Here is a 144,179-nt window from a genome sequence, read left to right on the forward strand (position 1 = left end):
TACCAAATAATACTTAAGTAACTGTACTCTTTCTTGTGGCAACCAAACCCACTTATTCTAAGACACTGCGGATGTAGCTCATATAAGAAAAGCGTATGGGATTTATTTTATTTTTGTCAGATTTTATTGCATCTGGGCTCCCTGTAGACCTGTTATACTTGTGTTCTGAGCCATGAGTATTTCATTTCCCACCTTAAAGGGATATTTCAGGATTTTTGACATAGGGCCTCATTTCCTAGTTATCCAGAGTGTTGCTAATTGTGTAGCCCAGCACCACGGATCTCTTCAAAAAAAAAAATATATAAATAAAAATCTCCAGAAATCAGCAACACTGGACAACTAGGAAATGAGGCCCTATGCCAAAAACGCTGAAATATCCCTTTAAGCTGCATACGGTCCTTCAGTACTTGGGCTACAGCAGCATCCTGTGTGAAAGAAAGATCTCTCACACTGTACACAAGCATAAATGTAAATGTGGGTTATGTTCTCTGATGGCGGCTCATTTCCATTACAGAAGCTCGCAGCAGCTGCACGCGGCCAGCCACTGCGTGCATAATTTAACAGTACCGCTTTCAACGCCGGTGCCCACTTTTTCTCACACTTGTCAGAATTAATGAGACCGCCACATCTGAAACATTCAACTCTTATATTTATTTCATTCATTCATTCATCATTTTAGAAAATGTATGGCACATTTCTCTGCATAGTCCGTCATATAATTCATAAAGTCTCTGAAGATATGGCTCTGTAAATTAACACGCGATCATCTCATTCACATTCACTGCAAAGGTCGTCCCCCAGGGGAGTGTGCTGTCACCGCTCGTGTTTGGGCAGCACGTCCCCCCTGTCCACCGTGACTCCGTGTCGGGGCGGCTCTTTGGGGCACGCGTCCAGGTAGAGCTCCGCCAGGACGGGGCAGTGGTCCGAGGCAACGCCCCCCCACGACCAGTTGTCCGGGATCCAGGGGTTGGTCATGCCCTCTCGCACCACGGCACAATGACCTGCAGACGGAGGTCACCCATGTTACAGATCGATAAATCATCAGCAGCTTGTTCTTCAGCTGACTCGAGGGGCAACCAAAACCACGCTGTAATGCTGACCACATTTTTATGATTGACATTTCTCCCTTATTCCCACTGTTATAGAGTTTTTAAATAAACGATATGGAATCGCTACACATTTCTTTGTTTCTGCCGTGTATCGCACTCTACTCATGCTCTTGTTTATTATTATAGAGTTTAAAGAAGGGGTATTATGCTTTTTTCAATCACATAGCACCAGTCTATATGACACTACAATGATGACCAAACCTTCTGTTGGTCTGTAAATGCAGTAAATTAGAATAACTGCCTTGTATAAAATTGCTCTCTCAAAATGGACACGCCCCCTCCACACGCGGTCTGTGGCATCAGTGGGGAGGGGGTTCTGCTGAGGAGCAGTGGTTGGTTACTCGGCTGGTGACGAAAGCTCGGAGGCGTCTCCAGGAGGTGGGGGCGTTCCTAGGAGGACTCAGGCAAACCTATCCATAAAATGGCCGCCATCAGAGTTTTTACAGATTACTCAAAAATACGTGAATGCGCCAAGGCAACACTTCAGGCATGTTTTTAATGAGGGAGCGGCATAATAACATGATGTTGATGATGAGCTTGAAAAAGTCGATTTAGCATAATACCCCCCCTTTAAATCATTGCACTTTTAACTCTTTTGTAGTTGTATTTTCTAGTTCCTTGTGTCATGTTATAAATGAAATTGCCTTAACTAAACCTTAAACCCTTTTTTCATCACTTTACAGAGGCAGGGCCTGTTTCTTGTACTTCAAGTAATACCAACACCAAGATGTTTAAAGTGTATTCCTAGTATTAAAAAAAAATCGGACTCATGCAGAACAGATACAGACGGCATCTCTGGAATCGCCCATATATGGTCATTTTTGAAAACAGTTAAGGGGGAAAACAATTTTGAAAAAATGAACATTTTCTCTAATTAATCAAAAACTACTGTAACAAATGCTGAAATATGAACATAGTTTTCTACTAAATAATGATACAAAGACATGAGGAGGAGCAAAGTGGTTCAACAGCCCATAAATACATGAATAACGGAGAATGCTAACTTGATGCTACATGTTAGCATCGTGCTAATGCTAACGGTTAGCTAGCGCGAGCTACAACTGCCGTTTTTTTCACTTCTACAGCACAATCTGCTGTGAGAAAATATCCATATGGGCCCGATTTACACTTGACTTTATTTGTATGTGATAAATAAGTTGATATTCCACCAGAAAATGGCAAAAAAGAGTGGAAAATTGTGTTTCCCAAAAGATTCTATTTTCCCCCTCGGCGGAGCCACGCCCCCTTCTATGACGAGATGCCGTCTGTATCTATGTTGGATTTCGCACGTGTGCCGAGCGCATACTGACCTGTGTAGACCTTCTTAAGGGCTTTGCTGATCCAGATGTTGTCCAGGCAGAGGGTTCCCTGGGGCGAGCGTGTGCTGATGTTGGTGAACTGGGACGAGGGCACCAGAGCGCTCAGCTTCTCCTTCCTCAGGACCTCCAGGTGTGAGGCCTGGGGAGAGCAGCCAAAGTCCCCCAGGACCACCAGCTCCTTCTCAGCTACACGGGGAAACAGGAACAAAAAAAAAAAGGTAAATATCAAACTGTTTTCATTCATTGCAGCCCAAATGCCACTGAAAGCACAGACCTTTGAGAGTGTCCTGGATGATCGGGGACAGGCGGTGGTGCTTGTTTTCATCCGAGTGTCCGTTCTTCCCATGGCTGCCGTTCGTCCCGTTAGTGCCGTTGTCTCCGTTTGCAATCTGCACGTGCACGTTCACCAGCTTGAGTTCGTAATACCCCACCTAGAGGAAGAAGAGATAGTCACAAAGCGGCAGTACGAGTTCAACGACTGTGCCGTTTGTTTAGAGCATGAGCCTCAGTTTCAGCCACTTTGTTTACTCACAGCAAACAGCGCCTTGTAGAGTCCAGGCTGGCTGTGATTGCCGTTGCCGTTGACGACAGCAGGCTCCAAGATGGAGGCTTCCTTCAGGTCGATGCCGGATGAACTGTCCCAAATAAAGCCGGAGAAGCTCTTCCCCTGAGGTTGGACAGGAGGTCAGGTGTGAAAAACAGACAAACACGGATAAAGCCTGAAGTCAAACGGACAAGTGCATAGTTCAGCCATTTGCGAGAGTCTAGAGGAGGGTCAGACTCTCAAAAGAAAGGACCAAAAGCATTCGGGATCTGAGGTTATAAATTGTTAACCATAGAAACTAGCAAACAGTGTCCAGGAGCTTAAGCAGTACAAAAAAGTGCTGGGTCTCAACTGGTCAAAACATCTGACACCGAAAGCTTTTATGTAAACAGTAATTCCAGTATTTTACATTTGAAAATCTCCTTTTGTTTGTTTGTTTGTTTGGAATGTCTGCCTATTTCCAGAGGTCCATAGATACAGACGGCATCTCTGAAGTCGCCCATATATGGTCATGTTTGAAAACAGTTAAGGGGGAAAACAATTTGGAGAAAAATCTAAACTTTCTCTAATTATTCAAAAACTACTTTAACAAATGCTGAATTATGAATATAGTTTTCTACTAAAGAAAGAAACAGACACATGGAGAGGAGCAAAGTGGTTCAACAGCCCATAAATACATAAATAACAGAGAATGCTAACTTGATGCTACATGTTAGCATCAGGCTAATGTTAACGGTTAGCTAGCGCGAGCGACAACTGGTGTTTTTTCACTTCTACTGAACAATCTGCTGTGAGAAAATATCCATATGGGCCCGATTTACACTTGACTTTATTTATATGTGATGAATAAGTTTATATTCCACCAGAAAATGGCTAAAAAGAGTGACAAATTGTGTTTCTCTAAAGATTCTATTTTCCCCCTCGGCGAAGCCACGCCCCCTTCTATGACGAGATGCCGTCTGTATCTATAGCAGTGTTTCCCAACCAGGGGTACGGTTGAGCATTTGGCAGGGGGAACTTGGAATGACCTTGGATTTAAAAAAAAAGAAAAAAAAAGGTGAAACTGAGTAGAATTGCAATATTACGTTCAACCAAAAGTTAGGTTTAATTATGTTTTTCGATAAAAGGTTGGACTTTGAGAGTATTTTAGCTATATTTTGAAAACAACACCCTACTAAACACAGAATAATCTATGTTTAGTGGCTCACTCTGATATAATTTTGGCAGGATCCGCTGAGTTTAAAGTAATGCCTCAAGTGGTACGTGGGGGAAAAAAGGTTGAGAACCACTGCTCTATAGAACTGCACTGCAAAAACGATGTTAGTTTTGTATTTACAGATGTAAAGTAGAGAAGGGTAAACAGGGAGATGGGCTAAATACACAAGATTATGGAATCAAATGGTCACTCCAGTTCAGTTTTTGATCGGGAAACATTGAGAAGTCAGTTTATAATGGCCTATAGTGGACTCTATATTATGAACTCTCCTACCAATACAAGATCAATGCCACAGTGAGTGACCAAAGCAATAGGTGGTGTGTGAGCTTCTTTTTTTTTTTACAGCAAGAATGTTTTCTGTGGGCTAGGCAGGGAATATTTATATCAGTGACCATTCTAACCCATTCACAAAATAACTTTTGTTGATTTTTGCTGGGACACAAAGGTGTGGTGGTCGTCCTGTACCTTACTGGAGTGCCCGGTGGGTTTGTCCGAGACCACGCTCTTCCACAGCCCTCTGGGACACTTCCACTTCCGCACGCTGGACAGACTGCCCTGGTTCAGCTCTACGCAGAACTGCAAACACAGAAGACAAGCAAAATGCATTACGCAAATGTGCAAAATCAGGAGTGGAATGTTATTGCAATAATGTAGCGATGTAATGACTCGAAGCATTATTTGCAGCAAGAAATGGGAAGTGCAGAGAAAGAGGAAGCCTCGTGGGCACATCTCTGACAGAGTTTTGAAACGAAGTCGGAAACCGAATATCCACATTCGCAAGTGTCATGTTTCTGCTGACAAGAAGCACCGTCACCGAGGCTCGCTAAAAATTCAAACTGACAACCGCTTCAATAATATATGTTTGCTTGGGAAGTAAAGGTTCAGGGCTATTTGAGAGATAGTCTACGCTAGAAGCACATTGTGACTTTGTTCAGTGTGGAGTTGGCCATCACTTTGTGCATCATAGATTTATTTTTATAGCAGTGTTAAAGGGGCTAGATGCAAGTTAGTCATTTTACGCTCACTGCTGCCACCTCAGGTCTTATGCGTAACTGCAGCTTCTATATGAAGCTCGTGCATGACGGCACTTCGGACCCGAATTAACACCTTTGTGACAGTGCAGGATTTTAGAGGCAGTTGTGGTGAACAGGTCTGGGCTCATTCTACACATTAGGACATGGCTGGAACATGTAGGGGGAGGAAAGTTGTAACATTTTTAAACTCTGTATAGACCCTTTAAGTGGTGACGCTCATGGGCACAATGGCAGAGCAAGAAGATCCCGGTTTAGAGTTGCGAACCAGGTGGGGACTTTCTGTGGGAGAGATGTTCTTCCCGTTTGCTTTAGATTTTTTTTAGAAAAACAAAAAATCTATCTCAGTGGGACTTTCTTTCTTAATGAATTAAGCTCTTGCACTGCAAAAAGTAACTAACTAGATCAGTATAAACATCTCAATTTGAGCATAATAATCCAAATTTTAGTTGTTTTGACTAGTTAAGAAGTTCTTGGGCATTTGTCCTAGATTATTTCACTTATTCTGAGATGTTTCTGACTCGTTTCAATACATTTCGTCCTTATTTCAAGTGATTTTCTTTGCCAATGGGGTAAGAAAATTGGTCTTATCTCACTGGCAATTTTACTTTCTTATTTCAAGCGATATTTACCCTAGAACTGGTCTGAAATGTCCTCAAACAAGCAAAGTAAACTTGGTCCGATCAGGAGAAGTGTCTAAATGAGTGAAAACCGCTCAAAACAAGAAACATTTCCACAATTCAAGTCATTTAAGCCAATGCTTGATATTCTTTTTGCAGTGTGCTAAAGACAGCTAAGAAGCTAACTACAATCTGTGACTTAAAACTTAATTAGAGAAGTTCATATTATTCCCATTTCCTTTTACTGGTTCCACATATTTTGATTTCAATATTATGAACACAGCAAATGTGAGCACTTTTACACCGGGTTACAAAAAAAAGAAGCTTTCTGTAATACTTTATGTATCAGGTCAGGAAAAAGACGAAATCAAGTATCATTTCCAAATATCCGACACTGCACCGATACCCACTTATGGTCTCATTGTTGAAAAAAGGCAACTTTCAACTTAATTTAGGTGAATATGGACAATATATCTAATTTGAAAGCTTGTAACGTAGATAATATAATTCCTGAGGTTGTTGTACACTAAGTTATGCAGTTAGCAGCAGCATGCTACGCGAGCGTCAAGGGCAGAAGCTATGACTGAATCACTTAAAGGCACACTGTGTAACATTTTGGACAATACTGCTGCCATCAGTACAAAACATGCTCCAAATGACCAGCTCGACACAGAAAGAGCTGTTTCTGCGGTGGGTAATCAAAGAATGGATTGGGATGAGGAGCTAACCTATGTAGATCTCAAATTCTACTGGCTTTAGTCACATCTCCATGGAGACATACCCACTCCTGGCAAAGCTACAATCGTGTCTGAGGAGAGCTGAGCTGCTTACTGCAAAAGCACATGTGATGAGGTGTTTTTCAATTCTTTAAAGCAGTTTAATGATCAAAGTATCGGTAAAGTAAGTAGTAAAAAAGCTGTATCAGTGCATTTCCTTTGGCTTCCCCAGTATCTCCTTCTACTAAAAACATGTTCTGCCGCGTTCACTTCTACACAAAACAGTTTTCATTTTATTCCTCAAACTCCACTCCACATATATCTGCTAATCGCTCTACAGTACATTACAAAGGCAATAATAACCCCGGTGACCACGCTGTGATCGCTGTACCCGACCTTTGACAAAGCAATAAAGGGACAATTGGAGAGGTCAGGATTTATCTGGTGTGATCCCGGCGCAGTGAGGCCCGTAAGCACTTTTGGACCGGCACAAAACAGCCTCATAATTCAACGTGCGGAGAAGGAGGGGGAGAGAGGCGGCGCCCTGGCCCACAGCCCAGAGAGGAGCACAGAGCCAGGGGCCGGCGGGACAAGCCCCTGAAGTCAGATGAGACCGGAGAGCAGACAGCGATGAGTTCCAGTCATTAACGGGACAAAGTGAAGATGAGGCAAATTGAATTAAGATCAAGTGCGTGATATTGACGCGTTAATGCCGTGTAATGCCAGGTAAAATAAGGTTAAGTGATTTGGTCTGTCAGCAGAGGAGGGGAGTGTCCCTTACTTTTGCTTAAGTGCATGTTTGTATTTCTTGTCGCTTATCTTTGTTAGTGTTTACAACACCACAAATTAGGCTTGGCTTAAGGGAAATGTATAAAAGAACTCAGTGGTTTATAAAAGTTGCGTCATTTCAACTGAACCTGGGTTGCCTTAAAGGGGGGGTATTATGCAAAATCGACTTTTTCAAGCTTTACATCGTGTTATTATGTCATTCCCTCATTAAAAACATGCCTGAAGTGTTGCCTTGGCACATTCACGTATTTTTGAGTAATCTGTAAAAACTCTGATGGCAGCCATTTTAGGGATAGGTTTGCCTGAGTCCTCCTAGGAACGCCCCCACCTCTGAGCTTTCGTCACCAGCCGAGTAACCAACCACTGCTCCTCAGCAGAACCCCCTCCCCACTGATGCCACAGACAGCGTGTGGAGGGGGCGGGTCGGAAAGGGTCAGAGGTTCTTAAAGAGACAGAGGCCTATTTCAAGACATTCGCTACAGCCATTTTGAGAGAGACATTTTATACAAGGCAGTTATTCTAATTTACTGCATTTACAGACCAACAGAAGGTTTGGTCATCATTGTAGTGTGCTATAGACCGGTGCTATGTGATTGAAAAAAGCATAATACCCCCTCTTTAAAAGGGATTAGATGGAATTTAAAAATGTGAAAGTTATGTATTTTCCGCCCACTTCATGCTCCAGCAATGACCCAATGTGTAGAATGAGCTCAGACCTATTCACCACAAAAGCCTGCACTGTCACTCAAAGAGTTTTTTTCAGGCTGAAATACCAACCATCTCCATGGAGACTGCAATTACGCGCAAGACCTCAGGTGGCAGTGGCGAGTAAAAAAAATGACAACCTCCATCTAGTACCTTTAAGTTGGTTAAGGACACAAGCATGTTTTGGCATGAATGTTGCTACGTTTCAAACTGTTTGTCCAGAGCCACTGGAGGCTGCACTAGCACGCATTAGGATCGTCCACTGTGTAGAAATAGGCGAGTCCATCTATGTTCATTTACAAGCCGGTTATAGCCATGAGGATAAGAAAGTGTGGGGCTCATTCTGCTTTCTGATAAACCCATAAACAGCTTAAACACACACACACGCACACACGATAACAGTCTACACCTGCAGGAGCCGGAATTTGAACCACCAACCTCTCGGACGACCCACTCATCCCATCTGAGCCACTGTCGCCCCCCAAACCAAACGCCAAATACACCATTCATTCTGATCAAACTGTGACAGCGTGGAGAGGCAAAATAAACGGCACACAATACTAAGTCTTTTTCAGACGCGTGATTAGTGGCGGCAAATGGAGCTCACCATGTTAATGCCAAGTCATATGTGACATCTATCAATCACAGTGATTTGTGACTGACACAGTGGCTCCAGAATGGCCCTGTTGGCCTGAAATGACCAAGGGAGGCATATCACACCAGACTACAGCTGAGGTGATTATTAGTGTGCACTTAGACGCTAACTAGCCCTTTGTTCTGGACACATTTCAGCAGCATAAGAGTCAGTGAATCAAAGGCCATTATTTTTTTTTTAAATCAAGTGATATTTTTCACTAAATTGCTGCTCAAACCACTAACTGACTGACTAACATTATTGAGTTTCCACAGAGAATTTTGTGACGCAGAGTTGACCACATACAGAGGGACTTCCTTGGCAACAAAACACAACACTAGGATAAAAAAAGGCAAATGACTAACAACTCACATGTTCCCTGGCCAGGACTACAGCACAACTTTCAACCAACTTAAGAACCCTGACCCAAAAACAAAAGTGCACACTCCAAAACAAGCACCAGCTCCCAGGGAGATTTTTTAGGAGCACAGAAATAGAAGATGAGACGTCATGCATATTTAGGACGACGGAAGGATTTAGGCTGCGCAGGAATGCGGCCTATCACCTACGCGGGGATAACTCATCCCATACAGACAAGCTCAGAAGTGTTAAGTGTCCCCATAATGTAGTCTAGTACAGCTACTACAAAATATTAGTATTGACGAGTAAGAATACGGACTGTAATGACTCATTGATAGCGAAATCAGACAGAAAACGTGAATAATATGCAAAAAAAAATCATATTAGTCAAGCTTTATCCAGCGTATATAGCGATATTGGCATGTCCTGCCCATTTTTTTCAGCTCACAAGTCACAACAAATACCAAAAAAAAAAAAAGTATTCTGATTGTAAAGGTTGGTATCAGGATCAGTCTCGTTAGGATTGTTTTTGGCTAACTTCCTGTCGGCCAACTGAGGGTAAAGGCTACTTCCTGTCCACATTTGACCATAAATTCAAAAATAAACCAAGATTTAAAAAACAGGAGAAAACTTCAGGTCAAGACGAGTGTGTAATAACTAATAATAATAATAAGTTCAGATGCTGGAGATATTTCAACATTTGTTAGCGAGAAACTAATGTTAGCCTTTAGCTTCCAGGCTAAGCTAAGCGACAGTTATGAACACAGAAGTCTCCTCCATCCTGAGAAAAGTTTTTAACATGTAAGTCATTATCCAACAGCTGCGTGTTTTCATCCATGTGCTGTTTAAACATATATTTATTTATTCCAACAAAACATGGCTAACTCTTTAATAAAACACAGACCGGAAACAGTCTGTTTACAGTCTGAGTTAGCATCATGTTGCTGGTACTGCACATCAGCATTTTCAATCAATCAATACAATTTCACCAGACTTGCTATCGTCATGTCACAGAGCAAATTGCCTCCACTGAGCAGTTCAGCATGTTTTAAAAGCAGCTGCCATTGTTCTCAGTTTCATAAAAAACTGCTGCTCTCTCCGCGGTGCTAGCTACTGTCGTTTTATATGCTAATTTTATGACAACTAAGCCCTGCAGGTATTGACACACACCGTTCTCTTTCTTAGTATCGGTAATGCTGCAAGAAATCAGAATATAAAATAGACAGAAGAAACACAAACTCCTATCTTTTTACAGTGTCAACAATTTCAAAAAAAGAAAAAAAGAAAAATGACCCAAGTAAATGCTATTCATTATTCCTCTGTCTCACTCCTCAGTTTGGGAACACTGCAGCTCTCCCTGACCCACTTCTCTTTACGACCGTGAGCTCCGGTTTCTGTGCCAAGCATCCAACTGGCACCAAAGACATTCAAAGACTTTCACTGGCGGGCGCAACCCCCAACCGAGGGCAACCGGTTCAACGTGCCAGTTTGAGAAGAATACGCTTTGTTCGAGAGCGCTAATGCGGATTTCAGAGGCACAGGGATATTTCGTTCTCCATCTTAAATAAATATCACGTACGACACATACTTTATTGCGAGTCGAGGCGTCGCAGCGAGGTTAAGAGGAGGCCGTCAAAAATCGTTTGGCAAAAGCGACGTCGGTCCTGGTGCTAATTAATCCTGACAGTCTCGAAAGTGTCAAAAATGAAATGTGTTAATTATTGTGGTTGTGTGAAGCAGGACGGGCTACAGGCTTCTCCGTCTTTAAGAACCACGCTTTCTGTTTTTGTTTATGTCATTCACTTTAAATACTTTGACTTTTTCCCCCCCCATGCTAGTCTATGCCACATGTCTATTCTGCATCACCTGAACACATTTGCAGTCACTTTAAAGGCTGGTGTCTGTACTAGCTTTGATGATACTCATAGAACGAAATGCAAATGGGTTAAATGATTTGCTTCAAAATCGACAAAAATTAAAATAGACCCACATTTGTCTAAAAATCCTATCTATTTGTATGTGTGTAACCTGCCTGCCTGACTTGACCTTTAAACCTTGGTTAAGCTTCTTGGAGCGTCTATAAAAACTATAGGAATAAAATGCATAATTATTGTTATTACAAAACCTTTGTCATTGTTTTGATCATGATTTCAGCTTTACAGAAAATGTGATGTATATTCAACTGCAATTTGTGTGAAAAGGAAATCATTTACAGTACATAAAACAAACTCTTATTTGGGTCACGGCCTGTTGTCACAGGGCTGGGCGACATATCAATGTTTAAGATATATGAATATATTTTTAAATGAGATTTGGAATTAGACCATATCGCATATATCGATATAGTTCAAATTTGTGCTTTAATACTTGCTTCAGGCAAGCAGCTGATCGGAACTCTCTGTACTCGCCCCGGCCCCGCCCCTCCACAGACACTCCAGCACTCTTCAACAATTTGGAGATGGTTCGGATAGAAATGATCAGATGAGCAACAAAACCAAGCTATATGTAGGGAGGCCCATGCAGCTGATGGCCACGGCCCATAGAAGTGAATGGAGAGGCGAGATATGGTGATGACGTGCACTGCGCCATGTGCTTTTGTTTACTTCTCAGTCTAGTTAAGGTTTGCGGTAGATCGTGGATGAACTGTGAAAATATCAGCATTTATAATGCTGCCACCGCAAAGGACTATTGCTTTTTCCCCGTTAGCATTGTGTTAGCAGCAGCGCTAATCACTCCATTCCCCTCGCTGCTACCATAGACATATTATTAATAGATCGTCATTACTCACTCCACCCTGTTTACCACAATGACCACGTTCGAGGGGGAATTCATAGCGGATTTACAGACTCCTCCTCCCCACCTGGAGCATGTTCCTAAAAAGGGCATAAAGGCGGGATCTTCACTGTAGACCCTTGCGTGACGTGCAGTTCGGTCATAGCCGCGTAGCTCCAATGCTAGCAGTCCGGCCCTTATTATTATACAAGATTTCTAACATTTTTCTTACAAAAACCAGCCTGGTCCCTTTAATTGTGCCTAACCCAGTGTTATCACAGGAGCAATATCTAGCACTAGAAAGTTTAAAAAAAATAGGCACCAGGTTTTACAGCTGTTCAGAACGTGTCTAAAGTCCAATGCTATGCAATGTAAAACTAGCTTGTTCTGCCGCCACTATATGGAGGTACTACAGCAATGGCGGCCTCTAGTGTCGTCGTGGTGAATCTCCGCTACAAGAGGCCATTGGATGCTACCCGCTCTGATGCACTGATCACAGAAACTGTGAAAAGAGTCGTTTGTGGCTGAGTTTGTTTGGAAATGTTCTGGATAAAGATAAGAACCTATCTCACGACCACTAACTAAAACATAATTAAATCAAGAGCAACTATCAAGAAAATATTTGGGCTATTTGCAAATAATATATGAAAAAAAATGTAAATGATGTTATGAATTATACTTCATATGATTATTATGGACTAAAAAGTAAGTAATACTTTAGTAAGTCATATTTCATTGTGTCAGTTTAGGCTATAGTTTAGATATATGCAACAACAAATTACTAACAGTAAATGGGGTTAAAAAAAATGTGCAATATTAAATATTAAAACTACTCACGTTTGGCTTTGACTTTGACTTAACATTTCATTTTACAGCTGTCACTTTGCAGAAAAAAGAGCGGGATATACTGTATATCGTATATCGATACTCAACCTAAATATATCGGGATATGGCTTCTGGTCCATATTACCCATCCCGAGTTGTCGCCATTTGTTATTTGTCTACGAATGCTTCCAGCTGCCACTCAACACCTGCCAGCAACTTTCCAACGTGCATTTTGTTTCAGTCAAAAAGAGAGTCAGTGATCACAGGCAGCTTTCCTGTTTCGGGAAAGAGCCTGTGGAGACAATTGTTGGACATGAATTTCTATCCGCATTTAAAAACACCCGTAGCAACCACTGCAGTATTTTTAGTGCCGAAAGTACAGGACGATGCTGATAGGCTTAACCCAAATGTAGGCCCTGGAATAGAACGAGGCACGGGAAAGAGAGGGGCAACAGAAGCTGTTTACAGTACAAGGGTACCGAGCATCAAGCTTACATGTCAGCACTGATGTCATGTCACAAAGAGCAGTAGAATCATCTGAGTTTTACCTTATCCAAAGCCTCTCGATCCAACAGGTCCTGCACGGCCAGTAACTTGATGCTGCAAACACACAAGGAATATGGAGTTATGAGAAGGTTTTTAATCAGTAAAGTAAAGGGATCACATTATGGACAAATCTATAGTGGATTGACGCTATCCCAAGGTCTATATTATATATATTTTTTAAATATGACCCTGCTGAAACCCTACTCTCACTTTAGGGGGCACCCGTCTCACCCGCAAAGGGGACCCATCATCACACAGTCTATTCAAGGTAATGCCTTTGAGAGGAGGCTGCGAAATCCACAGGCCAGGCCCAGTTAACTGAAGAACAGTTTTATCCACCAGGCTATCGGGAAGCTGAACTCCCTCCCTTCCCGAACTCCCTCCCTTCCCTGCGCTTCCACCCCTCACCCACCAACCTGGATTTGAGAGAAAGGAAAATTTCTATTCTTAATAAAAAAATCTTTTGAACCTTTGAATGAGCAAACATTGTTTGCAAAAATTGTAAAGACAGTACAAAAAGTATTAGTAAGGATAAGAGCAATGGAATAACTCCCGTAAGCTGCCGGGTCATAACAGGTAAACCCCTCTTATGCTCTTATGTGAATGATAAAGTCAGTAAATCTCAACTAGTTTGTTATTATGAAGTGCACAAGAAATCCCACGACACAATCATATTCATTCTAAACAGTGCTCTCAATAATCCGTTTCTCAGATTAGCCGCATACGTTAGGATCGAACTCCGCTTCTCCTTTTCATTTCTATACAGACGGCATCTCGTCATAGAAGGGGGCGTGGCCTCGCCGGGGGGGGAAATAGAATCTTTTGAGAAACACAATTTTTCACTCTTTTTAGTCATTTTCTGGCAAAAAATATACACCTATTTATCACATACAAATAAAGTCAAGTCTACATCGGGCCCATGTGGATATTTTCTCACAGCAGATTGTTCAGTAGAAGTGAAAAAATGGCAGTTGTAGCTAGCCGTTAGCATTAGCACGATGCTAACATGAAGCTTCCTGCTAGATTACTCCGTTATTTATGTATTTATGGGCTGTTGAACCACTTTGCTCCTCTCCATGTCTTTGCATCTTTATTTAGTAGAATTTTTTTTTCTTAATTCAGCATTTGTTAAAGTAGCAGAGATGCCGTCTGTATCTATGTTAAGAATATGCTAAAACTGAATAAATATAAAAACGGATAAAAACAAAAACTGCAATGTAACCATGGCAACCGTTGCTGTGTTAAATCAAGTGAATTCAGAACAACTGTTTTTATCAACGCTCAACAGAAGGAAAGTTCCCGTCATGTCCAAACAACTTTCTACTTTGTTCACTTTGTTTTTCGGGATCCTGGTCATGTGTCTGCTCCACATGGCTCAAGGTAAGACCATACAATGACATCTTTCTCCTTTTATTTAGGGTAACTTTGTACACAAACACTGTCGTCAAGTCTTTACGCTGGTTAGCTAGGAAGCTATAGAGTCCAGCACTGTGATATCGCTAAGCATCATGGGATTTGCAATTATTGTTCACTTTCAAACACCACAGTGTGCTAGATGTATGTAGTTCACAGCTTTTTCTCCACTCTTTATACTGTTTTAGCTAATGTTAGTCTATGGGAAATGCATGCCAACAGCCACAATCATGGCGGATCTCCATGGTAACAGTGGATTTTCCTGAACTCTTTCAACGGCCATTAGCTGCTCACAACAGATAGAGCTTATGCCTGTGATGTCATGAGAAAATTGAGAGGCTATCTCAAATGTAGCAGACCAATTTAGACACATTTAATTACATCTTTAAACTTTGTTCTCCTTGCTCGTTGTTTAATGTTACTTGATCTGGAGTTCAAGCAAGACAGGTTGAAAATCCTGATTTCGGATACAATATTCTCTTAGTTTAGAATGACTTCAGTCTTGGTTCAGTCCTTGGTTATGGACCTTATTGTGATGGTGATACGAGATGTTTGAGCGCCGATCTCCAGCCTTCATTGACCCTCTAATCCTCTGGGCCCAGGTCAGGTGCGTCTGATCGGAGCCTCTCGGCCCATTAGAGCGGAGGCGGGCGATGACGTCATGCTGCCGTGCCGCTGCGAGCCGCCTGTGGACCTGACGCCTATGACGGTGGAGTGGAAGCGAGTCCAGCTGAAGCCCGATCCCTCGGACGCTGTCGAGAGGGGTCAAATCGTGCACGTCTACCCAGATCACCGAGATAAAATGAAGCGCACAGAGATGTTTCCTGATCAGCTCAGGGCGGGAAATGCCTCGTTAAAACTGCAGCACGTCACTCTGTACGACATAGGCATTTATATATGCCACATCTCCAATCTGACGACCAATGACAGCCTCCGCACCGCTCAGGCCATCCTCATTGTCCGTACATCTGAGGTAGACAAGACTAAAAGAGCTCCTGTTCTTGACGGCATACCGGAAAACTCATCAGACACGTCAATATTCATCGTTTCCTTTTTGGGAATAGTTGTTTGTTCGACATTTATCATAATAATATGGCGAGGAGTGAAGCGGAACTGTACTGCACGCCCTGTGACCCGTGGTGCTGCTGGAGTCAGTGTGTACTTTACAAACCGTGGAACCCTGTCCATCCTCGAGTCTGACTCACCCCCGGGAGACGACACGCTGAGGTCAGCTCCAGAGGCCAGTGATGGTACTTCGGGCTAATTCCCTCATGTTTCAATAAACATTTTGGTTTTTGCATTCAGAGCTGTGTTGTGATGATTTCTCTTGTGTGGTTTATATAGAAGACACTACATTTTCGAGACCCTAAATGCTCAGAATCGTTATGCATAGGTATTACTACATAAACTTGGCTGTACTCTCCAACTTTAGCATCAGTTATATCCCATATGTCCTTCCTGATTCAGTCATCTGATAACAGAGAAGATGCTCTTGCCAGGATTTACAAAGTTTCACACTCGATGGGCCAACAGTTTGGATGTGGACTGTAATCTGTGTTGAGTTGATCAAATCTTGAATAAGTTGCTCCTAAAATTGAGCTATTTAGTTGTAGTGTGATGAACTGTAGTTTTGTTGCAATTCCAACAACAAACCACAAACGGCCTGTCACTGCTTAAGGAGCAGCGAGGTTTCCTCTAGCACTGTTTTTCATAAAAACAAGGATAAAAATGTCCTGGTTAAATAAAAAGGATTAGACATTGGCTCCAAAAAACACAGAATCAATCAATCAGAACTGATCCATTGTTGGATTATGGGACTGTTTTGTGTTTTCTTAATGACACAATTTAACCCGGCCAGGTATGTTTTTGGAGAAAGTGCAACATGATTTATAGCAACAACAAAAAAATGAAATGAAAAGTCTCCCTGGGGAAATGTAAGCCTGCACTTGTCACTATTCCAGTCACTGTTTACACTACAAACTGTGGCACTGCCCAAACCTGAATCTTCACCTACACTGAACAAAAAATGTAATATTGTTTTAGCTCTCATTTTTCATGGGGTGAACTCAAAGACATACAACTTTTTCTATAAACACAATAGACCCATTTCTCTGAAATATTGTTAACAAATCTGTCTAAATCTGTGTTAGTGAGCACTTCTCCTTGGTCAAGAGAATCCCTCCCCGTCACAGTGTGGGATATTCAGATGCAGATTAGACTGCATGAATATTGCACAGGTGAGCCTCGAGCCGGCTCTACACTGTGCCATTTTGGCCGTTTTAGGTCGTAGCTAAAAATCGCAGGTCTTACGCAAGTGAGAAAGGGACGAACATTTAAAATAAAACCGAGAGTCATCAGGCAGTATCTGATATTTTTTAGCATTAGTCGCAGAGTGAGCCAACCTCTGACTGCAACTAGGATCTCGGTCAGGCGTCTCATCAACAAAATACAATATCAATCAGCACACGCCACATCGCCGCCAGAGTCACAAGCAACACAGGTCCTGCCTCAGCTAAACACACACCGTCTGGAGCCTGAAAGTTGACAGTTACTACACTAAACTTTGGCCAATTTTCTCTTTGAACTATCACACAGTGGAGGCGAGGTCAGGCTCACAGTTTACATTGACATTTAATAATCTTATAAGACAGTGTAAACCGGGCATTGGGCTGTCTACAACAACAGGACACTCTGAACAAAGGTGCATTTCATTGATGGCATTTTGAACAACATGCCGCCCACTTAACATGTCTGGAATGCAGCACAACAGTGTGTTCCAGTTCCTTGTATTTCAAAAAACCCTTTTATTGTAGACAGCCCACCTGTGCAATATTCTTACATCTCAATATCCCACACTGTGAGGTGGGAGGGATTCTCTTGACCAAGGAGAAGTGCTCATATTGGGGAGAAATGGGTCTATTGTGTTTATAGAAAATGGTTTATGCCTTTGAGTTCCCCCCATGAAAAAGTGTTTGCGTCTTCGCTTTACCACTGCAGAGCGAGTGCTAAACTCAATGTCCCTGCACTTTACTGCTCTATAAACCTTTATCTATTTACCTTTTAAATTGTTTTTTTTCCAGGCCGATAATCAGACTATTATTCTCTTAGAGCCGTATCTCCAGCGCACGCCTGGAAAGTGCTTTGTAAGGGACTTGAAGAGGTCGTTTGGTTTGTGTGTGCAAACAGGGGACGGCATGTGAGGAGACTTGGATGGCAGATAGGGGAAGTGTCAACAGTCAATCTTCAGCGTGCAGACAGATTTAAAAGCACAATTACATTAGGTCCAGGCGGAGGAGAGAGGAAAACGTGACCGTCAGCTACCTACGCCAATCTGGGGAGGACATTTGTGCAGACAGCAGGAGTGTGAGTCACGTCGTCGGAGGAAATTATTTATTTAAGACAAGTGCAAGATGGTCGTATTGCGGTACGTTTGTGAGGTTTATTTTCTAACATAGACAACATTTTGGAACATTGTTGTTGTCGAGTTGGATGTGGTGGAGACAGTGGGCAAATGCCACATATTGATATCATAAAAATAAGGGTCAAAGTGCAAAACGTTGCTATTTTGCCTGGGTCACAGCTTGTCATGAGAAAGTCCCATTCATCAGCCACTGGTCTGGGAATCTGAAGGTTGAGAGAGAGAGAGCCCAGTTTGTACCTCTACAAACAACTGCCCAAAGCATTAGGGGGCAACAGTGGCTCAGATGGTGCTTTGGTCTCATCTTATGACCAGAAGCTTGCAGGTGCAGACTGTCATTGTGTTCTTGGGCAAGACTTTACACCCCCTTTGCCCGTGTGAATATAGTGTGTCTGTGAGTGAATGAATGGTGGTGGTGGTGGTCGCCGATTGGCTTGTTGCACGGTACGGCTATGCTAGTTCCTCTGACCTGAAGTTGTGTGCGCTAGTACTTCCTGTCTGTATTCTTTTCCTATAGAGATGAGCTCGGACCTCGGATAATAATCATATTTTCTAAAGATTACGTGGTGGGCGAGTTGGTGAGTTTCTGGTAGATGATCATTTACTGTGTGTAGGATGTAACGAGTTCAGAGGAGACGCCTGTGATCATAAAGGATTGCTGATATGCTCTAAAAAATGGAGTAAAAATATATAGCGCTAAAATAATTAAAGTATTAATTTATATTTGAGGCACTATTTGAAATTGTATAATGCATGAAATGAATGTTAGCCTTTAGCTTCAAGACAAACTCACTGATCCTTATAAACACAGACGTCTCCTCCACTGAAATATTTACACTGTAGCAACTCGTTCACCTGCAGGAAGTGATCGTCTACCAGGAACTCACTGTCCACCACAGAATCTGTAGGAAATGCGATGATTCAAACGAGTCTAAGCTAATCTTAATGGAAATTAAGACGGACAGGAAGTACTAGCGCCCACAGCTTCAGCTCAGAGGAACTAGCGTAGCCACATTGTGCAACAAGCCAATTGGCAGCCTCGCTTGTCAGTCTACCCCAGGGCAGCTGTAATAGTACAGTAGTAGCCAGCTAGGAGTCCAGACAATGCCTCTGATACTGCTTTGTGTCTCTCCTCAGAGTTTACAGCGGCCTCTCTCTGTCTCAGACCAGAGAACTCATAACACCGGGTTGAATGTTGCCGTGCAGCCCATCACACTGTTGCCGTGTGCACGTCATTAGACAATCACGGAGGCGACATTTCTGCAATGCAACGGAGTCTGAGTGGGCATTGGCTTTAATTCTCTTCCTGATAATACCTACCTTCCTGATCCTGGCTGGGAATAGTTCCCCTGGTGCTACTGCAGTCACTGATTAGTTTAGACAGGTTGCCTTGAGGGACAATAAAGTATGTAAATACAAAATAAATGGATTGAAACGGGCAAAGGGCAAAAGAGCGCCCACATCTGTGCACAAGAACACAAGAACAGAAACTGCAACTCTGGAAAAGCTTCTTTGTTTATCAGTCACCAGAACTCCTAGAAGTGCGCTGTCACAAGCTCGATTGTGCAGGCGTAACATGATGAAATGAAAAATAAGTCCGGGGCCCAGTGGACCAACGCCACCCCCTAACCTTTTAATCCCAAAGCAGCTAGGGAGAAATCACATTGCATAATCACTTTCTCAGTGAGCAAAAGGCGGCACACTGCACCATGGGAGCTTATCAGAGGGGGGGAGCGCCATCACAACTAATGCAATCAGCAATAATGGAGTTACAACACTAATCTATGCTAAATCGCCGCTTACAGCCTTACGAGACTTGCAGAATTACTAGCACTGAATCTCAAATTATATAAGAGAAAAATGTGCCTACAGTTAAATGGGGGGAAAAAAGGAAATCAAGGTACAAGTTAGAACAAAGTTGAAGTACCCAGTAAAATGAGCACTTATTGGTGGCTTGTTCGTCCATTCAAACAGTGCAAATTCAGAAAGTATATTCAAAGCTACACGGCCCAGATCTTGCCGCCTGAAGAACAGCCTCATCCATCGAGCTTTCATTCAGCTGAACTCTCCCCCTTTCCCAAGTCCATCAAGGACGCCGAACTCTGCAAACTCACAGTGTTTTGATATTAAAATACAAAGAGCTACACATTTTGACATAAACCTCCATTTGAGAGTTGTTATCCATGTGAACATTTGCGGAGTGGTCATGTGGAAGAGGGGATGATGAGAGGAGCGCATTTTCAAAGCCATTAGTGTAAACAGGCCATAAAGGCTGTCTATATTTACTCTACAGAGACAGTCAAAGGAACAATGACTGCCTGTATATAGGTAAATATGTTTTGCCTGAGAGCTAGTGTCATAAGACGGATAACTATTCTGGTGTAGTTGTAAAGTAACGCCACATCCAACAAACATTACCTTTATAAAGCAAGATTAAGTTCATAGTATAGCATGATATTGATAGAACGTATGACCGACATAGGAACTGATTAAAACTACAGGCACTGCACAGCTAAACCTAGTGATTACTGCTGTTGCAATAGCCAAAGAACTCTGGCTTTGCACTGATTTTAAGTGTAATTACAGCATACACGAACTAATACTGCACAATACAAATCCATATGAAATGTACAGCATGGGCTTAAGCAAACAAACATGCCAGTGATCTTTCTTTATGTCCAAGGTGAAGATAAAATAAGGTTTCTATAGCTTACTTGTGAATGCACGGATCTGGGTTTCAAACTTCTCATTCAAAATCTAAGCAGTAGTGCATTACCCAAGCTTTTTTGTCATGAATTTAAACTTTTCTTTCATATTGTAAAAAAGAAAATAGTAAAAATCCAGAGTAATATCATACATTTGATCAACTATATCTACCGTCTCATGACTTTAAAAAATGTCTAAATATTGGAAGGAATATTGTTTTAATCCACATTTACTGGTAACTGGACAACTTCCATTGACCTCTCCTTTAATGCCCATAGCAGCCAATGATGCAGAGGTATTCTTTACAGCAGGACATGGTGCGTTGTCACGCATGAAGATGATCTTGTTGAACCATGAAAGAAAGTGGTCAGTCAGAAACTCCACATACTTTCCAGGGGTCATTTTCACACCTTCAAGGGGGGCTCCCCACGATTCCAGGCCAAAACATGACTCCGCCCCATCCTTGATGATGTCACAGCCTTGTTGGGACATGATGGCCTTTCACCAACCATCTATTACTCCATCCATCTGACCATCCAGGGCTACACGGCCTCATCAGTGAACAAGACAGGTTGAAAATGAGTCTTCATGTATTTCTGGGCCACTTCAGCCGTTTCTGTTCATGAGCATTCAACAGTTTAGGGGTTAGGTTTTTGCACAACTGCAGCCTCTGGAGGGTCCTACACTTTGATGTTCGGGAGACTCTAGAGGCACCAGCAGTTTCAAATACCTGTTTGCTGATTTGTAGCAGCTGTTTTCTTAATCTGATATATTTGTCTGGCAAAAAACATCCTCATTTTGCCTTTATCTGCACAAACCCGTGTGTGATCTGAATATTATATTGCTTGAAAATGAGGGTCTGCTCAATAATGGGGAACGTCCTGTTTCAGTAGTTTTTCCCTTAACTGGGCTTAACCTCACAACTAATCATCACAGGCTCCTGAGATTGATGTCAGTGATTCAAAGAGCCCTGAGACACAACACCATCCATGAGTTTCTATTAATTATTATTATTTTACCTTTATGACACTGAAATACAATTTGCATAATAATTTAGAATGCAGTGTAGTTGCTTTAACCCATGCTGTGTCCATCCTGCCCCACCCGGCTCGACTACCCGGGGTTATATAAGAAACGTCCTGTTTTCACAGTAAACAGCCGCACAACACCCTTTTCCTCCACTATCACAAATTCACAGATACTACCCCCGGGCTGCGCAAAATAACCAGCTAACTTTTGGCATCCATTCCACCTCCGTCACCCCTCTCTGACCTTTTAGCCTCGTCATCAGCTGGATACTGCCGAGTCAGGGGCTGAAAAGCCTTCTGGGATCAACAGAGCGATCAGCAGACTGGCCTGACGTAAATGGAAAACATGCAGAATTGTAAATGAGGATACAGAGGGCGAGCGGAGGTGGTCATCACCAGCGGGAGACGGTGAATGTTAAGTAGCTAGTAACATGAGAGACAACATACAGGAATCAGGCCCATATGATCTCCTCCTTTTTATTGCTAATGGCTGTGAGTTATTGTTTTTAGCCTTATTCAAATAGATTCACTCAAGCCCTCTTTGCAAATTGCAAACAACGGCTTTTGTGTGCCGATTCACAATTCACAGATTTTCAAGTAAAGCGGAGCTGTACATCACGTTATGCTAACAACAACTAGCATGCTAATAGCGATGCAGCGCTACTTCTGAGCTTGCAATAGCTAAAACTTGCAATTGAAGATTGCATGCGAAAATGTTATCTTTTTGTTGTTGTTTTTACACATTTCTGGGTATAATATACTGCAGAGGAGGCAAAATAGGTTTTATCCTACCATGAGAAAAAAGATTAGCCTATTCATACTCCCCGTTTTAAAGCTGCACTACCTACCTTCATTAAACCGTGGAAGTTGGAGCTGGTTGGGCAAAATCTCTCAGCTGTTCCCTAAATGCATTTCTTGCTCTCACAGACCCTCACGCACATGCCGATTGTCCACTGGAGTCAATGCTAAGCTCGTCTCAGCCGGAGTTTGTAGCGAGACAGGGTTAAGACGTGTCAGACCGCTAATGCTAACACTATGCTAATTCAGACTCTAACTTCCTGGAGGAAAATTCACTATATTTTGACACACAACAGTGCACATGGTCTGTTGTTCTGTCGCAAATGTTGCGTTTACAATGCAGATCTATGGTGCCAAATGAAGTTTATGACAACAAAATAATTTGCTTACCACAGCTTTAAGACATCTCTTTAATGTCCCTTCTGAAAGCTGAGAATCGATATTTAGGCTACACTTAAATAGAAGTCATTAAAGCCACCATTATAGATAAAATGAACACTTTCACAGCTCGTTCAAACAATTTCCAAGCAAACGTGGCCTACTCAGTTTTGAGGGCATCCTGGAGAGTGTAGACCTGTGGCAGTGTAATGAGCAGTGACAGGCGCGGCTGAGGCTAACCTTGGACTATAACAGCTCCCGATGCAGCACCGTCTGGGGACATTGAACACAACTCACAGCGGCTATCAGTGCCCTGTTTTAGGCTGCTTACAAAAGCCATAATAGAGCACACACATACACAAGCCCGGCTCTACAAAGGTGCAAAAGCGTGCATTGCAACCTCATGTTTGTCCCTGAATGTTTTAGTTACCTCACAATGTATTTTAATGATCTTTATTTGCACCCTTTTCAAGCCCTTCTGTTTGTGTTTTTTCACACTAACAACTAATTTGCCTAAACACTTTAAAAGAGCCAATATTTACTTTCACACATCTGATTGAAAACATAAAATTGCAAAATATGTGTTTCTATTTAGTGTTGCATTATACATTTTTGTTAAGATCTTGTTTTGAAGATGAGCTGACAATGGTTCTCTTCTATCCCAGTTTCTAATAATGCGTTTGGACAGTTCTTAACCCGATTTTCGCCGTTTCTGCAATGTCCTCAGATGTTTCCTGTGCTCGATGCGAATGGTTTGACCTTTCCCAGACCAACATCTTTTCTACAACCACGGGATGCGTCTTTCACATGGATTTATAAGAAACGAGAAGCTGCTGATTTGGGGTTAAATTCGCTGAGACAGTGTATTTTGTTTTTCAAAGAATATAATGCAGCTCATTGTATGAACCTTAAATCAATATTCAAAATTCAAAGCTATTCTTTCAGCTTTTATAAATAAAACATATCTTGTTCATCCTCAGAATTTGCAGACACTTCCTTTTCTTTACTTCACACTTCGAAGCCAAGTCCAGGAATGCACTGCAGATACCTTGCCCTCTCGTGTCAGCCGGTTTGATTTATATGCCCCATTCCTCCATAGCTCTTCAAATTCAAAGGACTTTCTTATTTAGCAAAGACACGAGGCTGAAGCCCCATTGTGACTTATGTCCAGCACCTTTATTACCTTTGAAATGCTGGGGTAATGGAAATTTCCACATGAGCAGCCACAAACCTGTCCACTCCACACCTTCATGACCAACTCAGCAGCGCACAAGCCAAGATTCCTCCGGTTTACCCAAAACAAACAGCGGCGAACAAGACAAGACGCTCCTGGTTTGTTTACGAAACTATCACGTTACACACACTCATGACGAACTTCTTACAAGCGGTCAGGTATGTGGTCATGTAATATGGCAATCTGTTGAGCAAAGGAGCAAGAGAAAAACTATTGTTGTATTTATACAATATCTGTCTTGAATATTGTAATAACTATATTATTATTATATTATTTACTAAACCTCTTTTGAACACTGCAAATTATAGTATATTCAAGCACCTTTTTTTTTTTTCATGGGCCAAATCTAAGCTTTGGAGTGGACACTTACCCCACCTTCGGTCGTGTTTGGAGGAGCCATTGGTGCAGATTGACAGCCACATGTCAGTCTACCCTACAATTATGGCGATAAGCAGGTTTACCAACACCTATTGTGGAGAGTGAAAGAAAAATGCATAAAACTGTTAAGTGATTGAGCGTCTATATAATAATAATAATAATAATAATAATAATAATAATAATGTATTATTATGGTTCGAGGAAAGCACAATAAAATAGGAAGATAACAGCTATGCCAATAGGGCTTGCACAATCGCACTGATTTGTCACCGCTGGGAAATAAAATGATTTTTGCATTCGCGCACATACTTTTTACAGTCACGTGTTGGTAACAAAAGTAGAAGTGACAGCAGTGTGGACAGAGGAAGTGAAAAGTGCAGGAAGTTTGTGGGTGTAAATGATTAAAACAATAAAGAAAATGAAGAGCTCATTTGTATTGCTTGTCTTAAAACCAACCGTGAAATAATTTACATTTCGGAGACTATTTGTACAGTAGCTATAGTAACTAGAAAACACTGACATTATTTCTTGATAATTGACAGTCTTTATACTGGGTTAGGTTTAGGATTAGTCATAACCATAACATAAATGAATAGTGCCCTGTTTTTTTGTAATGACAATTAGCCTATTATTCTGCTATTAGCCTACCGTGTTGAACCATGTTTTTGCTGTCGTGTTTTCGTTTGCAGACACACCTATCACATGCTTTATGGTTTTATAATGCTTGTATAGGCCAAAGTTTTTGTTAATATGTCAGCGCAAAACAAACTAACTTTTATAACCCGCGCTTGTAACCATTCCAGTTATGTAACAGGCAAAATAGAAACTATACACATTAATACTGAGTAAAGGACCTTTATCTCCAGCATTTAAGGTCATCTAAAAAGTGCCTTTGCAAGTGGTAAATGTCAAACAAAAAGGCGCTTAGTGTTCGCTTGTTGTGTGATGCCAAGATGCGAGATAAATCTTCTGCGGTGTTTGATGATATGATAATACGATTAGCGACAACATACTTGCTAGCCAGCCAACTTGTAGATTGTATTAATGCAGCTAAAATATGCCGCTATGAATTCCCGCTCGATTTGTAAATGTAGCATGGGGGACATATATGTAAACAGACGTTGCTAGCTAAAATGCTAATATCAAACCACATGGCTTGGCATTAACTCAATTGAACATCACGCGATCAGCTAGCACCAAAAACCACACGGCTTTTTAATGAGGATGTAGCCTTCTGTCTAGTTCTTTCTTCCTCTTTTTGGTTGTTTGAAATCCGCAATGACTTATGAAGAAACCTTAAATACGTCACAATCACCCAAAACAACAACATGGCAGCCGCGTTGCTAGGTAGAGAGCGCTAGCATTCACGCATTTATCAAAAGAAAATACGTATAGGCACATATTAAGTAGGAATTTATGCTAACATTTTGGGAAATGGCAGGAAATATGTTTTATTTTCTATTACCACCACATTTCAAAATCATTGTAGTCTTTGTGTATTTACTAAGCATGTTTCAGTGGTTTCATTCTGACATATTTGGCATTAGCAGACAGTGGTTTCGTCATCGTAAAAAGAAAATAGTACTCCAAGCCTGGTTTAGCTTTGACGTTGTAGCTGCAGTGCAACAAGCATTACTGTCAATGGTAACAAGTTGAGACTTGTTTAATGGCCCTGATGTCATGAGAACAGAAACCAGAACCAGTGTTATGGACGCATCACAAAGCCCTGACTCTTTGTAGTCGACGAGAAATTGAAATCTGATGATGTCAACAAAAATGCAAGACAAATTCCATGCCTCTCCGATCCCAAAGTAAGGCCGGAAGATTCCTTTCAGTTGAATCAGAATCGCAATTGTAACTCACAACTCATTAGTTGTCAGTTTTTAGTTATTTCAAAGGTTCCATATTACGCTTTTATCAGGATTTTACAATTACTTTTTACCCATTAGCTTGAAAATAATTGTGGCATAACATGAGAAAAAGAACTGCAGGCCTGTGTGTGCCTAGAAAATACCCCAAGGTTTGATAACATTATAAACGCAGTTAGATCAAACGCCAGTAGGGGGCACATTTCCTCCTTTTTGTACACCATGGCATATGGGAAAATCCTCTATCCTTTGTTTTAATATTCCGATAAGCAAGCAGAAAGTCATAAAACATTTTGACTGCAGCAGACACACACACGGACGTGGATGACCAGGAGTAACCCTGCGCAGCCTCAGCTGATGCTCGCCACCTCTCTGTCTGTCATCGGCGAAAGCTCGTGGGTTCATTGAACTGTAGTAGCTCCTTGCTAGGGCCTGGAGCAAGGCCAGGAAGTGTGTCAACTCTCCTCTCGGTATTATTACTGCTACAAACAACACAGCCCTGGGAATAAGGAAACACCACATACTGGCTTCCCACCCTGTTCAGGAGATCACTTCCAAAGAACATTCCATGAACCGCCTGGGGTACTACCCTGCCTGAGCAAAAAAGAAAAATAATAATAGGCAAGCCCAAAGTGTACAGCTTTTAAAGATTATCACCTCATATTTACTTTTTAACAAAACTACTACAATACACTCTGTTTCCAAACCTTTATGTTATATCTTAAAGTGAGAGTCTGTCAGTTTAAATGTTTTACAAATTACATTGAGCAAAGATAATTGACAGTCTCGGTCTAAAATGTGATGCAACGCAAGTAATATTGAATGATAATATTTAATTCTTTGCTAATCTCAGCAACTAACCAGAATCCCTGGTGCCATCACTTGGACCAATGAGACGAGCTTTCCTGGCCTGTCCGGTCAGGGGAGGGGCAGGGGGCTTGATCTATTTTACTTTTTGCCAACTAGGAGTGGTTTCTGGTTCAATCAAGAGGTTGGATGCATTTTTATTTCATAAAAAACATCTCATTAGGCGAAATTAGATGTATTTTTTGTTTTTTTGTCATCAGGCAGTGTTAGTTTAGCAGCTCATATTTGAGCCTTCTCCACATAAATAGTAAATCTAATCATCAGGGGAAAATGGACATAATAAAATTAAAATGCGTGATCTAAGACCTTTACATCGTGATAGGATCATAGATTTCAAACTTGGCCAAACTGTTTTTGTTATGCTCAATGTGCGAAGTTTGTAACTGGTTGGTTATTTTTTGTAGTTTGTGAAATAATTTAAAAAGGTTTAAAGAGGGGACAAAATAAAAGCTTTTCCTTAGTGCAAATGTTTGACAAACTGTAACTTCTCAACTGTTTGCTCAAAATGAAGGGACTTTTCAGGGATTGTTCTACACATTGGTGCCATTAAAGCATATGATGATACAGTGTTGAATGGCTTGACAAATATGATTTTATTTTTCCAGACTTATGTAAAAGTACAATAAATAACAAAAGTTGTGCAGGCCACCAATCACATAAAACCTATAAAAGTGTCCCTGTCCCGCTTGTTCCCTGAAAACAATCAGGCCATAATGTGACCATTAGGCCTGGGAGAGCAGGAAGTGGACTGGTCCTTTTCAAAGCGAGGAGATGGAGGGGAATGGTACACGGTTATGGCGCCGAGGTAATCACACAAATCTTATCACAGCACACAGCAGATGGCTTATGTTCATATGGGCTACGACAACTGAGGGACAAGGATCACAAAGGGACGAACAAATATTTTACTTGTATCATTCTAATGAGATTTGTTAATTATCCTTTAAAATCGAAATTCATTTCACTGTGCAAACATTGAACAGGCCCAGAGGCGACTGAAATATTAACAGCTAGTGCAAACAAAGGTAGCAACAAAAGAGCCATGTGGATTTCAGAACATGTTTGTAGAAGAGACCATGGTAACATATTATTTTGTTGTATTAAAGTAAACAAAAACACATATGCTTATACAAATGCTCGTCATATGATTAGAATGTCATAAAAAAGTGCATTTACTTCTGTTATTCAACTTAAAATGTGAAACTAACATATGATACAGACTCATTATATGCTAAGTGAGATATGTAGCCTTTATTTGTTATAATTTTGATGATTATGGCTTGCAGTCCATTTTCAAAATAATCTAATTTTCTGAGATTTTTTATTTGGGGTTTTTACAAGGTGTGTCTAAATTATTATTTTTTACTGTCTTTTACTGTTTGTTTTAGTTGTGTCTGTCTGTAAAGCACTTTGTGACCTCTGTCTGTGAAAAGCGCTATATAAATAAAGATTACTTACTAACTTACTTTACTTAGCTACCTGTACCTACCTGTAAACTTGGCCATCCAAGACTAGATGCCTTTCCAAAAGATGTACAGATCAGAACCCAAATGACAGGTGACTGACAGAGTCATTAGCAAAACAAAGAAATGCATGGCCGGGCATATCAAAACAAACATGAAAGCATATGAGGGAAAGATAATATAATGATATTAGGTGAATAATAGGAAGAAATATTAAATGTTTTCACCATTTAAAAAACCTCCGAGTAGTTTGAGTGCAAACCTTGCAGCCCTAATAATGCTGTTATTACACTAAATTGAGGCTAGAAGGTCCTGGGTTCGATCCCCGGGTGGAGCCTTTCTGAGTGGAGTTTGCATATTCTCCTTGTGTCTGCGTATGTTTCCTCTAGTTTCCCCTACCACCAAAAACATGTGCAACAGGCCTGGATGAATGAGAGTTTGTTTGAGAGTGTGAATGTTGGACGTGGCATGTTTACTTCAGTCCCATGTATGTTCATTAACATGATATGTCCCGACCAAATACACAAATACATCCTACATTGCAGTTGGACAGTGACCTGTGAGGAGGAAAGTAAATCCCATGCAAATAGTGCCATCAACAACAGAGCTACTTGCACCTTGCTGAAATTTGACTCCATGAAAGCGTGAGAAATTCAATTGTAGCCACAAAGCCTTTCCTTAAAATCCAGCCACACATTATTCAACCCTGAATGGACATAACTGACATAGTCGCCTTCAACACTGTCCCCCAAGTTCCATATATGTGCCAAGTCCTATTTAAACACCCGCCAACGTGCTTGACTACCAGCAGCACCCACACCGTGTAGGTCACCACAGTATCGTGTCGCATTTTGACACTATGTCTATTCCAGTCAGTGTGGGCAAAACTTGTCCAAGTGACCTTTGAACAAGCTCTTACAACGTGAGCCGAACCATTGACAACCGAAACAGACAACTGGCAACTCTCGCCAAACATCCTTCTCGTGCCAAGACGGGGCACACCCAGCTGGGAACTGTTTATCCTGAATACAATTAGGACAGTCAGGCAGGTAGTCATATGACCTACGTCAATATTAGGTGAAATACTAGTGTAAACCATGCAAAGCAGATATAGGGCCTTTAGAGAAATACATACTGAAGACCTGAGTGGCATTGATTCTATTATCTGTAGCTGTGGAAACACGACAAACTCTTTGCAAAGGTGTGCAAAAGTTACAAAAAAATAATAATAACGGACCTTTAAACGATCTCATCACAAGCACATCAGGAAGTTACTTTTCAAATACGCCTATTGAATTAATCATTATTCATTCACAGACAGAGGGACTGTGTTTGCTTGTCATTATAGATTAGCTGGAGTCACAGGAGGCCATGTAAATGTTATCTATGGAAGTTTAATCCCAGGACTAAAGGGGAACACGGAACAGGAGACTACTGTGCTATCATCTGTCTTAGTGTCCGACGTGTTCATATTGTGTAAGACTAGAGAGAGAGAGAGAGTGTGTCCTGCAAAGCCTGTCCCAGAAACCCACTGCGTCAAGGTTTTCCACCGTTTGTATGTTTCCTAAGAGCTAAACGAGATTGTTTTGGATAGAATACGTCTTCACGACTTAATATTTAATGCGCTTACCCAAAGACAACGTTGCTAGGAAAATGGATGACTATATATCTCACTAATGGGTCGGATTGGTTAACAGTCTGATTGTAAAAAACGTGTTTTTGTCCATAACAGAGTAGCCCACTTGCGTCCTTTAAAGCACACCATGTTACATTTCGGATTATACAGTTGCCAGCAATTGAAAAGATGCTCCGGATGACCAGCTTGATACAGAAAAGGCGATTTTTGCAGTGGTTAATGAAAGAATGGATTTGGATTAGGACCTAACCTGTTTAAATCTCATATTTGGCTGCCTTTTTAGTCGATATCTCCATGGAGACGAGCTGGAGACGTCGCCGCCCTCATGTAAAGTTAGTCAGGTCTGAGGAGGGGTGAGCCACCCACAGCAAACACACCTTTGTTTGGTTACATTTTTCGGTATTTCGTCAAAATATAAAAGATCTGTAAGAAAATTAATGCTTGTATTCTTTATCTATTATTTATTATCTATTTATTGAGTGAAATGTTATGCAGTGTGGCTTTAAGTTACAGTGGTCCTCTAGTGGTCCAAGCAGAAGAGGTGGACTGAATAATGTGGTCATACTAAAACATCTTTATGGATGATTCCCAAGCAAGACTATTTAAGCATGTCACCAACACCTCGCTAAAGACTGTTTTTTATCAAAGGTTATTCACATAAGATAGTTTTCGAATGAATTCCATAATGTAGGACACTGCCCTGCGGGTTAGTACATGAGCAAAATGTGTAAATGCCTTTACAATTTCACTTTCACAGCTGGACTCTTTGTCAATAAAGCAGTGAAACAACAGTGTTCCAGAAAAGCAGCTCACTCTGAAAAAGCCAAGCTTAATGTTATCGGCTCAGTTACTGCAAGGGTTCGTTCATGAATCCAAGGGTCCATAGAATCCCAGCTCCACCTGGAGCAGACTGTTCTGTGTCCATGGGCAAGACACTTCACACACTGCCTGTCAATGAGCTGGTTTCGCAGATTGGCAGCCTCGCTTCCATCAGTTTACCCCAGGGCAGCTGAGGCTACATAAGCAGCTTACCACTAAGCATGGAGTGAATGAATAATGACAGCAGTGTAGTGCTTTGACAAGCTTGTAAACGAATGCTCGTAAAGTGTAATACATGTGATTTAAATATTCTATTAACTAAACATACCCCAGGTCTGCTGTCACTATGGAAACTGACGCAGGAAGCTTAGCCTGGTCCAAACCAGGGTTACAGACAGACTAGTTGGTAAATATTTTGGTGAATTAAAGAATTGTTCTACAAAATATATGGTTAATAAATGATCACATTCATATAGCACCTTTCTACCAGCTTTAAGCACTCAAAGCGCTTTACATCAAAGAACCAGTCGCCCATTCACTCTCTCATTCATATGCCAATGTACGCAGGCACTGGAGGAGAGTGAAGTGTCTTGCCCAAGGACACAATGACAGTGGGCACCAGCGGGAGTCGAACCACCGATCCTCCGATCACAAGACAACCTGCTCTACACTCTGCACCACCGTCGCCCCAATAAAGTAACGCAGTAATATTTCATGTTCAGTGGTCTGCCCACGCACTGTTAGCACTTAGTCAGTCTAATGCGTTTATGGAACAGCACAAGCCTGAGATCCTGTGTTTACACAAACTCAAGAAATCAGGTCCGCGGCCCAACTTTTCTAAGCTATCCTTTCCAGGAACACCACTTTAAATCCCAACCTCGCTATCATTAACCCAACCCCAACGGCGCACATGCAGTACTCACTCGTTCTCCAGCAGGGTCATGCACACCACCTCTCTGACCCCCGGGTTGTTGGCCTTGTCGCTGGAGCAGCCCTGCAGACTCCACGTGGCCAGCCTCACCACCGGCTTCCCCTCCCTCATCCCGGACGGAGGCTCCACGCTGGGCCTGAACGACGGGATCTGAGTGGGTCCTCCCGGCGGCAGGTCCAGGTCGTCACTCTTCAGGCTGAACGAGGTCGGACTGGGCTGGGACTTGGTGGTGAACCCGCCGTTCGTGTTCGTAGACGCCGCGCGGGAGCGTTGGACGTAAACCTGCAGGCGAATTTTATCCAGTAGCGAGCTGTTGATGTGGTTGACCCTCACGAGATCTTCGATTGTTTTGAAGGGCCCGTTCTCCGTTCTGAAAGCGATAATGTTCTTGGCGGTTTTCTCCGTGATGCCCTTGACGCTCATGAGCTGCGCCGGCGTAGCTGTGTTGATATTGAGTCCGTTACACGATTGATAGTCCCAGTCTTTTCGAATCGAAGACGGCGAATGCTGTGAGGAGCTGGTCCGGCTCGAGACGCAAATTTCCAGTTTGATAGCTTCCAGTTTGGTAGCGCCGACCCCGCTAACCAAAGCCAAGTCCTCGACTTTCTTGAAGCCGCCTATACAGTCCCGGTATTCGACGATATTTTGCGCCACGAGGCGGTTGACCCCCGGCAAAGTCATGAGCTCCTCCTCGGTGGCCGTGTTGATGTTGAGACGCTCCTGGTTGACCATGATGTGGCTGAAGTTGCAGGCGGCGCTGTATTTGCGTTTGCTCGAGCTGATGTCCGTGGGGTCCCTGGGGATTGAGCGGTGGCAGCCCAGACTGCCACCCATGGCTTCAGCGTCAGGGAGAGGTCAGCGCCAGTGCAGAGGGTGGAGGTTAGGGAGGAAGGCTGGAAGACATGAAGAGAGATTCAGTTTACTGTAGCAACATTTTATATACATTCTCTAGATCTTTACTTGATAGTACATAGATTGTCACCTTATGTTTTCAAATAGCGCCGTCTCAAACTTTCTTAAGTGCAAGAAATGTGTTCTTTTTCTCTGAATAATAAAACATCGGTAGTGAAGATGGTACGCATCTTTAACTACTGTGTTGAAGTTAGTGACTGCGCCCAAAGTACATTATGTCACTTTTACAGCAGGACGTAATGTTCTTAATTTGTAACAACAACTAGCAAATGCAAGATTAAGCACGTTTAATTAGTGTATTTTATGGCATATAATTAAGATAGCACAGCCCATACTTATGTAACAATGTAATCATGAAATTGGAGAAAGCGAGAGGGAATGAGAAAACTGCTTTGACCCCCCACTGTGCCCAAGAGCAAGAACATCGTTTCTTTCTGCTATTAAGTTGAATATTTATTAGCACTAACTTGGCTCACTTGCAAACCTAAAACCATTATGAGAGTTAAGAGAGAGACGGGAAAAATGCTACTTCAAGAGCAATTTCCTCAAAAGCCATTTCTCTCACATATTGTACACACATTGCACATCACACATCGACATGTGCACTTTGAGAAGCGCCTCTTGCAGACACCAAATGTCCCAGTATTGTAGCCTACTTGAGAGAGGGATTTGTTATTATTATCTCATTTTAAACCCGAAGCTCTGAACCCCAAAACAAGGACAAATTTTAATATAAAGATGTTTTTGTCCAGCAAAACCTATTTATTAAGGAAGACTAAGTAAGATATTATAAATCGAATATGTATCAGAAATATCAACAATAGAAACTTCCATTCATTATTCCTATTTTGCCCATTGTACGCCTCTTTTATTTAATGAAAACAACAAATTACATTAAAAAGTTATTCATGTCAGCAATATAAAGAAAGGTTTCAAATTCTCTGTATAATTATCATAATTATTATAAGTATCATTATTATTCTCCTAAATCCAACAAACTTGATGTAACAATTTGATAGAAAAAGAATAAACGTCTGATAAAATAACAGATAGTGGAACCTACATGATAAAATGTCAACAAAAGCACTAAAATGAAGAAAACTCGGAACATCATCTTCCCAAAACAACGTCACTAAAAAGAACAGAAGATACGCACCAGGCACGATACATGCCGCTGGACCGCTCCAGACCCGCTCCTTCAGCTCGGCGCGTCCCACTGGGGAAAGCTCTGAGGCGGACACGGCAGACGGTTATAGGGCCCCTACCACCCCCGGAGTTTACACTTTGCCCCTCGGACAGAGTCTTGTCTTGTCGGCGGGCACAGGTCGGCCTCCACACACGCGCTCATCTGACAGCGGACAGCCACACGCAACCACTGTGTGTGCACATCGACACGAGCTTAGACCGACGCGAGCCGCGCCGGAAGCAGGTGCAGAGGGGACTACAAAATAAAAGCGGCTGGAAAATAAACCCCAGACTTTTCATTTTGCAGAGGTGGGCAGTGCTCAGTTACATTAAGTCACTTCTTGAAGTAACTGTATTTTGCAAGTAGTTTTTTTTATATACAGCAGCCTACTCTTTGCTTCCACTTGACTAACATTAAAATGAATGAATGAATGAGACTGTTTTGTTTACTTAATTCTTCATAGACTTTTCATGTTATTTTGGTATTGTCTTTGAAAATTATTCCATATTAGGTTTCTATGTCACTACTGAAAAAACTACTGACTTGTATGAGTTTTTGCTCAGTGTCTCAGAATTATAATGTGAATATAAATTACAGTTACTTTAAATACATTTGGTAAATGAGCTGAAAATTAATAATAAAATAAGAATATTGGCACAGATGTTTCGATAATGTATTGGTTCTAATTCTTTCTCACAGTGACCCCAGGTTCATCTTAAAACCCCAATGTTCTCTCTACCTTATAATGTGTGTTTTTCTTTTTAATAAAGTCATTCATGTTATTAGAGTAAATAATAATCAAATGGAAGTATATTGTGACAGCCATTTAAATGGTCACATCTTCATAATAATTCTAGCAGAACTTTTAAAGAATGAGCCTTGGGGCCCATGCACTAAAACCACGTTTTACTCTGAAATTGAAGGTGCTTCTGAGATGTCAACCTTGACGTTTCCTGTAGCCTGACAGACGAAAGGGGGCGTGTGCACATGTGACTCTGCAAGAAATTCTACCACTGACAGGGACCAAACACTGAAATGTGTGCTAAACCAAAGTTTCATATTCAAATACTGACCAAGGCTACACGTTTGACTCTGTGTTAAGTTTAATATCGCATTAACTTTCAAACATATTCGTTTCTCTTGGCAGACCAGTAGCACACTTTCTCACATTGGGGAGACCGGGGCTATTTGTCACACTTTTTTTTTCTGGAGTTCACAGCTCATCAACAGAAAATCCCACAAGAGTCAGATCTGCACTAAAGTAAACTTGACTTGAAGGAGACCTCGCTCTCATTGTTCTGTCATATTGCAATTCATATTGCAATAGTGTTGGGGGCAATGCATTACAAAAGTAACAATTTAACCAAAATATATTACTTTTTTCAGTAACTAAGGAATAAAACATATTACTTGCACGAAATACGGGAATATATTAGTCATTACAATTCAAGTAACTCGAGTTACAGGCGCATTTGAATGTAAGAACGAAACAATGCCAAACTCCACCTAGTAAAATGCAGCATGCCAAATGAAGTTAGACACCGGTGTCTAAGATCTGCAGTTGCATGTAGTTAATGTCCTCAAAACAATAGAATGGAGGAAAGTGAAGGAAAAGGAAATCTTGCATTGGTGGCATTATGACTATTTTCAGTTTTCTATATTTTTTTTTTTTACAAAAGTAACTCAAAAGTAAATCAAAGTACTGTAACTCAGCTACAGTTTTGAAATATGTAATACAAACATTACATTTTTAGAGCTGTAATCACTAACATAGAATATATTACAATTTTTAAGTAACTTGCCTGTTATTAAACGTCAAACACAACAAAATCGACTGTGACAATGTGCTCCACATGCGGGGCAGGTTGTCACAGTGCGTGCGGTTGGTTGTCACTGTTGTTTTTGATGTTAACATTTAGTTTAATAAACCTTTGTAACGTTTTTGCTTTTTGAGATATAAGGATAAAAAATAAGTGTTATAAGAGTTATCAGTGCAGAGTCAGATGTGTTCATGACACTCATTTGAACCAACGTTTTTTTGTGCAAATTGCTCTCTGAGGTGTAAAATGTAAAAATTCACTAAAATGACCCAAACATACGGCCTCTATAAAACCTGTAATGTTTAAATAAAGTGATCAGAAAAACATATTACACACAAAAGAAGAAAATGTCCCACCATTTATGCCCCATGTGACAAATAGCCCCGAGTGTCCGCTTCAACAACAATGTAAGCTAGCTACCAAACGGCTTTAGCATGCTAGCTAGAACAACTCAAATCAAAGCTAACGTTTGTGTCTTTCAGATCAGTGTCTTTTGTTTAAGGCACTAACAAAAGGAAAGCTCTCACGACAAAAATAACCCAGACATTTAAGTTTGGGAAAAGGCATTAAAAAACAATTCAAACGTGTCCTTTCCTCAGGTCTTCAGTCCCAATGAGAAAATGATTATTGGAAGAGAAGAGGAACACCAATACACATATTATATATCAGTCCCAGTGTACAGCGCCCTCTAGTGTGGCTACAAAAAGCGATGTGACAAATAACCCCGCCTGACAAATAACCCCGGTCTCCCCTTCCTCACATGCATAAAAACTAGGGCTGTCAACATTAATCGCGATTAATCAAATTAATCGCAAAAATAATGAATCGCGATTAATTAAATTAATCGCGATTAATTTAATCATCCTATTTCAACAACAACAACAAAAAAATGTCCTTATATTCTATTTCATGAACCTAAAAGTTTGCAGTTTCTGTCCTAAAGGTTCAGCACAAAAGAAAATGTCTCTAAAAAGTGAGTTATCAATCCCGGGATCTTCAGAAATGGCTGAAGATCCCGGTTATCAGGTGTTGGGCTTCTCACATAAATATGAAACTGTGCATTTGGTCAATGAAATGTGCAATCAGTAATCACATGCTTTAAATGTAAGTGTTTTATGTTGGATAAAACATAAAAAATGAATATAATTATTAGAAAATCGCGATTAAAAAAATTAATCTATTGACAGCCTTAATAAAAACACACCAGGGCAACAGAAAGCATAAAGCCGAGTCCCACGCTTCTCTTTCTGAGCGGAGTTTGCATGTTCTCCTCATACCTGGCTGGACGCACAGATTTATAATGATGCGAGTGCCGTCCCGCTGTGTGTTTACAATCCACACCGTTACACCGAGCAGATGACATTTCTGTGACAACACTTGATATGGGTGCGGTGTATAAGCAACAAGGCTCTTGAGTCAATATGAAGCCGACAGCTGTTCACATAGTGTCGACTGGAAATGATAAGCTGTAACATGGGTCTATTTAGAGCCAGAGAAACCCCATGACCCCAGCGCTGGACATTGGCACCTCTCGCTGACCCCGACGCCTTATGTAATGCGCATAAAGCAGGATTAGCGTCTGTCTATTTTTGAAATGATATGGGTGGCTGTGGTGCCCAACAGAATTGAAGAGGATTTGGATTTCCACACTGATATCATTGACACGGGTGACTGAGCTGTTTTCGGTTAATGGAATTTACAATTTGGATGGGAAAATCATACTAATTTGTGTTTTATGTCGTGCTATGAGTCCTACAGATTTCCATCCCTTGGGCCAGACACTTCCCCCACCAAGTTTTTGTTTTGTATCACTTATCTGTGTTGTTAATGGAAAAGCTTTATTAAACTTGACTTGATATCTGTCTGCCTTTGCTGGCTCAAACATAATTTTGCCATTGTTTTTTTTCGAGGTATTTCTGAGGCCTATCCCCGTGTCACCCATTCCCCAAACCGCTCTTCCAAGAAACAGAAGAACTGGCACGACACATGGGAAGCCGTTATCTTCGGGCGAAACTCGGTCGCAACAGAACAGGCGATTGGTGGGACGTGTTGTACCTGTGTGACCTGAGCGCCGCGCTGACCAATCAGAACACAGATGAGCTGGACCACACTATGAGGAGGAGGAGGAAGAGGAGGAGGAGGAGGGCCGCAGTGTTTACTTGAGGTCAGCTGGTCCAAAGGGTCCATAGGGGGGGTGTGGGGGACAATACTGGCGACAGTTACGCACGTAGCGAAAAAAAATCTGATCTTTATCCAAACTGTGAAGCTCTTATTATGTAAACAACATAATCTGAATCGCATTATCATGGATATACAGTAGATGTCGTCCAATCCCTTTCTGATCTTTCACATCTGTGCAGAGACAATAGGGTGAAAGCAAACAAACTGTAGCCCCATCAAGTGACATATTATTCTTGCCCTTTGTTTCCAAATATGGGAATGTTAATGGTTTGGAAGACACGCGAAGACCTGGAAGTAGCCACATCGAGAGCAAGTAATATGTAGGTGTGTGGACAAAATGTTCAAACTCAATAAAAAGGCAAATAAATAGCTTAAGTTGAAAGACGCAGCAACCCCCTTACAACAGGGGTAGGCAACGTTAGGCCCAGGGGCAAAATCCGGCCCTCCAGCACAGAACCTCTGGCCCGGGCCCCCAATATGATTTTGAGAAATATTATTGTGCAAATAAGGGATCAAATAATATATGTTAAAGTACACTAAAAATGTGAGAAATAGTGTCTTTTTATAGTGTATTTAGTTTTAAATGTCCCTGCAGAACATCCCACTTGGTCATATATGTAAAACAGTGATTCTCAACTGGTGGGTCGGGACTCAAAAGTGGGTCGCGAGTCTATAGGGAACTTTTTCCCCCCAATATTTTCCATCTGAAACTACACAGAAACACACTGGAGTCTGTTAAGACTAATATTATTGGGTTGTTTTGATCAAAATTTCAGTCTGAAAAGCAAATCTATGGCTTGTCCAATAAAAAGATGTGCGGTCAATACTATGTTTTATAAGATATATGACAAACGACACTTTTATTTGGGTCGCAGCTGGTCATTAAGGTAATGGCCGGTCTCGGAGCCGGAACACTTTAGAACCACACATTAAAACATTGGCATTTGTAGAAAATGGCTCTTAGGATACGATGGTGAGGCCCTCGGTGTTTTGGCTATGATGAGAATTGGCCCTCCGTGACGCAAAGTTGCCTACCCCTGCCCTACAATAATAAAAGGTGTGTGTATATGTTCAGTATGAAGAAAGTTACAGCGGTTTCTAATTCAAAATCAGCATCTATCTTTTGTGCCGCCCATTCCATTGAAACGAATGGAGATCAGTGTGACCTAAAAAGAGAAATGACCAGATTCTTTCATCAAAATTTCAGTAAAGATTGATTTAACATATTTCCATTGGTTGTCCATGTTCAAACATAATTTTTTAAACATTGGAGTTTGGTTTGATTAGGCTATTTTCAGTTGAATTAGTGGACAGAGTAAACAAAACTAACGGTAGTGGAAGGAAAGTGGGGAAAAACAAACAACAGAAGTGGAGCTGAGTAACTGAATGGTGCTGGCACTAAAGTTTATCTCTTCCACGGCAGGAGAAACAAAACATTTGGGGGAGTTTGAAAGTTCACAAAACAACAACAAGACACTTTTCATGTCTCCACAGTGTACACAGTATTTGAAAGGTGTTTATTCAATTCTTGCATATTGAAGTTAAAAACATATTTTGAAATCGCTACTGCGGTAGTAAATGAAGACCGATTTTCTCAATTTCTACACGAGAATGAAGACAATGATCCTGACTACGTGACGAGCGACTCACTGTGGGAATGGCCATTTAATTGTCCCGCTAACACAGATATCGGGGACAAAAATGGCAACTCCATTTTAGAAATCTCCACATACCTATAATATGACACCTATTAACACCCAATAGATTGAATGTTTGCGACATCACATTGGGGAGCTGGAGACGCCATGCTGGATACAATGCGATGGTTTGAATGGGACTCAACTACGTCACGCTTGTTACATGATGTATCTTAGTTCCTCTGACCTGAAGTCGTGAGTGCCAGTACTTCATGTCTGTATGAATGGACAGTGAGTTCCTGGTCGATAGTCACTTACTGTTTGTTCTAAACTTGATGTAGGAAGTAACATGTTCAGAGGAAGGACGAACAGTTTGTCTTTAAGCTAAAGGCTAACATGCTATAAACAAATAAATAATAGATCCCTATAAACCAAAAAAAATAAGTATAGACAAGAGGATTGTTTTTATGCAGATTATATTTGTGGTACGATTTCAAATTTTATGATGCATGAAAATAATGTTAGCCTTTACCTTCAAGATCTTAATAAACACACATGTACAGCAACTCGTCAGTGATCATCTACCAGGAACTCACTGTCCAGTGTGTCCATCACGAAGTCTTTAGGAAATATTAGGGCCTAAGCTAATCTTAATGGAAATTAATACAGACAGGAAGTACTTGTGCCCACAACTTCAGCTCAGAGGAACTAGTATAGCCACATCGTGCCACAAGTATCACATGACTTGGAATTGCAATGGCAACCTTCAGTCAGCACATGTCTCCACATTGAAACAGTATGGGGTGGTTGCGTCCCAATGGCTCCATGTTGTGAGACAAGAATACAAGCAGGACTCGAACCCTGAACTTTTGGGTCTCAAGTATATCCGCACTTTCTATATCCGCCAGATTTCCCGATAGCATAAGTAAGCACGTACAATCAGATTATGGAAAGTCCATGTATCCGTGGCCAGTAGGGCTACATCAACACGGCTGCCATTCTGCCACAAAACCCAACAAACTAACCCAATGGTTGGTTAAACTGGTTACGTTCAGCCTGCGTGTTATTGGCCCAATGCTCAAAGTAGGAGGGACTAGATGCAGGTAATGGCATATGATGTGACAAGACAAACAACAGAACTACAAAACAATATCGAAGCAAAACAGTTGAGACACAGCTGAGTGAGTGGTGCCGAGTGGAAGCCTTCAACAAGGCTTTGGACATTTCTGCGACACAGATCAATGTAAGTAGTTATGTTGATAGGATTTGTCAGCCTGGCATTATCAGAAATGAAAGTTATTGTTATAAAAATGTTTTCTGCCAAGGGAGAAACATGCAGCTGTAGGAGCTCGGAAACGCCTCAGTCTAAATGGGTCTTCTGAAGGTAAGACTGATTATCACATGAACCAATATCATGGCTCAATACAAGGTTAAGGTTAAAGTATACTTTATTAATCTTTGTAGGGACTGAAGAGCACAGTTCCTTCAAAAAATGGACTCAAGTTAAAGTAAAAAGTAGTGACCCAAAAAATAATTGTAGCTAAAGTTAATGCGACCTTTACTCTCAGCAGAAAGAGTAACCATGGTTTACTCACGTAAGAGTATTGACTCAAGACATATGATGTGATAAAACTACTCCAAGAAGTGCAGTTACTTAGCTTTGACATTGGTTTCGGTGTTATATTGATCAAAGCTGGAGTGTGTTTGGTGTTATATTGATCAAAGCTGGAGTGTGTTTGGTGTTATATTGATCAAAGCTGGAGTGTTTGGTGTTATATTGATCAAAGCTGGTGTGTTCAGTGTTATATTGATCAAAGCTCGTGTGTGTTTGGTGTTATATTGATCAAAGCTGGAGTGTGTTTGGTGTTATATTGATCAAAGCTGGAGTGTTTGATGTTATATTGATCAAAGCTGGTGTGTGTTTGGTGTTATATTGATCAAAGCTCGTGTGTGTTTGGTGTTATATTGATCAAAGCTGGTGTGTTTGGTATTATATTGATCAAAGCTGGTGTGTTCAGTGTTATATTGATCAAAGCTGGTGTGTGTTTGGTGTTATATTGATCAAAGCTGGTGTGTTCAGTGTTATATTGATCAAAGCTGGAGTGTGTTTGGTGTTATATTGATCAAAGCTGGTGTGTTTGGTGTTATATTGATCAAAGCTGGTGTGTGTTTGGTGTTATATTGATCAAAGCTGGTGTGTTCGGTGTTATATTGATCAAAGCTTGTGTGTTCGGTGTTATATTGATCAAAGCTGGTGTGTGTTTGGTGTTATATTGATCAAAGCTGGTGTGTTTGGTGTTATATTGATCAAAGCTGGTGTGTTTGGTGTTATATTGATCAAAGCTGGTGTGTTCAGTGTTATATTGATCAAAGCTGGTGTGTTTGGTGTTATATTGAACAAAGCTGGTGTGTGTTTGGTGTTATATTGATCAAAGCTGGTGTGTGTTTGGTGTTATATTGATCAAAGCTGGTGTGTTTGGTGTTATATTGATCAAAGCTGGTGTGTTCGGTGTTATATTGATCAAAGCTGGTGTGTGGTGTTATATTGATCAAAGCTGGTGTGTTTGTGTTATATTGATCAAAGCTGGTGTGTTCAGTGTTATATTGATCAAAGCTGGTGTGTTTGGTGTTATATTGATCAAAGCTGGTGTGTTCAGTGTTATATTGATCAAAGCTGGTGTGTTTGGTGTTATATTGATCAAAGCAGGTGTGTTTGGTGTTATATTGATCAAAGCAGGTGTGTTTGGTGTTATATTGATCAAAGCTGGAGTGTGTTTGGTGTTATATTGATCAAAGCTGGTGTGTTTGGTGTTATATTGATCAAAGCTGGTGTGTGTTTGGTGTTATATTGATCAAAGCTGGTGTGTTCGGTGTTATATTGATCAAAGCTCGTGTGTTCGGTGTTATATTGATCAAAGCTGGTGTGTGTTTGGTGTTATATTGATCAAAGCTGGTGTGTTTGGTGTTATATTGATCAAAGCTGGTGTGTTCAGTGTTATATTGATCAAAGCTGGTGTGTGTTTGGTGTTATATTGATCAAAGCTGGTGTGTGTTTGGTGTTATATTGATTAAAGGTGGTGTGTTCAGTGTTATATTGATCAAAGCTGGTGTGTGTTTGGTGTTATATTGATCAAAGCTGGTGTGTTCGGTGTTATATTGATCAAAGCTGGTGTGTGTTCAGTCAGTGTTATGCCGTAGTGTTGATTATTGAGCAAGTGAAATTGGTTAAGAATGTGATCTTGCACACAGTGGTTTTGTTGTGTTTGTCGGGTGTAGACAAATTACACTTGAACTTTTCGTTAGCAGAGTTGGTTTAGCGTTTATAGGAGTGTCAGCATTAAAGTCCTGCAAAGTGGTACCTCCAGTTATTTAACTTTAGGTATATTCCAATGGAAGTTTATTATGTATGTACTTCAGTATTATAAGTTGTTCTGTTAATTAAATACAGTATGATCTGCTACAGCCGTCTGCGCATTCTGCAAATAGTTCCCGCCGTACTTTCAAATATATCTATATCTCTTTTTTTCATGCAAGTTGGCCTTTCTTTCTTTTTAGTAACTGTTAATGACAAAACCTGAATTTTAGGCATTTTTCATCAAATCTTTGCCTGAAACATATAGTCAGTGCATCCAGGAGTGCTCAGAGCTCAGAAGCACCATAAAGGAAAGGTCTAGACAGTATCTAATCTCCCCTTATCTGAAATGAACTTATGGCTGTAGGTTAAACGGGGAAATGGGGAAAAGGCTAAGACTTTGACCTAGATGTGTTTTGCCTGTATCAACAAAAAGCCAGGCCAACCAGTCCAAAAAAAAAAAAAAAACGTGATAAGATGCAACTGTATCAGCAAATAGAACTACATAGGCTTTGCAGATGGTATTACACTGCCATCTGCTGGAGAAAAGGATCATAATTTAGTGGGGAAAAAAACCTGTACCACATAAAATCAGTCAAAAAATAAAGGGCCACGGGGAAACAAAGCAAACAACATCCAAAAAGGAATGAATTATCAGATCACAACTTTATTATGTGACTTTATACAGTAAAAATATTATAAAATACAGATACGGTACAAACAGTGCTAAATGTAAATTCAGTTTTGTCCGCCCAAGTTATTTTTCAAAATCCTGCCCATTGAAAAGATCAGAGATGGCAGATACAGTAACAAAGCAGAAAAGTATGGGGAGCCAATTTATACAAACTCCACCAATTTCTTTACATTTTTTACACCCAGCGTGAGTGAAGTCAGGAGAGCGCTCGAGATTTTCAAGGCAGGGGAACAAAAAAATACTTCAAATATGAACTAAAACTAGCAATGGGCCCATACAAAATTGAAATAAAAGTTTAGAAATTGGAACACATGCTTTAAACGCTGCAGTAAAATGACTTATGTTACAGGGAAGAACTGAAGGGAGGAGTAACATGTGGAAGCTACAATATAAAGGACCCAAATATATAAAAACAGTGCCTGAGGAGAGGTTTATTTTTTTGGCATTAAAACGATGCGGCGCGTCGACGCAGCATCCGACATTCCCGAAGTCTGGACTCTGAACATAATGATCAATTGTTTGTGTAGGTTCTCGGTCGTACAGGATTATTCCACTGTAGACATTGTTTCAGAATTGAGGATGTTTCTTTATCCAAGAGGCTTCGTCGGCTCATTTTAATTAGACAATCGTTCACTTTGTGATGCAAGAAAAGAAAAACTGCAAAGATGCTGCCTCGGACCTTGTGATTCAGAAAAGTCTATTAGCAGTTTCCCAAAAGCGGTTTCAATGACACATATTCCCCTCATAACAATATTGTTGTTTTCCTTTTTAACTGTTACTTAATTTAACCATCAAGTTTAAGCCCCAAGACCCCAACACCCTTATCTGCTTCCCCACAAGTGTATAAATGATTAATTATGGTTGGAAAAGTTGTATTTGAATTGTAGCCACTTTTCTGATCACACAACTCCAGGACAGCTTCAATAGTGTGGCCAAGTTGCAGTAAAATGACCAAAAAAAGACATTTTATATGCACTATAAGCAACTACGAAAAGTATAGGATAAGTTGTATTGGAGTTTGTGAAGGTTCTAGCTGAAGGTACTGCAACTTTTTCGCACATAAAAAGCACATAAATATCCAAAAATCCCACACTTTTTCTTTTTTAACTGAGACGATTGAACCAACTGACCCTGTAGCTTTGCATGAACTGTAAACAAGCAGTATTAACCTTACTTTTACGCAATTATAAGGAAATAACCCCGACAAAAGATTAGGTTCAGAGTCCAGACAACACTGACCCCTGGTGGTGAGGATTGTATAGTACAATTGTCAATGTGCATAATCCGGATGGAGGCAGGCAGGTAGGCAAATAATAATAATATCCTTTAAGATTGGGAACGTCCATAGGAGTTATTAAAATATCTTCTTCTTTTTGTTCTTTTCCAAGGTCCTGAAACGAGAGACGAACAGGAAAAAAAAAAGTTAGGTATACCTATTGCACATATGAAGCTACCAAATTTGATATTCACCTGGAGAGGTCTAGTTTCTGCTGCTCCACGATCCTCTGCTGCGCCTCCCAGTTGGCCTTCTCGTCCTCGTACTGGCGTCGTTTCTCTTCCAGCTCCCTGTGCTGGGCCTCCAGGTTCTTTTTCATCTGTTCGTGGCGTCTCTGGAGCTGGAGAGGCGCACAAGGTCATGAGAAGTTTATAAAGCTGAATTCTCGTTGTCTTTTTATGTCGCTCGAGTCATCCTAAATGTTCATCCTTCACCTTCTCAATCGGCGCCTTCACTGGACTACATTTTGATAATTTTAGGCCTCAAATCGCCTGCACTGGAAATGAATCCTTGCTAATATCTGGCAGCTATCGTTTATGAGCTTTCAGTGAACTGCTTTTACAATCCTTGGTGCCAGGAGAGGCGTTTTCTATGCACAATAGGAGCAGTTTTACCTCGCCCTCGGAGTCCCTGAGCTTCAGCAGCTTCTCTTTGACCTTCATCTCGAACACTTGCTCCATCTCCTGCTCCATCTTCTTCATCTTGGTCACGTGGTCCCGTCGCTCCTCCTCCATCTGGGCCAGAGGACTCCTACAGACGCAAAGGCACCGGTCAGTGTTATTGGTACGGGCAGCTGGGTATGTAAGGTCTGTCACGATAACAAAATGTCGTTACAGTCATTATCGTGACAGAGTGTGGATTGATAAAAACAAGGAGCAGTGAAATAACTTTTGAGAAAGTGGCAGAAAGGGGAAAGAAAAAAATAAACTCGGACTGACAATGTCGTTTCTCAGATCAATCATTACAATTGTGGTTTATTCTCACTGTTGGTAAATGTTTCCTCTGCCTCTGACCCACCTCAGGGTTGCCAGGTCCACTGTAATCCAGCGGAATGGGACGGCTTTATAATGTGAGTTGGCTCTACTGTTTCGCGTTTAAAACAAGTCAAAATGGATCATATTCCTTAATAATAAAAAAAATACTATTTCGAATGACAAAACATGATTGCCATGGAGAGATAGAAATGGGGCGGGTCCTCATCATCAGGGGCGCTGTGGCTCTGTAATGTACTATTACTTTTTTTTTTTTTAAGTTTTAATGTGCTTTTTCGTTTTACTTAACTGATATTTGAACAGTACTCTTACTTCTCTTCCCACAGTGAGTAAATCTCTAATTAATGTACTTGAATTAAAATTGTTTGTTCTTTTCTTGTTGTGTCTTTGCTGTATCGACATATTTTTTTACCTCTTAACCCCCCGCCTTAAAGGGGCTAGATGCAAGTTGGCCATTTTAAACTCACTACTGCCACCTCAGGTCATACATGTAACTGCAGGTCATATATTAAAGAGGGGTATTATGCTTTTTTCAGTCACATAGCACCAGTCTATAGCACACTACAATGATGACCAAACCTTCTGTTGGTCTGTAAATGCAGTAAATTAAAATAACTGCCTTGTATAAAATTGTTCTCTCAAAATGGCTGTAGTGAATGTCTTGAAATAGGCCTCTGTCTCTTTAAGAACCTCTGACTCTTTCAGACACGCCCCCCTCCACACGCTGTCTGTGGCATCAGTGGAGAGGGGGTTCTGCTGAGGAGCAGTGGTTGGTTACTCGGCTGGTGACGAAAGCTCAGAGGCATCTCCAGGAGGTGGGGGCGTTCCTAGGAGGACTCAGGCAACCCTATCCCTAAAATGGCCGCCATCAGAGTTTTTACAGATTACTCAAAAATACGCGAATGTGCCAAGGCAACACTTCAGGCATGTTTTTAATGAGGGAGTGACATAATAACACGATGAAAAGCTTGAAAAAGTCGATTTGGCATAATACCCCCCCTTTAAGCTCGTGCATGACGGCACTTCTGACCCGAAGTGACACCTTTTTGAGTGACAGTGCAGGATTTTAGAGGCAGGTCTGAGCTCATTCTACACATTAGGACATGGCTGGAACATGTATGGGGAGGAAAATACATCATTTTAACATTTTTAAACTCCGCATCGTCCCTTTAACCGAGCGCATTTTCTCCAGTTCGGCTTTACCCAAATCTAAAAGCTTCCGGACTGGAGAGCAACAGTGTAACCTCATTGAAAAGCGCAACTTCTTTTGTTGTGTTGGCGTCGCGTTTTGGACACATTTTAGAAGCGTTTTTGTTGCTTTTTCATCGTTTCTTTTGCCAAACTTTTGTCACATTTTGGTTGACAAAAACACGACAAACACGAGACAATGACTAATTTTATTTTTATCTCTCTTGTGGCTTTGTTTATATTTCCTCACTATTTTGTCATCCTTGTCATCCGCCTTTTAGATGTGGGTAAAGCCAAACTGGAGAAAATGTGTAACCCTAATCCTTCAATCCTTTCAGAAACCTTTGTGCGGGTTTGGGCCACAGATACCTGGCAACCCTGGGGTAAACCCTGGGACTAACTTACCGCTATGAATCCAGCGTGTTAACCGTGATACGTACTTGTTATTAGTTTGTTAAAGTATAACAGGGGATGTGGGGATTTTGAAAGCTGGGACATTCACTTTACGGGAATCACGGAGCCAATCGATCATGCATTAAATTTCCTTTCAGAAACACCAGAAAGATGGACAAGACATAGATATGTAGGCTGTAACATGTGGCAAGGAGAAGCTTTAGAAATGCACAGAGAACAGACTAGTGTGAGTAAAAGTTCAAACTTACATGCCATCACCTGTTTCAAATCTAAAAACAAACAAAGACAAGACACTTAGCATGCGTTTAATCCATGCAGCAGCCAGTTAGACGGTGCGGCGGCGGGGATTAGCAGCAGCCAGACGGTGGCGCTGTTAAGTGTGGTGGGATTAGGCGGCCAGTGGGTTAGTGCCGACGAGTGTTGGGGTTTAAAAATGGCCGGGACAGATCGCTTACTCTAATCTACAGGTCAGTGGTCCAGACAGTGACCTCTCACCTCTTACATGTAAACAAAGTCAGCTGCTGTAAATACAGGTACGCTGCTTTGCCCTTCGCTGCACTTAAAGCCACACTGCGGAACGCTGCAGGTTATATGTGGCTCGTGGATCTCAAAACAAACATGCCCCACGTGGGTTATCCAAGGAAAGCTTTAGGGAGAGGTTTTACTATACTTAAACCTCACATTTGGTTATCTGTAATAGATACAGACGGCATCTCTGGAATCGCCCATATATGGTCATTTTTGAAAACAGTTAAGGGGGAAAACAATTTTGAAAAAATGAAAATTTTCTCTAATTATTCAAAAACTACTGTAACAAATGCTGAAATATGAACATAGTTTTCTACTAAATAATGATACAAAGACATGGGGAGGAGCAAAGTCGTTCAACAGCCCATAAATACATAAATAACACAGAATGCTAACTTGATGCTACATGTTAGCATCGGGCTAATGCTAACGGTTAGCTAGTGCTTGCTACAACTGCCGTTTTTTCACTTCTACAGAACAATCTGCTGAGAGAAAATATCTATGTGGGCCCGATATTTTTTGACTTTATTTAAGTGATAAATAAATTCATATTCCACCAGAAAATGGCTAAAAAGAGGGAAAATTGTGTTTCTCTGAAGATTCTATTTCCCCCCTCGGCGAAGCCACGCCCCCTTTTATGACGAGATGCCGTCTGTATCTATCACAGCAAGGCATCAATATCTCCATGGAGACGAGCAGCTGTGGTCCGGCTCCTGGTAAAGTTACAAGTCAAGTCTGAGGGAAGCCAAGTCTCCCTCAATTAAAGACTTTTTTTTAACCAAATACAAATAGCCGTAATAATATTGATGCTTGTATTTGACCCTCTTAGTGGCTGAAATGTGACGCAGTATCTGTACAATAGGTATATAATATATATATATATATATATATATATACCCATCAAAAGTTTTATGTTCTTTATTTTCAACACCATTTCCATTGTGTGATTCTCATTGAAGACGATAAACTATGAATGAACACATGGGATTATGTAGGAAACAAAAAAGGGTGAAATAACTTAACATATGTTTTTTATTTTAAATTCTTCCAAACTGCCGCCCTTTACACTTGGCATTTTCACGATGAGCTTCATAAGGTGCCTTTTCAATATTCTGAAGTGAAAACCATTTCTGGTGAAGCTCATTTGAGAAAATGTACAAAGTGCAAAGCAGTGATCAAAGCAAAAGGCGGCTTTTTAAACAATCTATTTCACCTTTTTTTTTGTTCAGATTTCCATATGAGCAACACCTTCAGTGAGAATCTACAATGTAAACAGTTTACATACGGTATATAAGGGCTGGAAGATTAACTATCCCCGAATAAATTTCATTTTCGAGCGACATTCGGGCAAGTGAAAATATAAAAGGCTTTCCCTTGGTGATCAATAAAGGGATATTTCAGTGTGTTTTCCTAGGTATCCAGAGTGTTGTTGATTTCTGAAGATATATATATTTTTTAATTCATGCCGACTTTAGTGGTGCTAGGCTAGTGCTGGGCTAGCACATGTCTATGGTAACTAGTAGCCTGCATTAAAAACAGTCTGACCCAAGCACAGTGCACTTGAGGCAAATCACTTACAACACCAGGCTACCCATATAAACATGTGTGTTGACTGAATATTGTTTGTAATATAACCATTTTGAATTTAAAAGAACTTATATTTGAGCAGCAACAGCTTCCTGGTTGTAGCTACGCAACGGCGGAGTGATCTGCTAGGTTACCGGATCTACAGCAGTTTGTTTTCCTGCGGCCGCCATTACTACACGTGGAATTCACAAAGGAGCTTTCTACAAATCAGATACTGCAACGTTTGGAGGACTATCCCATGATTTTGAAGAGGTTTTTAATGTAGGCTACTAGTTACCATAGACATGCGCTAGCCTAGCACTAGCCTAGCACCACTAAACTCTTCACATATAAGGACTGGATGAATAAAAAAAGAAAAGAAATCAACAACACTCTGGATAACTATGAAATGAGGCCCTATGTCAAAAATCCTGAAACATCCCTTTAAAGTCATTCCATTGTCACTTAAATTGTTGATCTTGGAAGTTTCATGACACCTTTGTGGCAACAGCAACACCCGGCTCCTCATAAAACAAGACAATCATAATTAAGTTGCGTGTGCGTGCACCGGTGTACATGATGAAAGCCAGCGCTTACTTGGTCAGCTGCCCTTTGTTCTTATTGTTGTCGACGCCGTTGTAGGTGACGGCTGCCAGTTTTCTGCTGCGGTAATTTTCATAGTGAACGTTGTTTGTCACGTCTTTCAAGTCCTGCATGTGAGTTCTGAAAGTGGCAAATAAGAGATCAGGTTACAGTGTCAAAAAGTCTACCAATGCCCAAACACAAAAGAGCCATGAGGTCAGCGTGATGAGAGTTTGGCTTTAGCTTTAGATTGTTTCAGTGTTGTACTGTGCACTCACCTGATGAGCATGTTCCGGAGGATTGTGAAGTCGCAATGTTCACTGTTTTCCACTGTCAAAAGAGAAAAATAATGACTACAATTAACCAAACATCCATTCATGGCTTTAGAATAATATATAATCCAGACAAAGTTATGAATGAAAGTTGCACTGCTTCAATTTGTTAAAGTATAGCTACAGCTCTTGCAGTTCTGGTGCACATTTGTGAGATTGATAGACATATGGATCAAGAAAATGAATTGTGAGTAGAAATAAAATAGTGTAATAGTAAAATATTCGGTCCCTTACTTTCCTTTAATCATCTTTTGCACAATGTCTACATCGAAGTCCTCCATAACACATTTGCAAACATTCTTATTGCATTGCACAAGCCTGCGGTTCCACACCCAGCCAGCAGGTGTCTCCCCGCGGTGCAGCTGCCTGCGGTCCCCTGAGGTTTCCATGCAGATCTGTGGTGGAGCGACTGCATATCTTCTCAGGGACCTCGCTGCCCTGTGTTCTCCCCTCCCTCTCCATAGTTACACTGACGACGCGCGGCCAGAGACATTTTGGGTATTCCCGCACTCGCTCCCCACGGACCCCACAGTACTGCGACTATGTTTAAGCACAGACCAGAGACGTGACACGCAACTGCTAATATTCCACCGGTATTAACACTTATTACTCCTGCCTAGTCATTATTGTGAATGTCGTTCTGCTATGACGACTACGACTACTACAAACAAAACAATGGCAACTATGTCCACTATTAAAACTACTACTACAACTACAACTAGGACCACGACAACTGTAACTACCAGGACTACTACTGCAACTTTCCACAACACAACTAGTACAGCTACTTTTATGGTTACAGCTATTTCAGTGATGTAGTTGCATATACAGAGATGGAATGCACTTAACATGCAGCTCCTAATGCTGCAACTACTACTTATATATACAGTACTATGCACTGGTATTTGAGAGGTTTTTACTGCGGTCTCCAGTTTAGTTGTTACCTTGTCACTTAATACATAACTACAGCTAAAACTACAATAACATACAATAGTACTAATACAACTATGGTTACTACAACTGCAGAAACAAACAACAACTATTGTTATTACAACAACTAGTACAAAAACACAGGGCTACTGTTGCTTTCACTACTACTGCTACTACAAGTGCCACCGGAGCTCAACCGTCCTGCACACCTCCGTCCTGGATCTGGTTCAGGATGCAAAAATCCTCAAGCTAACATATTGAAACATTCAAATATAAAAAAGGCACGACTGAGGCAAATCAGCTACGTGCCAACCACAGACCATAGTGCAAATACTTGACATGATAATACAAGAAAATGAAATTATGATACATCTACCACGTAGCTGATATGACACCATCATTCTTTTAAATTCTTAATCCAGGCTGCAGGAGTTTTTAATGGCCGTCTCTGTTTGGCCCAACAAGGGACGGACATTGAGAATTAGCTTTGGCTAAAATGTATGTCACGTACACTTCTGAAACATACTTGTCCCTATTTAGATAAACTTAAATAAAAATACTTTTTCATCTGGAACCCTCTGGTAGCAAGACTCCACACTAGCTCGTTTAATACACTGCATGATGTTCCTAAACGCTTCAGCAACGGTTCCCACTAATGCTTCACCTCGTCAGGGTTTCTATAGTTTAGCGACAAGTCAAATCTAACGCTTTTTAATGACATTTTAACGCACAATTACGATATTTTGAATGCTACAAATGCTAAAACCTGTGCATGTTTTATTTCTTAAATAAGGAGGGTCAATTTTGATATTCAAAAGCACACGGGGCAATGGGAAACTTCGAAGCAAAACTTTGTGTACAATTTCAGCCAAACCTGCAGCTGAATGTGTTTATGGGCCAACATTTTTGTATTTTTATGACTTTGTCCATTAAAAACAGTTGCACATTTGATTTAATACCAGTGGGAATCTAATTTAATGCTTTTTAATGACATTTAAGACCTTAACTTTGGTACAATTAATGACTTTTAATACTTTTTAATGCCCTGCGGGAACCCTGCTAATTTCAGTAAAACCTTTCTAGCGTTTCCCACAGTAACTTTGACTGTAGCAACAACTCAAAATCGATCCAGCCGATCACCAGGAGGGACGGACAAAACAGCGGCACGTGCTTCACATTACGGCTTCGCGAGTGACCACATCGCCGCACGTGATCCCGGCTCGATAACTCAATAACACAGGAAATATGGTGGATTTGTGGAAGTTGTGTATTGACGAGTGTGGGGCGAGAGGATGACCAGTGTGACCCGCGCGCGTCCACCCACCCATTCCCATTCCTCACCTTCGGCCACGCCCCAGGGGTACTGCCTCCCGCGCACCCTCTTTCCGTTGACCTCGATGATGGTGTTACTGCCCACCACGGCCAGGGGTAAGCGATCCTGCGGAGAGGGGAGGGGACACAACTGTTGCATAGCTCAGGGACGAGGCTTAAAAATAGTCTGTCTGCGCCAATACAGCATGTGGAGGAGATGAATGCAAGTGGGTCAGATTTGTCAATATGAGGAAAGGAGATCTTAACACGGCGATTTTATTTTGTCAAAAGTGGCGAGCCATTTTGGAATTTCACTAGCAATTAGCCACTGTTGCGCAATTAAACACTTTAAATTGGAATTTGCCATTGTTTTGAGCAGTGGAAGGTACTATAAAAAAATGAAAATAAATGTCAAGCCGCTTGTGTCTCAAAAAAAAAAGTGTTCAGAAAATGGCGCTATTTCAACATTTGTTAGCGTCACATTAAAGCAGTACTAAGTAACTCTTCCCCCTAGAGGCCATAAGCGCAACTGCAGGTGTCGTAGCATGTTACGATTTTTTAACTTATTAATTGTCTTGGAGAGTAAATACTACACTGACAGGAAAGGCGAAGGGAGAGAGGGTTACTGTGCATCCAATTATACAATGGAAATATTTTTTTTCACTCAAACTTTGCTGTAAATACTTTTTAAAGTGACGTTAGCCCACAGTTAGCTTTGCCCGTTAGCATGTTAGCTTCTTCTTCGTGATTCCATTAGTGTGTATTGCTTTCTCCACACCGGTGGCAGTTAAGTTGCAAACATGGTTTTCTGGTCAGAGACACCAGGGGGAGATGAAAGACCCTCCAATCATCCCATAAACACTTGTATTACCCCCACAGGGACTACGAAAAGGATTTATTAAGGTAAACAAGTTACTTAGTACTGCTTTAATGTTAGCCTTTAGCTTCAATGCTAAAACACTTATATGAACACAAATATTTAGATAAGTGTTTAGATGTGGCCTACAGTACCAACAGTCTCTTACCCCATTGACTGTTGTTACGGAACTTTTTATGGGGAAAAAGGGGGGGGTTTTGGATGGCATGTAGTGTGCGTAACCATAGAGATGTCAATGGCAGAGAAAACTAGAAACTTTAAAGACAATAAATCCTGGAACGTTATAGAAGCCACTGTGGAAAGTAAAATGATGTTTCCATAATTAAAGTAATGCAATATTTGATTTCGATAGATCTCATAACAATGTACAGTATTGTCCCAGACTCCCAGCCCTAACGTCCTGTACACTGATAAGTAGGAGGGATTTACAATTACGCTGCAAGGGTCTCCCTAAGCTCTTGGCATTTCATCAAAGTGAGGATTGGTTTAGCAAGGAGGTTGCCACGGATACTTGGATGTACCTCGGTAATTGGCGACCCACCTGTTCAGGGACTGCAGATGGAAACTAGCTGAAGCGAAATCTGGGGTAAAGCATCATGTCTTTGCACATGGTCTAAACTAAACTATACTTGAAATAAGATAATTGTTATTTAGTTTGTGAAGTGAAAATGTACGATCTGTTTTAAGACAGACATTTTCTTATTCAGAAACTAAACACAGACGTACACTAAACTTGGTGCTTATGCTTTAAGTAAACATTACCTTGATTTTTCTGATAAACTTCATTTCCTCTTCGTCATCCGTCTCGGGGAACTCGTAGATTTTGATTTTGTGCTCTTGAATTTCTCTCATAATCTATACAAACAGGAAAGGGGGGGGGGGGGGGAAATGACAGATGAATCAATAACACAAGCATATCTGACTGCAAAGAGTCAATATTCAATACAGGAATTGGTCAATACAAAGTGGAACAAAGGTTTTGAGTTCAACATGTACCAACAAAAACAGCAAGAGAAGCTCATAATGTCATTTAGCAACAGGGAAACCGCTAAGTGAGGAGACGCAGTCGTCACGGGTGTAAAATATGACACTGACTTCCTGTTTGTGTTTTCACAGGCCGTGTGACAGAAATATGCATGTTATTTTAAAGCTGGACACATAGAATTGCAAAAGGATCACAAGGTTCTGCAAACACGTGGTTTTCATTGCAAAAATCCTCACATACAAATGGTTCATTTTAGTAAAAAAAAACAAAACAAAAGGACAAGTTGTGGTTGGCAAACTTTGCCATTTGTAAATACTGATATCGCCTATTTCTACACGTTTCTATTACTACTACTTCATAGGGTGGTTTTAACTTTTCAAGGATAATAATAGTGCATTGGATTCATTTGGCAGTGTCCAAATGTCGTTCTTTAAATCCTTATTTAGTCCCGACTAAATCAGACCTGGTTAGACTAGCTCCTGATTAATTACTAACTTAGCCCAAGTTAAATCCTAGTTTAGACCTTGTATAAATCAACTGGTTGAGCAACACTGGTTTGAAGCCATTTTACTGAGGGCACTGGTTATTTCACGACATATTTCAGCTTAGTTTTAGTCTTAGTCTTTTGACAAAGATGTCATTTAGTTTTAGTAAAGATTTAGTCAAATAATTCTCCAATTAAAACCTAGTTTTAGTCGACTAAAATTGCACATAAATTGAGTTGACTGAATTTAGTCAATCACATTAATCATATTTAATCAAAGTCCTCTGTGTAATGTTTGTTCTCCATATGGACAAAGCACAGAGCTGTTCCTTTGGCAGTAAATTTAACTGATGTGTGAGGCTGTTTTCAACTCTCATTGGACGTTTTTATGATTTTAGTCTCTTCTTTTCATTTGTATTTTGTATTGTTTTAGTTGACAAAAATATCTGGACATTTCAGTCATGATTTTAGTCTCAGAAACAACTTTTAATTTAGTTTCAGTCTAATTTTAGACAATAAAATATTAGTTTGATAAAATATTTTAAATCAACGAAATTAACACCGGGGTTAGGGCTGGTGCTCTTGGTTGCCGTGGCTCCGACAGCAGTGAGTAGACATGGTGCCCACATTTTCTCTCTTGCATTGAACACCGCTAAAGTCAAGTTGCAGCTTTATCTGTTGGCTCCTTCTTTAAGCCATTATAAAAAAAAAAGCTTTACATTCAATATTTTATCAATTATATTGTCAAACATTACAATTCTCTTTTATATGGTGATATACATTTTAGGCCATATCACCCTGCCCTGCTGTTCAGGAGCAAAAGGAGACCCAAAAGTGTCGCAGGACCCTTTTCAGAGTCGTTGAACACTTCTTCAAACATTAACTGAGAAAGTATTGTAGCACTTTGTGATTAATGACAGTTATCGGATGGTTTATATTATGATTTCAGCTTTTGAGGGTTATCTAAAGCTAATTCAACAACAATTTGTGGGGAAAATACTTTTATAACAAACAAACCAGTTGAGAACCACTGCTCTAAACTAAAGGGTCAGCAGGTTTTATGCATAAAAGGGCTCCATGAAGACAAGCCATGTTGTTTTGTGCACGTGACGTATTTAGCCTGAATCATTTCAGTTCATAATTATAATTGTTCAAGTTGCAATGGCTCAAGTACCGGGAAAGATGATGCCACAGAAAATGCGGGTCTACATTGCCACAAATCGTGATCAGAGATGCATAAATAAGCATTGCTGTTGAACAGTCTGTTTAGAATGAGGTGACCGCATGAGAAAGGCCGGAGCAGGTGGTGTGAAGTCAGCGTGAGGTGCAGAGGCTCCGTGTTGTGGCAGGCGCACAAAAACACATGTGTTAAAATAGCAACATTTGGCCTCGTCGTTAAGAGGCCCCTGTCGAAACAAAAACATGAGGATTTACAATCCACTGCGGCCCCTCACCTGTCTCTTGAACTGCTGGCACTCCTCGGGCGTCATGGTGTCCGCTTTGGCGATGAGGGGAATGATGTTGACCTTTTCGTGTAACCGTTTCATAAACTCGATATCGAGCGGCTTGAGTCTGCAGAGGCACAGAGGACGACACAGGACACATGGAGATGATGATGACTGCGATGCTTCATGCTTTTGGCTGACCGGAGCGTGAACATCTGGAGGCCCCCCGACCACACCGTAAATCTACGCTGCTCAAACCCCAAAAAAACAATTCTTAAAAATACTATTATGGTTTATGCTATTTTATGTTCACCTCTGTGTCCGGGGCAAACCGAGCGCTGGAATTTATGGGGTTTTGACCACAGTTTTTGGAGGCTAAATTCTAACAAAACAAGCCTAGTGCTGAATAAAGTGCAAGCCGGACTCCTCGCCTCACAGGTTTCACACAGAGCAAGACAGCACTGAATAAAGAGGTTCTGAGAAGCACATACCCGTGTCCTGAAGGCGCGATGAAGTAGAGGCAGCACTGGACCCTGTTGTCGGGCATCTGCCGTCTGTTGACGCGGGACTCTGCGTTCAGGTAGTCCTCAAACTTATTGTCAATGTAATCGATGACCGGCTGCCAGCTGGGGGAAAGCAGAAAGGACATTCAAATACATGGTCGATTAAAAATGATCATCAACGTAGGATATGACAGAGCTCACCAGTTGCTGTTGTCGACGGCGTCGCCAAAGCCGGGAGTGTCAACAATAGTGAGTAACAGCTGGACTCCTCCCTCCTTTACGAGAACTTTAGACTGTTCCACCTGCAAAGGGACACAATCACAAACGTTTTAAACCTTAATGAATAAGTTAAAGAGAATTCTATAGAGTTACGCTGCTGGCCATACAGTACTGTACAATGGTGTCATTCCTAGGCCTGTCACGATAACAAATTTGAAGTTCGATATATCGAGGCAGGAAAGTATCGCGATAAACGACAATATTGACTCTAACGATACTAGATACTGCCAACTCTCAGGCATAAAAATGACAGTAGTAAGTGCATCATCATATCATAAATACCACACAAGCTGCAATAAACATGAAATATAATGGAACTACAAAGAAAAAATTGGGGGGAATGCTGATGAATGTACAGACGATAAATATCTATGCCAAAAATCTATTGTTTAACTATTACTTATTGAACGATAAGTCGATATAGTAATTATCGTGACAGCAAGAGGCACCAGTTTTTCCTTTTGGATCCAAAAAGAAAAACTGGGTTGGGTTGGAGAAGTCGCCGATAGCGAGTAGCAGTTCGATACCACAGAAAACCAATAAAAACAATAACAAAGCCCCTGTAAAAAATATCCCAAAACGTAAAAGGCCCATCATGATCAATACTACTATGGCAAAAAAAAAAACAGTTTATTGATCGTCACTGTATAAAACAAAACACGCGCCTGGGTCAAATGTTTGCTAGCATCCTACAAAAACGCCGCACAGCCGAGCTCGCGGACTGAGATCCTCGGTGAGGTCAGACCGGAGCGCAGCGGTGGATAAACAATGCTGCCTCTGCCCACGGCACCAGAACCACAGGGGGACGAGCGTTTGATCAGCGCGACAGGCCTCGTGATCTGATTTCATCGGAGCCTCACTCGGGCCATATCAAAGTCTTGTGAGATCCCAAACCCGCTGCACTTCAAGTCTTATCTACAGTGCGCTCACAGGGTATGACAACATGGCCTAAAATACTTCCAACAGGCTGGAGAGTCTCAAAACTACTGTAGGCAATGAAGATGTGATGGAATTTGGGAAAGCTTTAAGGAAAGTCCCCATTTGAGCTGAAAAGTCCTTGAAAATGCTTATGCCCATTTTTTGGAACTATATTTGTGTTGGTATTCTTCGTTGTATTACTTCATATAATGCATACAAAGCTACAACGGGTGAAATGAACTCAGTCATACATTCGGAGTACAACAAAACTCTGTAGGCAAAGATGAGAGCGAAAACAAAACGGCTGCCATCTATTGACAGGAAATGATTTGTAGTGGAGGCAAATTGAGTGCTAAACTGATCTCTGCTCTCGAAGGAGGCTGGAATTTGCTTACTCAAACAAGTATAAGTGATTTAAAACACAACTCTGGCAATGTTGGAACAAAATCAGTAGTATAGAAAGATGTATATTGTAAAAATCGATCGTTATGTTATAAAAACATACCTGGAGACGTTTTTGTTTCATCTACAAATCCTGCATATTAGTCCGTCTTCACCAAAGCAGTTGTAATCCTGTTTATAGGCAAACTTCCCATTTTTGTCAGTAGCCATCATTGTTCTAAGTAAGGCTGAACGATATTGAAGTAACTTGCGATGTGGCTGTGCAATATCGCCATTAGTTTTTACTGCGATATTTCAACACAATATGCTCCACTTTAATTAAACACAAAGTAAAGTTTTTCAGCAAACTGCGTCAAAACAAGACTTACAAAAACACTACGTCAACACCAGAACAGGACTAAAATGTTTCACAATTTTTCACTCTTTTTTGCCATTTTCTGGTGGAATATCAACTTATTTATCACATACAAATAAAGTCAAGTGTAAATCAGGCCCATATGGATATTTTCTCACAGCAGATTGTGCAGTAGAAGTGAAAAAACGGCAGTTGTAGCAAGCGCTAGCTAACCGTTAGCATTAGCCCGATGCTAACATGTAGCATCAAGTTAGCATTCTCTGTTATTCATGTATTTATGGGCTGTTGAACCACTTTGCTCCTCCCCATGTCTTTGTATCATTATTTAGTAGAAACTATGTTCATAATTCAGCATTTGTTACAGTAGTTTTTGAATAATTAGAGAAAAAAATTTTCAAAATTGTTTTCCTCCTTAACTGTTTTAAAAATGACCATATATGGGCGATTCCAGAGATGCCGTCTGTATCTATCTGGGAAGGAGGGACTTTACAAAAAATAACATATATATTATTACTTACTAAACATCAAAAAGCAAGACCAGGTGATCAATTTTGCACATTTTATCAAATCTGTAAAACATTTAGACTTCAAGACTATCACTTTAACTAAAACTGAACGTACTCACATTTATAAGTTCAATGGATTGTCTATTTGCAAACTCAGCCAAAAACAAAGTCAGATGAAGTCTTGCGATATATTGTGGCTTCTTGCGTGAGATATTCCACCAGATAATATCGCGATACGATATTTTTGTGATATATTTACTATATTACTAGTTCTAAGTTTCATTTTGCTACATCCATGTCATCGATCAAAATGAAGCATTTGCCGCTTAAACATCCAGTCACAGTGGAAAAGGTAACAATCGTTTTTACTCAAGAGTACAGATACTTCATTATAATTTTACTCAAGTAGAAGTAAAAAGTACTGTATGATAAAAAGTACAATTGAGTAAATATAACTGAGTACTACTGATCGTTTCCCTTCTCACAGCAGAAGGAGCAGATTTGCGCCCTCTGCAAATGTTTTCTATTACAACATTTTATATCCTCTTAAGCCCTACGACATTATTTACATTATACTACAAAAAATATCAAGGCTGAGAGGTTTAAAAGTAATAACAGAATGAGCAGAATGAGGTCCCTTTAACAGTCTGGAGTCCAAGTCCGGGCTATAAATCTCAAGCCAAACAAGCTAAAGTTGCGATGGAATGTGTGTAGTAACTGTCCGCCGCCGTAATTTGGGCGAGCTCCATAGGAAGTCCACATTTGGGCTCAGACCTCAGCCAGAGTCAGCCGCGCACAGGATGCACTTAGGGAGCGCCGCAGAATGTCGGCGGTCGCTCGCTCGCACTAACCGTTTTATTTAGTTCCACAACTTTAAAGCGGGCGCTCAGACCGTAGCACACCTCCCTGACCGCGAAGGAGGGGCGGGCCCGGGCTACAACCTGCTCATTATCGCACCAGGAAGGCTCGGGGATGACGGGTCGGTTTGGGAAAATGAGTGGTCACCTGAACTAACAAGGTTTTGAAAGTGGCATCTTGAAAGGGGAGCGTCTGCTATTACGGGCGTGCCATTACGCGTGGACGCTGTAGCATTAGACTTGTTGACATTGCTAACAATATACGGGAGATTGTAATGTTGCTAGCGAGGCAGTGTTTACCCTACGCAACCAGGAAGTGCTTTTCGGACAATTGACGTTGCAGCTAAATATAGGCAAGGACTAAAACTAGCATTAGCGCTTGACCAAAGTATGGCTGCATTTGGATGTGGTATCCAATCTTAACCTCCCTGACCCCCATATCCCCAGACAAGCGCCCTTCCAGATGATCCATGAACTTTAGCCCTTTAGTGCGGCAGACAGGCTAAATTTAACTTGACCTCCCGCATCAGAAACAAATAATGAAGTTCTTTCAGTGGGCGAGTCGACACTATTAGCGAGGCTTAACTATGCAGAAGGGCCCGACTTTAATAGCGCTGAAGAACCCCTTTGTGTCACTCCCCGGACAGGACGAGTCTAGAAGCAGACGTGCCCATTACCGAGACACGCTGCCCACAGACGGTGAGCTCATGGGAAAACAGAGAGCGAAAACATTGGGCTTTTATGGACCTTTGCTATGCCATGCCCCGGATCGTGTAACCGCGCATTCAGTCGGGACATATTTTAGGGGGAATTCATACCTTACAGTGGAAAGAATGATGACAGGTTGTTTGTGATGCTAACCGTCTCTTCGCCCTGTCACAGAATAGCCTTTAAGCTGTCAAAATGTTTTGATCTGGTTTGTGGTTAATCCCTCTGTTATTACTGGGCCTGCCCACATGAAACAAAAACTGGCACAGAGTTTTTTTATTTTTTTTTTTTTTTATTTTTTTTTTTTTATTCATTCAACATAAAAGCACAAGATACACTTACAGATAGTGCACCAACCCAAAAAACCCTCCCTCCCTCCCTCCACCCCCATTTACACTCATTCTCACTCATTCACACTCATTCACACAAAAAGGGCTTTTACCTACAGTACAGTACTCAGGCTCCCACAGTAAACATCACTGCAGTCAGCAAAGAAACAAAGTTCGTGGCACAGGAAACTGTGTGTGTTGCTGGTCCATTGACGGCACCATTTTCATTAGCTACAAGTTCATCCATAATTGTTTTAATTTTATTTTAGGTACTTTTTGTCTATTTTTTTTTTTTTTTTTTCAAAAAAAAACTATAGGACATTATCTTCACCAGACCAGGTCTATATAGGGTTCTTAAAACCAGGTCCAATCCAGATCATGTCCAGGTCGGGCTCAGCAACACACACTTTCATTTATATGTACACTCAAATTAGGAGAACAACAGATTTCATATAATCTAATCAAAATGACACTTTCAAAATAAGCATTTGAGACCATCCCATCTACTTTTGTGTTTTTTGGCATCATTATCTGTTTCAACCATATACTTTTCTAAAGTTAAGAAATTCTGAATAAATGTTTTAAAGAAAGTAATATTAAGTGAATATCTATTTTTGGCCTTAAAAATAAACCTTTTACCGAGTACAATAATTAAATTAACTAAATCATGACAGTCAATAAATTCTCCTAATGTAACAGAAACCACATCAAGCTTCATAAACAAACCAATCCTTAAACACATTTTTTCAACTTCTACCCAAAACAAAGACACAATATGACAATACCAAAACAAATGCAGGGTAGATTCGGACTCGTGACCACAAAAACGACAAACATCTGATTCTATCATATTCCACAGTTTTAGCATTTTACCCGTGGGTAAGAAGTTATAAATAATTTTAATTTGAAAGTAACGATTTTGCACATCGATAGTAGTTTTGTAGATTAATTTGAATATTGCGTCCCATGGCAACGGGGAGTCAAAGTAGTCCTCCCATTTTCCACATGTACTATATGGGGCAGCCTTCAGAGATTTCTTTATTAAATAAAAATTGTATATTTTTCTATTTATTTTTGTTCCTTTTTGCCAACTAGAGTTTCTTATTGGAGGTTTACAGACCGATAATTTAGTAGTTCCATAATTAATTACTTGCTTCCATTTTTTCCCAATTACTCCTGTTAGTTGAGTAAATGAAAAGCTGGAACAGGCATCGCCATACGTAGTTCTGAATTCATCATACTCCATGATCTTACCGTTCTCATTGATAATATCATTGACAAAAATGATTCCTCTTTCAAACATATTCTTCCAAAAGAAAGGCTTTCCATCTATTAGAATATTAGAGTTCATCCATATTATCTGCTGCAAAATGTCGTCTCTTTTTTCTGGTACATAAAATTGAAAGCACCACCATGAGTGGATTGTTTCTTTTATGAACCCCGAGATATTTCCCAGCAGACTCACTACATATGGAAAATGGGAAGGCATCACTTGGAGAAACGGATACAATTTCTTATGATACAGTACATGTTTTTTGTCCAGCAGGACACTTGTGTACCACTCGGTATTGAGATACATCTTTGGAACAATTGATGCTTTTAAAGACAGACACATAGCTTCAAGGTTTAGAAGTTTCAGACCCCCATATTCATATTCATTGTACAAAACCTTTCTTTTGATCTTTTCTGGCTTGCCGTCCCAGACAAAATCGAATACCTTCTGCTCATAAACCTTAAAAAAGTTTTGTGATGGAGCTGGTAATGACAAAAATAGATAAATAAACTGAGGAATAATTAAAGAGTTGACAATAGATATTTTACCATACAAAGTTAAGGATTTCCCTTTCCATAATTGCAGTATTTTATCCAGCTTTCTTAGTCGATTATCATAATTTACTGAACCTAGGTCTTCCAGATTCTCTGGGATAACAACACCAAGTATGTTAACTGGTCCATCTGTCCACACAACAGGCACTTTGCATTCCATTTTAAACGACGTTCCCTTTAAACTTCCGATCCTTAATATTTTACATTTTTCATAATTAAGCTTTAGTCCAGATTGCTGTGAAAAGATGTCCAAAAGATTTAGAAGGTTTTGTAAACAATGAGGATTGGGACTGATGAAGAAGCTTGTATCGTCTGCATACATTGTTATTTTACTTTCAATATTATTATTACTGAGCCCTTCAATATTTTTGTTCAATCTGACTTTTATCGCCAATATTTCCATAGCAGTAATAAATAAGTATGGAGACAGAGGGCACCCTTGTTTTAAGCCTCTTAACAGAGGTATTGTCCCAGAGATGTATCCATTATTGATAATCCTACAGTTTGTTTTATTATATAACGTGTTGATCCAGTGCAATAAGGAGTCACCAAAATTGAAAAAAGCTAAGCTTTTACAAATAAAATCTAGGCTAATTTTGTCAAATGCCTTCTCCAGATCGGCAACAAAGATTAATCCTCTTTTATTTTCCGTATTATAATTTTCTATAATTTCTAATAATTGTCTAATATTGTTTCCTATGTTTCTTCCTTGTAGGAAACCCGATTGATCTTGGTGAATAATGTTTGACAAAACAGACTTTAGTCTTGTAGCCAAACATTTAGCCAGGATCTTAGCATCGTAACACTGAAGTGTTATTGGTCTCCAATTTTTTAGATAAACTGGGTCTTTATACTGACCATTTGCTTCCTGTTTCAATAACAAAGAAATAAGACCTTCTGTTTGAGAGTTAGACAAAGAACCCATTGTATATGAGTAATTGAAACTAGAAAGCAATGGTTTCTTAATCTCTTCACAGAATACTTGATAAACCTCAATAGGTATTCCGTCTAATCCTGGGGTTTTCCCTGGATGAAAGGACTTAACAGCTTCCATGAGCTCTTCTTCTCTAATGAGGCCTTCACACGATTGGCTTTCTTCTAAATTCAATTTTTTTTCTTCATAATTTTCTGGAAAAAATTGTGTAGTTTCAGGAGGGATTACCGGTTTTGAAAAAATATTTTTAAAGTAATTTTCCATTTCTTTCAACAATGTGGTGTGTGTAGCCAATACCTTTCCATTTGTTTGAATAAGCTTGGAAATGTTCTTTTTTGAATGATTTTTTGTTTGGATATTTAGAAAGAATTTTGAACATTTCTCACCTTTTTTCATCCAGATTGCTCTATTGCAATCATAACTTTTCAATAATTGTTTTTCAACTAAGTCTGCTAACTCCTCCTGTTTGGCTGCTACAAAATTCAGTTGCTCATTAGTTGGATTATCATTGCTATCAATAATTTGTTGTAAATCCTCAATTTCTTTCTTTAATTCCTGTTCTGCCATTTTAAGTTGTTTTTTTTTCCATGAAGAGTACGCAATGGCATATCCCCTAAAACAACATTTGAAGGCTTCCCAGACTATTTGGGGATTTGAAGATCCAACGTTATTTTTAAAAAAGTCAGTAATAAATTGCTTTGTTTTTTCAATAAATTCATCATCCTTTAGAAGCATTTGATTAAACTTCCAATATCCAGGCCCACGTGTATTATCTTCAATTGCAATATTTAATCCTATACAATTATGATCTGAGCGCAATTTGTCATCGATTGATATTGCAGTTACTTTGCTTAGCAATGAAAATGATATTAAAAAATAGTCAATACGACTTGCCTGATTTTGTCTTCTCCATGTATACCGAACTAAACTAGGATTCTTTAATCTCCAGATATCAATTAAATCAAATGCATCCATAACATTTTGAATCTTTTGTAAAGACTGAGGATGATAATCCATTGAAGAATTCCCTTTTCGGTCCATAACTTTATCCAGGGCAACATTAAAGTCCCCCACAGTAATAATTTCCCCTTGTTGTTTCTGCAACATTTCCCTTATTTCTTCAAAAAAAGAAGGTTCATCACCATTTGGCCCATACAAATTCAAAACACAAATATTTTGACCCTGAATGATCATATTTAATATTAACCAGCGTCCTTGTGAGTCGTTTTCCATAGAGTTAAATTGAAAATTAACTTGTTTTTTTATCAAAATCATAACACCTCTTGAATTTCTGTGACCATGTGAAAAGAAAATCGGACCATCCCATTCTTTTCTCCATTTTTCTTCATCTACATTTGTTGAATGCGTTTCTTGAAGACAAAAAATATCTTGTTTTTTTTCCTTCAGCCACATAAATATAAGTTTTCTTTTTCTGTTGTCTGCAAGACCATTACAATTATAACTAATTATTCCAACTTCATTATCGTTCTTATAAATCATGAGACCTGAGTGAATTCATTATATTTTATTGGTTCCTTTAATACCATAAGTTTCATAACCATGAAAATCTTGTAACTAAAAACCACAGTATCACCTGCTATGTCCGAGGAAATCAATATCCCCTCTAATAAACCCACAGACACACCATTCACCCCACATGCACACCCACAGCACACAGGACAAACAAACACATACCCCCCAAAATAAAACCTTCGTTGACCGTTTCCCAACATCTAACTACATTGTCCAGTCCCAGAATAAACTGAAAAGCTCCAAAACGAAATGTCAAGTCATGTTAGTCAAGCCGTCGTCATGGTGATGTCGCGATGACGCAATCACTGCGCGACATTGTTATTGTTCCTCACGTGTATCCCCATGTCTGTACAGTTCACCGTTAACGTACAGTTTATCGACAACAAGGCGAGCTTGTTGTCCCTTCTGCCTAAAGGACTTCATAATTGGAATTAACTTACGTCGTTTCTCCACCACTTCCGTTGGGTATTGGCTGGTTATGAAGAATGTAGTGCCTTTCAGCCTTTTGGAGAGAGCAAGCACTCCGTCTTTGCATTTGGAGCTAGTAAACTTCACAACCATAGGTCTCGGTTTACCATCCTCCTTGCGCTTGCCAATCCTGTGTGCTCGTTCCATTTGGATCCTCTTGACGTCTTCCTCCGGGATTCCGAGTTGCTCCTGCAGAAAGGCTCTGACGAGGTTCTCCGCGATGCTGTAAGTTTCTCCTACATCTTCGCTAATCCCCATGATCAGCAGGTTGTCCCGCATGCTCCTGCAGCGGAGCTCCAACAGGTCCGCCTTTAGCTTCTCATTCTCCGTTGTCAGTCTAGTAGTTTCTAGTTTCAGGCTTGTTACCTCTACTTTTTGCGTTGCCTGTTCCCTTTTTATTTCCTCCATTTCAGCATGATTGTACTCGACTGATCTTTTTAGTTCTGCAACGTCAGTTTTCAGTTCATCCAAAATGTCCAGTTTTCCAAGTTTTTCAACCATGGCTTGCAACATTTTTCGATCGTCCGGAGTAAATGTTGCATTTTCGTCCAGATCACTCGAAGATAGTTGATCACGGATGCGTTTAGGTTCCCTTGATCCGCGTTTTGGCATGGCTGCAGGGGAACAATAGGCCACTCAGCGTTGGAGGCTTCTTATCTTTAGCCAAATCACACTCGTGAGTAGTTATCTATCTCACCAATTGCGTAGAGGTGGATATATATAACGAAACGACTTCGATCTTATGTTACTGGTGCATTTATGCTATTTATAACATTAAATACTGGGACTTGTGTAGAGACGGTCTCAGCTCACGTTCCTCACAGCGGCCATCTTTCAGTTGTTTGAGTTTCCTAAGAACACAAAAGCACTGGTGAGCTAATTTTCTCCTGGCACAGAGTTTGTCTTCTCCATCAGCACAAATGATCTAAAGTGAAATATTTTCAAACAGAATTAATAAAACCTGGATGTCTTTAGAGTTTTAAAATCAACACCTTCACCAGACTCTGGTCATTTCAGTGTTTACGTTTTTAAGCTAGCACACACTGTTTTTAGCCTTATTTACTCTGCTTTATCCCCTCCACAGTTTCTAGAAATGAGTCATAAGTATACGTTTTTTTTACAAGTAACGTAACAATTACTATTGGACACTCTAGCTTTGAAATTTCATGCTCTATACCTGAAAAATATCCATGTGAGAAAATCAAATGCTATTAGCAATAAAGGCAAAAGTCCATTTAGAAAATAAAGCATTTAAAGCAATACTAAGTAACTTGTTTACCTTAATAAATCCCTTTTCGGATTCTCTGAAAACCACAATTGCAACTTGACTGCCATCGGACCGGAGCCACCAATACACACTAATAGAATCACGAAGAAGCTAACAGGCTAACGGGCATAGCTAACTGCGGGCTAGCACCACTTTAAACAGAATTTTGAGTGAAAACAATTATTTCCATTGTATAATTGGATGTACAATATCCCTCTCTCCCTTCGCCTTTTCTGTCAGCGTAGTATTTACTCTCATGGACAATTAATAAGTAAAAAAAAAAATCGCAATTTGCAACGACACCTGCAGTTGTGCTTATGGCCTCTAGGGGCATGAGTTACTTAGTACTGCTTTAAGTTATAACATGTGGAACAGCCTAATCTGAATAATGCATGATGTGAATGTGAATTAGGAAAAACCGGTATTAGCTTTAAACATTTGTAAAACATGAATGGCACAGCTTGTCCCATATACAGGCTGGGTTTTGGGGAAGTCGAGGGCGAGTGTCTGGCAGGTGTGAAATTCTTTTCCAGCTGCAATGTGGAGCGACAGACGATCAAATTTCACCTCAACTGCCTGCACTTTTGAGGCTCCCCAAGTTGAGGAAAGAGTGGAACAACGTGCCGGGTAAATGGAAGTTTTCACAAATGCTACACGAAGCAGCAAGTGCAGTGTTTGAACTACTTAGTTACTGAACACTGAAGTGAAAGAGTAAAATTAGTCCTGTTGCTTTTGTGGCTAAATGGTGTTTACTTTTATAAGTGGCAAATGCATGAAACTGTTGACTTGAGTTTGCCCAAATAATAGTTCAAGCATCACACGGTGTCCAAGCTGGAAAAGTAAGCAGCAACAGAAGAACAGAAACTCAGCACTTAGCATCATAATACCGGTTATGTAATCTTGCAAAGTGGAGCATTACCAATTCAAAACATCTGCCAACATACTGTACTTCAGCAAAACGGGTGTCGACAAGTAACAGGCAATTTAAGAAACCGTTTCAAATCTCTTGACTGGCGGCAGAATGGACTATTACTATGTTATTCACAGTATTGCTTACATAGTGGTTATACATTTCCTACAGTTACACTTTCACACCTACATTTTTAGAGTAATAGTAGTATCCACTTCTAGATGTGATAATACTTTTTGTACCACATAGACCCCCAACACTTACCCCATTTGCTAAACGTCTACTAGCATTACAATAAATACAAACACTTTATTGTCAGTATTTAATAGGATGTGTGCAAATACTTTTAATTTTACATCGATTTGTTACTTGATTTTACTTTTTTTTTTGTTAAGTAAACAAAATGATTGTGAAGCATCAAATTAGCATTAGCCTTTAGCTTCAACACTAAAACATCTTCATTGATACACACAGAGGTGTAGTATTCACATTCTATGTAAAGTTGTACGTCAGGGCTGTCAAACATCCGGCCCGCGAGATGATTTAATCCAGCCCCTGCCCTGTAGAGCATAAATTCCAGAGTATGTAGTGAAAAAAGGAAGTCTCTCGCCCATTCCTGTGTGGAGTTATGCATTTTTAAAGAATAACCAGAATGCTCATTCCCGCCACTAAGGGGCATTAAATTTAAAAAAAGGAAAGAGTTCCACACATGTCCAGCAGAGGGAACTGACATAATATGAGCTAAGGATATGAACAACACATTATATAGCCACATGGTAAATGGACAGTCTGCCCCAGGGCGGCAGAGGCTGCAAAAACAGCTGACCACCACCGAGGGTGGAGTGAATGAATAATGACTACTATGTAGTACTTTGAGGAACTTGTGACACAGGCTTGTAAAGTGCAATACGAGTAAGCCGTTATTAATGAAGCGACAGTCGAGTTGGGGCTTTGACCAAATCACAGGTTATTATTATTCGTTTATTGGACAAATGTTATTATATGTGGCCCGCGACCCGCCGTGGGAGCTGAATTTCGGCCCGTGACCCAAATATGACTTTGACACCCCTGTCGTACGTGCTTGTCGTACCGTCTGCCACATATTGACAAAATATACATTTTGGAGCTAGCCCCATAGGAATAATAAAACAATGACAGGAAACAGTCCCATGAAGTTCGCAAAATTTTGCTATACAACATTCCATGCACAGGGCCAATGACTGTGGCACAGGGGCCCCACAACACTCATTGTGTCAATTCTGTTTACTTCTTCTGATCAGTTTATAGATTTTTTTTGGCTGCTAGGCTTTCTCAGTGTGAAGAAGAGCAAACAGAGACAGTCAGCAAATTCCCAAACGGAGCTAATGTGCTGCCGCCTTAACCGCAAAACAATTGTGCAGCACCATTTTAACACCTTATTATAACTTCCCCAAATCAAATCACGCGAGCAATGTTTTCCCGTATCCATAGCTACTCTTGCCGAAACGCTAAAAATACACCAGCCCTTTAGCCATGACAAACAGCCAGATTGTAAGTGGAAGACAGATTGGATTTGGAGCCTGCTCTGCTTCAAAAAGTCACTCTCAATTAGCCTCGCGTTGGACCTTTATTCGCAGCATCAATCTTCACGTTATCTAATCTTTTGAATTCCAGTGAAGTGGGTGCAGGTAGACGGAAAAAAAAAAAGAAAGACATGCCTTTACAAGACTAGACTGACTATTGGCTAATCGCGCTGTCCTTGTGCGATCCCAAAACGCCAAACACTGCTCTGGCTTTCGTCTTCAAATCGCGCCGTTCTCATTTCTACAAACTGAATGGATTCAATTAAAGGCAGCGTTCCATTCGGGGATTTTCAATGCGATCTCTGGCGAGGCCGTGGAAGAAAAGCAGCCGCAATTATTTGAAATGGAGTTAGCATGTGGTAGTTGGTGCGTCAGAGAAAATAAGGACCCCATATTTATCATTGTGGTTATGACAGGGGATAAACAAGTTAGCTACACACAAGGCTAACAGAGCAAGAAGCTTCTACATTTCAGCTTCCCCCCCCCTCCATGTAAACAATGGTCTTGTGTGTTTAGTCTCAAAGACAATTGAAGCGTTAAAACAAAGTCTCAAGTTGATACGTTATACCCAAAATATTATTGTGAAAGCACTGCAATACACAGAATGTAAACAAAGCTAGCATGGATTAGCAACAGCAGTTTGGGAAGTGGAAGGAGTAAATGTGCAACACTAGATCTAGTAACATATTTGCATAAAAATGTTTATCTAGAGCCCAGCTTTGGACATACAACACAATCTCAAACTAGGGTAGCTTTAATTTATATTCATAATGCCGTTGAAATAGGAACAACCTTAAAAATGTGAACTAGCTTCAAACTAACGGACAATGGGCTAGCTCTGGTGTGGGCAAACATTTTGACGCAAGGACCACATTGGATTTTTGAACTTCCCACGAGGGCCAGTCGAGTTGCAAATTGGGTTGTTTTAAACCACAGGTGTCAAGATGATTTAATTTGATTTGAGGAGCATGAATTCCTGCGCATGTCAAAAAAAAAGTAAGTCTCCAGTTCTGTATTTTTAAAGGGGGGGTATTATGCAAAATGGACTTTTTCAAGCTTTACATCATGTTATTATGTCATTCCCTCATTAAAAACATGCCTGAAGTGTTGCCTTGGCACATTCACGTATTTTTGACTAATCTGTAAAAACCCTGATGGCGGCCATTTTAGGGATAGGTTTGCCTAAGTCCTCCTAGGAACGCCCCCACCTCCTGGAGACGCCACCGAGCTTTCGTCACCAGCCGAGTAACCAACCACTGCTCTTCAGCAGAACCCCCTCCCCACTGATGCCACAGACAGAGTGTGGAGGGGGCGTGTCGGAAAGGGTCAGAGGTTCTTAAAGAGACAGAGGCCTATTTCAAGACATTCACTACAGCCATTTTGAGAGAGCAATTTTATACAAGGCAGTTATTCTAATTTACTGCATGTACAGACCAACAGAAGGTTTCGTCATCATTGTAGTGTGATATAGACTGGTGCTATGTGATTGAAAAAAACATAATACCCCCTCTTTAAATAAAAAACAGTTTGCTCACTCCAGCCACTAGAGGGCAGCTTAAACTTGAAAAAAAAGGAAAGAATTCCACATGTGTCCAGCAGAGGGCACTGACATGATAAGAGATCAGGATATAAACAGCGTATTATAGCCACGTGGTAAATGGTCAGTCTGCCCCAGGGCGGCTGTGGCTACACTAGCATCTTTGTAAACATTGTGCTTCATCAGCCTGTGTCACATAAGTGTAAGCTGTTATTAGGCCACAGTCCTTTACACTATATAAGGCCCATGAACCAAACATGACACCCCTGTTTTAAACCATTACAAAAAAAGTCCTGGGTTGTCGTGATTTGATAAATTCCAAAAGTTAGCCCCAGGCACAGTCAACCTCCTAACTCCCGCCTGAACCAAGTGCATTTTCTCCAGTTCAGCTTTACCCAAATCCTGTAGGCCAGTGAAACGCCTCATTTGAAAGCTAAGATCTACAAAACTCATCTAAATGGATCTTTTTCCTCACGTCATCAGATTTTTTTCCATCTTTTTTTGTAACTTTTTTGTCTTTTTTTTTTTAAATCAATTTGTCATTTTTTGGGTCATTTTTTGTCCTTTTTTTTTCTCCATTTTTTTTCTTCATTTTTTGTTGTTTTTTTGGTCACATTTTTTGTCATTTTTTGTCATTTTTTGTCTTTTTTTGGGTCATTTTTTGTCACTTTTTGCCATTTTTTCGTCACTTTTTTGGCAACGTTTTCTCACTTTTTTGTCACATCTTCATCATTGTTTTCGTCTCAGTTCTGTCGCTATTTTCACACCTTTTTCCCAGAAGCTTTTGGATTGGGGTAAAGCCAAAATGGAGAAAATGTGCTCTGTTCAGGTGGGAGTTTCAGGGCTTAAGTCAAATATTTAGGTTGATTGCGTTGACGAGTAAATTTTACAACTGTGACGTTACAAAACAATAAAAAAAGAATCTTTATAATTGCGAATAAATCAAAATTGTAATATCTTATGCACAATAGCATTGGCCATATCCTTTATCTCGTCCTGTCTTGTGATGATTGAACATGAGCAGAGGCAGTGAGTGGAATGAGCAGCCTTGTGCACGGCGGAAGAAGCCATGTGTGAGCAGACGGAGCCTGTCTGAGTGCTGGAGGGATTAGGAGAGATTTGGAGCAAAGCAGTAGATCACAGAGAGCAGGTGAAGAGCCAATCCTCAACACGCTGTTTATCTACTGTACACTCGACTGAGGCTGCACCTGATTAGAAAAGAAAAAGTACAATAGTAGTATTAACAAAAGAGAAGTTCGCAACCAAGCAGTATCATAGTTTTTCTTCTTCCAGGGGGAAACACAAACTCCACACAGAAAAGCCTCATCAATTTGAAAATCAAACCCAGGACCTTCTTGACACGAGACAAGAGCACTAACCACTATGCCACCGTGCTGCCATTGCATCTTGATCGTCCTTCCCTACGCTCGACCAAGGCCTCTTCCGTGACACTATTCAGCCAATGCGCTACAGCGGTATCGTCTTACAGGCTTCAAAGATCAAACTATGCAGCTGCAGCACTTCCTCCGTCCTCTGCAGAAGACATGGAGGACTTTAGGAACGTGTATTACCGCAATCTCGACACCTGTGGCTTTGAAGCCTGCTTAATTTTTGACATGGTCATGATCGGAGCAAGGATAAGGCCTGGGAAGACTGTGAATGAGCTATTGTAAACACATGCGTTATTGGTATGCGGACTGGGAGGGGACTGGAATTAGCAGAGGAAGAGGGAGCTCACATTTGAACAATGTAAAAAAAGAAAATAAAAAAAAAAGAAATATGGAACAAATCCACCAACTGTCTGACATTAACAGTCTCACATGGGCTAAAAAGTGGAAGAGTGAATCATGGCATAGGAATTGAAAGTGGTATTAGGCTCTTGAGTGTCTTGGCCTGCAATGCCGACTGTGGCTGCTGAACAAAAAACACACGAAAAAAGTATTAATCACTATTCCAGCTGAAGTAATATCCATATAACATGAAAACCAATGGACAGTATCATAATGCTGCTAAGGTCTCCCTCTTTTTAAAGGTTTTCCAATATAAAGCTGCAGGTTAGGTCATACCACATACATTTTATTTAGATCAAATGCAGAGCTGCTGTGACTGAGCATGCAGCATCATGGGCCAACCTGACCATAGACTGGAGAATATCTACGGACTAAGAGAGTTTCTAAGAATAGGGCAAAACATAGTCAGCCTTGTGTAACTCGTGGAGTTAAGAATAACAAACCTCTGTTCAATTATAACTTGAAAGAGGCAAAAAAGTTTTAATGGAAAGTCCATTAGAACTTCCGGAGCCTAACCTCCATTTCCTATTAGGCTTCAGCAGCAAACAGCTTTACTACGTCCATGTTTTTCACAGTCTAACCTGACCCACAGGTGTTTCGAGGTAAACTACTAAAACTAGACACAAGGAGAACATGCAAACTCAAAAATCTTATCTCAGTCTGGAATTTCAAACACACGGCGTTCTCGCTGTGAGGCCACTGCGTCTCCCTAATGGATGAGTATTATGTTGTGACTTATAATATTGATAATTAATCCAAAATAAGAGATTTTTTATTTTTGTGAAATTACAGTTTCATAATCATTAGACTTTCGCAAAATGGTGTTACTGCCATGCAATAAAATGAATGACATTTAATTGTTTTGGTGTCGTCTGCTTTGTTGCTTTTCTGCTTTGTCTCACAGTTTTGTATGAGATGTTTTGTGAAGAGTTGCAAATGCCTCCTGGCCAGGAATCTCTAGATTAAGAGATCTGTGGATCTCAACAGGACTTTCTTGGTTAAATAAAGTAAAAAAGATTTTGGCGAAAACCCACCTTTAAACTTAAACATTTCAGTACTAAGTGAATCACCAATCACTTTTCTCCCGTAGACTTTTTGAATCATGGACGTTGATCATTGAGGCAGTAACTTATGAAACACACCCCTTTCTCTGTGAAAAATACTGATGAAAAGTTTCCACAGCCAAAACAATGTATTTTGTCTGTCTGGCCAGTCGCCTTTAATTACGTCAAAGCATGCGGCCTGGATAAACGTGCTGGGCGACTCCTCACATGAACAGCACCATGCTAAGGCAGCAGGTGTGGTCAGAGGAACTGCATAGCATAGAGCGGTTTTGGCACATCAAGACAAGCTGCATGACATCAGCAGGACCTGGGCAGGTCCTAACAGAGCGAGTATAAAGTCGTAACGCAGGAGATCAGATCACAGAAAGCATCGCAGGAAACGCGTGTTTTCCTGTGTGCTCGTTCAGCTGCATTTGCTCTACTCACAGGAAATACAGTTTACAGGTTGTAGCAAACGAAGCTGAAAACATCACATAATAACGCGCCAAGTCTGAAACTACCTTAGTGTGTGAAATGTGTATTTGGGGTATGGTTTAGTGGTGTAACAATAATGCAATAGAAACTGAATGTTAGTAGAGCTTGAGGGGCAAGAATGACAAGACTTTTATTAACAATTACAGATTTCGATTGCATGACTTTTCCTGTTTCAGACGCAACTTAACCATTGAAAAGTCAGGTCATTTTAGTTTGAACTTATTACCAGAACTCCCTAAAATGGGCATTTCAAAACAAAGTATGTAGAACCTTGCAAAACTGTAAGTATTTCATATATCAGTGATATCCAAAGGGCCACTTCAGCTTATACCCAAACACTATTATCCTCTCTGACCCGGGCAGAACTTTGCAACAGCAACACATGTACGTCTGCATACTTTCACTATCAGCACATGACATGACGTTCATTTAATCTGACTAATGCATTGTGTCACGGAAGAAAAACGTACGTCCTCCCACTCAGGCTATTCTCATCGTTTACTGCAGATTCCTGTGAGAGAAAACATGATTTACACTCTTCCACTTATTTGTATTTATCCCACATGGTCTATGGTACACGTGGCTGTGGAGCTGCAGGTTGGGATTCACAGCTATAGCCGAGATGTTAACAAGCAGCTTCCCCACAACAACGCTATGATTACACGGGCTAATTTAAATTTATAACCTGTGTTTGCTCTTGGCACTCGGGCCCTTTGTTGCAGCGGAAGGACCGGTTTCACTGACTAACACTCGCACTTGGGTGGCACCAGTGCACAGGGCGAGCAGCATCGCAAAAACAACACGCACGCAGATGTTTTAGGAAAACTTCGGGCGATGAATCAAGGACAGATTCAGTGTTTTTATACTTGTGGTTTGGAAGAAGCGGTATGAAAACTAATCAATACTCCGAGGCCTGTGTCTGTGAAAGGAGACGCCAAGACTAAGACCACTGTACAAACTATGAAAGGTAAACAAAGTGTGTTGTCATTATGCTTAGAGAAGCACCGATGCAAATAAATACAAATCCTACCTGGGGTATCTACTGAGATCCGATACAAGACTTTCTTAAACATGGCTTGCTGTGAGTGAAAAAAGTGAATGATCCTCTACATGAAAACAGCTATTAGGCTAAGTTGATGAAAAACTAAACAACTCGCCACAGAAAGTGAACTGATCATTACCCTCCGCCATAACCGAGTGCATCTTCTCCATTTCGGCATTGCCCAAATCCAAAAGCTTCTTGAGTTCACAGCCTGTGTAATGCCTTGGAAGACCTAGAAAACTCATCTAAGCCTCTTCTTCGTTATGATTGTCATTTTCGTCCTTTTTAGTTGTGTTTATCACCACGTCTTTTTTGTTGCTTATTTGTTTTGGTCACATTTTTGTGGCGTGATCACAGATACATCACACTGACAAAACTAAATGCAGCCAAAACGCTACAAAAAAAGCAACAAAAAACGACAAAAATGAGATAGCAAATACAAGGAAGCTTAGATGAGTTTTGTAGGTCTTAGCTTTCAAATGAGGCGTTTCACTGGCCTATAGGCTGTAAACTCTCCAGACGAGAAGCTTTTAGATTTGGGTAAAACTGGAGAAAATGTGCTCGGTTAAGGTGGGGGATAAGAGTGTGCATTTAGGAATATGATGCATCAGTTATTCTCTAACCAAATTACAAATGGAGACATTCAACACAATGATTTTAAGTGTATTTCCCAGTCTTGATTAGTTGGCGCTAGCATTAGCATACTGCTGCTCGCGGCAGTATTTTGCACAACAATTAAAAGTACAAGTGTGAAAACTCACTTAACCATTGAATTCTCCAGGTTAAGAGCTGCAAAAAGGGACACAGCTTGTCATTAACAGCCAAACCAGGCAATCAGTATCAGATACTTGGGATCGATAACCAATCCTGTATTTTTTGCCTGGTAGACGAGACCAGAATAGGATGGGGACATCCCTAATTACGCACCCTGGTTCTGGCAGAGTTCTGCTTTCACTCTAACAACTAAATGAAGAGATTATTAGAGCTTTTGGCACCTGCACTTCCTCCACAGTCAGCACTTAAGCTGCTCTTGGCAGTACGGTTAGCATTAGCCACACACGGTAGACATCTGTGGCGCCCATCTAGGTCTATAAAGTAACTATACAGGTTGGTATCAGATGTCAGATTTAGGTATCATTATTGTAAACCACCCCTCCTGGAACCGCCACCTTAACGTGGTGGAGGGGTTTGAGCATCTTCTGTGGACCCACCACCTGCAGGAGGAGCCATAAGGGCTGGTGCAATGTGATTTGGGCAGCGTAATGACTGCCCCCACGACCCGGTAACGGACAAGTTACCGGGTCGTTTTTTAATGCAGCAAACATTCAGGAAAGTAAAGAACTACTTCAGACTGGATCATGAAGAAGACCTGGCTGAGACAGGGCTTGAATACGATGGATAATCTCGCAAAAGTCAAACTCCGCCTATGCATGGGTGTTGTGCTGTGTGCTTGCGTTCCTTACCTGAACGGTTTTCTTGATTCGGTGCGATGGTCCTGGATATTCTGGCGAATACAGGTCTGTCAGAAAGAGCGAGTTGATGAGAGTGGACTTCCCCAGCCCGGATTCCCCTGAAACACAGAGACATGCCACATTTAAAGGTTGTATACTTCGCTTTAGGCATAATGCAGGAAACCCCGTCCTGTGGGTTTCTAATCAACAGCAGCATCAGGATTAGCCTATTGTGTTTGTTTTAAAGTGTTAAAAATCCGCCGCCGTCTCCCGTACGTGGGCGCTCACAGACGGTGGGTTTGAACTTTCACGCTGCACCAGTTTTCCGATCCTGTTTGCACGGCAGACTGAGGAGCAACATGACACAATCTCCAGATGTTTATCAGCTCCATTGCCAGCACATCTCTTTACCACATTCTTGACGTGGTTAGAATTCAGACTCACTCAGGACAGGAAATGGTCGTCCTAAAAGACTGCGTTAAAAAAGGCACTGCTTTAACATGAGGCAAAGGACGTGCCAGACAGAGTGGAAGTTGTGTCCTCCCAAATTCTTTTCCTGTCTGCATTTCAGGAATCTAATCAGAGAATTAGGGAATAGGAGTGGGAGGAAAGGGATTCAAGAAATACTACAATCAGCAGAAATTTATCTCGAATAACAAGGAAATTAAAAGGCAAAGTTTGGAGTTCTTTCACAGTGGTTTAAGTAACCAAAAGCACAATGCAATCAGCCTTGTCCAAATAACATACTTTTGACTGTGCTACATGAAAAGTGAGCCAGAACAGTCATGTTTACATCTGTGGGGGACATTGATCAGAGAGGGATAGATCCTTGAGAAACCTGCCCTCAGGCACATAGCCAGTACCAGAGCAACAATACAACTGATGAACTCATTTACAGTATGCTCATTTCCGTTTACCGCCACCGTTTAGCAAATGTAATGAGCAGTTCCTTATTTGAAGCCACTGGTGAGATGATGACCCCCAGTGTGTCTTTAAGCCTGAGGTGTATGGGAGGTCAGAGGCAGCTGCTTGACAAAAGTGCCAGTGTCAGAGAGGAGAGGCGTTCACGGGACAGCCTGGCAACGCTGCCAAAAAGCTGTTCCTGACCTTTCCAAGTGGCTGAGCGCTCTGTCCGAGCAGGCCGGAGCTGCCAGGGAGCCAGCCACTCATCGCCTGTGAATACAGAGACCGGCAACATGAAAACAGGCAGCACAAAGGCCCCTTTCTGTCTGTCCTCCACCAAAAGCATCAATATTTTCCAAGAGGAAAGAGGCGCATTTATCTTGTGATGAAAAATGCCTGAGCGATTATAGTTGGTCTGTGATGAAACATGTGAGAATGCGGCAACACTACTCAAGAGTTGAGGGCAGTGAAGATCACTTATTCACTTAACTTGACAACTGCCATGAGAGGCTGTGGTCTGGGCAAACTGTGGCTAAAACGCAAGCGATAAAAACGTCCCAGTCAATTTGGAAAACCGATTAGAACAGCAGGACACGAGCCCAGTGGGATGGGGATCCTGTTCCAAGACTAGCCCAGAGTAATGGGAGGAAGCCTCTGGAGCCTCGCTGCCTCAGGCTGATCACTGCTGATCAGAGCTGATCAGAGCTGATCAGAGCTGACCAGAGCTGACCAGAGCTGACCGCTGCAGGCTGCTTCTGCATTAGCTGTAGTGTGGTGACCCCGTGCTAATTGGTCTTGGTTCATTAAAAGACATCAGCGCCTGCTGCTCTGACTGACACTGGTCTCATGAGTGAGGTCAACCCTCTGACCTCCAACACTGTCCTGCACTCTGAGTAAATCAACATCAATATGTCTGAACACCGGAACATCTCAGACAGTGGCCACTGAGACAATTATTAACCTTTACCGATGCATTTTAAACAAAGCTTTTTCTCCATTTGCAAAACCCATCACTTTATTTTCGTTAGAGCACAATCCAAAGTTCTACAGTCAGAACTATGTCAGCAGTGGTGTTTAGGAGTGGCCAATGGAACTCAGCTGGCAGAGAGCCTTGGAGCAGACTTTGGAAGGGACCGGGCTGGTGAAAGTGGGCGCGTGGTGCGACTCTACGCACTTTTTTCCCCACTGCACATTGATACATTCATTACAGTGGGAGGTTCGGTTAGGTCACTTCTCACTCGTGGACATTTTGCAGCCCCTGGGACGAGCTAACTGTATAATAGCCCATTGAGCCGAGCATCTCTCGCCGTTACGGAGGAGGGCCTGCTCGCAGCTCGGATCGCTTAGCAGCCAGCGCACTTCCTTTAAAGGAAATTTCCAGCAGCTGTGTAAACCACGGGGGCTTATTCAACAGCACTTCCCATTGCATCGGAGAGGCTGGAGAGAAAGCAGGGAAAGTTTAAAAATGTTAGGCATATTGGGCTGGTCATTCATTGGACAAGGCTGCAGTGGTGGAGCTCTACCTCTTTCAAAGTGCATTTTAGTCATTGATGCAAACTCCAAACTCTTGTTTCTTCATCTAGAGTTGGTTCAGCTACTAAAAAACTGGCTAAGGTAGCACTTTTTAGATCTTTTTAAAACATATTACCAGTTATATTACAGTGTGTTCAAGTTTGTTTTGATGGGGAGTGAGAGAAGGAGGGCCTTAAAGTGGGGGGTTTATGCTTTTTCCAGGTATTCAATGGATTAGGAGGTAACATTCACTCAAATCAAAAGCCATTTCAATAAAAAAAAAATCTTAATAGGTCAAGTTATAGTTTAACATAGGAGCCCTTCTTTGATAGAAGCTTCAAAATGCTTAAATCCATTAAACTTGTGAGTTTTTGGAGAGTTTCTGGTTGGATTTCTTTGCAGGATGTCAGAATAGCCTCCCAGACCTGCTGTTTGGATGAACACGGCCGACCAGCTCTCTCCCCATGATTCTGGCCCAAAACATGACTCCGCCCCCTCCTTACTGACGGTCACAGCCTTGTTGGGACATTGTGGTCATTCACCAACCATCCACTACTCCATCTGACCATCCAGGGTTGCACGGCCTCATCAGTGAACAAGACTGTTTGAAAATGAGTCCTCATGTATTTCTGGGCTACTGCAGCCGTTTCTGCTTCAGCTTCAATGAACAGTTTAGCTAGTTTAGTTTTAGTTTACCGGACAGACGGTTTATGCACAACTGCAGCCTCTGGAGGGTCCTACACCTTGATGTTCGGGAGACTCCAGAGGCACCAGCAGCTTCAAATACCTGTTTGCTGCTTTGTAGCAGCTGTTCTCTTAATCTGATGTATTTGTCCGGCAGAAACCGTCCTCGTTGTGCCTTTATCTGCACAAACCCCCGTTTGTGTGCTCTGAATCATCCACAAATCTCTTAACAGTACGATGATTACGCTTAATCTTTCATGATTGGTGTTCATACCTAGTCCAAGGCATTCAACTATTTCACGCTTTTCATCGGCAGAGAGATCCATTTTCTTTCCCATACTGCTTGGAAATGATGATCTGCTTAATAATGTGGAACATCCTTTTTCAGTAGTTTTTCCCTTAACTGGGCTTAACCTGAAAACTAATCATCCCAGGTCTCTGAGACTGATGTCAGTGATTGAAAGAGCCCCGAGACACAACACCATCCATGAGTTTAATTGAAAAAGTTTTTTTTTTACCCTTTTGACACTGAAATACAATTTGCATAATAATTTGGAACGCAGTGTAAATAAAAGAATAGCCTCTAGAGAAGATTAAAAATTACTCAAAGATGCGCAAGAACGACATTGATTAAGACATATTTGAAACGATGATCTAATACTGGTAAAAAGCATAATAAACTATACCTTCAAGCCTACTGACACAAACACTGGTACTGTTTACATTTCTTTATCGGAGATGTGAATGCCACAGATCTTTTTTGTGGTCTTGACAAATAAATGGGACTTCCCCCCGAAGCAAGGCAGACAGTAAAAGTTTAACAAGTCTGGAGCATAACAAAAGTGTGACATACACATCTGTTGGCACGGCCATCAATTTCCCCGAGCCTGCCGCTGTCAGATTGCCCCGTGCTAAAAGCTCCCCTTGTATTTATACGGGGGAATTCTTTCTGAAAAAGGCAGTGGGCCCTGGCTCATTCAGCTGTCGGCCCGTCCCAAACAAAGAGCTCCGGCTGCAGTGGCAAACACACCAAGGTCACTCCTGCCAATGTGTAAATCACTTACAAATATTGACTTTACCAACCAGTGTGGATGGCCCACTTTCACTGGAGCGCCAAGCCGAGCACACCCCGGCACGCCACGCCAAAACCAGTGTCTGCTGAGCTCTTGTGTGAGAGGAACAGAGGCGCTGAATGTAAAAACTGTGCTTCATACAGTTTCAGGTGTAAGTAGCAGACGGACGGAAAATGCTTTATGTTTCAAGGTGATGCCTATAACAGTGAAGATGTTTTTTTAAAGGGGGGGTGTTATGCAAAATGGACTTTTTCAAGCTTTACATCATGTTATTATGTCACTCCCTCATTAAAAACATGCCTGAAGTGTTGCCTTGGCACATTCACGTATTTTTGAGTAATCTGTAAAAACTCTGATGGCAGCCATTTTAGGGATAGGTTTGCCTGAGTCCTCCTAGGAACGCCCCCACCTCCTGGAGACGCCTCCGAGCTTCCGTCACCAGCCGAGTAACCAACCACTGCTCCTCAGCAGAACCCCCTCCCCACTGATGCCACAGACAGCGTGTGGAGGAGGCGTGTCGGAAAGAGTCAGAGGTTCTTAAAGAGACAGAGGCCTATTTCAAGACATTCGCTACAGCCATTTTGAGAGCAATTTTATGCAAGGCAGTTATTTTAATTGACTGCATTTACAGACCAACAGAAGGTTTTGTCATCATTGTAGTGTGCTATAGACTGGTGCTATGTAAAGCATAATACCCCCTCTTTAAGTTGTTATTGGGTGATTATAATATATGACTGCAAGTTTCTAGTAATGTTTTGTCGTAATTGTAATAAAAAAGAACAGAGACCATGATCCTCTGCTTTGTTCCAGCGCAGCTTTCAAGAAATCACATATTTTAAGCACTTATTCTGCAATATTTTCTCACATGACAGTAAAGACGTCAGGGCACTGTGAGCCCTGTGAGCTAGATCTCAGATTTCCCACATGCCTCTGTTTTGTCTGCTGTGGGAATTTTGTGCCCCCAGGCCTAAATGCTAATTGCTGTAAGTGGTATGCTAGCACTGACTGCAGGCTGAGCCATGTGCTATTGACAGATGGCTTTATGTGTGCAAGCTCTTGGAGGTAGTTTAAACCTTTGATAATGTTTTTGTTCATCACATGATCTTTCGTGGCTCAATAAAAGGTTAACACTTGATATGAAGCAGGAGAAGTTAGAAAATAAAGGATGTTTTGTTTTGGCTTTCCATCTCGCTCACTATTAATAAACTCGGAGCAGTATTTAATTACCACCACTCTCTGCGTTATATAAGAGAGAACTTTTGAAGAATGCAGCCCTGTTTTTGCTTTGACAGCTAAAAAACACAACAAGTCACCGAGCTCGGCACTAATTGCGGAGTATGTTTATGATCTGTCGGAAAACTTTACAAGAAGAGTGAGCGGCTTTAAAAGTTCTGTGGTGGCATACATCAAAATACATTTGATGGAGGTATTAAAGACACATTAGCAGCTTGCTTTCAGGAAGGTCTTGATCCACTATTTGCTACTTATGCAATGACGCCAAAGCCAAAAATATTTTTATATTGTTGCAAATGAAAACAGTTCAGTGTTTGCTTTGTGGGTGTAGGTTTCTTAAGCCGTTTAAAAAGCGTGCACAACTAATCTCTGGGAACTGTAGGCGGCTTTTCTCCTGCTCGGTGAAGCACTTGCATGTCAAAAATAGTCTGGCCAAGTTTTTTTTTTGTTTTTTTTTGAGGCAGGCCAATTTTCTTTATTGTCAAAAGACCAGGGGGAAAACCTCCCACCCGTGGCCCAGTGTTGTACATCATAAATGACGCAACAAGGGTGGTCCAGGGCGGTATTTACAGTATTTATTTATTTTTACAGCATTTTAATAGATATTTGATCACTAATGTGGTATTATCGTTCCTCAAAAATGTTATTTAGGGCCAGAGGTTCTATGCTCGAGGGCTGAATTTTGCCCCTGGGCTTGACGTTGCACATGGGAACATGGGAAATGAGAATAACAAGGGGTGGTACATTTTGCAGCCTTGACTTTGTTATTATTACTAACAAAATAGTGGCCAATAGCGGTGTTCCAATATTGTTTTTTTTTTTTTAAATCCAATCCAATACCAATACTTCAATACCTCAGACTAGTCACCGATACCGAGATACTGATTTAAAGCAGCACTAAGTAACTTGTTTACCTTAATAAATCCTTTCCGTAGTCGCTCTGGGTGTAATGCAAGTGTTAATGGGATGATTGGGGGGGTCTTTCATCTCCCCCTGGTGTCTCTGGCCAGAAAACAATTGCAACTTTACTGCCACCGGGTCGGAGTCACCAATACTGACTAATGGAATCACGGAGAAGAAGCTAACAGGCTAACGGGCAAAGCTAACTGCGGGCTAGCACCACTTAAACAGTATTTACAGCCAAGTTTGAGTAAAAAAAAAAGTCTCCATTGTGTAACTGGATGTACAATATCCCTCTCTCCCTTTGTCTTTTCTGTCAGCGTCGTATTTACTCTCACAGACAATGAATAACTTAAAAGGGACATATCATGCTAAATCCACTTTTTTAGTCCTCAAAGGCATTTTGTTGTATATTTGGAGTGTTTAGAAGTACAGAAAAGTTGAAATTAGTCTCTTCAGATACTCCATTGATATCTTTATATTCTGTTTTGGTCATATTTTGCAATCTGTTCCGATTTTTCTATTCTCTATTACGTTTTTTGAACAATTACTAAATCTAAGTGAATATGCGCTGTGTGTCATTTTAAAGCAGAGAAAAGCTGGAGAAATCAGTCACTGGTTTAGTTTTAACCTCCGCAAATGTATTTTTGATCGCTGCGCTAGCAATAGCATGCTAAAGCTAGCGGGAGCATTCTAATGCTAACAAAAACGAATCAAGGCTGGGTCAGAAACTATGACAGAAATACCAAAAGAAGCCTCATACAATAAAATAACCACAGCTGAAGCCAAGTGTTTGTATTTTAGCTTAAAGCAGCACAAAGTAACTCTTCCCCCTAGAGGCCATAAGCACAACTGCAGATGTTGTAGCAAGTTACAATTTTTTTAACTTATTAATTGTCTTGGAGAGTAAATACTACGCTGACAGGAAAGGCGAAGGGAGAGAGGGATATTGCACATCCAATTATACAATGGAAATATTTTTTTTTCACTCAAACTTGGCTGTAAATACTGTTTAAAGTGACGTTAGCCCACAGTTAGCTTTGCCCGTTAGCTTCTTCTTCGTGATTCCATTAGTGTGTATGGGTGGCTCCGACCCGGTGGCAGTCAAGTTGCAAACATTGTTTTCTGGCCAGAGACACCAGGGGGAGATGAAAGACCCTCCAATCGTCCCATAAACACTTGTATTACCCCCACAGGGACTACGAAAAGGATTTATTAAGGTAAACCCGTTACTTAGTACTGCTTTAAGAAATAACTGATCTAACATATTTGTAATGATCAGATCACTTCGTGTGAGCCGTTTATATTAATGTAACCTAAAGCCTCATAAGTCACATACCCAAGGATCACTAGTGTAGAAAAGTCCAGTGATCCTTGTTTAATGTTTATCTTTAAGCTTATCAATAGATTTAATTGATAAGTGATCTGTAAAATCATGACAATAAAATATGACTTTGCTGATCTTAAAATAGAGAAAAGAGTCAATTAAATTTTTCACTCAGAGAAAGACACTTTTAAGAAAGTCTCTTGGTTTCTGTAAATATCGGATATTGGCAGATGCTCAGACCCCAGTATCGTATCGGCATCGAAAAAGCTGGATCGGTGCATCTCTAATTAAACGTGCTGAGAGTAGTAGTAGTAGTAGTAGAATGAACCGTGTACTGTATATTTTGCATCTAACAATGTGCTGTAATGTGTTATCGTTTACACCTCCATGGCAACAAGCAAACGAAAAACTTCTTGGATTCTAAAAAGTGCTGGTCAAAGATTAAAAACAGGCCACAAGTAGCTGAGTGAAAAAGCGTCCTTCCCCGTTAAATCCCCGAGTTGAACACTGTTAAGCTGTCACTCACCAAATAAAACACAGTCGGGGTAATGAGCAGCAGCCACACTCTCTTAACTGTCTGCCAGTCAAATACATGCCTCGAAATTCCATCACATCCCGTAAATTCCTGCGCCAGTGGTCCCCAGAGCTAGGAACACTCCCATCTCGTCTCAAAAATAAAAGGAGCGTCACGCACGCACAGGCAAAACTATCTGCCGCTTCATCGAGTCGGCCATGACAGGAGCCCGGGTTTGGCCAATTAGCCGCTCCTCTGATTACACGGCGCAGATGAAATTGCCACATAAGAGCCCCTTTCCTGTGAGCGCTCGCAGCGGGGGGGAAACTCCAGGGCCGTGAACCCAGCCGCGGGGGAGCGGGCCGGTCGCACTTGTTGCTACGGAGACGGCGAGCGGTGTGACATCAACCAGGGGAGGGAGGACTGAGGAGGGGGTGAGGGCGTACTGCTGTGCCCTGCGGACTTCAGATTACAAAGAGTGGATTGAAAGGAAACGTGAAGTATGTTTAGCACAAGGAACCTTTAGAAATTCCAATAATCTATTACTATCAACAAATATACTACTCCTAATACTAATTAGGAGTAGTATACTAATTTTCCTTCAGCTGTACATTTCTCTGCAATAAAAAATACCGGAACAATTTCTGGAAAGATGACTTGTCTCGTGCCACACTAGCTTTTTGAGGTTGAATTTCATATGTTGTGATGATCAGATCAATTACGTGAGAGGTTTAAAGTAATGTAACCTAAATGGTCATATACCCGAGGATATTTAGCGTAGAAAAGTTCAGTAATACTTGTTAATGCTTTTCCATAAGTTATATAATAGATTGCCTAGTATAATTGACAACATCTCGTTTGCAAGAAAAGACAAGACTTTATTGATCTCACAAGAGGAGAAAAGAGGTCCATTCCCTTTTTCACTCGCAGCCGCCATTTTTAAAGAAAGTCTCTTGGCATCGGTTAATATCGGATATCGGCAAATACTCAAACCCCAGTATCGGTATTGGAAGCATAAAAGCTGGATCGGTGCATCTTAAATTTAGACAGTACCCTCTGTAAATGCCCCTCTGATCCCTTTTGAGTACAATCCAATACTGGTATTTTCGTCTACGGATGCTGGTCAGACACAGGCCAATAAAATATGACCGAAAAATAAGTCCCAGAGCACATGGCTAATCTAATGGCGTACTTCCGCTTGTCGCGTCTGCCAAAGGTCTGCTTTCATTCCCCACAGAAATTGGAGAGATAACACTGAATACTTTTGCTGCGATTATCAAGAGTTATTAGGGTAAGTCAGTGTTAAAGCTGCTCGGGCGTTAGCGGTAGCATTAGCCACGACAAAGTAAAGCCAAAAGTAGTTTGCATCTTCTGACATAGGAAAAATACAAAATCAAATTCAATAGCCTATCGAAGCAACCCAACTGCAACGTGTTCTGATTATTATATGTTTAGCTTTGCCAACATATAATCCCCCATACAAGCATACAATATAGTTCTATGTCTTCTTATTTCTCTATTCAAATCCCTAAAGCACGCCATTATTTTGTAGCATCAGAGGCAGCAAAGTGGGTGGGGTCCGAATACGCAGCATTTCTATCGCCTGTGAACCAGCTGAACCCACAGGACAGGACGTGACATAAGCCCAGCATTGAGCCAGTCTTCCTGCGCAGGTACAGGCTGTGGGGCTCTCGTCTGGGTGCGCCCGGCTCCATCAGCTGCTCCGTCAACGCACACTTGGTCGTTTCAATGGAATGACAGGAAAACCTCCTCCCCGCGCCCAGAACCACGCGGCCTGCTACCCTCACAGTTGTTTTAAATTAGCCTTCCTGGAGTGTATCCTTGTCGACTGTCACAAAAACAATCGCATTAACGTTTGAGAGGACGGAAATACGAATGTTAACCCGAAGAGCAGCGTTACTTTAAAATACAGCTACTCAAGTAGAAGCATAGGGTAGTGAACTAAAGGTGACGGTGACGTCCAACAAACAAATGTAGAAAAAGTTGTGAAAATTCTATTTCCAAAGAAAACAGAAAAGCTTTAATACTTTTTTTATTTTATTTTATTTTGAGGCATGAGTGCTAACCCCTGAGCCACTGTGGCGCCAATTAGAGACTCGTGTCTAATGTTATGCTTGGACCTTTTTTGGAAACAAAGCTTTTGATTATGACCAAGATTGGATCTTAAAGGGACTATAGGGAGTTTAAAAATGTTAAAATGATGTATTTTTCTTCCCCTACATGTTCCAGCCATGTCCTAAGATGTAGAATGAGCTCAGACCTGTTCACCACAACTGCCTCTAAAATCCTGCCCTGTCACTTAAAAAGGTGTCACTTCGGGTCCGAATTGCCGTCATGCACGAGCTTAATATAGAAGGTGCCGTTACACATATGGCCTGAGGTGGCAGTAGTGAGTATGAAATGGCAAACTTGCATCCAGCAATAATATAATCCAGTATAATTACTGATCACATTCACTAAAAAGAAATAGGTTAATAATAATAAATAAATAAAAAGTTTATTAAATACGCTGCAGGCCTAAACAGCCTATATAAAAAGGGTATAAAATTAAACCACATAAAAAAAAATAATGTGTAGTAAAAAGAAGAAAGTGTGGATTTAACCCTGCAGTCCGTGCAGACTCTGGACCATGAACTGAACCAGCGAAAAGCAGGTGTCAGCTCCGCGGACTCAGCGCTGGAGCCGGGGCAGAACTGCACGTCTTTTGGCCTGATCAGAGCTTTCCTCCGGGAGGGAACAGGTGCGCGGAGAGCTCACAGCCAACCGGAACCTAACGAACCCGTCCGGACCGAAGACAGCCCGACGACGGGACAAGCTTCGATCCTCCCCCTGAGGAGAGGCGAGCGCGCGGTCAGCAGACCCTGCGCGCGCCACTCCCGGACCTTACGAACCCGTCCGGCCCGAAGAAAGCTGTGGTGCTGTCGAAGGATTTATTTGACACCCGGGTTGCTCGCGCCACGGAATACGGTCCACAGACTTGACGCTCAAACCAGCCAGAACACGGAGCAGGGCCTCGCACAGACCCAGGTGAGTCCCGGACAGGGTTGCCAGGTCCGGGCAGCCAAACCCGCCCAAAAATATCTGAAAACCACGGAAAACCCGCGGACATACGGCGTGGCTGGAATTTTCAATATTGTTTACTAGTTAACAGAGCACATGTGCTCCTGCGATGATGAGAAACCACCCCTATTTCCCCCCCTTATTGAAAAAGCAGCTCACAGAGCTTTGGATTTGCCTTCGAAATAGTGATTTGGATCAATTCAACATTGATTACAGCAAGACAAAAAACCGCGGACACATTTTTTTTTTCATCTGAGCGCACCGTACGCCAGGTGTACGGTGCGCTCAGATTGATAAATGCCAAAACAGGCGGTAATTTTTCGTAAACCCCACATACGCTCTGATTTCACAGTACGCAAGTTTGATAAATGAGGGCCATTGAGTGCACTACATCTGCTAAAAGTTCGCGAAACTCCGGGAATAAAGTATTTCTGCGATAAAGACCAACCAGACTCATGAGACAGTGGAATATTTATGGATAAATACGAGACAGATACGCTTTTACTTCACATGGATATTACGTGAATGGCTTGGATTATCCGAGAGGAAGCTGTCGGTCATTTAACAGCGCAAGCTAAAGGTAAGCAGCTAACGTTAGCATCTTTTCACCGTAACCGGTTATATTTTGGTCGTTTATTCATGACAAATACGCAACACACGAACTGAAACAGCTGATTTACTTCAGTCGTGTTGTTTAGTTCAAAGACCTGTCGCAGTCAGGCTCTTCTCCGACTCTCGCAACGCATTGTGGTCTATATTGACCCATTTAGTGACCTACTTTTCGAGATGCATTGTGGGAAATTTCGAGTGCACTACTTTTTTCTCTCTGGACATTCGGAGACCCCTTCAAAATGGCGTGAGCACTATATAGTGCACTATATAGGGAATAGTGTGGACATTCGGATACAGGTATAGCAATTTCAAACTACCCCCATTCACCTTACCCCACGGTACTTTGAAACTGATTTCAGACTACCGGGGGGTTACTTGAAATCGATTTCAAATTACCCCCAGGGTTAACCTGAAACTGATTTCAAGCTACCCCCGCCACAATATGGATGTTAATTGCTAATAATAGCTACAACTCTCCTTACTTTTCATCTGGTACGGTTAGCTTTAGATCGTTAACTCCACTATCCTTAAGGTTGCGGCTTCAACAGTGGTTCCTGTAAGGAAGAAAGCAGTGAAGGCAGTTGAGAGGGGGGTAATCTGAAATCACGAGGGGTAGCTTGAAATTACGTTCATCTTACCCCCGGGGGTAACTTGAAATTGATTTCAAATTGAAATTGATTTCAAATTACCGGGGGTAGCCTGAAATGAGGGGTAGTTTAAAACCTTTACACCGGGCGCTAACAACAACACAGGGAAGAAAACCACGATGCAAACGCGGCTAAAGGCTAATAATATCCTTCCCATCTGGAGCGCTCTTCTCACGTAAGTCTCAGGACGAGCTCATCTATGTCTCTCCCTTTCCCTCCCGCGTGTGCGTAGCGGGCGCCCCGTAGTGCAGTGATGCGAACTTCACGTTCACTCACCGTTTCTTAAACATTACGTTAAAATTGAAAAAATGCAAATAATAAGCTCCACTTTACATTTGTATAAGTGTAATCTGAGCCTTGATATAGAGTTCGGGAATGTGACGTCATATCGCTAAGCATTGGGGATTAGCAGCAATTGTAAACTAATGGAGATTTTAAAAGTTAAAATACTGGAGTTATAGGCTTGTTGCACAATGTGGCTACGCTAGTTCCTCTGAGCTGAAGCTGTGGGCGCTAGTACTTCCTGTTCGTGTTAATTTCCATTAGGATGAGCTCAGACCAGTGAGTTCCTGGTAGAAATATTTCCATAGAGACGTTTATGTTTGTGAGGATCAGGGAGTTTGTCTTGAAGCTAAAGGCTAATTTAACTTCTTAACTCCCGCCTGAACCGAGAGGATCTTTTTCCTCACGTCATCACATTTTTTTTTCCATCAGTTTTTGGTTGGGTATTCAACTCATTTTTGTAACTTTTTTGTCATTTTTTTGTCACATTTTTTTTTATCATTTTTTCGTCCATTTTTTATCACATTTTTGTCACATTTTTGTCACATTTTTGTCATTTTTTGTCAAATTTTTGTCACATTTTTGTCACATTTTTGTCATTTTTTTGTCACATTTTTGTCATTTTTTTGTCATTTTTTTGTCACATTTTTGTCATTTTTTGTCACATTTTTGTCACATTTTTGTCACATTTTTCTCATTTTTTGTCACATTTTTGTCACATTTTTGTCACATTTTTGTCATTTTTCGTCAATTTTTTGTCAATTTCTTGTGACATTTTTATCACATTTTTGCAACTTTTTCATCAATTTTTCGTCCCTTTTTTGTCCATTTTTTTGTCACATTTTTGTCATTTTTTGGTCATTATTTTGTCAATTTCTTGTGACATTTTTGCCACTTTTCCATCATTGTTTTCGTCGAGAAAATGTGCTCGGTTCAGGTGGGAGTTAAGGGGTTAATGCATTACACAACTTGAAATAGTGCCTTTATATATATTCTTATAGCACGTTAGCCTTTAGCTTCAAGACAAACTCTCAATCCTTCATGATCACAGGCGTCTCTGATCTGAACTTCATGATTTGAACACAGTAAATGATCGTCTACCGGGAACTCACCGCCCACAACATAATCTTTAGAAAATATGATTTTTATTCCAGGAAAAGAAAACAGACAGGAAGTCCAGGCGCTCACACCTTCAGGTCAGAGGAGCTAGCATAGCCGCACCGTGCAACAAGCCAATTGTTCACATTAAAACACTTGGACACCACAGTGAGTTAGATTTATTTATCAGCAGTAACTCAGCAGCTAATGGAGTTGTTCCACGGCTATTTTCTCCACTTTTTATACAGTTTTTAGCTAATGTTAGTCAATGGAAATGTATGCTAACAGCGACAAAGATGGCGAATCTCCATGGCAACTGTAGAATTTCCCAAATTCTATTGAGGAGCAGGTGACGCTCTGAATAATCATCCTCTTTTACGCACGAGTTTATACACATTTCTGTAGCAAAATTCGTGTACCATGACTGTTCAGATCAGGTTTAGTTTAGTTTAATTTATCCTGCAATCTCACATTTTTACTAACATAAATAATATGCAGTTTATAATGAGAGATTAATTAAGAACCCCAGACCTGTCACCTAGCAACGCCTGGAATTTCATTATTACCTTATTTGGGAGGAGACATTCCATTAATCCCGCCCCCTTTTCAATGCCATGGCGATGTCATTATGCGTAATGTGCCATGAACCCGTCATTTCATGCTTAATGCTGACTGTCTTTGGCAGACATCTGCGATTACAGACGACTTCACAAGACGTTTTACTGGACGGAGAGCTCGCTTGGACACTTTCATCTGTAATAGTGTTATATTACATATTCATACACCGTGTAACGTCTCTGTGCGTTGTGACGACAGAACAACTCATCTGACGCTTGGAGTTACATGTGTTCGGCAGACGTTTGTGTTTACAGACGACTTCTGACGTTTTTCTAGACAGACAACTCGCTTGGACGCTTTCATCTGTTCTAGCGCTAATATTTTTTCACCAGTGAACTAATATTATACAAAATGAACAGACAAAAGAGCAGCAAAGCGATCGCTAAAGGCAAAACAGCTTCCGCTGTTTGCCCGAAGCTTGCAAATGACAAAAAACCACTAAAAGAAGACACAAAGGAATATTTGGAGTGGAAACTTGCTCAAAAGGATGACATGCTGGCTGATTATAAAGCCACATCGCAGAAACAGTTCAAGCAAGTGGAAGATAAAAACAGGGAGCTTCAAGAAATCAATCAATCTAAAACCAAACAGTTAACCACTGTTCAAAATAAACTTGATAAATCTCTGAAGGAAAAAGCAGAGCTGCAGGGAAAATACGACAAGTCCCTAAGACAGAACGATCAGCTCAAGAAAGATCTGAGTCTTACAAAAACGAGGCTTAATGATGTTGAAGCTTCGCAGAGAAATATTATTACGGCGGCCAAAGACAGACACAAACAGAACGTGTCCCGGATTACGAATGACCACACTTCGAAAGTGCAGCAGCTGGAGCGAAAAATGGAAAGGTCGGTCCAAGATCGGGAAGTGAAAATAACTGAATTATCAGAGGCGCTCCAGGAAGCACATGAGTCCGCGAGGAAAACGATAAGCGAAAGGGACGACCTGATTGAGAATCTGACAAAGACGATCGAGGAGCAAAGGGCGGGAGAAGAACAGCTCTATCAAAAACATAAAACACAGCTCAACGCCATGCGATTAGCTACACAACATGAAAACGCTGATGAAATGACTCATCTCCGTAAAAGTATAAAATCTTTGAGAAAAGAAGTCGCTATACTTGAAGACGTGATCAAGATAAGGAATGTAGAAATCTCAAAACTCGAACAGCAAAAGCAAGACCATCAACAAATGATTGAGGTCAAAGATAAAGACATTGTCAACTTTATGAGAACGAAAAAGGACCTGCATGAAAAGTTGAGGGCCTCAGAGACAACAGCGGGGTTGATGGAGGCTAAAATTCGCAACATTGACGTTATGAACAGAGAGTTTTCACAGAAGACCAGAGAGATGCAGGCCGAGCTGAAGAAAATGAGGGACGTATTAAGATGCACTGACGAGGAAAATCTCGAACTCAAAGCCAAGGTGGCAAATCTCACCTTCCAAATTGAATCCTTTGATCCACGCATTGAAAAGGAGAAAGCTCGATACAAATCTCTAGAGTGTGAGTGGAAAGACTTTCTGGTCAGTTTAGAAGCATGTCGAGCAGTTTTGGAAGACCCGAAGAGGCTCAAACAGAAAGTCAGCGCCTTAATCAGTCGCTACATCGAGATGAAAGATAAACTGGACGTCGACAGAGACGCCGAGCGCATGAACCAGAAAATGGCAGAGATTATGAAGGCACAAGCAGAGCACACGAACAACATCGTGTACCATCACAAGAGGGACAAAGAACAGATGTCGAAGGCGATGGAAGACTATTGTAATCGCTTCGATAGCAACATGAAGGAATGCGTGAATTATATCAATGAAAACCGTCTGGCCACCAAGTTTCCCACCAAGGCCACCACCAAGGCTACTCCCGAGGCCACCACCAAGGCTACTCCCGAGGCCACCACTAAGGCCACTACCAAGGCCACCACAAAGGCTACTGCCGAGGCCACCACCAAGGATACTCCCGAGGCCACCACTAAGGCCACCACTAAGGCCACTACCAAGGCCACTACCAAGGCCACCACCAAGGCTACTCCCGAGGCCACCACTAAGGCCACCACTAAGGCCACTACCAAGGCCACTACAAAGGCCACCACCAAGGCCACCACCAAGGCTACAACCAAGGCTACTCCCGAGGCCACCACTAAGGCCACTACCAAGGCCACCACCAAGGCCACCACCAAGGCTACTACCAAGGCTACTGCCGAGGCCACCACTAAGGCCACTACCAAGGTTACTACCAAGGCTACTACCAAGGCTACTACCAAAACCAAGCCAACAGCCAGCACATTTGCCACAAAAAAGGTTGATTCCCGACGTTAGGGTTGACAGTCCCCATCCTTTGGAAAACAACCTTCTAAGGCTATACCTTTTTTTTTCTTCTTCTTTTTTTAAGCAGTGAGAGCCAAAACTGGTATCAATTCAATAACGGATATTTGTAGCCGGTACCCCTATTCTAAATAAGCATTATAAGCAGTCTAAAGGCTCATTCATACTCCACAAGACACAAGAACTTCTTGTTCTTGCACCCCGAGATGCAGAACAAAATGAAGTCACATTTGCCTTGTAGCCATGGAAACCTTTTGTAACTGACAATAGTTCCATGGGGACAGGGCAAAAGTGACTTCATTTTGTTCTGCATCTCGGGGTGCAAGAACAAGAAGTTCTTGCGTCTTGTGAAGTATGAATGAGCCTTAAGAAGGACAGTAAAATACAAATTGCAAAGGAGAAATGGGCCTACGTACAGTACCTTAAAAGGGATATTTCAGGATTTTGGACACAGGGCCTCATTTCCTAGTTGTCCAGAGTGTTGCTAATTTCTGGAGATATTTTTTTTGTAATTCATGCAGTTCTTATGTTTGAAGAGTTACGTGGCGCTAGGCTAATGCAAGGCTAGTGCATTTCTACAGTATCAGCTCGCCTGCATTAAAAACAGTCTGACGCACTCCACAGTGCACCTGAGGCAAATCACTTATAACACCAGTAAGACTGTTTTTAATGCAGGGTAGCTGATACCATAGAAATGTGCTAGCCTGGCATTAGCCTAGCACAGTGGTTCTCAACCTTTTGGAGCCGCGAGCCCCATTATATATATATATATATATATATATATATATATATATATATATATATATATATATATAAAAAACAAAAGGTTAAAACAAAATTCATCGAATTAAGAACATATAATGGCACTCATATAAAATAACATTTAATGGTAAAATAGCACACACATGCGACAATAGACTATTATAATATACTTTTAAAAAGTATGTATATTTTATCTACATGATCTGGCGACCCCCCAAATTCGTCTTGCGACCCCCAGGTTTGGATAACTAGGTAATGAGGCCCTATGGCAAAAATCCTGAAATATCCCTTTAAACTTAATCCCACTTTCCTACTGGGCTGTGCTTCCCAGAGGCGCAGGTTCAGTGCAGACTGACAGATACTCACCCACCACCATGAGCGTGAACTCAAAGCCTCTCTTCACTGATTTCCTGTATACTTGGTTGGGGAGGTTTGCGAAGCCCACGTAACCCTCCAGGTTCTTCTGTTGCTGTGAAGCAAAAATATAAAACCGGGTTAAAAACCTTTCTCTGGCGGCGACTCCACTGCTCTGGGAAATAACCAGCGTCTCGTACAGAAAGTACACTGAAACTTGTTTCATTTAAAAGCAGCGCTGCGTCTTCTGAAGGGTTTTTACCCTTCGTAAACACATGAATGTTGTGTTTACATCCATTTCCACTGCTACACGGATGACACCCAGCTCTACCTCTCTACCAAACCATCTTCATGTCTTCCTCCATCTTCCCTTGCCCTCGGTCCTCAAACTGAACAGCTCCAAAACAGTCCTTCTCGTAGGCACCTCCTCCACTCTCTCCAAATCTAATCCACATCGCAACTCCTGCCCGCACTCTCCGTTCCTCATCCACACTCAAACTCTCCGTCCCGTCGGCCAAACACGTCACCATGGGGCACAGAGCATTCAGCCGCTCTGCTCCCCAGCTCTGGAACTCTCTCCCCTCCGACCTCCGTACCATCTCTCTGCCACTCTTCAAATCCAAACTCAAAACTCAACTGTTCAGACAGTCTTAGACCACCCAGCTACCCGCTCACCTTCTCAATAATGTTTTAGTCTGTTTTATTCTGTTTTTAAGGTGTTCTGAAAGGCGCTTTTAAATAAAATGTATTATTATTATTATTACCAATTCACTTTCAACAGAAAGGCACGTTAAAGGGATATTTCAGGATGTTTGACATAGGGCCTCATTTCCTAGTTATCCAGAGTGTTGCTGATACCTGGAGCTATTTTTTTTGTAATTCATGCAGTTCTTATGTTTGAAGAGTTTTGTGGCGCTAGGCTAGTGCAAGGCTAGCACATTTCTATGATATCAGCTAGCCTGCATTAAAAACAGTCTGACCCGCTCCACAGAGCACCTGAGGCAAATCACTTATAACACCAGACTAACCGTATAAATGTCTGTGTCGATAGAATAATTTTAACCATTTTGCATTTAAAATACTTTATATTTGAGCAGCATCAGCTTCGTGTTTGTGTAAGCTATGCAGCGGCGGAGTGATCTGCTAGAAAATAGTCCCTCCAAATGCGCTCATTCATGTGATGCAAGGTCAGTTATATTCCAAAAATCATTCTATCGACACAGACATTTATATGGTTAGTCTGGTGTTATAAGTGATTTGTCTCAGGTGCACTGTGGAGTGAGTCAGACTGTTTTTAATGCAGGCTAGCTGATACCGTAGAAATGTGCTAGCCTTGCATTAGCCTAGCGCCACGAAACTCTTCAAACATAAGAACTGCATGAATTACAAAAAAAAATATCTCCAGGTACCAGCAACACTCTGGATAACTAGGAAATGAGGCCCTATGTCAAAAATCCTGAAATATCCCTTTAAGGGCCTGGCACAATTGGCGCATTGACCGCAGCGATTTTGTCCCCCATTTGTTCTGCGTCAAAATTGAAATTGCATCAGCCACAAAGATCGCAAAGTAGATTTGTAAGAAATCGCAGTCACGGTCACAATAGAAAATGTGAGCGGTGCAAGGAAGAATGCGAATGGTGAGCGGCTGGTGAGCGAGTGTGTCACGGGCCACAGACACTGAGTGCGGACAGTGGTGCGGACGGATCAGCGCGTTTACAAATGAAACTGGTGTAAAATTAAAATGGGCCTGTTTAGTTGAGCGACTTAAATAAACTGGGCCTGCGGTGCACGATGTTGGCCGCCCCACACATGGATGGAGGCGCCAGCGCATCACTGCTTTTACGCACCAAGCTCAGCAAGACCCTGAGCTCAGGCCCTGCTCCGGGGAAGTGACCAGCTTCTGTCTGACTTATTCCTGACAGAGCGCCTTCGAGGGAACATTTACACGTTATGACGAATGAAGAACAGACGTCCACAATCAATAATGATCACTTTTTAATAAAAAAAAACAATAGGCTATATGCACAGTTTCCCCATGTGACGTCTTCCTGGACAGTCAGCCAGACGCTGTACTTCCGGTTGGCGATCGTTTACTTTTACAACTAGCAGGGTCCCACACAAATATAGCGATAGCTCAGGATCTGGTTAAGGACAGTGAGTTACTGATGGAGTCACAGCAACGTGTTACAAACATCATGTTCGCTGTGAATCCTGCACCCAAAGGAAGCGCCAGTGGTCGTAAGGTATAAGCTTTTACCTTAGAGCTAAATGCTAGTGTTAAAAAATTATAATATAAAATGTAAACAAGTAAACATTATTTAAACTACTAACAGGACGATTCTTTTTGCGCACGTGGCTCGTTCAAAACTTTGCGCTAGTTTTAATTTTTATTTTGTTAGCCGCGTTAGCCTCAAGACAAAAACATCCACCGTTATGAACACCTAGGCAGGGTTGCCAGGTCTGGGCAGCCAAACCCGCCCAAAAATATCTGAAAACCGCGGAAAACCCGCGGACATATGGCGCGGCTGGAATTTTAAATATTGTTTACTAGTTAACAGAGCCCATGTGCTCCTGCGATGATGAGAAACCACCCCTATTTCCCTCCCTTATTGAAAAAGCAGCTTACAGAGCCTTGGATTTGCCTTCGCAATAGTGATTTTGATCAATTCAACATTGATTACAGCAAGGCAAAAAACCGCGGACAGTTTTTTTCACCCGCGGAATGGCTTTAAAAACCACCCAATTCCGCGGTTTAACCGCGGACCTGGCAACCCTGCACGGAGGTTTCCTCCAGTGAAGTCCTTACGTCTCACGTAATATTTTTTAACCTGCTCCAGTCACATCTTAACTTTTACTCGCTGTCCTTTACCAAATCGTGAGCTATCGCTTCATTTCTGGGGGATCTGCTCATTTTTAATGGGAAGAGATAACGGACAGGAAGGACAGCGTCTGGCTGACTGTCCAGGTGGAAATCACGTGGGGTCACTGTGCATATAGCCCATTATCATTATCATAAATAAACACTCTTGGCTTTAAATAAATATCCTATAGATACTGCCCGTGATTTGTGTCTGTTGCTATCAGTTATTTAATCGTGTACGTGCGCGTCGAAGGGGAAAAAATGAATTTACAACTCCAAGCCCTCCACGCGCTCATCCAGCGGTCTCCACGCGCTGGTCCAAGGAGCGTCACCTGCTGCAGTGCGGACCACACAGGCCACGGTCTTATCAGGGATGGAAACTAGCAGGAAACAGATCAGCGGCTGGATGTTTGTCCGAAGACTATGAGGTTTTTATCATGGACTCTTCAAAAGCAGAGGATATTGAGACCAAATAAACCCATAAATAAAAATAAATAAATGTCAAAAGAAAGACACAGTATTATTGAATATTTAATAATAACACCTATGGGCACAATACAATGGTAATGATTTTGTTTGAACAAATACATATTGACTGATCTTGGAGGATGCAGAGCAATAAGCAGCATGAGCCAGCAGTTTTGAATTCAACACTCAAGAGTATTTACTCGTAGTTCCATAGTACTCTAAAAAGTAATTGCAATATTCCTGACACTCATTTTATATTTTTTTCAAATAGAGATTAGTTTCTTTTATCAAACTGATTCAGAAGCGACACCACTGAAGACTCAAATATAAACATAATAATGTAAAATGAATATACATATAAATCATAAATCATTTTAGCCTTTACGTTTTGTCAAGTGCTGCCAATACATCTGCATCTCTGATTTAACTGTTTTTTACACATAGTTCTTAGCGACAGCTGATCGACACAAGTGTGTAATGCTCCGTCCACACCAAACTCGTTTTGGCGCCTCCAAAGCGTCAGGTTTACATTTAAAATACATGGAGGACGCGCCTCCGGGGGGCGTCAAGATGTCCCGCAGCGCGTCACGCGCCTCCTCCGCGGCGCGTTTTGAGGTTTTTCGAGCTTGGTGAGCGTTTGACGCGCCTCCAGGGCATCGAGCGCGGCCGACGCTCGAGTTGGGAAATGTTGAACTTTTTGGCGAAATTCGCAAGCGTCGACCAATCAGGAGCTTTCTCCCCATAGTGACGTACGTTGTAGCTGAGCCACCGGGGCAGATTCTACGCCAGCCCCACAGATGTCAACAAGTCGCAAGTCACGGACGTAGCTTCTTTGTGAACCGGAGCTACAGCCGCTCTGGGACTTTTTTTTTTTTAGAAAGACACATCAGTGCTTCTTTATCTAAACACCAGGATTAAAAGCGGCGGAAGTACCGTTGAAAGCGACTCTCGTGCGAGCGCAGCTCCTGGAGCAAATGGTGAAACTCGCCAAACTGAGAACGCCTAACGCCTTCGGACGATCTCATGAATCCAGACACGGCGCCGACGAGCCCGTAGACGACGTTGTCTGGCTTTATGAAGCAATAAAAGCCAAGCCACTCTCTCTATGTCATCCATGTTGATAACTGATAACTGACAACGGCTCCCAGCGCGCTCCACGACGACGCTCTTGACGCGCGTCGAGAGCGTCTTGACGCTTGGTTACGAGCGTCTGACTTGAATGAGCACAGGCGTCCAACAACGGGCGTGACGCGCGTTTTTGACGCCCAAATCGAGTTTGGTGTGGACGGAGCATTACATTCTCACACTCGTATGTTGACATATCTATGCATTTGGGACAAAGTTTCATCGTGATCCGGCGTCCGTGGAGAACATTGTGTGATATTGTCCATGCAACAAGTTGAAAGGCATAAGTGATGCAACCCACTCTGGGCTGAACGACAAAGGCGCTTCCTGTGAGAGAGAGGGTGATAGCACGGAGGAATTGTTTGGGAGATTTTGCTGAGTGGTGGAAATGACCTGTCTGAATGAATGAGCTTTTTAGTGTGGAGCGTAGACCCGGAGGGCTCGTAAAGCGAAAGAAATGTGATATACAACAATACTCACAGCTGGACCGGAGAATGGAGCCGTCATGGAGAGGGCGAAAAACAAGTGGAGACACCGGTCGGGGCAGGCAGGAGACCACGAGCATCGGGAGAGAAGAGAAAGAGGAAAATCAGTCACGTAATATAGAAGGAGTTACTACCTCCAAGTGCAAACAAGTTAAACAGGCACAAAAAATGTACTTTGATAAAATACATCAACGATGCTACGGCTCAGGGTAATCTTCGATAATGATTGCTAGAGCAAAAGAAACAAGCTGCAATAATTGAATATCAATGTCCTCTGAGAGAAACCCAGTGTCTGTAAGAGTTCATTTGCAAATACAGATAAGTGCCATTTAGAAAACTCAACATGAGCTTTAACATTTCCCTTTACACAACAGAGTTTTTCACAACCGGGTCTGTTTCAGTGCCATAGACATTTTAAAGTCACTTGTTCTTAATTAAATAAATTTACGCTTTACACTGCGTTCCAAATTATGATGCAAATGACATTTTTCTAAGATTTTCTAAACTGTCGACTCAAATGAGAGTCAGCATAATTTTCAAGTCTTTAACTGGTAGAGGATCATTTAAATGTGGTGGAAAAAAATGTCCTAGTGATAACAGTATTTTTTTCAAAAATAAATATAGTAAAAACCTCAAAATCCACTGTTCCAAATTATTATGCAACTCATCGTTTCAATACATTTTAAAGCTTGTAATTAACTGAAAATGGTCATTTGTTGAATTTGTAGCATTAGGAGGTCATATTTACTGAAACCAAAAGCTATTTGAATCAAAAAAATCTTAACAGGTCAAGTTATATTTTGCCATAGGAGCCCTTGTGTGATAGCAGCTTCAAAATTCTTAAATCCATTAAACTTGAGAGTTTTTGGAGAGTTTCTGCTTGGATTTCTTTACAGGATGTTAGAATAGCCTCCCAGAGCTGCTGTTTGGATGAAAACTGCCTCCCACCCTCATAGAAGTTTTTTTTTGTTGAGGCTCTAAAGGTTCTCAATAGGGTTGAGGTCAGGGGAGGATGGGGTCCACATCATTAGTTTCTCTCCTTTTCTGCCCATAGCAGCCAGTGATGCAGAGGTATTCTTTACAGTATGACACGGTGCGTTGTCATGTATGAAGAGGATTTTGTTCGGGAAAGCACGGCTCTTCTTTTTGTAGCATAGAAGACAGTGGTCAGTCAGAAACTCCACATATTTTTCAAAGGTCATTTTCACACCTTCAGGGAGCCTAAAAGGGCCTAAAGGGGCCGACCAGCTCTCTCACCATGATTCTGGTCCAAAACATGTCTCCGCCACCTCCTTACTGACGTCACAGCCTTGTTGGGACATTGTGGCCATTCACAAACCATCCACTACTCCATTGATCTGACCATCCAGGGTTACACGGCCTCATCAGTGAACAAGACTGTTTCAAAATGAGTCCTCATGTATTCCTGAGCCGTTGCAGCTGTTTCTGTTCATGAACATTCAATGAACAGTTTAGGGGAGGCCCGGATAGAAGGATTATGCACAACTGCAGCCTCTGGAGGGTCCTACACCTTGATGTTCGGGAGACTCCAGAGGCACCAGCAGCTTCAAATACCTGTCTGCTGCTTTGTAGCATCTGTTCACTTAATCTGATGTGTTTGTCTGGCAGAAACCGTCCATATTTTGCCTTTATCTGCACAAACCGGAGTGTGCTCTAAATCATCCACAAATCTCGTATCAGTACGATGATTATGCTTAATATTTCATGAAATATTGAATGTTTTCATACCTAGACAAAGGCATTCAACTATTTCACGCTTTTCATCAGCAGACAGACCCTTTTTCTTTCCCATATTGCTTGAAAATGATGATCTACATAATAAAGTGGAACACCCTTTTTCAGTAGTTTTTCCCTTAACTGGGCTTAACCTGAAAACTAATAATCCCAGGTCTCTGAGATTAATGTCAGTGATTCATAGAACCCCAAGACACGATACCATCCATGAGTTTCATTATTATTGTTTTTTTTTACCTTTTTGACACAAAAATACAATTTGCATAATAATTTGAAACGCAGTGTAGTTTCATAAGTGGCAAAAATAAAATCAAAACAGAGACATCTGCTTTTGTAAATGAACTCTTTGCTGTTGCCCAACTCATAGGTAGCAAGCAATAATAGTTATTTTTACATGTATTTGGTAGTAATCTCACATCTTTGTCACCATCTGAGATTTTGTTGGTTAGAAAATGCAATACTTTTAGGAGCTGGTACTTAGGTTTTAGGAATAGCCACTGGAGAAGATTCAAAGGTTACTCAAAGAGGCGCAAAGGGAACGCAAATCCAGGTATGCTTTTGATGTTGCGATTTTGCGGTAAAGAAAAAAAAAAAAAAAAAAAAAAATATTTAAAAAAACAAAGAGGGTGGAGACCTGAGCATACAATTGTCTTTCATGAACATAAAAAGTTATAAATACAGCTTTTGTGAACAGTCTTCATAGGGTGAGGCATTAAAAATAGATGAACTGCTAGAGGAGTTGATAGCTTTTCGGTTTGTATCGGTCTCTGCGGTAACAAACTTTTGACTCACTCATGTAATATTAAAACGCGCTCGACTGTAGCAACATTTTACAAAATAATGTTAGCGCAAAAATAAAACCGACTATTCAGCAGACGATACAACACAAAACAATAGCATTCAACAAGAGTCTTCACACCGTTGTGCTTCATGTTTGATAGGTGTGACCCGTGCAACTCACATCTCGGCATTAAAACAAACAGAGGCCCCAATACACACTAATAGAATCACGAAGAAGAAGCTAACAGGCTAGTGGGCAAAGCTAACTGCGGGCTAGCGCCACTTAAATAGTATTTACAACCAAGTTTGAGTGAAAAAAATGATCTCCATCGCATAATTGGATGTACAACATCCCTCTCTCCCTTCGCCTTTTCTGTCAGCGTAGTATTTACTCTCACAGACAATTAATAAGTAAAATTACTTATTAATTTTACTTATTAAAAAAAAATTAATAAGTAATTTTACTTATTAATTTTTACAGGAGTCGAGTTAGCAATTATTGTGACAATCCTATGTCACTAATGTTATGTAATTTTACATTTCCTCTTTTCCCTCAGAGGGAATGTGCGAAATGAAAATAAACACTGAAACTGTATCGATCTGCATTTTCGGCGAAATCGTCCTTCATGATGTTTTTTATGTTTAATGCAGCTCTGCTCAAATACAAACAGACTCTTCCACACTCGCTGCTTCTCCTGGTTGCTCTTGTCAAGCTCAGAGTTCGTCGACAGGGAGATTTTCTGCAGAAACAGATGGCTTTAGTTGCTCCGAAAGACAAACTCGAAGAAGGTTGCAATATGTCATGTAACATATTGCAACTTTCTTAGACTTAGACTTTCTTAGTTTCCACATTGTGAGCATGTGCGACGGGGTATTCTGACCTACTTTTTGGGTCAACCTGCTTTCCCCTCCTGCATCTGCTTTCCTCATCAGCGGACGGCACAGTGGAGGCGGAATAGACCTCAGAGGAGTAACTTGGCTCCTTTATCGCTGTTATTTGCAACGTGTTTATGGAAGCTGTCACCGGCTTAATCCTCCTCCTTCACTCGGTGCATCCTCCTCTCATTACCGTGACCTGACGGGAGGCTGGCTCGCGCTCCCGGTGTTTCCCGCTCGTCTGGAGACACTTGAGAAACAGCAGAGGACCGGCTGTGCGCAAACATTTTAAGCACATGGAGAATATTACGCTGAGCGCGCGTCAGAGGGGCTGTTAGCGCTCACACTTTTCATCAGCAGCGGAAATGACACCTCGAAAAAGCATCATTGTTATGAGGAGATGCTCTGAGGTCAAGTTCACAAGAGTCATCATTCCTCAAAGTTCAGGCAAATGATTTTGAATCTACTTTGCTGGAGGAAACAGTCAGATCTCAGCCTCCTTGCCGTGCCATGCCTTGAAGAGAAAGTAAAATCAGTGCTGTAAAGTTGATAGATGGTGCTGCTGTTTGCTGTAGTAGCGGAAACTGTGCGGTTAGACGACAGGAAGCCCAGGGTTACGAGGAGGTCCGACCATCCCAGACTCAGGCTCTCGACAACGGCAGCAGAAGAAAACATGAGCGTGCTGTGAGGGCTTCCCACGACCTCCACGATTCACAGATGTCACACACACCACACAGACACTCTGCTGCTTCTGCTCCAGGACGATGACCTCTTGCAATAGACGAAGATGCAAATTCTTTTCCGTCGCGATTTGCTTACAGTAAATGGCGTGTGTCTCAGTCTGGAGATATGACTACATGCTGTTCTGGACAAGATAAGACACAGGAAAGCAAAGCAGCACTACTGTCTGTCACTGGGGATTCATACTTTTTCAAGTATTTGGGGATTATTTCAAGCACATGTTCATCTAAACTTTAGCTTTCAAGAAAAATCCTTTATTGATCTAAAACGGCTTTTTCAAAGTTTCCCCTTCTTTGTTTCTGTATGACATGTCGCAGATATCGCCTCTGTCCATTTAAGACCCTCCACCCAATCAAAACAAAGTCTGCTGCCTCTCCAGGCTCATGGTTGTAGTTTAACTGTTGGCCATGATGCTAGTTTCAGGAGAATGAGAAATGAAATCTGGGCTGAAAGTAAGGCAAGCACTTCCTATTTATTTAGAAAAATATCAAAGTAGATTTTACATACAGGTAGTTTTGCAAAAACATATAAAGTAGCATTTATTGTAATTTCAAAAAAGTGGAAAATAACTGAGAGTATAATGTTTTACTTTTATGACACCAAGCTGTGGTTTAAATGTATTAAAAACCTTCAACATGCTGCTCCGTAGTGTCTCTATCTCTGTGCCGGGAGACGGCTGTGCCATGTCACAGACAGTAGGCCCGGGGCATGTGTTTGTAATGGGATTAGCATTGGCTTATTGTGCTGTGGGCTCCTGCGCCTGCTCATTTAGGTGATAACAGGCACCTGTGCCCTGGGCTGTTGCAGGCCACTACTGCCTGACTCTGTGGATGGAAACGATGAGGAATCCTGGGGGAAAAACATATAATTACGTTTATTAGAGCTCCCTGTGTGTGTTTACCATCACACACGTGTCAAAGAGCACAGCCACAATTGAGTTGGTCTATCGACTGGATCATAATGGACAATTAAAACCACTCATGCTAATAATGTATTTTGTTGAGATATAATCTTTATAAATCCTGAATCTCATGATTTGGTCTAGTACAATGTTATCTTTCTTTGCCTGGTAAGAAAAATTGTATCAGGGGACCTACACTCAAGCACCTCTTCTAACAAATAGTATTGTTATACATAACATATGACAAAGAGGGTTGGAGGTCCTCCCCAAGGAAAAATAAATTCTGGGGGAGGAATTTTCCTTCCTTATTTTCAGTAGTTTTGAAATACTCAAACAGGTCCTTAGATCTCTGATGCTGAAGGCTCAGATGATGTTGCAGACCTCTGCCAATTTACAATATTAAGGGATTGCACGTGAAGAAACAATATAAAGCCTTGTTGTCATATTTCAAAAGTAACTTATGATGCAGCACTTAACAATGTTGCAACAAACCAACACATTTCAGGAAATAACTAACAAGATGGTCCATTCCAGGCCGCAATGAGACAGCTTTGATGTTGCAATATAATTTGGTCAAAACAAACATTAAATTCCAAAGCACTGTATTCCAAGAACAGGAAGAGCTACATATCTTACATTTCAAAACTATGAGGAGTCTCCTCAACAATGCTGCGCCAACAACAGATGCATGAAGTATGTCGGATGCTTGAGACGTCGTACACACCTGTCCTCAGAGGGCTTTTCCGACGCCTTGTAAATGTGGCACCATTTGAACCAATGTTTACTTAATTAGTCGTGTGCTGACAGATGGGGAAGGACAACCAGAACGATTAAAAAGCAGTGTTTTGACCTGGTTTCTGAGTAATTCCTGGGCTGAGCCTATCCACATGAAACTAAAACTGTCCTTTCTGTTAATCAAACTATTGGGAAGTTGTATTTCACTTTGAAGAACAAAGGTAAAAGGCGGAGAAGCTGTGGTAGTAAATGTTTGAACTATAGCCTACAGCTGATATTTACATGCCATATTAAATCCCTTAAAGTGATAGTCTGTAAGTTTGACAGCCTTAATAGATTTTGTATAATTGACGGCCTGGGTCTGAAATATGAGGTAACATAAGTATTATAAAATCATAGTATTTTTTCAAAAGTCCCTCCCTTTGCTGATTTCAGACACTAATCAGAACCCACGGGATACCACTTTGACCAATGAGACGGGCTTTATTGTGGCACGTCCAATCAGGAAAGACGGGGGAGGAGCCTGATCGTTTACTTCTGAAAATTCTGTTCCCGCTCTCCTCATTTTGCAGGAGAAGTGCTTTCTGGTTAAAGAGGGGAGGAATTTGACTCCATCTCTCCTCACTTTGCAAACTTACGGGCTACCACTTTGATATCAGCCAATAAGATATCAACTATCTAAGCATTGTCTGACCCTTTATCTTAGCACGGACCTCCCAAAATTCAAATCAATCAAGCCCTTGTAATGACTACTGCTAATAAGCGCTGTAGTATGTGAATAACAAACCCGACCAAGGCCAAGCCCAGTTATCCTGCCATCTGTGACATGTAACTGCCACTACCCGAACAAGCCATCGACAAGCCATGAGTCTGACTGGCAACTGTTGATGTTTTTTGTACATGTGATCAATGAAGGGGGGGGGAGTCTACAACAAGAACTGAATTATGATTATGTTTGGAACTGTTTCTTTTATCCACACAAGTCCGACAATGCAAATGGTCAAGACAAATGAAGTTATTTTCAAACCCAATACATTTTAAGTGCTAGATTTGGAGACAACTTTTAGGAACCCCCTTGTTGCATTACCTCCGAGTCACCCCCAGTAGGCTCTGGAGAGTCAGTCTGGACCCCATTGTGAGAACCACTCGCCGAACAAAAACAACAACCTTCATCTACAGCAGGGGTGTCCAAACTTTTTTCATGAAGGGCCACATATTGGAGCGTACACGGGGTAAAGGGCCATGGGTCGGTGGTTAGTTCCGCGAAACCTTCCACTAGCAGAGGTTTAAATTGTGCCTCATGCCTTTATTTATGCTTAAAACCTTAATGCCAGCTCTGTCTCACAATAAAATGTTAGTTGATAGGTTAGAATTATGTAGAATTATTACATATTAAATAAAAAGGACCATCTCTGATAATGTGAACCGATTCAGCAAGAAGCCCGAGGGCCACCAAAAATTGGTCTGAGGGCCACATTTGGCCCGCGGGCCGCACTTTGGACACCCCTGATCTACAGCATTTGTCCAAACAGAGCTTTCCTCGATGCGCAAAGGGACACTGATTCCATTTGAGATTTTGACAGTGTTTACTTGTAAGCCTCAACTTACTTACTAGAACAAAACCTTTGTGGACCCGGGCAATCTCAAGACACTCTGTATAGCGGATCGAGCAAAAGTTGACGATCAAAAGACCTTTAGAGACGATTTGGCACCCCTTTTGCACTCTTGATGCGGAATCTAGCGCAAAGTGACATAAACAGAGGAGCTAGTGCCAGAGCCCAGCGCGCGCAGCATGTGGGCGGCAGAACGGAGCGTATGTTCACTTCGAAAATAAGGTTATACGCCGATTTTTACCGGAAGAACTCGCTCGGTTGATCCCGATGAGCATTTTTACGGTAAAGCAAAGACACGGCAAAATAACAGATCGTTTGTTGGAAACTTACAGACTTAGTTACGAAGCTATATGCTAACAAGTTAAACAGTCCCATCCGCAGCAGGAGTTTTTTCAGCGCTTCTGGACATTCCTCTCGTATAAAGTTTAAAAGCATGGCCCGATCGAGCCGTAAGTTGGGTGAAAGTGTAAAAATAAGTAAGTAAACTCACCCATTATGCCGCTGTCGTCCGCTTCACTTGACATGCCCGCTGTCGCAAACTCCGTGCTCGCCTGGCTGTGTAGTTTGCAGTCCGTGTGTGAGAGCGGAGCTGCTGGTCAGAGCCTGCAGAGACGCAAATGACTGGGCGTGATGGCATGTCAGCAGAAAAATATATAAATAGATTAATTAAATAATAACACAGTATTGGTGGGCTTTATAATGTACACAATACGGCAGAAAAGCATATATAATAATAATTAAATAAAAATAAATAAATAAAAATAAACGCGACGTAAAGTCTCGTCGGAGAACGCGGACAACAACATATCGCGAGAATTCTTAAAGTAAACAAAAAGTCGATTTTGTTCAGATTAACGATAAGATAACTACTGCAATAAAGCCATGAGTAAATAGTAAGTGTGTTAATATGTGACGTAATCTTAGCAACATGCTAGCAAAACACATTTCTTGTGCAAATCTAAGCTACTGCAAGCAACTGTATCTAAATAGGGCATGTGTTCAAATGTCTGCAGTGATAAACCATTCATTTAAAATACACTACATAAAATAGTCTACATGAACATTATTTGTGAGGTGTGAGAAGCAGAATAAGAAGGGGAAACTTCAGGTCTCATGGGACAGTAAACACTGCCACCCAGAGGCTGTTTAACATAACGACCCAAATTACTGTCACAGGCTATCAATGATCATAGTATTACACAAATGTTTTTTGTTAGGGCTTGGACGATCCACTTTTGTCACGATCCGATACACATCACGATACTCAGTGGCCGATCCGATGTTTTACTAATCATAACAAGTTATATGTTTACCTTAAAATGTGTAAAAAGTCATGTGTCCAAAGTTTATAAACCAAATGCCATTTAACATTTACTGAAGTGATTCAACTGAAAAGTGCTGTAACTTATAGAGGGGGGAAAAAAATGCCTCCAAACACAAGTAATAATAATAATGCATCGGTTTTATTTAGCGCTTTTCTGGACACTCAAAGACGCTTTACATTGCATTATTCATTCACTCCATACCCGGTGGTGGTAAGCTACTATTGTAGCCACAGCTGCCCTGGGGTAGACTGACGGAAGCGAGGCAACCAGTCTGCGCCATCGGCCCCTCCGACCACCACCAACCACTCACTCACTCACTACATTCGCTAGGCTTCCTGGTGTAACTAAACGGTCTCCCATCCAAGTACCGACCAGGCCCTTCCCTGCTTAGCTTCCAAGGTCTGACGGGATCGGGCATAGCAAAGGCGGTATGACCACCAAGAAGTATTGAAATCATTGCGATACTTTGTATTGCAGCACAAAGTATTAGTATATTGTAAAATCAGATATTTGCGGTACACTGTGCATCTAATTAAAAAGAATTTGGAACCATTTTATGGACTTTCAGGCTTTTTTTCTAGCATTTCTGTGAAAGTGACCCTGAAAAGTGGCAAGCTGTGAAACGTGCCAATAAAAACTCGTCCCTGTGAAGAAATGGGATGCTACAAATATTATGTGAAGAAAGTAAGGAATAGTTTGGACCACAACTGACACTGTCATTTTGTGGCTTCCTCTTTAGGTAGGTATAGGGTTAGGACCTTTAATGTTGCACTGTTCCACCACAGAACAAAATCAACACAATTAGAACAAGCTTATATACCGCCTCACTTTCTTACTGTGAGGCAACCGTTTTGCATTTTATTTCAATAGACAGCACATAGACTCAGTTGCATAATCCCCCGATGATGTGCGTGTGTAAATCAGATCGATCAATAATGTAGCAGCACGTCAGAACTGTCAATTAGTACACAGCAGCATCCCCGGCGTGGGCTTTCCCTTATAGTGGATGTCACGACTATACATGCCCGATCACTGTGAGAAAGATGTGGAATTAAGATAGATGTGCTGCTGCGGAGTGTTTTATTGCAAAAAAAAATCTATCAAAGAGAATTGCAGACGTGAGGCAGCCTACGCGCGGCAGCAGTCAGACCTCAGCAGCTGGCAGCAGAATATACTGTAGCTCATTCTGCAGGGACGAGAGGTTGTTGCTTTAGTGTATATAGCCTGTGAGCTTTGCAATAACTTGAGATACCAATCGATTACGTTGGTGGATGACTGGATTCATGCATGATTTGTGATTGTGATTGCTTCTTCAAATGCAAAAAAAAAAAGAAAGATCAGATAATCCTTTATTGATCTGGCAGTGGAGAAATGTACTTGTTACATCGTGGCGCAACAAGTGGGCGGTAACCTCTCACCAGCCGCCTTAAACCAGTGCATCTTCTCCGGTTCGGTTTTTACCCAAATCTAAAAGTACTCGACTGGAGGTCTGTAAGGGCCAGTGTAACGCCTCATTTGAAAGCTGAGAACAACAAAACGGATCTTAACGGATCTTTTTCCTTGCGTTGTTTTCCGCGTCACATTCTTTTGTGTCACTTTTGTTGCTTATTTGTGGCTCTTTGTCTCCTTTTGATGGCTTTTTGTTTTGCATTTTCCTTTCGTTTCTGTCACTATTTTGACACTTCAGTAGCTTTAAGATTTGGGTGAAAAATGTGCTCTCTTCAGGTGGGGGTTAAAGGAACAGGCCACCGTTTTTACGTACTGGGATATATTTTTACCTTAGACGAGTTGATGTGTACCTGTCTGGCCTTTGTGCGTGCGCTCAGTCACGCAAATGTTGCTAGCATTTAGCCTCTCCCAGCAAAGGTCTAGCTGCAAACTGGGGTAAAAGTTAGAAGCTACCGAAAGTATTTTATCTGCACTCTTGCCTTTCACTGTAATTGATTCATTTTATGTTGATGTTTTATTGATTTGATTCGTTTTCTTGTAATTTTATGCATCTGTGAAGCATGTGATTGCCTTGTGTATGAATTGTGCTCTACAGATAAACTTGCTTTTGGTCCTTTAACCTCTTAACTCCCGCCTGAACTGAGAGGATCTTTTTCCTCACGTCATCAGATTTTTTTTCCATCATTTTTTGTTGGGTATTCAACTCATTTTTGTAACTTTTTTGTAATTTTTTCTCACATTTTTGTCTTTTTTTTTTGTCAAATTTTTGTAATGTTTTTTGGGCCAAATTTCAATCACATTTTTGTAAATTTTTTTGTCACATTTTTGTATTTTTTTGTCACATTTTTGTCATTTTTTTTTCCAATTTTTTGTCAATTTCTTGTGACATTTTTGCCACTTTTTCATAAATTTTCCGTCACTTTTTTGTCAATGTTTTCTCACTTTTTTGTCACATTTCCATCATTGTTTTCGTCTCAGTTTTGTTGCTTTTTTCACAGTTTTTTTTCCCAGAAGCTTTTGGACTGGGGTAAAGCCAAACTGGAGAAAATGTGCTCGGTTCAGGTGGGAGTTAAGGGGTTAAGAGGTTAAACTGGCGCCTGATGTTTTTACTATGGGTTTCACACTTGCCCTTCCTGAGATACCTAGGGTGAGAATGACTCACATGACAAAGCAGAGTGTCCTAATTGAAAGGTTGGTGGTTTGGTGGGCCAGAATGTGGTAGTGTTCCATGGGCGAGAGGGGCATCCATCCGCCTACCCCAGGGCAAGCACAATACAAGTGTCAGCCATTGTTATTTCTTTTTGATTATGATACAAACACACGTCTTTACTCGTCTTACACTGACAAGAGTGAGGGGAAAGCAAAACACCCTCAACTAAAGCAACCCAGTCCAGTCGACGATACTTGGACATTTCTATGGATAATTCCTGGAGGACTCACAAACAAGTGTCCCAACGCACTGTGCATTTGGACATGAGAGACATGCCGAGGACTGTGGTTTGCACTGTGATACTGACGGAACAGGCCCTCAAATTAACCTCAAGTCAAGTCATGTTCAAATTTATTCAGCCATGGCGTTATTACAGACACAATAATAACAACAACAGCAACAGCAAAGTATTCAATGCTGAATAGGAGCACGAGGAAGACATTGTCTTATAAATTTCATGCCCCCTTTTTTTCCCCCCAAAATCTGAGCTGGCTCTGAACAGACGGCTCACCCGTTTTTGATTTGTTTTAGCCTAAGGTACAATAATACTTTACATCAAAATCAATGACTGTTTCAAATTTGTCAAAACATTGGTTCTTATGTTTCGTTGCCTTCGTATTTTCCAAGTACATTTTTTTTAATACATTTTATTGAATTGAGTGATTGTGTTACATGATTTTTGAACAATGTCCAAAGAATTCCACAAACTGATCCCTTTTACAAGAAACCCCCTTTGTTTTTGTGAAGTGTGTGAAAATGGAACCCAGAAATTGCCCTTTCTTCTGTTGTTACTATCTGTGATTAACACAAATTTGTTTTGGATATGTATTGGCACCAACTTCTTTTTCACTCTCCACATAATTTGTAGTATTTTAAATTTGACCAATTCATTAAATTTCAAGGTCTGCAGTTTTATAAACAGTTTGTTTGTGTGATCTCGTGGACCTTTGAGAGTCACAATTCTTATAGCTTTCTTCTGGAGTAAGAACAACCTTTCTGTATAACTGGTGCATGCATTTCCCCACACTTCAATACAGTATGTTATATAAGGAACTATTAAGGCTGAGTATAAAAGCTGTAATGAATCTTCATCCAACGTGTGTTTAACCTTACAAAGGATACCAATATTTTTATTAACTTTACCTTTTGATTCAATATGAGGCTTCCAGCTAAGTTTGCTGTCTAGGATAACCCCCCAAAATTTGATTTCGGAGACACATTCAATATTTACATCTTCAATAACTAGTTTTGTACATGCATTTTTCTTATTTCCAAACACCATATAATTTGTCTTATCCCAGTTTAAGAACAATTTATTATAATTAAACCATGTCTTTAATACTGTCATTTCCCTTTCGATATTGGCCATTAATTCATTTAAATCTGTTCCAGACTTAAACACAGTTGTGTCATCAGCAAACAACAAAAAATGTATGTCCTTGCCTCCACCTGAACCGAGTTTTCTCCAGTTTGGCTTTACCCAAATCTAAAAGCTTCTCGGAGAAAAAAGTGTCAAAATTGGGACAAAAAATGAGCTGAAAACGAGGATGAAAAGAGCGACAAAGAATAACAGAAAAGTGACAAAAGTGTGTGACAAAAACGCAATGAAAATAATTGTTTAGTAGGTCTTAGCTTTCAAATGAGGCGTTACACCTAGGCCCATAGGCTGTGACCTTTCAGATTTGGGTAAAGCTGAACTGGAGAAAACACACTTGGGTCAAGAGATTAAAAATACAATGAAAAAAACATGAGCAAAACAAGCCACGTTTTTTCTATAGGCCACGGAGCTTGTGTAAGCATGTTCTTAATCGACGATTAATTTGTTTTCCTGGGGATAATTTCATTCACAAATTGCCCCCATGGGAAATCTGCAGCTGCTTTACGGTCATTATAGTAAAGGCAAGATTGTGTTTATGTAATTCACAACGCCTGCACTAGGGGTCACTGTTTATTTTACATTCACATCAAAGTCCACAGATGACATCAGTCAGTCCTATAGGGTCACATCGGCAAAACACAAATGGCTTTAAGAACCTCTTTTATAACCCAGAGCAGAATAATCTTTAAAAATCAGCACATGCACCGCCCCAGAGGTCTCCCCCAGCCCCTTTCAAGCAGCGCCTCCAAGATGTTCACATTTCAACATTTGCCTCATGAGTCACATGTTTTAGATGTATTTACTTTTAAGTCTGAACACATTGGGCGCAGTCTGCAAACATGATGTAAACAAATTATATAATTCTCTATGACGTGCCGTCGGCAGCTTATGCTCTCCTGGATATAGTAGTGCCACCTGATTTGACATCAATGCTGAAAGAAACAGGCACATTTGTGGATAGTACAGTGTTGGTATTGAAGGTGAGGGACGGCAAGTGAGGGGGGATGAAAAGATATCACGATCAAACATTTCCTGTATGCTTCACCAACACTGATATAAGAAAGTATGTATTGCGATTTTTTTGACTGGGAATAAAGCATCTGAGTAACGTCTGGCTTTCTTTTGTTGAAATATTACAATGATTTTCTTTCATTTTCTTTTTTTTTTTTAAATTTAGTCTTAAGCACAAATCAGGCTATAAATGAGGTGTAAAGAAATCCCCCTGAAAACGACTTCAGAACATATGCCCTAGAGCGGATTTTTTAAATTATTATTATTACAAACGATGAGAGAGCGAGCACTTTTCTCTTCACAGGAACAGATTTATAGACACATTTCACAACTTTTCAGAGTCAGTGGATACATTTACATGGTCAGAGAAATCAGATAACTGGAGACACTCAATCCCAATAATCTGATGCGTTTACATTCTCTTCCGAAATCTGAGAATCCAAAACTCTGGGAGAATGATTGGTTTCCGTACTTGGACTTGGAGTCAGAGTGCTGTCCATGTGGCTTTAGTGTCTGGTGCCGAGTGGATACAGCAGGTTTAGTAACTCAAAGGTCTGGAGTTCAAACTCAGTCAGCTACGTCTTATTTCCTTTAGATATTGTGCTATTTGGATTTTACTTTACTACTACAAACTGCGCTTCCCAGAAAAGGGAGCTATGATTTAAACAGTAAATAATCATTCAAACTCACAATCCTGAGGACAGAGTAGTATTCAAATGTGCTCGACTGCTGGAAACACATTGTACTTTCTCTATAATCTGATATACAAAACAAACACATCATAGAATTATTTCATGGATAACTTTAAATCTATTAATCTTTGTCTTTGTGATATCAGTTTGGTCTCTTTGCTGCATTTCCTCCCTAGTTAGTTTATGCACACAAGTCAAAGATCAGAAATAAATCAGATTATGTGAATAGCAGATGTGCGGTTTACAAGCCACGTCAATAATCTGACAACTCTGGAAATCAGATTATGATCAGATTTGTTGGTCTGCATGTAAACGTAGCCAGTGTCACAGACTAGAAAACTACCCCATGAGTTCATGAAATTATACAAATGCTTTAGATGGACAGTGTTTTTCCCACAAATGTTTTACTAAAGAAGGACCGAACCAGATTTATTCCACTACGAACTTACTTTGTCGCCATGGGAAACTGTGTCTCAGACCAAATGGTATTGACCCGTGGGGTACCTCAGGGGTCGATTCTGGGGCCCCTCTTGTTCAATTTGTACATGCTTCCGCTAGGTCAATTAATATCCAGCAACAATGTATCCGATCACAATGACAATACTAGACGATACTCAGATCTATGTTTCACTAACAGCGGGTGAACATGGGCCTGTAGATACACTGTGTCATTGTATCAAAGTGTGTGTGTGTGTGGATGCAAAACAACTTCCTCCAGTTAAATACAGAAAAAAAACTGAGATAATTGTCACGCAAAAACACAGAGAGGTTGTCGTTGGTCATCGGGAAGCTCTTTCACTAGAACCTCAAAAACAAGTTAGAAATCTTGGGGTAATTATGGACTCAGACCTGAATTTTAACAGTCCATTACATCAGTGGCCTATGCCTTGCCTTGCCTGTAATTGATTAATTTTATGTTGATGTCCAGAGGAGAAGGAGCGACAAAAACAGAGGTTAGGTAACTTTGTGTGAACGAGCAAGAAAAATAGTGCTCAAGACAGAGCGAAATAGTGCTCAAGACAGAGCGAGTCAAAACAAGACTTAAAAATAGTGCTCAAGACAGAGCGAGTCACAACAAGACTTAAAAATAGTGCTCAAGACAGAGCGAGTCAAAACAAGACTAAAAATAGTGCTCAAGACAGAGTGAGTCAAAACAAGACTAAAAATAGTGCTCAAGACAGAGCGAAATAGTGCTCAAGACAGAGCGAAATAGTGCTCAAGACAGAGCGAAATAGTGCTCAAGACAGAGCGAGTCCAAACAAGACTTAAAAATAGTGCTCAAGACAGAGCGAATCTAAACAAGACTTAAAAATGCATATAACTGAAAGTATTTTATCTGCACTCTTGCCTCTTACTGTAATTGATTAATTCTATGTTGATGTTTTAATTGATTGTATTTGTTTTCTTATATTTATGCAACTGTGAAGCACTTTGAACTGCCTTGTGTATGAATTGTGCTCTACAAATAAACTTGCCTTGCCTTGCCTTGTCTTGCCTTGCCTACTAGAAAAACAATTGTATATAGTGACTTTAATTACAAAAAAAAATATTGCAAAGTCAATGTAGAAACGTCTGGTGTCCCCTCATACCGCAGTTCGGGGGAAACCACAATTGCAAATGGTCTGTTAAAGTTCAGTTCGTTTTTTTCCCCCCCTGAAGTGTCTCCTCTTAAAAGCCACATCGCTTTCCCCTGTGGGACGTTCGCCCTTTTGAAGATCATTCAAGCGACGGAATTACTTTGTTTTGAACGGTTGAGTTTTCGTCACTTGAGAAACCCTCGACCAGGAACAGAAGCGGCTGCGGCTCTTCCTTCAAACCCGAACCTTCCGATATAGGGCCTACCCGCGCGACCGGGGGGCGCGTCAACAATGATCATGCATAAATTCATACGCCTCATTTCCAAAGCCATCTCTCTCCCACATGTTAATTCCACAAACAGCGGGGAGGTGAGGTAATTTCCTTTCAGATACGGCGAGAAAAAGGGGCTATCACATCACCCGCCCGTTGTTCCCGTACACACACACACTGTACGCAAATCAAGCGTACGCAATCAGCCGCTTTTGTTTTTAGGCTGCCGTGGCAAAAAGAAATACGCAAATAGCATTTTCTCTGTTGCTCGTCATTGTTTGCTCGATACTGGCTGCCAGCTGCACCGCTTCCAGTTTATTCCTGACCGTTTGTTTGCCGTCCTTGTGTATTATACAGCGGGGAGGCAGGTCTGCACGGGCACTCACGCGTGTTCTGTATCGTGAGACTAATGGGTCCGGGATCGGCGTGTCATCTCCAACAGAAGCTCATTAGGAAGGCAGGGGGAGAGAAGGGGGTCCATTCCTCCGAGCTGCCAGACACTCGCCTCCATTTGAATATATTTGTGAATGTGAGAAGAGACGGGGGTGGGCTGTGCTTCACCGAGAGCAAGGAGGTGGTTTTGGTGAGTACTACATTGGAGGGAAACTTTGAGGGGTGTAACGGCCAATTTGCAAATACTCTCTTTGGCGTGTTGTTATTAAAACAAGACAGTGTTGGTGAGCAATATCTAAGTGCTGCCGTGTGTCTTGTTTGGTTATCGAACACCTAGTTATTACCGAAAAGGCGATTCCTTGTTTAAATGCTCAAGAAATCGGTCTTGGGGTGAAATATTAAAGGCAGACAGAGTAACATTTTGGATTACACATGCTCCGAATGACCAACTATATACAGGAAATGTTATTTTTTTGCAGTCGGTAATCAAAGAATAGATTTGGATTTAAATTGATCTATTTAAATCCAATGTGATCTATTTAAAGCAGTACTTAGTTACTTGTTTGCCATAATAAATCCTGTCCATAGTCCCTCTGGGGTAATACAAGTGTTAATGGGATGATTGGGGGGTCTTTCATCTTTCCCTGGTGTCTCTGGCCAGAAAACCACAATTGCAACTTCGCTGGCTACGGGTCAGAGGTCCCAATACACACTAATGGAATCACTAAGAAGAAGCTAACAGGCTAACGGGCAAAGCTAACTGCGGAACTGTGGGCTAGCGCCACTTAAACAGTATTTACAGCCAAGTTTAGGTGAAAAAAATGTTTCTCCATTGTGTAGCTGGATGTACAATATCCCTCTCTCCCTTTGTCTTTTCTGTCAGCGTAGTATTTACTCTCACAGACAATTAATGAGTTAAAAACCGTAACATGCTACGACACCTGCAGTGGCGCTTTTGGCCTCTAGGGGCATGAGTTACTTTGTACTGTTTTAGATCTCATTTGGCCTCACTTCAGTCAACATCTCCATACATCTCCCAGTAAAGTAGTCAGGTCTGAGGGGAGGTGAGCCGACCACTGCAAAGACACAAGTTTGTTTGTTTGTTTGTTTGTTTTTTAGGTATTTTTGATCAATAAAAATAATATTTTAACCCTTGTGTCGCCTTCGCGGGTCTTTTTGACCCGCTGTCATGTTCCGGGCATTTGGATGCAAGGTGACACAAGGGGGCGCTCTTCCAACCTTCTCAGTGTAAACGTGAGTTGACTTTCTTCAGAGTTAGACTTTAGATCAGACACCATGAGTCACAGTAACATGAGGCTAAATACAGTGAGCTCTTTGTTTTCAGTAAAAAGGCTGAGGCCTCATTGCTCTTCAGTCACAGACTGAGAAGTGAAGAAGGAAGTCACGGAGCTTCTGCTTTAGACAGAACTTCAGACTTCTGCTGCATGTAAGAGTCATATCATATCAAATGTTTGTAATCTATAAAGCCCTTCGTGATACCTTTTGGTATGAAAAGAGCTTTATAACGATGATTGATTGATTGATTGATTGATTGATTGATTGATTGATTGATTGATTGATTGATTGGTCATTTTCTGAAACTCAAATCTGTAGTAGAAACATAATATCTGGAAAATTATTATTACAATTACAAAAAGAAAAATATTTGAAAATCATATATCTAATCAAGAATTTTTTATTTTTTTTATTTACCCTCATTCTAAAAAAAACAAAAAAACAAACCCAGGTCATTTGTATCTGCTGTAGGTCATGTGTGTCCCAGTTCCTCTGAGTCGTGGTGCAGCAGGACTGATGTGGACAGATGTTACAGAAGAAGCTCATGAGGTTCAGTTCTTCAACAGTTTCTATAGTAACTATTTTCTCCAAAGTAAAAGTAGATCTACCACAGTCCTGTCCACATCTGTCATGGTCCACCAGGACCCAACACGACTCAGAGGAATTGGGACACACATGACTTTACAGCAAATGGTTAGGGTTTGTTTGGGTTTTCTTTTTTAGAATGAGAGCAAATAAAATAAAATAAAACTTTGATTAGATACAGGATTTTCAAATATTCTTCTTTTTGTAATTGTAATAATAATTTTCCATATATTTGAGTTTCAGAATATGATCAATCAATCTTTATTTATAAAGCGCTTTGAATACCGAAAGGTTTCACAAAGTGCTTTACAGATTACAACATTTGATATGATACAATATGACTCTTACATGCAGCAGAAGTCTGAAGTTCTGTCTAAAGCTGAAGCTCCATGACTTCCTTCTTCACTTCTCAGTCTGTGACTGAAGAGCAATGAGGCCTCAGCCTTTTTACTGAAAACAAAGAGCTCACTGTATTTAGCGTCATGTTACTGTGACTCATGGTGTCTGACCTAAAGTCTCACTCTGAAGAAAGTCAACTCACGTTTACACTGAGAAGGTTGGAAGAGCGCCCCCTTGTGTCACCTTGCATCCAAATGCCAGGAACATACCAGAAGGCGACACGAGGGTTATTCTAAACATTTGGTGAAATGTTACGTGGTGTGGCTTAACCAAATACCTCTGAAAATACTACGTACAGGACTGAAAAAATGAGTGCTGTTTTGATGCACTTTTGTCATGATCCGATCACGATACTCGGGATGATGTATCGCGATACACAGTAAGTAATTGTAACACGTTTACCTTAAAATGTGTCCAAAGTTTATAAATTAAATGTCATTTACTGAAGTTACGACTGAAAAGTGCATTAACACAAAATGTAACAAAGTGCAGTTACTGGAAAACATAGGAGTGCAGGATAAAAATGCCTCCAAACACACAGCATTGAAAGTATTGCAATACTTGATGAAGTATTGATTCTTGGTATTGCAGCACAAAGTTTTGCGATCAGATAATTTGTCTCAGCCCTTGCAAAATTGAGGTTTGAAGCGGCTGTGGGCTACTTCAAGTGAAAATGTAATCGCTCCAGTGGGAGATAAATTCCAATATAAGAAAACGGTCTTTGGATTTACAAGTTCTCATCTAAATCTACAGAGGAAACTTTAAATGAAACAGAATATTGGTGAAAGTTTCCAGGTGAGCAAAGTCTGAAATGACTTTATAACTGCAGTAGGCAACGGGGAAAGTGTCTTGAAGAACGGCACAGTTTAGCTCAATAGTTTCCACTGTTCTCACACGGCATTTCTCTAGACCTGCCAAAACCCCAGTGAAATCTTTACCTGCTCACGTCCACAGAAAGACAATAACAGAGTGCCTCTCGTTGCGTTGTGTGTCCACAGACTGGCGCCAACCTGCTGCTCTCCTCCAGTGCACCGGGTCAGCTCTGCTCCTGCTCTCTGCTCACTCTTATGTAACTAACAAGAACTCTCTGTCCTCACCACTGTCGGATAATAGAGCAAAACTGCAAACAATCCATTCATTTGTTCCTGTGGGGCTGTGTATTAGAGATGTACGTTTTCAGCTGGTATGGTTTGTTAAGTATATTTATGTGTATATGAAAATGGCACCAAGATTTTCCATCAACTGTAAGATTACGTTGTGTACGTTTCCTAGTGTCTGCGTGGGTTTCCTCTGTCTTCTGGTTTCCCCTACCTTCAAACACACTGACCCGGTCATTACAAAATGGAGGCACGCAAAGTCTCATCGATTCAGGCCTAACCCTCTATCTCGTCTATGTAAACCACTGTTTTGTTGTTCGGCAATAAGAACACTTCACCTTGCTGACAACAACAAGCACATGCAACAAACATGAAATATGATAAATACATAATATTATTTAATACCTATTATAGTCTACACAACCAATTGTATTACACAGTTCATTGCATCTTGGATAGACCTTGAGGAGACTAAACTGGTGAAAAGGGAGGAAACTACTGAAGCGGGAAAATGGCCTTGTTGATGTTGTGAAAAAGGCATGTGGGCAAACTCCATTGTACTGTATGTAAGAAATGGTGTCACAAAAGGTGTTCAAGACAAAAAACACTTAAAGGAACAGGCAACCGTTCTTCCATCCTGAGATATGTTCTTCCCTGAGCTTAGACGAGTTGATACATACTTGTCTTTTCTTTGTGCGTGCCCGTGGAAGAGCTTGAGTTGATTGAGTTGAACAATGAGATAGATCGATCACCACCATGTTTTTGATGCCGTCTAAAACATGGTGTGCTCGATCTGGTCAGCTCAACATTCCAGATTGATATTACAGGGCAAAAATCATTTGCACAAAAATAGTCTGACGGATAGGGAAGTTTGGTTGTGTACCCCTGTGCCACTTGCTTTCAGAAGAGAGGTGCCCAAACATTTTGTATCCGAGGGCCAAAATGAAAATCCGCGGGCTAAACACACAGCGATTTCAAGCGTGAAACACACTCAAATAATAATAGTTACTTTACTTTTACATTTTCATTTTATTCTCTCTGTGCAAATGACATGCTACATTAAAACAAACATTGCCATTGGCAAAAGCCTAGTTTTAGTAGAACAAAATCAGCAATTGCAGCCACAAAATTGCAGCAATCTAGTGAAAAATATAAACAGCAATCCTTGCATCTTTAACAGTACAACCTGCTTATACTAGTGAGAGACATGAAGCTGGTCTGTGGACATTAATAGCCTATTAAAGTGTCGGTTGCAGCTGCTCATATGTCATCAAGGTGTGAGTCAGTCAGTGACCTCCGAGCCTGGAGGGTCATGACACTAAAAGTCTGCTCACAGATGTAAGTGCTACCAAAGGTTATAGTTTTACTTGGACTGTTTGTTTTACTTTGTTACTTTCCACTACAGCAAAACGAGTGCAACCTCGCTCTGTAATTGATAAACACCTAGCAACAACAGTGTTTCCTTAAAGGGACTATACAGAGTTTAATTATGGTAAAATTATCTAATTTCCTCTCCCTAAATGTTCCAACGATGTCCTAAGGTGTAGAATGAGCCCAGACCTGTTCACCACAACTGCCTGCTGGGACTTCCACAGATCATCCCTCATAGTCCTGTAAATTGATACCATATACTGAAGAGACCACCCCTCTACATTACATCTGCATGGCAAACGACTATGTGCTCTTCCCACGGGCATTAGTCAGTGTTCCTCTATACTCCCCCATACATGCATACGCAGGCACTCCACCCCGATCGAAGCGTACGGACTGGAAACGCTGTTCCGCCGAGAGGGGCATGGCTGATGATGGGTGAAGCTCAATTTAACACTGTAATGATTTCAAACTGGGTGACTTGTCGCAATCAGATGTGACCTTGTGGGATGTGCCTGTTTAATAAATGGAATGGCGTGGTGTAAAAGCCGATGATAAGGGGAGAATCTGGTGCAAAATGTCGAGTCATTGGTGTGGAAATGGAAGCTGTATAAATATGAGGACAGCAGAGCATAAGTACAGCGGGTTCAGAGAGTTTTGGGGCGTATCATGTTTGCATAAGCTCTCAGACGTCCAGGAATTTTCCTTGGTTGTTGAGATGACCTATCGACTAAACCAGGTTGGTTCGGCTTTATAAAAGTAAAGAAGCCTCCGAAGAAAAGGGTGAGATTCAATGAATTGCCATTGAGGGGCCCGCAGGGACCAGCACTCGCACCAGAGATCTTTTTACTGTAAGTTCCAACTTTTTTTTTCTTTTTGCCAGACCTTGGGCGAACTATAGACAATTCCTGAGAGAAAGACTTTTCTTTTTCTGTGCTCTGACAGACTGGCGTTAAATTTAGACTATTTCTCCTCAACTTTACAGCTTTTACATGCCTTCTGTCTCCACAAGTCAAGTGTGAGCGAAAGGTGCAACCGTGACAGGAAGCAGTAAGAACTGTGAACTTTCTTGATGCTATTTTGGGAAATACTTTGTTCCTCTCTCTATCTCTGTCCCTGGCATTGACTACAATAGTAAACATTTTCATTGTGGTGTTTCTTTCTGATTGAATTTGGTGCATTCAAAATAAGAAAAAAGAAATGATGGTCATCATAATATATGTTCCAATTGACATGAAAGAAAAACTGGCAGAATGTTCAATGTCTTTAATGGCAAAAAGCTTAGAAAATACAGTTTGTTTTACCCCCAAGTTGTGATTTGTTTTGTGGTTTGTTTTGTTCCAAATGCGCTCCACTCCCTGATACACATCAGCAAAGAAATGAAATAAAACACAGCCTCAGTGCATGTGTTAGTGAAGCAATAACAATCACTTTGTGATGAAAGGATTAAGGAAGGTCTTTATTTGTATTGATTAGGTTTAGCAAGAAGGTGAGGAGAGCATTCCCGGGGTACGTAGGCCCTCAGGAGGAGCTATTTAGAGGAAAGGAGGAGCTTTTTGGGAGCACCCCTCGGAGTAGTCACTGTCGAAGATCCAAAGATTATTTGAAGATGAGCTACCGTTTACTCAAAACACAGCTCCAGGTATGCTTTTGATGAGAGAACAACATTGTAACATGATAACATAGATTTTTGTATGACGGCCCACTTTCTACTTTAGGCCAAACTGTGTTGAATCGCTTCGTCCACTTCTTGGCAATTTGACTTATACTTACATGACCATGTTAGATTCAGGTATGTTTGTGTCTCCTACTCTATTTAAAGAGCACCTAAATGCCAAACCAACTTCTGTCTAAAACCATGTGTCATACATGGTTCTAGACTCCCCGCTCATGGCTACAAAATATATGGAATTTTGATCTTGTGACCTGTCGACTTTTTTGTAAAAGTAGAACTCCAGTCATGAGCACATGGCAATCTGATCATTTCCCGATCACGGCCAGCGAAGAAGGAGTCGGTAAGTCGGAGTGTAAGTTACTTCTCGGCCGCGCAGCTCGAGATTTTTTTCATTTGAATGTTTTATTCTTTCGGCGTCCCTCTCACCTCCCCCCACGGGCCGCCGAGCCGACTCACATCACCGGAAATTTCAAACTGCAAATGTAAGCAGAGTTTTGTCTTTAGTTGCTCTTTAAAAACACGGATCATCATCTGTTCATTTGCTTCCACTGGTTCTTGGTGTGTTTTGGCACTAGAGCCACTTTGCGTTCCCCAGCTCCAAAAAAAAGTACTTTCCCAGGAAATGCACAACATAATTCAAATGGCCCAAATGCGAACAGAGCCAAGGAGCCAGAAACATTTTACTTCTATGCCAGCTGTTTAATAAAGTGAGACTGTGGAGCCATTACCTTTCCACTTCTTTCTGAAACTGCCCCCACAGTATTAGCCCTTACCCTCCATCAGAAAAGCTGCTATCAAATTTTAGAAGTGGGAATGCAATCTGACCTGTAGCCAGCTGAGTGGGGCATTCCACATCGGAAACTGGCACAAACTTGACGGCTCTTTTGAAACAAGTTCTATTGCACCAATGTTTACTACTTATATAAGCTGTTACAGTAGAAAATGCACGGGTATTTTTAGCATTGTCAGTCGCAAAATATGAGCACTCTTCTCTAATGCCAGTCAGCTTCAGCGTCTAAACGCGTGTGGAAATGCTTCTGTGCTCTTCATTATTCATGCCACTCCAAAATGGCACTGCCCCACTCGACCTGCGTGTTAGTAAATGTTAAGTACTCCAGTGAATAACAAAAGCTAAGTTGCAATGTCCACTCAAATCTGTTCAACAGGCCTAATGTGCAAATGCATTCTGGTAACATGAGTCCACCAGTGTTCATTTCATCGGCCTGAGTATTTTGCCATAATTTTAGTCAATGTCATTTTTTCCTGACTAAAATGAGTTGTTTATGCCACTAAAACTATGACTAAAAGGTCCAGATATTTTCGTCGACTAAAATAACACAAGAAAAGAAGAGACTAAAAGTTTGTACTGCCAAAGGAACAGTTCTGTGTTATGTTCATGTCAGAGCTCCATGACACAGAGGACCTTGATTCTATATAATAATAATAATAATAATAATAATAATAATAATAATAATATTGCATTAGTTTTATATAACGCTCTTCTGGACACTCAAAGACACTTTACATTGCATTATTCGTTCACTCCATACTCAGTGGTGGTAAGCTACTATTGTAGCCACAGCTGCCCTAGGGGAAGACTGACGGAAGCGAGGCAACCAGTCTGCGCCATCGGCCCCTCCGACCACCACCACTTACTCACTACATTCCTGGTGTTTCCCAAACGGTCTCCCATCCAAGTACCGACCAGGCCCTTCCTGCTTAGCTTCCAAGGTCTGACGGGATCGGGCAGAGCAAAGGCGGTTTGGCCTAATATCATTAAAATACATATTAAAAATGCAAAGTTGACTAAATGTACATGCAATTTTTGTCAAATAAAACTAGACTAAAATTAAAGAAAAAAAAATTATTATTTGACTAAAACTAAACAACATTTTGTATATAGACAACAGAATGAAACTGACTTAAAATATTTTGTCAGAATTAATGTACAGTGATGAAGCCTAGGCGTTAATTCAACCTGGGAGACGATTTTCAGCATCACATCACGGGTCTTCCATACCACCACCAGTGTCCAGGCTCCGGGGGAAGACATCCCTAACTACAAGCTGTTCATCCATACTGACTTTCATACATCGATGTCGACCGCCGGGGTCTGATCGCCAAAACTAATATACATGTCAATAAATCTTCCTAATCGCTGCTTTTGTCTGTTTGAGTCTATCCAGGTTGAAATGCCAGTGACAAAACGATAACGCATTACTCTAATCTGATTACTTTTCTCAGTAACGAGTAATCTAACGAATTGCTATTTCCAGCTCAATAATCAGATTTAAGTTGCTTTTCCAAATCACTGTGAGTTACAATTTTGTCATTTTCCGTTCTAAAAAACAAATCTTTCTTTTTGCATCTCGGCGATTGACGTAACACATGTGACAAGTCCCGTTTTCAGCCTGAGGACACGAACATTGATTGAGGAGAGAGATGGAAATATGTCACTCCTGAGTCTGTGTCAGCATTGTTGACGTTACCGTTAAAATGCACTTCCAATAAAGTGAGTGTTGGTGAAAGCCGTTGTCATTGTTGAGGCGGAAGAGGTGATGTCGGCAGCTCTCAATGTAACTAATAAAGTAACTTGTAATCTAACTTAGTTACTTTACATATAGGGGTTCCCTCCTGGAACCGCCACCTTAACGTGGTGGAGGGGTTCGAGCGCCCGAATGATCCTGGGGCTCTGTTGTCGGGGGCTTCGTGCCCCTGGAAGGGTCTCCCATGGAAAACAGGTCCTCGGTGACGGGTCAGACAAAGAGCGGTTCAGAAGCTCCTTATGAGAGACCAACAGGCCTGAGAATCGTGAGGCCGTTCCTCTGTGGACCCACCACCTGCAGCAGGAGCCAGAAGGTGCAATGTGATTTGGGCAGCTCGGACAGCTGGATGAAAATGAATGGAGGGATGGATGGATGGTATAGGGTTTCTACGTCCCGCCAACTCAGCTAACTCTCAACCCCGACTGTGGTAGAGGCAACCGCTACCAGGCATTATGGGATTTCCAGTCCTACAAAACACAATATGAAAATGGCCCCATTAAGTCACTGCCTATGTTGCCTGTGCCCATACCCAGCCCCGAGGTTGAGAGCAACGGCATGAATAACATCCAGTTTATAAATCTTATTCATGCAATTATCTCATAACGTAACTTTGAAATCACACATTATTTGACAGATTTTGAAGTCACACTGCGGAACATTCCAAGTCACGTTGGTAAAGCTCCCGTAAACAGACAAACAAGGTCCTGTGCAGTACAGCCCCTCAGCTAGACAGACCATTGCTTTTTTTAAATTTTGACAGTGGGTGACAGAAATAATGTAGTTTGAAGATTTAACGTATTTAAATCTGTTTGTCAAAGCAAAGCAACATCTACATACAGCAGATTCACCCTCCAGGTCCGAGCAGACGCGAGACACAATTCACTCATCAAAACCAAAAAGTCGTATTGAATGAGTTAAACCAGATAACTTTGAGCTACTAGCGGCTAAATTTCCATAGTTCCACGGCGCCTCTGGGAAGTGTGAGATGAAAACTGGATTAGACTCTGCAGCCGCACAAAGCCGAGCATGTAAAATGTATTATTCCTGGCTGCGGTGCATAAAGCAAATCGCCGCACCGCTTCCAATGAATGAATTTTCACCAGACCAGACAATAGATGTGCTCTTTATTTTCTTGCCTTTTTCTGGGGACTTGCCTCCTTCACGTGTCCTCAATTTCACTCGATTACACAACGTGGAAGCAGATGACAGAGGGGCTTATGATGGGGGAAAAAAAGGAATTGGTCTCGATATGAGCAAAGAGTCGTGTTTGGTGCACAAATAACACACATGGAACAATGTCTGTTGGATTGGGATAAGTCTCGGTGGAGCAGAGATGCCGGAGGAGGCGTCTGAGGAGGGGAAAACCTGTATGTGTCTTTTCACATACAGTACATTTACCTTTATACTGGGTCTAACGTTGGACATTTTAGCAGAGGCATTTCACAATTTATAGATATAAAGTGATGAATGTGTAGTGAAAAAAGGCGTCATGAGCACTATATTCAACAGGGATTAGTTTTAGCTGAGGACCACTATTAAAATTGAAATCACTATGGCGATTGTTTGTGACGTTCCGGCCATGTCAGTAATTTGTGAAGTAACAATTCCCCAACACACAGTATAACCAGCTATCATTCACTGAACACTGAGGTCCTGTTATAGTATTGGTCCCGTGCGTATGGTCATCTCTGTGATTTGTTTTTTTTTTGTTACTGCAGAGAGTCCATAGTGGTCCTGAAGAAAGCAGCTTTTTAAAAATAAACAAACAGCTAGCTATGAGCTAAAGACATTTGAGACATACAAATCTCTTCTTCTGAAACACTGAAGAGAAGAGCCCCCCCCCCTCTACCTGCACCACAGTGGAGCCGTCACAAGGGGCGCTACAGGGAACAAGGGAGGGACAAAGGAGAAGACGGTGAAAGACTGCTGCACAGGAGGAAGAGGAAGGAGGAGCTGACCAGTGCAGGACACCACGCTCTGAAACAGGGACAAACCAGGAGGCGCTGCACCGTTTCAGAGGTGCAGCGCTTCTGAGTGCTTCTGGTGCACTCAGTCGCAGCGGCTCAGGACTAACACCTGAACACTATTTCACTGTACAATGACAAATAAAGCACTTACTTACATAATAATAATAATAATAATAATGCATTGTTTTCATATAGCGCTTTTCTGGACACTCAAAGACGCTTTACATTGCATTATTCGTTCACTCCATGCTCGGTGGTGGTAAGCTACTATTATAGCCACAGCTGCCCTGAGGTAGACTGGCGGAAGTGAGACAACCAGTCTGCACCATCGGCCCCTCCGACCACCACCACTCACTCACTAACTCAGCTTCCTGATGTTCCCATCCAAGTCCTGCCACGCCCTTCCCTGCCAAGGTTCCAAGGTCTGACGTGATTGGGCAGAGCAAAGGCGGTATGGCCATCTTTGCAGACGTAAGATGCAGACGTTGGGGGGGGGGGGGGGGGGGGGTAACATATAGTGTCCCAAGACGATGCTTATACCGATATTAAAGCAGTGCTAATCCATTTCGTAGTCCCTCTGGGGATAATACAAGTGTTGATGGGATGATTGGAGGGTCTTTCATCGCCCCCTGGTGTCTCTGGCCAGAAAACCACAATTGCAACTTTGCTGCCTACTGGTCAGAGTCACCAATACACACTAATAGAATCATGAAGAAGCTAACAGGCTAACGGGCAAAGCTAACTGTGAGCTAGCGAAACTTAAACTGTATTTACAGCCAGGTTTGAGTGACAAAAAATAATCTCCATTGTGTAGCTGGATGTACAATATCCCTCTCTCCCTTTGTCTTTTCTGTCAGCGTCGTATTTACTCTCACGGACAATTCATGAGTAAAAAACTATAACATGCTACGACACCTTCAGTGGACTCTAAGGGCTTGTAATAGGCCTTGTAATTAACCAGCAAACAGGAATATCAGCTGAGAAAAAACGCCCCATGTGGCCGGGCTGTCCCAACTGTAGAAATGTGTATTTTTATCTGAACAATTTCATGACCGCACCTCTACGGTTATAAAAACAGAGGCCATGTTTGCCGATTTCACACAAGAAGACACATTCGCCCTGATTGGACTAAATTATACCTTTGTGATTGCAATCATTTTTTTATTCAACATTTCTACCTCTCTGCTGTTAGGGGAGTGATTTGGTTGAACACATTTGTCTCTAATGGTGACGTTGATTTTTTTTTTTTTCTCTCGGTTTAACACAACAAACCAAACAACAGACGATCAGGCAACCAAAGTGGAAGCTTGTTCTGGCATATCCAACTGTATCTACAGATATGCTTGGCTGGAGAGGCATCAGAGTTTGTTTTTAAAGCACCGGAAACCAAGAAAGGAAACTTTGAATAATCCGTTTTATCAATGCAGCGTTTCCTATCAAACAGCATGTGCGATCGTGACGGCGGAGTGTTTGAAATGATCACCGAATACATGACAAAAAGTCTTGATCAGCTCTCTAAATGAATGGATCCCAAAGATTTGGCTCACAAAAGGAGAAGCAGAAATCCCATCTCATGTCTCTATGTCTTATGTAAGAGTGCATGTTTTATTGGGCTGCCTGTCTTTGATGCCCCCTCGTTTGCCACAGTAAAAGAGCCTGCTTGTCACTGGTTATTTCCATCTGAAAGTGTGTTCCCTGTTTCATCACTGGAGCGGTACCGACTGGTGAGCCTCCGCCGCGCAGTCAGCCCTAACACCAGCGCACTTCAAACAGCGTGCAGGAGAGGAGGACGGCGCTTTGGAATGCTAAGTTTGTGTTTTACAGAATAATTGGACATACAGCAGCTGTTCTTTGTGACCATGTTGATGAAAAAAACAAAACTGCTCAATAGGCTGTCAGTCAAACACACGTTTTCGGAGTGTTGGCAAGGGGAATGGGAGTTAATTAACAGCAGGGGTGAGCAAACAATCTTCAAAGATTGTGAAGTCACTTGGAAAATAATGTAATTTGTGGGCAGAGACTTCAGGATGGATTTTTTATTTTTATTTTTATTTTTTAACTTCCTGCTTCACTCAGGGAAATGAAAAGAAAAATATTATTTAAAGGCCAATACCTGATTATTTTCTTTTAGTGAAATAAAATCACTGATGCTTAAGATTGAACTCTGACTCGCTTTTCTGAAAGAACCAGTCAAACTAGTCTTGTCTCATTCTCTTTTTTATTATTATTATTATTTTTTTAAATTTCTTTATTTCTTTAATGTATTCAAGGAATGAGCGACAGCTAAAATAGCCAGGGCGTACAGGGCAACGCCATGAAATCATACATGAGGGGTCTTGTCTCATTCTCCATGCAGCTGTGATCTTACTGCATTTTGGAGCAGTGCAACTCCCTGCCAGCAGGGGGCATTGGATTGATGGCTATGCACCATTTCCGGTTCATGTTTGTTGTGACAGTTAGCAACACCCATGCAGGGTTTGCCCAGTGTTTTAATAATTACACTTGTAACACTTGTATCATACGGTCGTCATTATTCATCACTCCACACTCAGTGGTGGTAAGACAGCATTGTAGCCACAGCCGTCTCTGGGGCAGACTAACGGAAGCGAGGATGCCAATCTGTGCCATCGGCCCCACCAACTGGCAGCACAGTGGTGCAGCAGTTAACACACGCACTTCACAGCTAGAAGATCCCGAGTTCGATTCCCACCTGGACGGGGCCTTTCTGTGTGGAGTTTACATGCTCTCCTCGTGTCTGTGTAGGCTTCCTCCGGTTTCCCCTACCACTAAAAACATGTACAATAGGCCAGGATGAATGAGAGTTAATTTTAGAGTGCGGATGCAAATTAGCCCAAGGCAGACAGTAGGTGACTTTTGTCACCTACTGACGCCCGCCCTTCGCTGATTGGTTTACTCCACTTCCTGTTGGCTTGCGCATGTACCGCTGTGGGAAATGAATCTGACACTGCGGTGAGTCTGGTTCCCAAGGGGAAACTGAAGTACCCGGGTCCTTCTAGCTGTGAAGCACGAGCGCTAACTGCTTGTGCCACTGTGACATTTTAGTTCAAATGCACCTAAAACTATTGAACTTGTGGCTAACGTTCATGATTCTACGCTACAATTGGCTACATCAGGCTCTTGAAGAAGTGTGTAGTTTAGTTGCGTAGTGACTTTTCATCAAGCATAATTATGTGCAGTCATTTTAAAGGCTGCTTTATATGCAGTTGATGGTTGTTTTGGCTTTATTGCTTATTGCCAGTGTACGCAGTGTCTGTGTACATTGGTGTATGAATGAGAGTATGGATGGGTGAGTGGATCCTTACTGTAAAGTGCTTTGAGTGCCTAATGTAGGTGGAAAAGCGCTATATAAGTGAAACCATTTACCATTTGAGACCATGTCTTGTTTGCATATGATCATTCAGAGCTAGCTGTAGCTCTAAGTGGCTGATCAGCCACTAAAGTCAGCTCCTGTCGTCCTCGTTGAACTAGTAGTTGCTGGACATTGGTGTCTCTGAAGTAGCTGACGTGATGTTGTGTTGATGTTCATTTCGGCAGCCTGACATTTATCTTCTGGGGCAGGGGCAGAAACCCAAATCGACTAGGTTGTTACATGCTCTGTCTAGTCTGACTATCGGCTCAGGCAGGTCACTGATCGACTGATGAAAAACATCTGTCACATCAGTAATAACTGTATCTAGACAGCTCAGACAGGTCTTTGCTTTTAATAAAATCTGCAGTCAACAGATAAAATGAATTTGACTATAATCAATAATAATGAATGATAATGGATTACACTACTGCTTCAAGAAGTGTTGGAAACTCACACAGTTAAAACAAAAGTAGTGTTATTTTACATTCTCTAAATTGTAAGAACAAATCCTTGAGAAAGGTTTGACTCAACAAACACATTGGATTTTGGTTTTAAGATGCTGTTTGGCAGTTTATTCCCTCCATGGGCCATCTGACATCACACCTCCTAATTTAATCCGCTGCCAGACTGGTGCATCACACTTCAGCATCCCTGCTGTACAGCTATTAGCATAAGCTCCTTCTAAAGGCCAAATTAACATGTGCTTCTCACTGCTCCTAATACTGTGTCGAAAATACACCTCTTGAACAACCAATATACCTATCATTTGCTCAAGTATTACATATCTTTATATACTTAACTGTGACTTTTTTTGGAGCTGAGGATACGTTTTTGTGGTAATTTACTTTAATAACAGTGTCACAATTGAACATTTGTGGAAAAATAGTTTACTTACAGGACCGTGTAAAGCGTTTTGTTTTGTTCACTGACTTGTCACCAATGCTGGATGTTCAGCTCTCTCTCTCTCGCTCAAAATCTGTGAATCACTTGATCTGATCATGTATGTGGTTAAACTAACTTTATTTTTTGTAAACTTTATTTTTTAAATTCCTGCAGTCCTTATATTTGAAGAGTTTAGTGGTGCTAGGCTAGTGCTAGGCTAGTGCATGTCTATGGTAACTATAGCCTGCATTAAAAACAGTCTGACCCAAGCACAGTGCACCTGAGGCAAATCACTTATAACACCAGACTACCCATAATGTAAATGTCTGTGTTGACTGAATAATTTTTTTAATTTAACCATATTGCATTTATAAAAAATTGTATTTGAGCAGCAACAGCGTCGTGGTTGTAGCTACGCAGCGGCGGAGTGATCTACCAGGTTACAGGATCTACAGTAGTTTGTTTACCTGCGGCCGGCGTTACTACACATGGAACTAGCTTTCTACAAATCAGATGTGGCAACATTTGGAGGACTACCCATGATTTTGAAGAGGTTTTTCATGCAGGCTACTAGTTACCATAGACATGCACTAGCCTAGCACCGCTAAACTCTTCAAATATAAGGACTGCATTGAATTAAAAATATATATAGTATATCTCTTGAAATCAACAACATTCTATATAACTAGGAAATGAGGCCCTATGTCAAAAATCCTGAAATATCCCTTTAAGCAAAGCTGACTGCTCTTGCCATTGTTGTTGGATTCTTCTACAGTTTTGTTTTCCACTGAGCACCAAATGCCACTTAAGTTCCTCTGCTGGCGTTCGATCTAACTTTGTCCTATAGACCAAGTACGGGCAAAGCTATAATTCTCCAATAAAATGTGAATGTGGCTAAACACACAAATAACAAAATGGCAGAAGTGATGCATTCATGTCAATGAGAACACTGGTGCTCTTCACCCTTTTTAGCTAATGATTGTTGGGCTTGGTCATGTTTTGCAGGTCGGATTGGCCTGCATTTAGTTTGCTGGGTTTTGTCATAGACTCTAAAACAATGCAATTGTAACAATATTTTGTTGGACTGTCTTTATTTCTGTAAGCATTAGCTGAGGCACTTTTTCAATAAGCTTCTGTGGTGCATCATTTTTCCCACCAAGACCTTTCATCTAGTCATGAACCAGAAACAAGCAAAAAGAGTCAAGTTAAAATAAGTAAAATAGAACCACATATTCAAATATTTCACCTTACAAGCATCAACCTAGATCAACATCATATCATGCCTAAACCGTGTCTAAAAAAGGCTCTAAAAGGACACAATTAAACATTTAAACATTTCTGTTTAAACTGGGTGTGACCCCGAATAACACCTAACTTAAATGCATTACCAAAGCTTAAATGATTATCTTCAAAACAAATACGAATAAAATCTCAAATTGCAGCACTCTGCTTTTGTAATAAAATAAAAACATGTTTATGTACATAGTACACACTGTAACACGATAGGAAGCTCAAAAAAGAAAAAGTGGCATTTGCTCTTTTCAGTGCTGTCATGTGCACTGCAGTAACAGCAAGGTGACATGTTGCACACAGCCTGGACGGTGGGCAGTGGGCCTCTCTGGACGCACATGTGAACAGCAGGACATGTGGCGAGGCTGCTACGTGCCAGTCTGATCTCCGGTTGCCATCTTGAATGATCTGAGATCCGAGCAGCTGACTGGCTAATGCTGTCCAAGGCAAAGCTCAGGCGACGCAAGCATGTGACACAATAAATTATGTCTCGAACATGTACAACCGGCTACAATTCTGGCTCAGACCTGGAGAAGAATCCCCAGGAGGTACCCAGCTTTGGAGGTGTAGTCAAATGCAGAAAAGATATGAAATAAAGTCTTATATGGCCTTTTTTTTGCCTTACCTTTATGTTACACTGATCGTGAGGGAAGGAGCAAATACAACAGCACCAGAATATATACATTCATTTCAGGAGTCTAATAATGCAATATAAAAAACAAACAAAACCAAACTCATAGAACACCCACACTGTCCTGCTTTTTGTGCAGCAGATTGAAGATGTTCTCTGTCATTAGTCAGAGAAACCCCGACATCAAGTGCACTACACTGAGCAAAGTGGGTCACAATCAGTCAATCTGTACTTCTACAAACAGCAACATCCACACTAAGAGCTAATGCTGCTTCAGGGGTTCAAACTCAGTGCCTCATTATGCAGCATGCATTATATTGAGAATTTACAGATCTTCACATCCTCACAATTCATGTTAAACAATTCATGTTATACAACTGTCTTATTTGTGCAGTTATAACACATCTCCACATCTTCTTCTTTCCACAAATTCCACAAACACCTTTGCTTCTACTACTGTGTATACTGTATTAACATCAAAACAGTCAGAAAATGATGGAAGTTGACAAAGCAGAACATTCATTTTTAATATCACATACGGTCACATGACTGGAGCTGGCAGATGAAATGCCGTCTTCTTGACGTCCACTATAGGAGGGAGAGATGGATTTCCATAAGGCCCGGGCCTGCTCTGTGTTCTGAATGACAGATTATCAGGAATAATGGAGGCTTATGAGGGGGATGAATGTGTGAAACAGGTCGGTTATTGGATCTTTGTAATGCATGTGTAATGATTTACTGGATCAATGTTGAATCATGACTTTCCTGCAATGTTAGGGAATAAAATGACACTACATGTTACAAAACATACTGGACAGAATAGATTAGATGTAATTAACTGTGTAATGTCTGTGCCATTTATCACACATACTTCCTGAACATCTTCAATGCCACATAAGAAGACAAAATTAATGTTGTAAATTGAAAGGTTATATAGCAGAACTTTGAAGGAAGCCAGTTATGTTTCTTTTTGATAGAAAAAAAAAGAACATTGGATGGCGTAGGGGCTGGTCTTTGTTTGATGTATAAAACGTAGCGGGGCAAAGGTGGAACCTTGAGGTATGCCAGCTAATTTATAATTAGAAGGACAATACAGGTGTGGTCTTTTTGAATATGTGACATTTATTCTTTTTTTTTTTTAAATACATATTTTAGCATAGTAACCCAAAACAACACAAGAAACCACACAACAAAAAACACATTAGTAAAGCCAAGATCACTGTGTGTAATGCTCTTGTAATGCCTTGTCAATAACAAATCATTCAGCTCGTTTTACTCGTATTTTAATGCTATAAAAAGGAAGTCATGCAAATTATTGCTCAGCATAAAAAGGTTTATAGAGAGAATTGTACCCAAGTCCCATTTGGTTTGATCCAATCTTAATGACAATAATCATTAACTAATTCTGTTATTTTATTCCAAATTGAACATAAAAAGAAGTCATTTTTTTCTATTTCATTAAATAGTCACTAACTTGCTGCTAAATAGAGTGTTGTATAATAATGTCAGATATGTAGGACACTCTTAATCTTGATTTGCAATATGTTCAAAAGGTTACTTAAATGTAAGTACACGTAACTCATTACCCCTTACTAACAGCTTTTCTATATTTGAATATATATATAGGCCTACGATCTGAATTTCTATTTCATTACATTTGAAAAATACAGCAAATACAGTAGCCAGCATCTCGCCTGGTCTGCTTTTCACACTTTGGGAAAACAACACTGCGCCTTTCTCTGCTCTGGATCATGTTGTAATTTTGGGAGACTTGTCACAAATAGCCTGACTCTGCTTTGAACATAAAAGCCTTCGCAAAACAAAGCCACTCTTGTTCCCCTGTTCCCGAAAAACTGGAGGATCGGACCAATGGGAAGTCTCACCTCAGGTGACTTTGAAAACTTGAGCTCAATTTTAGTTTACGTGTGCGTTAATTAGCTGAGCCCGGAGGAGAGTAAACAGAGAATGTTTGACCAGGATCCTTCAGAAGACTGGAGCACCAAAGCCGTCCTGTCTGACAAGGAGAGATGATGAATTGTTGGAGAAGCATCAGTTCTTGTGTTGACGCCATGTTTGACAGACAAGAACAGTTTTTATGTCATTGTTACAGTGGATGGGGTTCGTTAGCAAACTAAAATATCAAAACACACAGTTCATTTTCCCCACTAATGTGCTACAGCAAGTCGGATGTTACAATAAACGGGTAGCGTGTGTGTGTGTGTGTGTGTGTGTGTGTGTGTGTGTGTGTGTTTGTACTTATGACATTATGAGGATCAGTTTGAGTTTTTAACCAACAGAGGACATTTTTGACAAGTGAGGACATTTTGGGTGGTCCTCACTTATTTGAAGGCCTGTTTGAGGGTCAAGATGTGGCTTTAGGGTTAGGGTTAGAATTGGGTTAAGACTAGGGTTAGGATTAAGGCTAGGGGTAGGGTTAGGGGCTTAGGGCTCTGGGCAATACATTGAGTGTCCTCAATACATGAGTGTCCTCACTAAGATAGAAGTACAAGATTGTATGTGTGTGTGTGTGTGTGTGTGTGTGTTCTTGTAATTACGACATTGTGAGGACCAGTTTGAGTTTTTAACCAACAGAGTGAGGACATTTTTGCACATTTTGGGTGGTCCTCACTTTTGGGTGGTCCTCACTTATATGAAGGACTGTTTGAGGGTCAAGATTTGGTTTTAGGGCTAGGGTTAGAATCGGGTTAAGATTAGGGTTAGGATTAAGGTTAGGGTTAGGGGTAATATATTATGTCTATGAGTGTCCTCACTAAGATAGCTTGCATCGAAACCATGACTGCAGACACTAAGCCTAAAAACATGGTGTAAATGAAGCCAACCTCATGTTGAGGTGTGCCTTGAAGATAGGGATGGGCAATTACCAGTGAATTTTGTTTCGGCTAAATGCTTGGAAAACTGGAAATGTAATTCAGGGAGGTATAGAACTGGCACGAGTCAGGATGGGTACACATCAGTGTTCCCCATTGCGATGTCCCCCTTTTTGATGGATGGAGGAACATTCACTGGACCGGGGGGGGGGGGGGGGGGGGGGGGGGGGGGGGGGGAGTCGAATCTCCGCTCACATATTTTGACCTCAAATAAGGTCCGGGTTAAAACTGAAACTAAGGACTGCGTAACTTAGATGTGTTCAGTGGAGCAGCGAGAGAGGCAACCGACATTTAACAGTTCTGAAAAGGTTAGCGATTGTTTCTGCAAGCAGCACTACAAAGTCTTAGTGCCAAGACTTCCTCCCACACGCCCTGAACCGATCGCAAACCCATCCAGTCATTCAGCTTTTGGCCCCATCATGTAAAAGGTAAAATGGTCAAATGTAAATCGAGACACGAGTGGTTTGACCAGTTCTCTGAATAAATCAGGAGCTAGATTCTACATGGAAACATTTGAAACAGTCCCACTGTTCATCTGTACTGTCGGACTCTGAAAAGCTGTTCCCTTTCCTGGAAATGTTTTAATTCTGAACAGAGTTGGTTCAAAATGCATATTCATGGGTGAACGCAGTTGGTTTTACCCATAGACGAAGTGAAGACGAATGCTCAAACAAGTGATGTTTCTGAGTTTTTAAGCTCTTACAAAACCATCATGCGCTAACAGCCAATAAGACGAAATGAATGTAGTGTTTTCAGTTTAAATGTAAAATAGGAAAAGGATGCATCGACAAGAAAATGCTAGGTGTGCTCCAGTGCCAGTGTTTTGTTCCTTCATTTTTTGAAAGTCTGACTTCACAGAATGGATCCAATACATTTTTCTTCCCAGAAACCTAAAATCGCCCAATGTGCTATAATTTCACTTACTCAAAAGCACATATTTTCTCTTCTTACTTCTTTGCTGATAAAAGAGAAAGAAAGAAAAGAAGCTCCAGCTCCAGTTTTTCTTAATAAGCCACGGCACTTATCTGCATCCTCGGGGGAGCCCAGGAAATGAATGTGCAAAGAGTGTGAGAATCAAGTGAGCATTCGAGCCAACGAGGTGTGATAGTGGCTAAAAACAGGCAGTGCGTGGAGGGGCGTATGGTGCGCAGGCTGCCCGGGCCGACCCACGTGCCTGTGCCGTGTGCCAGCAGGGGCGTGCGCGGAGCCCGGAGAGCGCACGGAGCCGAGGCGCGTGCACGTCGGGAGGTAAAAACAGAAGCGTTGTGGGAGTTGTAGAGGCCTTTGCAGACCTAACACAGATGTTTTAAACCGCCAGGCGTTCGATCACTTTTATATAATACTGCGCTGGGCCGGCTTGTTGCAGGAGCCTGCTGGGAATGGAGGGGGCCAGATCATTGGGTACAGCAAGGTTTGTGGTGATAAAGGGCGTTAAAGAAGGCCTTGCTGCTCCTTTCGCACTGATAATGGGGAGAGGGAAGCATTTGGTATAAAAGCCATGGCATCATGCATCTTACAACCCGCCATGAATTACCCCAAAAAACTGCGAAAGGAAATTATTTGATAAAATTTGTAAATCCATTCCACGGTCTTTGATTCAGTTAATTCAAAAACACACTTTTGTATTCTCAGGTAACAATTGCACTGCCAAAATTGAAGATAAATGACTATAATTTTATTGATTTCAAATGTAATAAAAAGTTCATCAACAAGTGTCTGAGGCAAATAATTTATCACGACTATAATGGAACTTTCAGGAAATTGGACTGTTCAGTCAATCATGAAGCAAAACTCAAGGCACACTCTGCCTTTATTAAATGGCCAGTTTCTCCTAAAGTGAAGTTTAAGTTGAATGGTTTTGTATAGCCCAATATCACAACAGAAGTCGCCTCACAGCTGCACTAAACATTAAGGCAATAAAACAGAGCAATAAATATGACAATTAAAAGTTCGGGTGAATCCAGGCAAATATATTGTCGGCTGTGGGCGTCCCCCGTCCTTAGACTCTCCAGCACGGCAAGGAAAAACTCAAAAAAGAGGAGGAGAAAAGAGAAACCTTGGGGAAAACCACAGAAGGAGAGATCCACTCCCATGGACGGACAGGCTATAGAGACCCAGGGCCGAAGGGTCCCTCAGCAGACGGGCCAAGATCACAGGCCGTCCAGTCCTCAGATTCCAGAAGTGAAGGAGACTCATTTTAAATGAATAAATAATGTACACCCTGGGAACCAATTTCTTGAAAGAAGATTTCAATTTGATGTTGACCCATGTACTTTCTGCAACCAAGATGTTGAAACTACTTGTCATTTATTTTTTGAATGTCACTATCCAAATGTTTTCTGGAATGATGTCCGGAGTTGGATTAATTTAAAGCTTAGTATTTCCCCCCTTAGACATGTCACACGTTTTGCTTTATATGGACAATTTGGACCCTTCATTATCAGATGTCATTAATATTATTGTGCTTTGAGCTAAATATCATATTCATTGCTGCAAATGGAGGGGTAATAAGCCATCCTTTCCCTGCTTTATCAATGAATTTAAAATGTTTTACAGCTCCCTAAAAACACTAAAAGACTGGAAAACTGCACGGACAATCGGCCACCAACTTTCAAAACTGCTTTTATTTTAAAGAGGGGGTATTATGCTTTTTTCAGCCACATAGCACCAGTCTATAGCACACTACAATGGTGACCAAACCTTCTGTTGGTCTGTAAATGCAGTAAATTAGAATAACTGCCTTGTATAAAATTGCTCTTTCAAAATGGCGGTAGCAAATGACTTGAAATAGGCCTCTGTCTCTTTAAGAACCTCTGACCCTTTCCGACACACCCCCTCCACACGCTGTCTGTGGCATCACAACAACACTGCGCTCGTTGTCTCAACAGTATTGAAACTACGATCGGTGCATTTTAATGTTTATTGTTGGAAAGGAGCTACTGTTTATCACTTTGGGAACAATGGCCACACAGGATATTATTTGGAGACGAACCTTCCACACCGGACGCTTGGAAGGGGCTCTTGCCTGAAAAATAACTGCTGTTTGGAGGCTATCTCTTTGCATCTGCCATGCCCTATGGATCTCTAACTATACCCCCATGGACTGCACCAGGATCTGCAGGAGCCCATACGATTCAAAAGACGGACATTATCTGTGCAGGTGGACAATGGTTTTTCGAGGTTACCCGTTAGCTTGTTATAATCGACTACAGCTCATTGTTGATGAAAAGTCTGCGATAAACCACAAATGTGTAAAGCCAGGCTCATTGTGTGATCATCGTAAAGGCTGCTTCGAGTAGTTGCTGCTTTATTGACGTTATTTGTGCATAATATGCTGCCTGTTTTCAATGAATGTTGTGAAGGTGAAGGTTGTTAGCTTGTCGCGGCTAATAGTGCCTTAGCTCCGGGAGAAACCACTCGGCTACGACTCACTGTAGATGAAATGTGAGCAATAAACAACGAAATCAACAAGCCAGGCTCTGTGTGTGATCGTCATAAAGGCTGCTTCAAGCAGTTGCCTGTTTTAGTGACGTTTTCAATGCATAATATGCTGCTTGTATTCAGTGAATTTTCCCGTTAGCTTATCGCGGCTAGCTTGTTAGCTCCGGGAGAAAACCACTCGGCTACGACTCACTGTAGATGAAATGTGAGCAATAAACTACACAATCAACAAGCCAGGCTCCGTGTGTGATCATCATAAAGGCTGCTTCAAGCAGTTGCCTGTTTAGTGACGTTTTCAATGCATAATATGCTGCTTGTATTCAGTGAATTTTCCCGTTAGCTTGTCGCGGCTAGCTTGTTAGCTCCAAAAACCACTCGGCTATGACCCATTGTAGATGAAATGTGAGCAATAAACTTCCAAATCAACAAGCCAGACTCCGTGTGTGATCATTGTTAAACGGTTCTTTATGTGTGTGGTGGTTTTATTGACTTTATTTGTGCATATTTCTCGTTTTCACGTGATGACTCGAGGTTTAGCTTAGCATTAGCTTTCTCCGGAGGCTCTGTGCATCATCAAGGCCCAGCGCAGAACCAGACACTGAAATAAGTGTTTTGTCACCGGTTTTAATCCTGGGTGTTTCGGTAACAGAAACACTGATGTGTGTCTTTGTAAAAGTCTGCTGTGGCTCCGGTTCACAACACATGAAGCTAATCCTCCATGATGACTCTGTTTACATCTTAGGGCTAGACACTGCGGGGAGGGGGTTCTGCTGCGGAGCAGTGGTTGGTTACTCGGCTGGTGACGAAAGGTCGGAGGCGTATCCTGGAGGTCGAGGGCGTTTCCTGAAGGAATCAGGCGTTTTATCCCTAAAATGGCTGCCATCAGAGTTTTTACAGATTACTCGAAAATACGTGAATGTGCTAAGGCAACACTTCAGGCATGTTTTTAATGAGGGAATGACTTAATAACATGATGTAAAGCTTGAAAAAGTCGATTTTGCATAATACCCCCCCTTTAAAAGAATTTGCTCCATCATTGTAAATATTTTACTTTGCTGAATGCTCTCTTTGTGTTTTGAGAGCCTTGTTCGCCCCCTAGCCTTTGTTCAAGTCTCAGCGAGAGTTGGTATTCTTTCAGTTGATAAAATAAAAAATAATACTAATAATAATAATAATTACCCCAAAAACAATAAGCGTAGTTTGCAGTGGAGACATATCTTTACTTAGAGAGAGATTTATTTCAAACATATGCCTTTGAAAAAACAAAACAACAACAACAAACAAGCCAACTGCAGCTCACTGTTGTCACAGATGGAGGAACCCAGGGCTCCACACTCACATTTTGGTTGGATGCACCGGTACAAGTGACAATATAAGAGTTATAAGAGTGGTAAGAGTTGGCAAGCGCTTGCTGGAATGAAGAAAGGATTTCTTGGATACGTAGGAGCTATTTGGGAAAGATAATATAAGATAAGCTTTTATTGATCTTAAGAAACTCTCGGGGTGCATAGAGACAGCGAATGTGCCATCAAAGACAGGATAGTGTGCAAACAAATAAACAGTAAAAGAGGTATCTTATATACAATGAAAAAAAGAAAGAAAACTTTAAAGGGGCAGAAAGTATAAATAATTAAAAGAGAATATCAAAATGTCAGGAGTGCAGGTTTACAGTTGATGAAGTGACGCTGATACAGAGATTATTATAAGCGTCAAGCCGGCGACGTAGGCTTAAGGCCATCAACTTTGTATGCAACTTCCATGCCTCGATGGTAAGCGTGTTCGCAGCTTGTGTCTTGTCATGCGGGTACGTTTTCTGAGTTTCTACTGTTCACATAGCGCTGCTGATGCCGGTCCGAGTGGTGTCGCATAGCTGGACGTGGTCCGGGGTCTGCGGGCTCGTAGGGTGTCGCTTCGCTTTCGCTACCTGGGTCTTGGCAGTACCATCATGCCTCCCCTGCCTGTATGTCTGTCCACTCTTCTGTACGTCCTGGATCCAGCTTTTAAAGAACGAAACGTCCAAAATGAACTTTTTAAGGAACCAAACTTAATTTGTGTAATAAAACAAACCACGCTTTTGTAAATCATTTGCCTCTGCCCGGTCCTTTTAACGAACTTATGTGCCTTTGACTTGTTGTAAAGGTATTTCCCAGTTATACTGGGTGGCGTTGTGGCAACATACTTATTATATTTATTTTATAGTAACCTCCACTCTGCTACATATAGAAGTTATTGCAGAAGTTAATGTTGTTTTACAGTAGTGTTGTACAGTCTGACAGCGGCGAAGGCCCTGCGGTAGCGCTCCGTCTTGCACTGAGGGTGTCTCAGTCTGTCTCTACAGTCCCGTGCAGTGGGTGGGAGGTGTTGTCCATGATGGAGGTGAGCTTGGCTAACACCCTCCTGTCACTCACCTCCTCCACAGAGCCCAGGGGGCGGCCCAGGACGGAGCTGGCCCTCTTGACCAGCTTGTTCAGTCTGTTCTTGTCCCGCTCTGTGCTGCCCGGGGCCCAGCACACGGCAGCGTAGTGGAGAGCAGAGACCACCACAGAGTCATAAAAAGTCCTGCTCACTCCGAAGGACCTCAGTCTCCTCAGAAGGTGGAGGCGACTATGACCCTTCTTGTACAGGGCGTTGGTGTTGTGGGACCAGTCCAGTTTATTGTTGAGGTGAACCCCCAGGTAAGGACAAGCCCCTTAGGATGAATCACTGGAGAACATTCAAAGATTACTCAAAGATGTGTGAGTGCATCCAGGTATGTCTTTTTGATGAGAGAGCTGGTAAAAAGGTAACATGGTAAAAGCTCTTTAAAATAACAAATCTATGCTGCATAATACCATCAGTTTCATTGAAATGAATCCATAATAGACTCACTGAATCAAGTGTAAAATAGTTGAATTGAAATTGAACGTACACTTGTAGGAATAGGTAGAAGGAGCAGGAGAAGTGCAGCAGATGGGACACACTTTGAGAACTGTGCCGGTGTGAAATGTCAGCGTCACACACCACCCACTGTTTATTCCGGCACTCCTGACAAACTATCAATAATGACAAATAGTTTACCTCCGATTTGCACACAAGGGCTATTTATGTACCGGATCATAAATAGAAACCCTGCTGGTCGTTTCACACCATGTAACTCGGCGCTTAATTTGTTGCAACGCCCAGCACCAGCGCATGACAACTGAAAGGTCAAACTAATACATTTAATTGGCGAGTATTATCACAAGCAAGTATGTCATTTTCTGTGTTGGAAGCACGGCAGACGTTTTGGATGCCTTTAAGGCGAGACGAATAGAGGAAAAATAATTTAGAGACCAATTTGAAACATTCGCTGTAGATCACTGACATAAATATGTGGAAAACGTGTATTGCAAGTTCTGTATCATTTTATGTTTTTATACAAACATGAGGCAGTTAACAAGAAAACTCTGAAGCATGAATGAAACGAAATGCAAATTGTGAGTTTGATTTTTTTTTATTTGACTCTCAAACTAAGATGTTATGGGAGAAAACTAAAACAAATGGTCCGGGGAGAGGACAGTCCAGGCACATCCTGGTCAGATTAGTGTTGTTTTCTTCATGATGAAATATAAAATATCATCTCTGTTGAGCATCAAAACTTCGAAGAAAAGAAAATGGTAATGCAGAA

General features: G+C 41.3%; 3 protein-coding genes across 4 annotated transcripts; 1 reads left to right on the plus strand and 2 right to left on the minus strand.

Moving 5' to 3' along the window:
* Positions 1-484: 484 nt before the first annotated feature.
* On the minus strand, positions 485-34,409 carry eepd1 (endonuclease/exonuclease/phosphatase family domain containing 1). Its single transcript, XM_079571259.1, has 8 exons — positions 34,192-34,409; positions 32,116-33,016; positions 13,189-13,240; positions 4,654-4,764; positions 2,961-3,095; positions 2,703-2,859; positions 2,420-2,614; positions 485-1,001 (listed from the first exon to the last, which is right to left on the minus strand). The coding sequence occupies exons 2-8, from the start codon at positions 32,955-32,957 to the stop codon at positions 814-816; spliced, it is 1,680 nt and encodes a 559-aa protein (XP_079427385.1). The 5' UTR covers positions 32,958-33,016; positions 34,192-34,409; the 3' UTR covers positions 485-813.
* Positions 14,384-16,816, plus strand: LOC306973394 (uncharacterized protein; the record flags this gene model as incomplete). The annotated part of the gene is made up of 3 exons (XM_079570320.1): positions 14,384-14,566; positions 15,202-15,631; positions 16,750-16,816. The coding sequence occupies exons 1-3, from the start codon at positions 14,410-14,412 to the stop codon at positions 16,814-16,816; spliced, it is 654 nt and encodes a 217-aa protein (XP_079426446.1). The 5' UTR covers positions 14,384-14,409.
* Positions 34,410-44,789: 10,380 nt separating the features above from the next.
* Positions 44,790-95,559, minus strand: septin7a (septin 7a). Of its 2 annotated transcripts, XM_079571307.1 has the most exons (13): positions 95,463-95,559; positions 77,544-77,650; positions 57,520-57,620; positions 57,307-57,441; positions 56,825-56,942; positions 54,664-54,756; positions 53,055-53,151; positions 50,730-50,781; positions 50,467-50,592; positions 48,024-48,044; positions 45,796-45,931; positions 45,376-45,521; positions 44,790-45,296 (listed from the first exon to the last, which is right to left on the minus strand). In XM_079571307.1, the coding sequence occupies exons 1-13, from the start codon at positions 95,470-95,472 to the stop codon at positions 45,260-45,262; spliced, it is 1,179 nt and encodes a 392-aa protein (XP_079427433.1). In that variant the 5' UTR covers positions 95,473-95,559; the 3' UTR covers positions 44,790-45,259. The 2 variants fall into 2 exon arrangements, with proteins under 2 accessions (XP_079427433.1, XP_079427434.1); XM_079571308.1 differs by lacking the exon at positions 48,024-48,044.
* Between the last annotated feature and the right edge of the window lie 48,620 nt (positions 95,560-144,179).

The sequence above is a fragment of the Gobius niger genome (genome assembly GCF_951799975.1).
Source record: "Gobius niger genome assembly, chromosome: 14".
Lineage (NCBI taxonomy): Eukaryota > Metazoa > Chordata > Actinopteri > Gobiiformes > Gobiidae > Gobius > Gobius niger.

Excerpts from the sequence above, each read along its gene's own strand:
- eepd1 (XM_079571259.1), bottom strand. The coding sequence starts at position 32,957 with ATGGGTGGCAGTCTGGGCTGCCACCGCTCAATCCCCAGGGACCCCACG. Across the intron at positions 13,241-32,115 it reads ATGACCCTGCTGGAGAACGA|CATCAAGTTACTGGCCGTGC; the intron begins GTGAGTACTGCA and ends GTGTGTTTGCAG. Across the intron at positions 3,096-4,653 it reads CCACCGGGCACTCCAGTAAG|GGGAAGAGCTTCTCCGGCTT; the intron begins GTACAGGACGAC and ends GTCCAACCTCAG.
- septin7a (XM_079571307.1), bottom strand. Across the intron at positions 50,593-50,729 it reads CTCCGGAACATGCTCATCAG|AACTCACATGCAGGACTTGA; the intron begins GTGAGTGCACAG and ends TGCCACTTTCAG. Across the intron at positions 45,932-48,023 it reads TTTGAAACAGGTGATGGCAT|GAGTCCTCTGGCCCAGATGG; the intron begins GTAAGTTTGAAC and ends TTGCGTCTGTAG.